Here is a 144,179-nt window from a genome sequence, read left to right on the forward strand (position 1 = left end):
TATATTTGTTTTTTCTATATTGGTCTCCCCGACCTGTGCAACGTAGACACAGTATAGATATTTAACAACTTTGCCGGAAAGCGTGGACAGGTGCTTACAAAAAATCTAAGTTTAAACATTAAATATTTTAATTTTCTGACGGAAAGCATGTGTTACATTATACTGATTGATAAATACCTGCGATCTGCGGTGAACGTTTTAAAAAAAAAAAATTAAATTAATAATACAAAATATACTCACGTGTTGTCCGTCGGACGGCAGTCGGATGTTTAAGAACGGTTTGTGGGACGTCGGCGCAGTTAATTGTCAACGCAGGTAACCCATGCAGGTAACAAATTGATTAATTGACATTATATCGACATTGATTGATACACACGCAAACATGATTTTCAAAAATTCCCGCCTTCGACAAAATACCGCCAAAATACCGACTATTACTTATAACGACAACAATTACTTATTACTACGGCGAACGTCATTAGAAGTGACTGACCTGCTAGACACCCAAAAAAATACGGCGACTAAATGATTTGCACGGACGCCCGAAATATTTTGAATTTTTTTCATGTAAATTATTACTTAATTTTGCGTTTTCGGTGACAGTAATGAACGCTGTCCGCGATTCGACGCAGTCGGATTGCATACCTGACAACGTGACCCGGCCGTTGCACATTGTCCGCTATCCGACGAAGTCGGATTGCCTACCTGCACCACTGAGGTGACTGACCTGCTAGACACCCTAAAAAGACGGTGGCTATATGATTTGCATAAAAGCCCGAAATGTTTTACTTTTTTTTTTCACAGTAAAGAAAGCTGTCCGATATCCGACGCAGTCGGATTGCATACCTGACGACGTGACCCGGCCGTCGCATATTGTCTGCTACTCGGACCACTGAGGTGACTGACCTCCTAGACACCCTTAAAAGACGGTGGCTATATGATTTGCATAGAAGCCCGAAATGTTTTGAATTTTATTACTTAATTTTCCGTTTTCGGTGACAGTAATGAACGTTGTCCGCGATTCGACGCAGTCGGATTGCATACCTGACGACGTGACCCGACCGTCGCACATTGTCCGCTATCCGACGAAGTCGGATTGCCTACCCGCACCACTGAGGTGACTGACTTGCTAGACACCCTAAAAAGACGGTTACTATATGATTTGCATAGAAGCCCGAAATGTTTTGAATTTTATTACTTAATTTTCCGTTTTCGGTGACAGTTATGAACGTTGACCGCGATTCAACGCAGTCGGATTGCCTACCCTTATTACTACGGCGAACGTCATTCGAGGTGACTGACCTGCTAGACACCCATAAAAAGACGGCGGCTATATGATTTTCATGGACCCCCGAAATGTCTTACAATTTCACGTTTCACGTTTTGAACGTTGCATACCTGTTGCCGAGACATATAAGTCCAACGTCGAGGTAGGTGACTGACCCGCTAGACCCCAAATAAATCGAGGTGGCTATATGATTATCCGAAATATTTGAATTCTATTACTTGATTTGGCGTTTTTGAAGGCAGTAAAAAACTTACAGCTCTCCGGTTAACTAACCCACTATCCTTCTCACAAATCCACCATTCTTTTCATTAATCCAACATCCTTATCAGCAATCCAAAATCCTTATCACTTATCCACTTTTCTTATCAATATCCACCGTTCTTATCATAACACTCATAACCGACATCGGTTGACGACCAGACCACAAGACCACTGCGGCATCCGACATCGACAACACTCCTCACCAACCACGGGGGGTCTGGGGGTCTCCCCCAGCGACGCTCGGAGAGCTAGTCTTATAGTATAAAACGAAGACCCGTGTGGCGCCTCCTATGTCGATTTTCCGTACCAGCGTAAGAGACTACCAATGAAAAAATTCGACGGGCGGTCTCCCGTCGGCGGCGGAGCCGTCGCCGCGTTATCACTCCTTCTTATCACTTTTCGCGATTTCTTTCGATATTTTCAAAATTTCTTCACATTTCGAGTTTTACCCCCCCGGGGTTCCCCGAGCGGCCCCGTTCGGACCTTATTCCCGTTCCCCGCTAAATTTACGTACCGCGCGCGGCCGTAATTTTTTCCCGGCGGGCCCGCCGCGGTGGCGATTACGTGCAAACCGTCCGCCGCCGTCGCGCGCGTTTTTTGCCTTTGTTTTCAAGAATTCGAGTTTTAGCCCTCTTCGAGGCGTCCGCCTTTCCCGTTTGCCACTTATTCGCGTTCCCCGTTACGTTTATAGGTCGCGCGCGGCCGTACTCGAATATTTTAGAGCGCCGCGGCGTAGAGAACGATAGCGGAAAGCGCGGCGTCGTCGCCGTCTTACCGATTTTTTCGACTAAAGTCGCGTCTCGCCGCTCTCTCAAAAGTCTCACCTCCCCGTCGACGCGATATTCGCGTTCCCAGCTAAATTTATAGGCCGCGCGCGGCCGTACTTCGTCCGAGACGAGTCCCGGGGCTGCGGGACGACGCCGAGAGCGGAGCGCCGATATCGCCGCCGTCGAGTAGGTATTACTATATACAGGCATAAATACGTGCGTCGGAGGGTCCGATTTTTTTTCGCGAATATCGCGTTTTCGACGTCCGGGGGTGGCGGAGCCTGTCGTCCGCCGCCCGAAGCGGTGGGATCGCCGGCTCAAAAGCCCTCCGCGGACGCCGGGACCGCGTTCGCGATTCACCGGGACGGCGAAACCGCTTAAGAGTCATAGATTCGACACCAGTTTTCAACTCGGTAGGTAGGTAGGTAGGTAAGGCGTCGGTGCGGATGACCCGGGGGTCGTGGTTTCGATGCCGGCCGCCGGGAATTTCGTTAATTTGCGGCGGCCGTGATATTTCGTAATTTTTTTTTTCGCGTTTTTTTTTTTGTCATTTTCCTTTCGCCATCACTTTCGCCTTATCACTTTTGACGAATTTTCAAAATTTCTTCAAAATTCGTGTTTTAACGCCTTCGCGCACCTCGGACGGCCCCGTTCGGACCTTATTCGCGTTCCCCGTTAAATTGTGAGGCCGCGCGCGGCCGTACTTTGTCCCGTCCCGTCCCGCCGAGGCCGAGACGACGTGCGATAGGAGTGCCGCCGTCGCCCGCGTTTTTCGATAATTTTTTCGAATAGTCGAGTTTTAACCGTTTTGAAAACGTCTCACCTCCCGTTCGCGACTTATTCGCGTTCCCCGTTACATTTATAGGCCGCGCGCGGCCGTACTTGAATATTTTAGAGCGCCGCGGCGTCTTACCGATTTTTCCGACTTTTTCGACTAAAGTCGCGTCTCGCCGCTCTCTCAAAAGTCTCACCTTCCCGTCGACGCGATATTCGCGTTCCCAGCTAAATTTATAGGCCGCCTGTGGCCGTACTTCCTCCGGGACGGGTCCCGAGGCCGCGGGATGACGCCGTGAGCCGAGTGCGGAGAGCGGCGCCGTCGAGTGGGTATTACTATATACAGGCATAAATACGTGCGTCGGAAGGTTTGATTTTTTTCGCGAATATCGCGTTTTTTACGTCCGGGGGTAGCGGAGCCGGTCGTCCGCTGCCCGAAGCCGTGGGATCGCCGGCTCAAAAGCCCTCTGCGGACGCCGGGAAAGCGTTCGCGATTCGCCGGGACGGCGAAACGGCTTAAGAGTCATAGATTCGACACCAGTTTTCAACTCAGTAGGTAGGTAGGTAGGTTTAGGCGTATGTGCGGATGATCCGGGGGTCGTGGTTTCGATGCCGGCCGCCGGGATTGGAGATAATTTGCGGCGGCCGTGTTAATCCGGAATTTTTTTTTCACGTTTTTTTTTTTCGTTATTTTCCTTTCGCTATCACTTCCGCCTTATCACTTTTGATGAATTTTTTCAAAATTTCTTCAAAATTAGTGTTTTACCGCCTTCGCGCACCTCGGACGGCCCCGTTCGGACTTTATTCGCGTTCCCCGTTAAATTGTGAGGCCGCGCGCGGCCGTACTTTGTCTCGGCCCGTCCCGCCGCGGCCAGACGACGTGCGATAGGATTGCCGCCGTCGCCTGCGTTTTTCGATAATTTTTTCGAAAAGTCGAGTTTTAACTGTTTTGGAAACGTCTCACCTCCCGTTCGCGACTTATTCGCGTTCCCCGTTACATTTATAGGCCGCGCGCGGCCGTACTTGAATATCTTAGAGCGCCGCGGCGTAGAGAACGATAGCGAAAAGCGCGGCGTCGTCGCCGTCTTACCGAGTTTTCCGACTTTTTCAACTAAAGTCGCGTCTCACCGCTCTCTCGAAAGTCTCACCTCCCCGCCGACGTGATATTCGCGTTCCCCGCTGAATTTCTAGGCCGCGGGCGGCCGGACTTCGTCCGGGACGAGTCCCGGGGCCGCGGGACGACGCCGAGAGTGGAGTGCTGATATCGCCGCCGTCGAGTAGGTATTACTATATACAGGCATGAATACGTGCGTCGGAGGGTCCGATTTTTTCGCGTTTTCGACGTCCGAGGGTGGCGGAGCCGGTCGTCCGCTGCCCGATGCGGTGGGATCGCCGGCTCAAAAGCCCTCCACGGACGCCGGGACCGCGTTCGCGATTCGCCGGGACGGCGAAACGGCTTAAGAGTCATAGATTCGACGCCAATTTCCAACTCTGTAGGTAGGTAGGTAGGTAAGGCGTCGGTGCGGATGACCCGGGGAGTTATGAACAGTTATGAACGTTGTCCGCGATTCGACGCAGTCGGATTGCATACCTGACGAAGTTACCCAGCCGTCGCACATTGTCCGCTATCCGACGAAGTCGGATTGCCTACTCTGACCACCGAGGTGACTGACCTGCTAGACACCCTTAAAAGACGATTGCTATATAATTTGCATAGAAGCCCGAAATGTTTTGAATATTTTTTCACGTAATTAATTTTTCCGTTTTTGGTGACAGTAATGAACGTTGTCCGTGATTCGACGCAGTCGGATTGCATACCTGACGAAGTTACCCAGCCGTCGCACATTGTCCGCTATCCGACGAAGTCGGATTGCCTTCTCGGACCACCGAGGTGACTGACCTGCTAGACACCCTTAAAAGACGATTGCTATATGATTTGCATAGAAGCCCGAAATGTTTTGAATTTTTTTTTCACGTAATTAATTTTTCCGTTTTCGGTGACAGTTATGAACGTTGTCCGCGATTCGACGCAGTCGGATTGCATACCTGACGAAGTTACCCAGCCGTCGCACATTGTCCGCTATCCGACGAAGTCGGATTGCCTACTCGGACCACCGAGGTGACTGACCTGCTAGACACCCTTAAAAGACGATTGCTATATGATTTCCATAGAAGCCCGAAATGTTTTGAATTTTTTTTCACGTAATTAATTTTTCCGTTTTCGGTGACAGTTATGAACGTTGTCCGCGATTCGACGCAGTCGGATTGCATACCTGACGAAGTTACCCAGCCATCGCACATTGTCCGCTATCCGACGAAGTCGGATTGCCTACTCGGACCACTGAGGTGACTGACCTGCTAGACACCCTTAAAAGACGATTGCTATATGATTTGCATAGAAGCCCGAAATGTTTTGAATTTTTTTCACGTAATTAATTTTTCCGTTTTCGGTGACAGTAATGAACGTTGTCCGCGATTCGACGTAGTCGGATTGCATACCTGACGAAGTTACCCAGCCGTCGCACATTGTCCGCTATCCGACGAAGTCGGATTGCCTACTCGGACCACTGAGGTGACTGACCTGCTAGACACCCTTAAAAGACGATTGCTATATGATTTGCATAGAAGCCCGAAATGTTTTGAATTTTGCATAATTTTTTTTCACGTAATTTATTACTTAATTTTGCATTTTTGGCGACAGTTGTGAACGCTGTCCGCTATTCGACGCAGTCGGATTGCATACCTGATGACGTGACCCGGCCGACGCATATTGTCTGCTATCTGACGAAGTCGGATTGCCTACCCACACCACTGAGGTGACTGACCTGCTAGACACCCTTAAAAGACGATTGCTATATGATTTGCATAGAAGCCCGAAATGTTTTGAATTTTTTTCACGAAACTTATTACCTAATTTCGCGTTTTCGGCGACAGTAATGGACGCTGTCCGCGATTCGACGCAGTCGGATTGCATACCTGACGACGTGACCCGGCCGTCGCATATTGTCTGCTATCCGACGAAGTCGGGTTGCCTACTCGGACCACTGAGGTGACTGACCTGCTAGACACCCTACCCTTATTATTACGGTGAACGTCATTTGAGGTTACTGACCACCTAGACACTTAAAAATATACGACGGCTATATGACTTGCATGGACGCCCGAAATGTTACAATTTTTTTCATGAAACTTATTACCTAATTTCGCGTTTTCGGCGACAGTAATGAACACTGTCCGCGATTCGACGCAGTCGGATTGCATACCTGACGACCGGCCGACCTATATTGTCTGCTATCCGACGAAGTCGGATTGCCTACTCGGACCACTGAGGTGACTGACCTGCTAGACACCCTTAAAAGACGATTGCTATATGATTTGCATAGAAGCCCGAAATGTTTTGAATTTTTTTTCAAGTAATTAATTTTTCCGTTCTCGGTGACAGTAATGAACGCTGTCCGCGATTCGACGCAGTGGGATTGCATACCTGACGAAGTTACCCAGTTGTCGCACATTGTCCACCATTCACAATCCACTATTCTTATCATTAACCCAGAATCCTTATCAGAAATCCAAAATCCTTATCACTAATCCACCATCCTTATCATAAATCCACTTTTCTTATCAAAATCTAAAATCCTTATCACTTAATTTTTTCAGAGATCCCTATCACTAGACCTCTGTATCACCCATACACCGCGTCGGCTTCGGTTGACGACCAGACCACAAGACCACTGCGGCATCCGACATCGACAACACTCCTCACCAACCACGGGGGGTCTGGGGGTCTCCCCCAGCGACGCTCGGAGAGCTAGTCTTATAGTATAAAACAGAAACCCGAGGGCGCAGCCTGTGGCGAATTTCCGAACTGACTTAGTGAATTTTGGTGGGAAAACGGGTTCCCGGCGTTATCACTCCTTCTTATCACTTTTCGCGATTTTTTTCAACATTTTTGCAGATTTTCGAGTTTTACCCCCCCGGGGTCCCCGGGCGGCCCCGTTCGGACCTTATTCGCGTTCCCCGCTAAATTTACGTACCGCGCGCGGCCGCGATTTTTTCCCGACGGGCCCTCCGCGGCCGAGAAGACGCGCTTTACGTCCGCCGCCGTCGCCCGCGTTTTTCGCCTTTGTTTTCAAGAATTCGAGTTTTAGCCCTTTTCGAGGCGTCCGCCTTTCCCGTTTGCCCCTTATTCGCGTTCCCCGTTACATTTATAGGTCGCGCGCGGCCGTACTCGAATATTTTAGGGCGCCGCGGCGTAGAGAACGATAGCGGAAAGCGCGGCATCGTCGCCGTCTTACCGATTTTTCCGACTTTTTCGACTAAAGTCGCGTCTCACCGCTCTCTCAAAAGTCGCACCTCCCCGTCGACGCGATATTCGCGTTCCCCGCTAAATTTACAGGTTGCACGCGGCCGTACTTCGTCCAGTACGATTCCCGGGGCCGCGGTACGGCGCCGAGAGTCGAGTGCCGATATCGCCGCCGTCGAGTAGGTATTACTATATACAGGCATAAATACATGCGTCGGAGGGTTATATTTTTTTCGCGAATATCGCGTTTTCGACGTCCGAGGGTGGCGGAGCCGGTCGTCCGCTGCCCGAAGCCGTGGGATCGCCGGCTCAAAAGCCCTCTGCGGACGCTGGGACTGCATTCGTAATTCGCCGCGACGTTGAAACGGCTTAAGAGTCATAGATTCGACGCCAGTAATCAACTCAGTAGGTGGGTAGGTAGGTTAGGCGTCGGTACGGAAGACCTGGGGTCGTGGTTTCGATGCCGGCCGCCGGGAGTTAATTTGCGGCGGCCGTGTTAAATCGGAATTTTTTTTTTCACGTTTTTTTTTTTCGGTATTTAACTTTCGCTATCGCTTCCGCCTTATCGTGATATTCGTATTTAACCAACATTTTACGTTTTTTTTTCAAAATTCGAGTTTTACGCCTATTGAAGACGTCGGACCTCCCCGTTGATGACTTATTCGCGTTCCCCGTCAGATTTTGAGTACCTTTTTGCCCTCCGCGGCCGAAACGACGCGCTTTACGTCCGCCGCCGTTGCGCGCGTTTTTTGCCTTTTTTTTTAAAATATTCGAGTTTTAGCCCTTTTCGAGGGGTCTGCCCTCCCCGTTTGCCCCTTATTCACGTTCCCCGCTAAATCTATAGGCCGTACTTCCTCCGGGACGAGTCCCGGGGCCGCGGGACGACGCCGAGAGCCGAGTGCCCATATCGCCGCCGTCGAGTGGGTAATACTATATACAGGCATAAATACGTGCGTTGGAGGGTTCGATTTCAACGTCCGAGGGTGGCGGAGCCGGTCGTCCGCTGCCCAAAGCGGTGGGATCGCTGGCTCAAAAGCCCTCTGCGGACGCTGGGACCGCGTTCGTAATTCGCCGGGACGTTGAAACGGCTTAAGAGTCATAGATTCGACGCCAGTTATCAACTCAGTAGGTAGGTAGGTAGGTAAGGCGTCGGTACGGAAGACCTGGGGTCGTGGTTTCGATGCCGGCCGCCGGGAGTTAATTTGCGGCGGCCGTGTTAAATCGGAATTTTTTTTTCCACATTTTTTTTTTTGTCATTTTCCTTTCGCTATCATTTTCGCCTTATCATATTATATATTCGTATTGAACGAAAATTTTACCTTTTTTTTCAAAATTCGAGTTTTACCCCTTTCGAAGACGTCGGACCTCCCCCTTGATGACTTAATCGCGTTCTCCGCTAAATGTATTGACCGCCTGTGGCTGTACTTCGTTCGCGAACAGCGAGATCGGACGGCGTCGTTATTATTATGTACAGGCATATATTATATATATATGCGTCGAAGCGTTCGATTTTATATTTTACAGACTTTTGCCTACTCGGTCTCGGTGACGCCGTGAGCTACTCATATCGGTATACATATATATTTGATACACGATATAGCCACAGAAGGTACTGTAGGTACATGTATACTTAATTAAATAAACGCCTAAATGTTAAGAGTTGATACGGTCGTTGGGTTAGTTGAATTATATAATAATATCCTAGCTCGAGTCGACGATGGATGTGACGGAAACGTTCGAATACTTCAACGCAGAGTGCATTACAATACATATATTATTATTGATCGATTGGTCGGTATGACTATACCACGGGTAGGTATATTTTGTATGCCACACTAAATTTTTGTTTACCAAATTTGATTCACCTAAAAACTGTAATTTATTATTTACCTTTTGATTATCTATTTATTAATTTGATTTTATGCTCATGATTAAATACACAATACCTACCTACATAAGTAATACCAAATAGTATAGCCATATCATTATACAATTTAACTTTATATTAATGATTACCAGTTCTGACTCACCTAAAAACTGCAATATAGTATGTACCTACTACATAGTAAAGAGCATAAAATCAAATTAATAAACAGTTAATTTAAAGGTAAATAACAAATTGATAATAACGAATTGCAACAGATTCTAAATAATATTAATACAATAACAAAATATAACTTATGGAATATATGGGACGGTTCTTTTATACTTGAATTAGACAATAGTAATATAATTTACCTACATTGTATAATATGTAGGTAGTACTAAATATATTACAGTTTTTAGGGCAGTTGATTGTTTGAGGTAATATAATTTGCTAATTATAAATTGTATGTATGATACAAAGCTGCTGCAGATACTATATAGTACAATAATTATTATGAACTTATAGATCTTAATGTATTTAATTAAATTCTGGCAGTTAAATTGTATAAAGATATGGCTATACTATTTGATATTACTTATGTAGGTAGGTTTAGTTATGAGTATTAAGTGATCAATTAGACTATTTGATAAATAATTAGCTACATTTATTAAGCATTGTTTGATAGGTTCAATCATTAGCATAAAATCAAATTAATAAAATATAACAAATATACACAGCTAATGCTTTTATTATCTTATAATAACTAAACTAAATGTTAAAACTTCATTCATTACAGATTTTTGGTGAGTCAAATTTGTTGTAGCATACAAAGATGATACAGATTTTAAATAATACAATATTAATAAAGAAAATAAAAATGTATGTATTTAATTAAAGTCTGGAAATTAAATTGTATGATTATATGACTATATACTATTTGAAACAACTTATATAGGTAGGTTTAATTATGAGTATTATATGAAATCAACTATTTAATACATAATAAATTAATTACTCGAATAGACAATAGTAACATAACTAATGTACATGCATACTATGTTGTGCTAAATATATTACAGTTCAAGTGAGTTTATTTACCCCGTAAAGAGCATAAAATCAAATTAATAAACAGTTAATTTAAAGGTAAATAACAAATTGATATACACAGCTATTGCTTTTATTGTCTACCTTTATTGAGCAATATTTATTGGACTCGATTATGTGGTTAAATATTAAATATGTAATACCTATACTATGCAGTAGGTACTTAATATATTACAGTTTTTAGGTTAGTCAAATTTGGTAATCATAAATTTACTGCAACAGATTCTAAATAATACAATAACAAAATAGAACTTATGGAATATATGGGACGGTTCTTTTATACTTGAATTAGACAATAGTAATATAATTTACCTACATGTATACTATGAAGGTAGTACTAAATATATTAAAATTTTTATGGCAGTTGATTCTTTGAGGTAATATGATTTGCTAATTATAAATTTTATGTATGATGCATAGCTGCTGCATATACTATATAATACAATAATAATTATTATAAACTAATAGATCTACATGTATTTAATTAAATTCTGGCAGTTAAATTGTATAATGATATGGCTATACTATTCGATATTACTTATGTAGGTAGGTTTAGTTATGAGTAGCAAGTGATCAATTAAACTATTTGATAAATTGTTAGCTACATTTATTAAGCATCGTTTGATAGGTTCAATCTTTAGCATAAAATCAAATTAATAAAAAACAAATATACACAGCTATTGCTTTTATTATCTATGTTTATAAAGCAACACTCCCATATCGTTTGACATGGGCTCGAATATTAAATATTAAAAATATAATATACTATGTAGTGGGTACTACAGTTTTTAGGTGAGTCAAATTTGGTGTAAAATACTAACGATGCTACAGATTTTAAATAATACAATATAAATAAACATAGGAAGTAAAAATGTATGTATTTAATTAAGGTCTGGAAATTAAATTGTATGATTATATGACTATATACTATTTGAAACAACTTAAATAGGTAGGTTTAATTATGAATATTATATGAAAAACTATTTAATACATAATAAATTAATTACTTGAATAGACAATAGTAACATAACTAACGTATAGTATGTTGTGCTCAATATATTACAGTTCAAGTGAGTTAATTGGTTGAAGTAATGTATTATGATATGACTATACTATATGGATAGGTTTTGAGCCCATGTCAAACGATTATGTGGTTAAATATTAAATATATAATAAAATATTTCAGTTTTTAGGTGAGTCAAATTATGTATATTAATAGACAAAAAATAACATATTATGTATTTAATTAAATTCTGGCAGTTAAATTGTATTATGATATGACTATACCATTAAACTATTTAATAATTAATATTTAATTAATACTATTTTATTATCTACACATTTATTGAGTGACCCCCCTATATTATTTAACAAGGGCTGCATTATATGGTTCTTTACTTGAATAGACAATAGTACAATATAACTATATAGTACCCACTTAATTCATTACAGTTTTTAGGTGACTTGATTGGTTGAGGAAATTAAAAATTATAATGCTGCAGATACCATATAATACAATATTAATAAACAAATAGATTTTCATATATTTCAGTAAAATCTGGTAGTTAAATTGTATAATGATATGCCTATACTGTTTGATATTGCTTATGTATAGATACGTTTAGTAAATATTGTTTTTAAATAAGTAATTGATTAACAACAATAATTAATTTAGCGGCGTAAAGTCGTTATTACTATATACAGGCTTTAATATATGCGTCGGAGGGATATATTTTTTTGCGCATTACGGTTTAAGAGTCATAGATTTGACTTCAGTTTTCAACTCGATAGGTAGGTAGGTAGGTTTAGGCGTATGTGCGGATGACCCGGGGTCGTGGTTTCGATGCCGGTCGCCGGGATTGAAGATAATTTGCGGCGGCCCTGTTAATTCGGAATTTTTTTCTCGCGTTTTTTTTTTTCGTTATTTACCTTTCGCTATCACTTCCGCCTTATCACTTTTGACGAATTTTTTCAAAATGTCTTCAAAATTCGTGGTTTAACGCCTTCGTGCACCTCGGACGGCCCCGTTCGGACCTTATTCGCGTTCCCCGTTAAATTTTGAGCAAGACGACGTGCGATAGGAGTTCCGCCGTCGCCCGCGTTTTTCGATAATTTTTTCGAAAAGTCGAGTTTTAACCGTTTTGGAAACGTCTCACCTCCCCGTCGACGCGATATTCGCGTTCCCAGCTAAATTTACAGGCCGCAGGACGCCGCCGTCGAGTGGGTATTACTATATACAGGCATAAATACGTGCGTCAGAAGGTTCGATTTTTTTCGCGAATCTCGCCGTTTCGACGTCCGAAGACAGCGGAGCACGTCGTCCGCTTCCCGACGCGATCGCGTCCCCCTTTACGCGCCCTTTGAAGGACGTCGAAACCACGTTCGTAATTCGCCGGGACGGCGAAACGGCTTAAGAGTCATAGATTCGACACCAGTTTTCATCTCAGTAGGTAAGGCGTAGGTGCGGATGACCCGGGGTCGTGGTTTCGATGCCGGCAGCCGGGATTGAAGATATTTTGCGGCGGCCGTGATAATCCGTATTTTTTTTTCCGTTATTTACTTTTGCTATCACTTCCGCCTCTATTATTCGTAATTAACGAAAATTTCAATATTTTTTTCGAAATTCGAGTTTTACCTCCTTTTCGAACTCCATACAGTTCCGTTGAAACCTTATTCGCGTTCCCTCCTAGATGTATAGGCTGCTCGCGGCCGCGCTTCTTTCGCGACGAGTCCCGGGGGCCGATTGACATCGCGGAGAGCTCCACCGTCGTGTCGCTATTACTATCTTATACAGGCTTGAATATATGCGCCCGAAATGTTTTGAATTTATTACTTAATTTTGTGTTTTCGGCGACAGTAATGAACGTTGTCCGCTATCCGACACGGTCGGATTGCATACCTGACGACGTGACCCGGCCGTCGCATATTGTCTGCTATCCGACGAAGTCGGATTGCCTACTCGGACCACTGAGGTGACTGACCTGCTAGACACCCTAAAAAGACGATGGCTATATGATTTGCATAGAATCCCGAAATGTTTTGAATTTTTTTTTCCGTTTTCGGTGGCAGTAATGAAAGTTGTCCGCGATGCGACGCAGTCGGATTGCATACCTGACGACGTAACCCAGCCGTCGCACATTGTCCGCTATCTGACGAAGTCGGATTGCCTACCCTTATTACTACGCGAACGTCATTCGAGGTTTGACCTGCTAGACACCCTAAAAAGACGATGGCTATATGATTTGCATAGAATCCCAAAATGTTTTGAATTTTTTTTCACGTAATTATTTTTTCCATTTTCGGTGACAGTAATGAACGTTGTCCGCGATTCGACGCAGTCGGATTGCATACCTGACGAAGTTACGCAGCCGTCGCACATTGTCCGCTATCCGACGAAGTCGGATTGCCTACCCGCACCACTGAGGTGACTGACCTGCTAGACACCCTAAAAAGACGATGGCTATATGATTTGCATAGAATCCCGAAATGTTTTGAATTTTTTTTTCCGTTTTCGGTGGCAGTAATGAAAGTTGTCCGCGATGCGACGCAGTCGGATTGCATACCTGACGACGTAACCCAGCCGTCGCACATTGTCCGCTATCTGACGAAGTCGGATTGCCTACCCTTATTACTACGCGAACGTCATTCGAGGTTTGACCTGCTAGACACCCATAAAAAGACGGAGGCTATATGATTTTCATGGACCCCCGAAATGTTTTAAAATTTTATTCACAGTAAAGAACGCTGTCCGCTATCCGACGCAGTCGGATTGCATACCTGACGACGTGACCTGGCCATCGCATATTGTCTGCTATCCGACGAAGTCGGATTGCCTACTCGGACCACAAAGGTGACTGACCTGCTAGACACCCTAAAAAGACGATGGCTATATGATTTGCATAGAATCCCGAAATGTTTTGAATTTTTTTTTCCGTTTTCGGTGGCAGTAATGAACGTTGTCCGCGATTAGACGCAGTCGGATTGCATACCTGACGACGTAACCCAGCCGTCGCACATTGTCGGATGCCTTATTACTACAGTGAACGTCATTCGAGGTGACTGACTTGCTAGACACCCATAAAAAGACTGAGACTATATGATTTTCATGGACCCCCGAAATGGTTTAAAATTTTTTTCACGGTAAAGAACGCTGTCCGCTATCCGACGCAGTCGGATTGCATACCTGACGACGTGACCCGACAGTCGCATATTATCTGCTTTCCGACGAAGTCAGATTGCCTACTCGGACCACCGAGTTGAATCAGCAGGTCGCTAGACACCCTAAAAAGACGGTGGCTATATGATTTGCATAGAAGCCCGAAATGTTTTGAATTTTATTACTTAATTTTCCGTTTTCGGTGACAGTAATGAACGTTGTCCGCGATTCGACGCAGTCGGATTGCCTACCCTTATTACTACGGCGAACGTCATTCGAGGTGACTGACCTGCTAGACACCCATAAAAAGACGGCGGCTATATGATTTTCATGGACCCCCGAAATGTTGTACAATTTTTTTCACGTTTTGAACGTTGCATACCTGTTGCCGAGACATATAAGTCCAACGTCGAGGTAGGTGACTGACCCGCTAGACCCCAAATAAATCGAGGTGGCTATATGATTATCCGAAATATTTGATTTCTATTATTTGATTTTGCGTTTTTGAAGGCAGTAAAAAACTTACAGCTCTCCGGTTAACTAATCCACTATCCTTCTCACTAATCCATCATTCTTTTCATTAATCCAACATCCTTATCAGCAATCCAAAATCCTTATCACTTATCCACTTTTCTTATCAATATCCACCGTTCTTATCATAACACTCATAACCGACATCGGTTGACGATCAGACCACAAGACCACTGCGGCTTCCGACATCGAAAACACTCTTTACCGACACCGGTAGAAGACGCGCTTTACGTCCGCTGCCGTCGCGCGCGTTTTTTGCCTTTTTTTTTCGAGAATTCGAGTTTTAGCCCTCTTCGAGGCGTCCGCCCTCCCCGTTTGCCCCTTATTCGCGTTCCCCGCTAAATTTGTAGGCCGCGCGCGGCCGTACTTTCACCGGTACGATTCCCGGGGCCGCGGGACGGCGCCGAGAGTCGAGTGCCGATATCGCCGCCGTCGAGTAGGTATTACTATATACAGGCATAAATACGTGCGTCAGAGGGTCCGATATTTTTCGCGAATATCGCGTTTTCGACGTCCGAGGGTGGCGGAGCCGGTCGTCCGCTGCCCGAAGCCGCGGGATCGCCGGCTCGATAGCCCTCTGCGGACGTCGAATCCGCGTTCGTAATTCGCCGGGACGGCGAAACGGCTTAAGAGTCATAGATTCGACACGAGTCTTCAACTCGGTAGGTAGGTAGGCAGGTAAGGCGTCGGTGCGGATGACCCGGGGGTCGTGGTTTCGATGCCGGACGCCGGGATTGAAAATAATTTGCGGCGGCCGTGTTAGTTCGGAATTCTTTTTTTCGCGTTTTTTTTTTTCGGTATTTAACTTTCGCCATCGCTTCCGCCTTATCGTGATATTCGTATTTAACCAACATTTTACGTTTTTTTTTCAAAATTCGAGTTTTACGCCTATCGAAGACGTCAGACCTCCCCGTTGATGACTTATTCGCGTTCCCCGTCAGATTTTGAGTACTTTTTTGCCCTCCGCGGCCGAGACGACGCGCTTTACGTCCGCCGCCGTTGCGCGCGTTTTTTGCCTTTTTTTTCAAATATTCGAGTTTTAGCCCTTTTCGAGGGGTCTGCCCTCCCCGTTTGCCCCTTATTCGTGTTCCCCGCTAAATTTCTAGGCCGCGCGCCACCGTACTTTCTCCTGTACGAGTCCCGGGGCACCAGTTTCCAACTCAGTATGTAGGTAGGTAGGTGAGGCGTTAGTGCGGATGACCCGGTGTCGTGGTTTCGATGCCGGCCGCCGGGATTGAAGTTAATTTGTGGCGCTCGTGTAATAACGGACCTCTTTTTTCGCCTTTTATAATTCTGACTCCCCGTTTGACCGATTGACGTCGCGGTGAGCGCATGAAAATAAATGAATTAGGCTTGAATATATGCGACGAAGAGCATTTTTTTCACGCGATTTTTCAAATATATGTATATAGATATACATATCATGCTTAATGTTTATGTAGGTCGTATAGGTTCTTATTATCCTACACGTGTATCTGATAAAAGACACCAATATACTAAACACGTATATCGTATGGTAACTTAATAATATTATATCATGTACCTACATAATAAATATATAAACATAACGGTCACGATGTTTTCGTTGGGTCGGTACCGAATGTCTTGACACATAATAATTATTATAATAACTATTACTTCAAGTGTAGGTATACCAATTTGCGTTCAATTGTACACTAATGACGTAGGTAAATATAAGTACGTTAGGTTAGGTGGTTGTTTTTTCTTATTATTATTGTGTGCGTACATACCCACAATACAATAATAGGTGTAAGTGTTTATGCATGCGTGAGAAATATTAAAAGTGGACCATCAATATTATACAGTGCACAATACTACGCGCGATAATACAGTACGACCGTTATTATACGCAACATTATACGCTTTGCGTGGGGTGGAGTGGAGCCGTGGGGGGACAACTTTGGCGACGCGAAACGCGCCCGTGTCAACCTGCCTCATCTCGTGACCGGCGCTCTTGCAACGTACATCAAATCTCACCGAAAAGCCTAATACGTTGTATTATTTAATATTCAGTGCTTTTCTTTGAGTTTTGTTGTTCTGCATTGGGCGCTTTTCACAAACCGGTGAGTAAACTTTTATATCTACTACTACTATATTATACTATTTAGATAGATAAACTACAGGTGTATTCGTGGCGGCGGCGCGTATCGCCAACGAACATATTTTCACCGCCTACAGACATCGTTCTCCGCTGCTCACGGCGCATTTCGAGTTTTTTTCGTACACTTTGAATACCTACAACGTTAATTAAACCGCATTCGTATTAGCTGAATACGTATTAGACGTGTAAGTCCGTTGGCCGTTTCGGCGCGTTGCCATTGCGGACACGTGTTTTACGGTTAATTCATAATATTGTGCTACTGCGAGCTGGGTATGTAATTTTTCGTATTTTTCTATTTTTTATGTACATCATGTAAGCCGGTGTGTACCTATTAATTCTAAAAATAACACACGATACTCATACATCACCGCTGATAACAAACTGTATCAGTCGTTTTTTTTTTACCACGAGGTTTTCATAATATTCAGTATTTACTTTTCACTTATTATTATTCCTATTATTATAATATGTTCGTTCGTGATGATGTTTTTAGGCTATTCAAAATGGTCAAACGCTGTGCTTTATGCGGAGTTGTGGACAACATCGATGACGTTTCCGTACACAGGTATTTCACACAACACGTTGATACATATCGATATATATATTATAATAAATAATGTGTCGCCTCTTAGATTTCCAACTGCCGTACATCGTCGTATTGAGTGGGTGGCATTTGTGGTGGACCATGGTTTTCCCGTGAACCAAACATCTCAGCTGTGTTCGAGGCATTTCGTCCCCGGTGTCGACTACGCTGTGGGAAACGCGCGGCGCCGCCGTCTGTGGCCCATGGCAGTGCCTTCTTTGGTGAGTGTGTTCAATAAATATCATTTCATTGCAGTACACCATGACGGTATGCCCGTCTGACTGGACTTCTAATACTGTTGTATACTCTCGTGAGTTTGATGTACCTACTGTGTATTTCAAACCTAACTTAATTTCATAACTTAACTCAATGGCATTCAAGCTTTTTGTTGTAACATAATACACATGACCTCACAAAAGTATACTTCTAGACCTTATAAATACGGTTTAATACACAATATCAAGTGAATGACATATTATAACAAAATTCATGATATTACACTCATTTGGATCACATATCTTCATTATTTCAAGTTTGATCAATTTTCACAACATTTACAATTTCTGCAGTGCTAATTTCATTTCATTTGTTTACGTTTATTCCATAGTATGTAATTTTTAAAGTTAAGCCAATGACAATGAGTAGTACCCAACCTGCGGTTAAAATTCCTTACATGCTTAATTATTCACTGTGCTCTTAGATGCATATCATTGTTTCTGTACTCTACTATACTACCATACTATACTGGCTCGGTACAACATTCTTGAAAACTAAATGTCTATTTTATCATAAAACTTTCATTCAACTTATTATATTATGATTAAATTGTAGAATAACTTGAACGACATTCAATTGTGTTACTGCTGTTTCAGATTTCAAACACTTTGCTTATCAAACACTGGGTAAAGCTTATTTTACCTAGATTAACTCATAACTATACTAATATATCAACTTTTACTATAGAACACTTAAGGTTTTCTCACATAAATTTACATTTTCTTAATGTTACTACTACACAAAGTAGGTATTACTAGAGACTCCTAACTAACCTCTCCTTTTTTTGTGAACTGTGTACTGGATAAGTGTTTTATAATTTCACATATTGCCGTACTGTTAGCAATGTTAAGATTATTTTAATACTTTCTCTCCTTTATTTATACAACTAACTTTGTTTGTACTACGGTGTAACATATTTACTACTGATGTGTGTTATATCAATACTTAGTGGTGATAAATATAGGTGTGCTTGATTTTATCACATTGAAGACTCTTTAAAAAATAACACCACATATATGATTTCATATTCAACCTTACATTCAACTTATCATATAATGATTTCATATAAATGCACTTATTGCATACGAGTACCTACACTTACTGTTATAGAGTGCAATACATTTTTTAAATGTAAGTCGTTATTGTTGTTGTTACAGTAATACCTAACCAACACAAGATTGAACACACAATCATTAAAATGTTTTCTTTTTATTGTTGTAAGTTAAAGTTCTGTATTAAATAACACATTTTTTTTTCTACTATTACTACTACTACTACTACTACTACTACTACTACTACTACTACTACTACTACTTACTACTGAACTAGGCCATTTGTAAGTTGTGTACTAGATAAGTATTTTATTAGTATTTTATTTTAATACTTAATACAACATTGTACTGATGTTAGGATGGACAGAGCTTAGATTTAGGCGTAGTCACACACATTATTTTGTACAACTCTTTGAAAAATGATCTGGACTACAACATGTATACTTTTATACTTTTATACAGTGCAATACAGTTTTACAACGTTTCAAAGTTATTGTTGTTAGAAAGATTATTAGTATGTGTGAAACAACTTAAATATTCTTCTGTGGATTTCTTTGTTCTATGATTGGTACTTGTAAATACAACAGATATCTTAACCTAGAGCATTGTACTGATGTTATTTAGGTAGACCTTTTTCTCTTGAAAATCTCTTAACAACATTTATCTTATACTATCTATATTGTTGTATTGATGTTTTACACACCTTCAATGGCATTTAGTAGTATTATACAAGTTCTACGGTTACAGTTAGTTATTATATTATTATAGGCATTTGGAAAGTTTTCTTACACAGTTAATATACATTACTTTGTAATGTATAGTTAATTATATTCAATATTTTATTGGTGTTTGACCACCAATTGTCATTACAATGTTTGTATATTATAATACATTTAAACGCCTATGTCAAGAACTTTGTGATTTATATCAGTATGAATTATTTTAAATAATAGTCCAAATATCAGTTAGTTTCAAGTAGACTGTATTGTTATGTTTGTATTATTTTTACTGTGATAGGTAACGTTTTAATTGTATCATCAATATTTTACTAGCTACCTTATTATTATTATTACCTACCTATTACACTCTAAGCTATTTTACCTCTCATCACTTAGAATTACTGGTAATTTGTAAATAATTTGTAACGTCTATGTAAGAATAAAAATAATATTGCAAGGCGAATCATGACTTATATTTAATAGCCTAAAGTTTTATTTGTATCGTCACCGTATTATAATGACACATCAGTATTGGTTGGTGTTCTTTGTATTACACTACCTATTTTTGTGATACACATCTACCAATGGCACAAACTATTCAAATACATAATTACACAAGTGAACATATCACATCAGACCCCTAGAAATTGTACATCTAACACATAGGCTACTCATATTATTATACTCTAATATTACTACTATTAACTAATGTGTTAACCATGATTATTATATTAAGGTAAGAAATAAAAACAAGACATGTGAAAAAAAAAGTTTTTATTCATGAGATCTGAAAAATATTAGAGGAAAAAATATTGTTAGGATAATGGCATTACAAAAAAATTATCCAATTGACTACTTACGGTGTTGAAATTATTAGCGCCTCCAGCTGCCGCAACGCCGAATCACACGAGCCACCAGCCATCGATTCATACAACGTCTACAATTTATATAAACAAATTAAACATGGCATTAAAAGGTATTCTCAAATTCACAACTAACTGTGGTCTCTCCAATACCACATGTGTGCATTCATATCTTACAATTTTGTATTTATTTAGCACTATTAGGATTAAAAATATTACTTACGGTTGATGCCATCGGGGTTGATATTCCGATAGGTTGGGGACCGGGAGTCTGAGTGCGTGTCGACCTTGCACTCAGACTCCGCGGCGGCCTTACCCTAACGGAACTCAACCCTCCACGTTGTGTGGCTGGTGCTCTCCTAGGTGTTTGTGGGGCTATAAATATAACAAACGTTATTAATTTAATTTTAATTTTATTATGAAAATGCGATATACACTCACCGAGGCATTGCCGGACAGTGTGCCCCATTTTATTGCATCTATAACATCCTGAAACACGATGTAGGCGTTAATTAATAGTAAACTTTTAAATTTTCCTATCACCTATGTACTTACGGCGTTTGGGGGGTGCCTTTCGCGGCGGTTGATGGCGATGGCGTGCGGCGACGGCGGTCTCGGCCGGCGGTGCAGGGGCGGCGGTGCTCATGTTTAGTGTTTGCACCGCCGCATTGAAGTTGATCTTTATATAATTCATTCTAAAAAGAAAAAAGATGCAACATTTACAGTATGTCAGCGCAATATATTTGTTTTTTCTATATTGGTCTCCCCGACCTGTGCAACGTAGACACAGTATAGATATTTAACAACTTTGCCGGAAAGCGTGGACAGGTGCTTACAAAAAATCTAAGTTTAAACATTAAATATTTTAATTTTCTGACGGAAAGCATTTGTTACATTATACTGATTGATAAATACCTGCGATCTGCGGTGAACGTTTTAAAAAAAAAAATTAAATTAATAATACAAAATATACTCACGTGTTGTCCGTCGGACGGCAGTCGGATGTTTAAGAACGGTTTGTGGGACGTCGGCGCAGTTAATTGTCAACGCAGGTAACCCATGCAGGTAACAAATTGATTAATTGACATTATATCGACATTGATTGATACACACGCAAACATGATTTTCAAAAATTCCCGCCTTCGACAAAATACCGACTATTACTTATAACGACAACAATTACTTATTACTACGGCGAACGTCATTAGAAGTGACTGACCTGCTAGACACCCAAAAAAATACGGCGACTAAATGATTTGCACGGACGCCCGAAATATTTTGAATTTTTTTCATGTAAATTATTACTTAATTTTGCGTTTTCGGTGACAGTTATGAACGCTGTCCGCGATTCGACGCAGTCGGATTGCATACCTGACAACGTGACCCGGCCGTTGCACATTGTCCGCTATCCGACGAAGTCGGATTGCCTACCTGCACCACTGAGGTGACTGACCTGCTAGACACCCTAAAAAGACGGTGTCTATATGATTTGCATAAAAGCCCGAAATGTTTTACTTTTTTTTTTCACAGTAAAGAAAGCTGTCCGATATCCGACGCAGTCGGATTGCATACCTGACGACGTGACCCGGCCGTCGCATATTGTCTGCTACTCGGACCACTAAGGTGACTGACCTCCTAGACACCCTTAAAAGACGGTGGCTATATGATTTGCATAGAAGCCCGAAATGTTTTGAATTTTATTACTTAATTTTCCGTTTTCGGTGACAGTAATGAACGTTGTCCGCGATTCGACGCAGTCGGATTGCCTACCCTTATTACTACGGCGAACGTCATTCGAGGTGACTGACCTGCTAGACACCCATAAAAAGACGGCGGCTATATGATTTTCATGGACCCCCGAAATGTCTTACAATTTTTTTCACGTTTCACGTTTTGAACGTTGCATACCTGTTGCCGAGACATATAAGTCTAACGTCGAGGTAGGTGACTGACCCGCCAAACCCCAAATAAATCGAGGTGGCTATATGATTATCCGAAATATTTGAATTCTATTACTTGATTTTGCGTTTTTGAAGGCAGTAAAAAACTTACAGCTCTCCGGTTAACTAATCCACTATCCTTCTCACAAATCCACCATTCTTTTCATTAATCCAACATCCTTATCAGCAATCCAAAATCCTTATCACTTATCCACTTTTCTTATCAATATCCACCGTTCTTATCATAACACTCATAACCGACATCGGTTGACGACCAGACCACAAGACCACTGCGGCATCCGACATCGACAACACTCCTCACCAACCACGGGGGGTCTGGGGGTCTCCCCCAGCGACGCTCGGAGAGCTAGTCTTATAGTATAAAACGAAGACCCGTGTGGCGCCTCCTATGTCGATTTTCCGTACCAGCGTAAGAGACTACCAATGAAAAAATTCGACGGGCGGTCTCCCGTCGGCGGCGGAGCCGTCGCCGCGTTATCACTCCTTCTTATCACTTTTCGCGATTTCTTTCGATATTTTCAAAATTTCTTCACATTTCGAGTTTTACCCCCCCCTGGGGTTCCCCGAGCGGCCCCGTTCGGACCTTATTCGCGTTCCCCGCTAAATTTACGTACCGCGCGCGGCCGTACTTTTTTCCCGGCGGGCCCGCCGCGGTGGCGATTACGTGCAAACCGTCCGCCGCCGTCGCGCGCGTTTTTCGCCTTTGTTTTCAAGAATTCGAGTTTTAGCCCTTTTCGAGGCGTCCGCCTTTCCCGTTTGCCACTTATTCGCGTTCCCCGTTACATTTATAGGTCGCGCGCGGCCGTACTCGAATATTTTAGAGCGCCGCGGCGTAGAGAACGATAGCGGAAAGCGCGGCGTCGTCGCCGTCTTACCGATTTTTTCGACTAAAGTCGCGTCTCGCCGCTCTCTCAAAAGTCTCACCTCCCCATCGATATTCGCGTTCCCAGCTAAATTTATAGGCCGCGCGCGGCCGTACTTCGTCCGAGACGAGTCCCGGGGCCGCGGAACGACGCCGAGAGCAGAGCGCCGATATCGCCGCCGTCGAGTAGGTATTACTATATACAGGCATAAATACGTGCGTCGGAGGGTCCGATTTTTTTTCGCGAATATCGCGTTTTCGACGTCCGGGGGTGGCGGAGCCTGTCGTCCGCCGCCCGAAGCGGTGGGATCGCCGGCTCAAAAGCCCTCCGCGGACGCCGGGACCGCGTTCGCGATTCGCCGGGACGGCGAAACCGCTTAAGAGTCATAGATTCGACACAAGTTTTCAACTCGGTAGGTAGGTAGGTAGGTAAGGCGTCGGTGCGGTTGACCCGGGGGTCGTGGTTTCGATGCCGGCCGCCGGGAATTTCGTTAATTTGCGGCGGCCGTGATATTTCGGAATTTTTTTTTTTCTTGTTTTTTTTTTTGTCATTTTCCTTTCGCCATCACTTTCGCCTTATCGTGATATACGGATTTGACGAAAATTTGACGTTTTTTTTTTTAAATTCGAGTTTCACCCCTTTTGAAGACGTCGGACCTCCCCGTCGAAGACTTATTCACGTTCCCTGCTAAATTTATAGGCCGCGCGCGGCCGTACTTCGTCCGGTACAAGTCCCGGGTCCGCGGGACGACGCCGAGAGCCGAGTGCGGAGAACGCCGCCGTCGAGTGGGTATTACTATATACAGGCATAAATACGTGCGTCGGAAGGTTCGATTTTTTTCACGAATATCGCGTTTTTGACGTCCGGGAGTGGCGGAGCCGGTCGTCCGCTGCCCGAAGCCGTGGGATCGCCGGCTGAAAAGCCCTCTGCAAACGCCGGGAAAGCGTTCGTGATTCGCCGGGACGGCCAAACCGCTTAAGAGTCATAGATTCGACACCAGTTTTCAACTCAGTAGGTAGGTAGGTAGGTTTAGGCGTATGTGCGGATGATCCGGGGGTCGTGGTTTCGATGCCGGCCGCCGGGATTGGAGATAATTTGCGGCGGCCGTGTTAATCCGGAATTTTTTTTTCACGTTTTTTTTTTCGTTATTTTCCTTTCGCTATCACTTCCGCCTTATCGTGATATTCGTATTTAACCAACATTTTACGTTTTTTTTTTTCAAAATTCGAGTTTTACGCCTATTGAAGACGTCGGACCTCCCCGTTGATGACTTATTCGCGTTCCCCGTCAGATTTTGAGTACCTTTTTGCCCTCCGCGGCCGAGACGACGCGCTTTACGTCCGCCACCGTTGCGCGCGCGTTTTTTGCCTTTTTTTTTAAATATTCGAGTTTTAGCCCTTTTCGAGGGGTCTGCCCTCCCCGTTTGCCCCTTATTCACGTTCCTCGCTAAATCTATAGGCCGTACTTCCTCCGGGACGAGTCCCGGGGCCGCGGGACGACGCCGAGAGCCGAGTGCCCATATCGCCGCCGTCGAGTGGGTAATACTATATACAGGCATAAATACGTGCGTCGGAGGGTTCGATTTCAACGTCTGAGGGTGGCGGAGCCGGTCGTCCGCTGCCCAAATCTTATAGTATAAAACAGAAACCCGAGGGCGCAGCCTGTGGCGAATTTCCGAACTGACTTAGTGAATTTTGGTGGGAAAACGGGTTCCCGGCGTTATCACTCCTTCTTATCACTTTTCGCGATTTTTTTCAACATTTTTGCAGATTTTCGAGTTTTACCCCCCCGGGGTCCCCGGGCGGCCCCGTTCGGACCTTATTCGCGTTCCCCGCTAAATTTACGTACCGCGCGCGGCCGCGATTTTTTCCCGACGGGCCCTCCGCGGCCGAGAAGACGCGCTTTACGTCCGCCGCCGTCGCCCGCGTTTTTCGCCTTTGTTTTCAAGAATTCGAGTTTTAGCCCTTTTCGAGGCGTCCGCCTTTCCCGTTTGCCCCTTATTCGCGTTCCCCGTTACATTTATAGGTCGCGCGCGGCCGTACTCGAATATTTTAGGGCGCCGCGGCGTAGAGAACGATAGCGGAAAGCGCGGCATCGTCGCCGTCTTACCGATTTTTCCGACTTTTTCGACTAAAGTCGCGTCTCACCGCTCTCTCAAAAGTCGCACCTCCCCGTCGACGCGATATTCGCGTTCCCCGCTAAATTTACAGGTTGCACGCGGCCGTACTTCGTCCAGTACGATTCCCGGGGCCGCGGTACGGCGCCGAGAGTCGAGTGCCGATATCGCCGCCGTCGAGTAGGTATTACTATATACAGGCATAAATACATGCGTCGGAGGGTTATATTTTTTTCGCGAATATCGCGTTTTCGACGTCCGAGGGTGGCGGAGCCGGTCGTCCGCTGCCCGAAGCCGTGGGATCGCCGGCTCAAAAGCCCTCTGCGGACGCTGGGACTGCATTCGTAATTCGCCGCGACGTTGAAACGGCTTAAGAGTCATAGATTCGACGCCAGTAATCAACTCAGTAGGTGGGTAGGTAGGTTAGGCGTCGGTACGGAAGACCTGGGGTCGTGGTTTCGATGCCGGCCGCCGGGAGTTAATTTGCGGCGGCCGTGTTAAATCGGAATTTTTTTTTTCACGTTTTTTTTTTCGGTATTTAACTTTCGCTATCGCTTCCGCCTTATCGTGATATTCGTATTTAACCAACATTTTACGTTTTTTTTTTCAAAATTCGAGTTTTACGCCTATTGAAGACGTCGGACCTCCCCGTTGATGACTTATTCGCGTTCCCCGTCAGATTTTGAGTACCTTTTTGCCCTCCGCGGCCGAAACGACGCGCTTTACGTCCGCCGCCGTTGCGCGCGTTTTTTGCCTTTTTTTTTAAAATATTCGAGTTTTAGCCCTTTTCGAGGGGTCTGCCCTCCCCGTTTGCCCCTTATTCACGTTCCCCGCTAAATCTATAGGCCGTACTTCCTCCGGGACGAGTCCCGGGGCCGCGGGACGACGCCGAGAGCCGAGTGCCCATATCGCCGCCGTCGAGTGGGTAATACTATATACAGGCATAAATACGTGCGTTGGAGGGTTCGATTTCAACGTCCGAGGGTGGCGGAGCCGGTCGTCCGCTGCCCAAAGCGGTGGGATCGCTGGCTCAAAAGCCCTCTGCGGACGCTGGGACCGCGTTCGTAATTCGCCGGGACGTTGAAACGGCTTAAGAGTCATAGATTCGACGCCAGTTATCAACTCAGTAGGTAGGTAGGTAGGTAAGGCGTCGGTACGGAAGACCTGGGGTCGTGGTTTCGATGCCGGCCGCCGGGAGTTAATTTGCGGCGGCCGTGTTAAATCGGAATTTTTTTTTCCACATTTTTTTTTTTGTCATTTTCCTTTCGCTATCATTTTCGCCTTATCATATTATATATTCGTATTGAACGAAAATTTTACCTTTTTTTTCAAAATTCGAGTTTTACCCCTTTCGAAGACGTCGGACCTCCCCCTTGATGACTTAATCGCGTTCTCCGCTAAATGTATTGACCGCCTGTGGCTGTACTTCGTTCGCGAACAGCGAGATCGGACGGCGTCGTTATTATTATGTACAGGCATATATTATATATATATGCGTCGAAGCGTTCGATTTTATATTTTACAGACTTTTGCCTACTCGGTCTCGGTGACGCCGTGAGCTACTCATATCGGTATACATATATATTTGATACACGATATAGCCACAGAAGGTACTGTAGGTACATGTATACTTAATTAAATAAACGCCTAAATGTTAAGAGTTGATACGGTCGTTGGGTTAGTTGAATTATATAATAATATCCTAGCTCGAGTCGACGATGGATGTGACGGAAACGTTCGAATACTTCAACGCAGAGTGCATTACAATACATATATTATTATTGATCGATTGGTCGGTATGACTATACCACGGGTAGGTATATTTTGTATGCCACACTAAATTTTTGTTTACCAAATTTGATTCACCTAAAAACTGTAATTTATTATTTACCTTTTGATTATCTATTTATTAATTTGATTTTATGCTCATGATTAAATACACAATACCTACCTACATAAGTAATACCAAATAGTATAGCCATATCATTATACAATTTAACTTTATATTAATGATTACCAGTTCTGACTCACCTAAAAACTGCAATATAGTATGTACCTACTACATAGTAAAGAGCATAAAATCAAATTAATAAACAGTTAATTTAAAGGTAAATAACAAATTGATAATAACGAATTGCAACAGATTCTAAATAATATTAATACAATAACAAAATATAACTTATGGAATATATGGGACGGTTCTTTTATACTTGAATTAGACAATAGTAATATAATTTACCTACATTGTATAATATGTAGGTAGTACTAAATATATTACAGTTTTTAGGGCAGTTGATTGTTTGAGGTAATATAATTTGCTAATTATAAATTGTATGTATGATACAAAGCTGCTGCAGATACTATATAGTACAATAATTATTATGAACTTATAGATCTTAATGTATTTAATTAAATTCTGGCAGTTAAATTGTATAAAGATATGGCTATACTATTTGATATTACTTATGTAGGTAGGTTTAGTTATGAGTATTAAGTGATCAATTAGACTATTTGATAAATAATTAGCTACATTTATTAAGCATTGTTTGATAGGTTCAATCATTAGCATAAAATCAAATTAATAAAATATAACAAATATACACAGCTAATGCTTTTATTATCTTATAATAACTAAACTAAATGTTAAAACTTCATTCATTACAGATTTTTGGTGAGTCAAATTTGTTGTAGCATACAAAGATGATACAGATTTTAAATAATACAATATTAATAAAGAAAATAAAAATGTATGTATTTAATTAAAGTCTGGAAATTAAATTGTATGATTATATGACTATATACTATTTGAAACAACTTATATAGGTAGGTTTAATTATGAGTATTATATGAAATCAACTATTTAATACATAATAAATTAATTACTCGAATAGACAATAGTAACATAACTAATGTACATGCATACTATGTTGTGCTAAATATATTACAGTTCAAGTGAGTTTATTTACCCCGTAAAGAGCATAAAATCAAATTAATAAACAGTTAATTTAAAGGTAAATAACAAATTGATATACACAGCTATTGCTTTTATTGTCTACCTTTATTGAGCAATATTTATTGGACTCGATTATGTGGTTAAATATTAAATATGTAATACCTATACTATGCAGTAGGTACTTAATATATTACAGTTTTTAGGTTAGTCAAATTTGGTAATCATAAATTTACTGCAACAGATTCTAAATAATACAATAACAAAATAGAACTTATGGAATATATGGGACGGTTCTTTTATACTTGAATTAGACAATAGTAATATAATTTACCTACATGTATACTATGAAGGTAGTACTAAATATATTAAAATTTTTATGGCAGTTGATTCTTTGAGGTAATATGATTTGCTAATTATAAATTTTATGTATGATGCATAGCTGCTGCATATACTATATAATACAATAATAATTATTATAAACTAATAGATCTACATGTATTTAATTAAATTCTGGCAGTTAAATTGTATAATGATATGGCTATACTATTCGATATTACTTATGTAGGTAGGTTTAGTTATGAGTAGCAAGTGATCAATTAAACTATTTGATAAATTGTTAGCTACATTTATTAAGCATCGTTTGATAGGTTCAATCTTTAGCATAAAATCAAATTAATAAAAAACAAATATACACAGCTATTGCTTTTATTATCTATGTTTATAAAGCAACACTCCCATATCGTTTGACATGGGCTCGAATATTAAATATTAAAAATATAATATACTATGTAGTGGGTACTACAGTTTTTAGGTGAGTCAAATTTGGTGTAAAATACTAACGATGCTACAGATTTTAAATAATACAATATAAATAAACATAGGAAGTAAAAATGTATGTATTTAATTAAGGTCTGGAAATTAAATTGTATGATTATATGACTATATACTATTTGAAACAACTTAAATAGGTAGGTTTAATTATGAATATTATATGAAAAACTATTTAATACATAATAAATTAATTACTTGAATAGACAATAGTAACATAACTAACGTATAGTATGTTGTGCTCAATATATTACAGTTCAAGTGAGTTAATTGGTTGAAGTAATGTATTATGATATGACTATACTATATGGATAGGTTTTGAGCCCATGTCAAACGATTATGTGGTTAAATATTAAATATATAATAAAATATTTCAGTTTTTAGGTGAGTCAAATTATGTATATTAATAGACAAAAAATAACATATTATGTATTTAATTAAATTCTGGCAGTTAAATTGTATTATGATATGACTATACCATTAAACTATTTAATAATTAATATTTAATTAATACTATTTTATTATCTACACATTTATTGAGTGACCCCCCTATATTATTTAACAAGGGCTGCATTATATGGTTCTTTACTTGAATAGACAATAGTACAATATAACTATATAGTACCCACTTAATTCATTACAGTTTTTAGGTGACTTGATTGGTTGAGGAAATTAAAAATTATAATGCTGCAGATACCATATAATACAATATTAATAAACAAATAGATTTTCATATATTTCAGTAAAATCTGGTAGTTAAATTGTATAATGATATGCCTATACTGTTTGATATTGCTTATGTATAGATACGTTTAGTAAATATTGTTTTTAAATAAGTAATTGATTAACAACAATAATTAATTTAGCGGCGTAAAGTCGTTATTACTATATACAGGCTTTAATATATGCGTCGGAGGGATATATTTTTTTGCGCATTACGGTTTAAGAGTCATAGATTTGACTTCAGTTTTCAACTCGATAGGTAGGTAGGTAGGTTTAGGCGTATGTGCGGATGACCCGGGGTCGTGGTTTCGATGCCGGTCGCCGGGATTGAAGATAATTTGCGGCGGCCCTGTTAATTCGGAATTTTTTTCTCGCGTTTTTTTTTTCGTTATTTACCTTTCGCTATCACTTCCGCCTTATCACTTTTGACGAATTTTTTCAAAATGTCTTCAAAATTCGTGGTTTAACGCCTTCGTGCACCTCGGACGGCCCCGTTCGGACCTTATTCGCGTTCCCCGTTAAATTTTGAGCAAGACGACGTGCGATAGGAGTTCCGCCGTCGCCCGCGTTTTTCGATAATTTTTTCGAAAAGTCGAGTTTTAACCGTTTTGGAAACGTCTCACCTCCCCGTCGACGCGATATTCGCGTTCCCAGCTAAATTTACAGGCCGCAGGACGCCGCCGTCGAGTGGGTATTACTATATACAGGCATAAATACGTGCGTCAGAAGGTTCGATTTTTTTCGCGAATCTCGCCGTTTCGACGTCCGAAGACAGCGGAGCACGTCGTCCGCTTCCCGACGCGATCGCGTCCCCCTTTACGCGCCCTTTGAAGGACGTCGAAACCACGTTCGTAATTCGCCGGGACGGCGAAACGGCTTAAGAGTCATAGATTCGACACCAGTTTTCATCTCAGTAGGTAAGGCGTAGGTGCGGATGACCCGGGGTCGTGGTTTCGATGCCGGCAGCCGGGATTGAAGATATTTTGCGGCGGCCGTGATAATCCGTATTTTTTTTTCCGTTATTTACTTTTGCTATCACTTCCGCCTCTATTATTCGTAATTAACGAAAATTTCAATATTTTTTTCGAAATTCGAGTTTTACCTCCTTTTCGAACTCCATACAGTTCCGTTGAAACCTTATTCGCGTTCCCTCCTAGATGTATAGGCTGCTCGCGGCCGCGCTTCTTTCGCGACGAGTCCCGGGGGCCGATTGACATCGCGGAGAGCTCCACCGTCGTGTCGCTATTACTATCTTATACAGGCTTGAATATATGCGCCCGAAATGTTTTGAATTTATTACTTAATTTTGTGTTTTCGGCGACAGTAATGAACGTTGTCCGCTATCCGACACGGTCGGATTGCATACCTGACGACGTGACCCGGCCGTCGCATATTGTCTGCTATCCGACGAAGTCGGATTGCCTACTCGGACCACTGAGGTGACTGACCTGCTAGACACCCTAAAAAGACGATGGCTATATGATTTGCATAGAATCCCGAAATGTTTTGAATTTTTTTTTCCGTTTTCGGTGGCAGTAATGAAAGTTGTCCGCGATGCGACGCAGTCGGATTGCATACCTGACGACGTAACCCAGCCGTCGCACATTGTCCGCTATCTGACGAAGTCGGATTGCCTACCCTTATTACTACGCGAACGTCATTCGAGGTTTGACCTGCTAGACACCCTAAAAAGACGATGGCTATATGATTTGCATAGAATCCCAAAATGTTTTGAATTTTTTTTCACGTAATTATTTTTTCCATTTTCGGTGACAGTAATGAACGTTGTCCGCGATTCGACGCAGTCGGATTGCATACCTGACGAAGTTACGCAGCCGTCGCACATTGTCCGCTATCCGACGAAGTCGGATTGCCTACCCGCACCACTGAGGTGACTGACCTGCTAGACACCCTAAAAAGACGATGGCTATATGATTTGCATAGAATCCCGAAATGTTTTGAATTTTTTTTTCCGTTTTCGGTGGCAGTAATGAAAGTTGTCCGCGATGCGACGCAGTCGGATTGCATACCTGACGACGTAACCCAGCCGTCGCACATTGTCCGCTATCTGACGAAGTCGGATTGCCTACCCTTATTACTACGCGAACGTCATTCGAGGTTTGACCTGCTAGACACCCATAAAAAGACGGAGGCTATATGATTTTCATGGACCCCCGAAATGTTTTAAAATTTTATTCACAGTAAAGAACGCTGTCCGCTATCCGACGCAGTCGGATTGCATACCTGACGACGTGACCTGGCCATCGCATATTGTCTGCTATCCGACGAAGTCGGATTGCCTACTCGGACCACAAAGGTGACTGACCTGCTAGACACCCTAAAAAGACGATGGCTATATGATTTGCATAGAATCCCGAAATGTTTTGAATTTTTTTTTCCGTTTTCGGTGGCAGTAATGAACGTTGTCCGCGATTAGACGCAGTCGGATTGCATACCTGACGACGTAACCCAGCCGTCGCACATTGTCGGATGCCTACCCTTATTACTACAGTGAACGTCATTCGAGGTGACTGACTTGCTAGACACCCATAAAAAGACTGAGACTATATGATTTTCATGGACCCCCGAAATGGTTTAAAATTTTTTTCACGGTAAAGAACGCTGTCCGCTATCCGACGCAGTCGGATTGCATACCTGACGACGTGACCCGACAGTCGCATATTATCTGCTTTCCGACGAAGTCAGATTGCCTACTCGGACCACCGAGTTGAATCAGCAGGTCGCTAGACACCCTAAAAAGACGGTGGCTATATGATTTGCATAGAAGCCCGAAATGTTTTGAATTTTATTACTTAATTTTCCGTTTTCGGTGACAGTAATGAACGTTGTCCGCGATTCGACGCAGTCGGATTGCCTACCCTTATTACTACGGCGAACGTCATTCGAGGTGACTGACCTGCTAGACACCCATAAAAAGACGGCGGCTATATGATTTTCATGGACCCCCGAAATGTTGTACAATTTTTTTCACGTTTTGAACGTTGCATACCTGTTGCCGAGACATATAAGTCCAACGTCGAGGTAGGTGACTGACCCGCTAGACCCCAAATAAATCGAGGTGGCTATATGATTATCCGAAATATTTGATTTCTATTATTTGATTTTGCGTTTTTGAAGGCAGTAAAAAACTTACAGCTCTCCGGTTAACTAATCCACTATCCTTCTCACTAATCCATCATTCTTTTCATTAATCCAACATCCTTATCAGCAATCCAAAATCCTTATCACTTATCCACTTTTCTTATCAATATCCACCGTTCTTATCATAACACTCATAACCGACATCGGTTGACGATCAGACCACAAGACCACTGCGGCTTCCGACATCGAAAACACTCTTTACCGACACCGGTAGAAGACGCGCTTTACGTCCGCTGCCGTCGCGCGCGTTTTTTGCCTTTTTTTTCGAGAATTCGAGTTTTAGCCCTCTTCGAGGCGTCCGCCCTCCCCGTTTGCCCCTTATTCGCGTTCCCCGCTAAATTTGTAGGCCGCGCGCGGCCGTACTTTCACCGGTACGATTCCCGGGGCCGCGGGACGGCGCCGAGAGTCGAGTGCCGATATCGCCGCCGTCGAGTAGGTATTACTATATACAGGCATAAATACGTGCGTCAGAGGGTCCGATATTTTTCGCGAATATCGCGTTTTCGACGTCCGAGGGTGGCGGAGCCGGTCGTCCGCTGCCCGAAGCCGCGGGATCGCCGGCTCGATAGCCCTCTGCGGACGTCGAATCCGCGTTCGTAATTCGCCGGGACGGCGAAACGGCTTAAGAGTCATAGATTCGACACGAGTCTTCAACTCGGTAGGTAGGTAGGCAGGTAAGGCGTCGGTGCGGATGACCCGGGGGTCGTGGTTTCGATGCCGGACGCCGGGATTGAAAATAATTTGCGGCGGCCGTGTTAGTTCGGAATTCTTTTTTTCGCGTTTTTTTTTTTCGGTATTTAACTTTCGCCATCGCTTCCGCCTTATCGTGATATTCGTATTTAACCAACATTTTACGTTTTTTTTTCAAAATTCGAGTTTTACGCCTATCGAAGACGTCAGACCTCCCCGTTGATGACTTATTCGCGTTCCCCGTCAGATTTTGAGTACTTTTTTGCCCTCCGCGGCCGAGACGACGCGCTTTACGTCCGCCGCCGTTGCGCGCGTTTTTTGCCTTTTTTTTCAAATATTCGAGTTTTAGCCCTTTTCGAGGGGTCTGCCCTCCCCGTTTGCCCCTTATTCGTGTTCCCCGCTAAATTTCTAGGCCGCGCGCCACCGTACTTTCTCCTGTACGAGTCCCGGGGCACCAGTTTCCAACTCAGTAGGTAGGTAGGTAGGTGAGGCGTTAGTGCGGATGACCCGGTGTCGTGGTTTCGATGCCGGCCGCCGGGATTGAAGTTAATTTGTGGCGCTCGTGTAATAACGGACCTCTTTTTTCGCCTTTTATAATTCTGACTCCCCGTTTGACCGATTGACGTCGCGGTGAGCGCATGAAAATAAATGAATTAGGCTTGAATATATGCGACGAAGAGCATTTTTTTCACGCGATTTTTCAAATATATGTATATAGATATACATATCATGCTTAATGTTTATGTAGGTCGTATAGGTTCTTATTATCCTACACGTGTATCTGATAAAAGACACCAATATACTAAACACGTATATCGTATGGTAACTTAATAATATTATATCATGTACCTACATAATAAATATATAAACATAACGGTCACGATGTTTTCGTTGGGTCGGTACCGAATGTCTTGACACATAATAATTATTATAATAACTATTACTTCAAGTGTAGGTATACCAATTTGCGTTCAATTGTACACTAATGACGTAGGTAAATATAAGTACGTTAGGTTAGGTGGTTGTTTTTTCTTATTATTATTGTGTGCGTACATACCCACAATACAATAATAGGTGTAAGTGTTTATGCATGCGTGAGAAATATTAAAAGTGGACCATCAATATTATACAGTGCACAATACTACGCGCGATAATACAGTACGACCGTTATTATACGCAACATTATACGCTTTGCGTGGGGTGGAGTGGAGCCGTGGGGGGACAACTTTGGCGACGCGAAACGCGCCCGTGTCAACCTGCCTCATCTCGTGACCGGCGCTCTTGCAACGTACATCAAATCTCACCGAAAAGCCTAATACGTTGTATTATTTAATATTCAGTGCTTTTCTTTGAGTTTTGTTGTTCTGCATTGGGCGCTTTTCACAAACCGGTGAGTAAACTTTTATATCTACTACTACTATATTATACTATTTAGATAGATAAACTACAGGTGTATTCGTGGCGGCGGCGCGTATCGCCAACGAACATATTTTCACCGCCTACAGACATCGTTCTCCGCTGCTCACGGCGCATTTCGAGTTTTTTTCGTACACTTTGAATACCTACAACGTTAATTAAACCGCATTCGTATTAGCTGAATACGTATTAGACGTGTAAGTCCGTTGGCCGTTTCGGCGCGTTGCCATTGCGGACACGTGTTTTACGGTTAATTCATAATATTGTGCTACTGCGAGCTGGGTATGTAATTTTTCGTATTTTTCTATTTTTTATGTACATCATGTAAGCCGGTGTGTACCTATTAATTCTAAAAATAACACACGATACTCATACATCACCGCTGATAACAAACTGTATCAGTCGTTTTTTTTTTACCACGAGGTTTTCATAATATTCAGTATTTACTTTTCACTTATTATTATTCCTATTATTATAATATGTTCGTTCGTGATGATGTTTTTAGGCTATTCAAAATGGTCAAACGCTGTGCTTTATGCGGAGTTGTGGACAACATCGATGACGTTTCCGTACACAGGTATTTCACACAACACGTTGATACATATCGATATATATATTATAATAAATAATGTGTCGCCTCTTAGATTTCCAACTGCCGTACATCGTCGTATTGAGTGGGTGGCATTTGTGGTGGACCATGGTTTTCCCGTGAACCAAACATCTCAGCTGTGTTCGAGGCATTTCGTCCCCGGTGTCGACTACGCTGTGGGAAACGCGCGGCGCCGCCGTCTGTGGCCCATGGCAGTGCCTTCTTTGGTGAGTGTGTTCAATAAATATCATTTCATTGCAGTACACCATGACGGTATGCCCGTCTGACTGGACTTCTAATACTGTTGTATACTCTCGTGAGTTTGATGTACCTACTGTGTATTTCAAACCTAACTTAATTTCATAACTTAACTCAATGGCATTCAAGCTTTTTGTTGTAACATAATACACATGACCTCACAAAAGTATACTTCTAGACCTTATAAATACGGTTTAATACACAATATCAAGTGAATGACATATTATAACAAAATTCATGATATTACACTCATTTGGATCACATATCTTCATTATTTCAAGTTTGATCAATTTTCACAACATTTACAATTTCTGCAGTGCTAATTTCATTTCATTTGTTTACGTTTATTCCATAGTATGTAATTTTTAAAGTTAAGCCAATGACAATGAGTAGTACCCAACCTGCGGTTAAAATTCCTTACATGCTTAATTATTCACTGTGCTCTTAGATGCATATCATTGTTTCTGTACTCTACTATACTACCATACTATACTGGCTCGGTACAACATTCTTGAAAACTAAATGTCTATTTTATCATAAAACTTTCATTCAACTTATTATATTATGATTAAATTGTAGAATAACTTGAACGACATTCAATTGTGTTACTGCTGTTTCAGATTTCAAACACTTTGCTTATCAAACACTGGGTAAAGCTTATTTTACCTAGATTAACTCATAACTATACTAATATATCAACTTTTACTATAGAACACTTAAGGTTTTCTCACATAAATTTACATTTTCTTAATGTTACTACTACACAAAGTAGGTATTACTAGAGACTCCTAACTAACCTCTCCTTTTTTTGTGAACTGTGTACTGGATAAGTGTTTTATAATTTCACATATTGCCGTACTGTTAGCAATGTTAAGATTATTTTAATACTTTCTCTCCTTTATTTATACAACTAACTTTGTTTGTACTACGGTGTAACATATTTACTACTGATGTGTGTTATATCAATACTTAGTGGTGATAAATATAGGTGTGCTTGATTTTATCACATTGAAGACTCTTTAAAAAATAACACCACATATATGATTTCATATTCAACCTTACATTCAACTTATCATATAATGATTTCATATAAATGCACTTATTGCATACGAGTACCTACACTTACTGTTATAGAGTGCAATACATTTTTTAAATGTAAGTCGTTATTGTTGTTGTTACAGTAATACCTAACCAACACAAGATTGAACACACAATCATTAAAATGTTTTCTTTTTATTGTTGTAAGTTAAAGTTCTGTATTAAATAACACATTTTTTTTTCTACTATTACTACTACTACTACTACTACTACTACTACTACTACTACTACTACTACTACTTACTACTGAACTAGGCCATTTGTAAGTTGTGTACTAGATAAGTATTTTATTAGTATTTTATTTTAATACTTAATACAACATTGTACTGATGTTAGGATGGACAGAGCTTAGATTTAGGCGTAGTCACACACATTATTTTGTACAACTCTTTGAAAAATGATCTGGACTACAACATGTATACTTTTATACTTTTATACAGTGCAATACAGTTTTACAACGTTTCAAAGTTATTGTTGTTAGAAAGATTATTAGTATGTGTGAAACAACTTAAATATTCTTCTGTGGATTTCTTTGTTCTATGATTGGTACTTGTAAATACAACAGATATCTTAACCTAGAGCATTGTACTGATGTTATTTAGGTAGACCTTTTTCTCTTGAAAATCTCTTAACAACATTTATCTTATACTATCTATATTGTTGTATTGATGTTTTACACACCTTCAATGGCATTTAGTAGTATTATACAAGTTCTACGGTTACAGTTAGTTATTATATTATTATAGGCATTTGGAAAGTTTTCTTACACAGTTAATATACATTACTTTGTAATGTATAGTTAATTATATTCAATATTTTATTGGTGTTTGACCACCAATTGTCATTACAATGTTTGTATATTATAATACATTTAAACGCCTATGTCAAGAACTTTGTGATTTATATCAGTATGAATTATTTTAAATAATAGTCCAAATATCAGTTAGTTTCAAGTAGACTGTATTGTTATGTTTGTATTATTTTTACTGTGATAGGTAACGTTTTAATTGTATCATCAATATTTTACTAGCTACCTTATTATTATTATTACCTACCTATTACACTCTAAGCTATTTTACCTCTCATCACTTAGAATTACTGGTAATTTGTAAATAATTTGTAACGTCTATGTAAGAATAAAAATAATATTGCAAGGCGAATCATGACTTATATTTAATAGCCTAAAGTTTTATTTGTATCGTCACCGTATTATAATGACACATCAGTATTGGTTGGTGTTCTTTGTATTACACTACCTATTTTTGTGATACACATCTACCAATGGCACAAACTATTCAAATACATAATTACACAAGTGAACATATCACATCAGACCCCTAGAAATTGTACATCTAACACATAGGCTACTCATATTATTATACTCTAATATTACTACTATTAACTAATGTGTTAACCATGATTATTATATTAAGGTAAGAAATAAAAACAAGACATGTGAAAAAAAAAGTTTTTATTCATGAGATCTGAAAAATATTAGAGGAAAAAATATTGTTAGGATAATGGCATTACAAAAAAATTATCCAATTGACTACTTACGGTGTTGAAATTATTAGCGCCTCCAGCTGCCGCAACGCCGAATCACACGAGCCACCAGCCATCGATTCATACAACGTCTACAATTTATATAAACAAATTAAACATGGCATTAAAAGGTATTCTCAAATTCACAACTAACTGTGGTCTCTCCAATACCACATGTGTGCATTCATATCTTACAATTTTGTATTTATTTAGCACTATTAGGATTAAAAATATTACTTACGGTTGATGCCATCGGGGTTGATATTCCGATAGGTTGGGGACCGGGAGTCTGAGTGCGTGTCGACCTTGCACTCAGACTCCGCGGCGGCCTTACCCTAACGGAACTCAACCCTCCACGTTGTGTGGCTGGTGCTCTCCTAGGTGTTTGTGGGGCTATAAATATAACAAACGTTATTAATTTAATTTTAATTTTATTATGAAAATGCGATATACACTCACCGAGGCATTGCCGGACAGTGTGCCCCATTTTATTGCATCTATAACATCCTGAAACACGATGTAGGCGTTAATTAATAGTAAACTTTTAAATTTTCCTATCACCTATGTACTTACGGCGTTTGGGGGGTGCCTTTCGCGGCGGTTGATGGCGATGGCGTGCGGCGACGGCGGTCTCGGCCGGCGGTGCAGGGGCGGCGGTGCTCATGTTTAGTGTTTGCACCGCCGCATTGAAGTTGATCTTTATATAATTCATTCTAAAAAGAAAAAAGATGCAACATTTACAGTATGTCAGCGCAATATATTTGTTTTTTCTATATTGGTCTCCCCGACCTGTGCAACGTAGACACAGTATAGATATTTAACAACTTTGCCGGAAAGCGTGGACAGGTGCTTACAAAAAATCTAAGTTTAAACATTAAATATTTTAATTTTCTGACGGAAAGCATTTGTTACATTATACTGATTGATAAATACCTGCGATCTGCGGTGAACGTTTTAAAAAAAAAAATTAAATTAATAATACAAAATATACTCACGTGTTGTCCGTCGGACGGCAGTCGGATGTTTAAGAACGGTTTGTGGGACGTCGGCGCAGTTAATTGTCAACGCAGGTAACCCATGCAGGTAACAAATTGATTAATTGACATTATATCGACATTGATTGATACACACGCAAACATGATTTTCAAAAATTCCCGCCTTCGACAAAATACCGACTATTACTTATAACGACAACAATTACTTATTACTACGGCGAACGTCATTAGAAGTGACTGACCTGCTAGACACCCAAAAAAATACGGCGACTAAATGATTTGCACGGACGCCCGAAATATTTTGAATTTTTTTCATGTAAATTATTACTTAATTTTGCGTTTTCGGTGACAGTTATGAACGCTGTCCGCGATTCGACGCAGTCGGATTGCATACCTGACAACGTGACCCGGCCGTTGCACATTGTCCGCTATCCGACGAAGTCGGATTGCCTACCTGCACCACTGAGGTGACTGACCTGCTAGACACCCTAAAAAGACGGTGTCTATATGATTTGCATAAAAGCCCGAAATGTTTTACTTTTTTTTTTCACAGTAAAGAAAGCTGTCCGATATCCGACGCAGTCGGATTGCATACCTGACGACGTGACCCGGCCGTCGCATATTGTCTGCTACTCGGACCACTAAGGTGACTGACCTCCTAGACACCCTTAAAAGACGGTGGCTATATGATTTGCATAGAAGCCCGAAATGTTTTGAATTTTATTACTTAATTTTCCGTTTTCGGTGACAGTAATGAACGTTGTCCGCGATTCGACGCAGTCGGATTGCCTACCCTTATTACTACGGCGAACGTCATTCGAGGTGACTGACCTGCTAGACACCCATAAAAAGACGGCGGCTATATGATTTTCATGGACCCCCGAAATGTCTTACAATTTTTTTCACGTTTCACGTTTTGAACGTTGCATACCTGTTGCCGAGACATATAAGTCTAACGTCGAGGTAGGTGACTGACCCGCCAAACCCCAAATAAATCGAGGTGGCTATATGATTATCCGAAATATTTGAATTCTATTACTTGATTTTGCGTTTTTGAAGGCAGTAAAAAACTTACAGCTCTCCGGTTAACTAATCCACTATCCTTCTCACAAATCCACCATTCTTTTCATTAATCCAACATCCTTATCAGCAATCCAAAATCCTTATCACTTATCCACTTTTCTTATCAATATCCACCGTTCTTATCATAACACTCATAACCGACATCGGTTGACGACCAGACCACAAGACCACTGCGGCATCCGACATCGACAACACTCCTCACCAACCACGGGGGGTCTGGGGGTCTCCCCCAGCGACGCTCGGAGAGCTAGTCTTATAGTATAAAACGAAGACCCGTGTGGCGCCTCCTATGTCGATTTTCCGTACCAGCGTAAGAGACTACCAATGAAAAAATTCGACGGGCGGTCTCCCGGCGGCGGCGGAGCCGTCGCCGCGTTATCACTCCTTCTTATCACTTTTCGCGATTTCTTTCGATATTTTCAAAATTTCTTCACATTTCGAGTTTTACCCCCCCCTGGGGTCCCCGGGCGGCCCCGCTCGGACCTTATTCGCGTTCCCCGGTAAATTCACGTACCGCGCGCGGCCGTAATTTTTTCCCGGCGGGCCCGCCGCGTGGGCCGTTACGTGAAAACCGAGCGCCGCCGTCGCGGGCGTTTTTTGCCTTTTTTTTTCGAGAATTCGAGTTTTAGCCCTCTTCGAGGCGTCCGCCCTCCCCGTTCGCGACTCATTCGCGTTCCCCGTTACGTTTATAGGTCGCGCGCGGCCGTACTCGAATATTTTAGTGCGCCGCGGCGTAGAGAACGATAGCGGAAAGCGCGGCGTCGTCGCCGTCTTACCGATTTTTCCGACTTTTTCGACTAGAGTCGCGTCTCGCCGCTCTCTCGAAAGTCTCACCTCCCCGTCGACGCGATATTCGCGTTCCCAGCTAAATTTATAGGCCGCGCGCGGCCGTACTTCGTCCGAGACGAGTCCCGGGGCCGCGGGACGACGCCGAGAGCGGAGCGCCGATATCGCCGCCGTCGAGTAGGTATTACTATATACAGGCATAAATACGTGCGTCGGAGGGACCGATTTTTTTTCGCGAATATCGCGTTTTCGACGTCCGGGGGTGGCGGAGCCTGTCGTCCGCCGCCCGAAGCGGTGGGATCGCCGGCTCAAAAGCCCTCCGCGGACGCCGGGACCGCGTTCGCGATTCGCCGGGACGGCGAAACCGCTTAAGAGTCATAGATTCGACACAACTTTTCAACTCGGTAGGTAGGTAGGTAGGTAAGGCGTCGGTGCGGTTGACCCGGGGGTCGTGGTTTCGATGCCGGCCGCCGGGAATTTCGTAAATTTGCGGCGGCCGTGATATTTCGGAATTTTTTTTTTTCGCGTTTTTTTTTTGTCATTTTCCTTTCGCCATCACTTTCGCCTTATCACTTTTGACGAATTTTCAAAATTTCTTCAAAATTCGTGTTTTAACGCCTTCGCGCACCTCGGACGGCCCCGTTCGGACCTTATTCGCGTTCCCCGTTAAATTGTGAGGCCGCGCGCGGCAGTACTTTGTCCCGTCCCGTCCCGCCGAGGCCGAGACGACGTGCGATAGGAGTGCCGCCGTCGCCCGCGTTTTTCGATAATTTTTTCGAATAGTCGAGTTTTAACCGTTTTGGAAACGTCTCACCTCCCGTTCGCGACTTATTCGCGTTCCCCGTTACATTAATAGGCCGCGCGCGGCCGTACTTGAATATTTTAGAGCGCCGCGGCGTAGAGAACGATAGCGAAAAGCGCGGCGTCGTCGCCGTCTTACCGAGTTTTCCGAGTTTTTCGACTAAAGTCGCGTCTCGCCGCTCTCTCAAAAGGGACGACGCCGAGAGTGGAGTGCTGATATCGCCGCCGTCGAGTAGGTATTACTATATACAGGCATGAATACGTGCGTCGGAGGGTCCGATTTTTTCGCGTTTTCGACGTCCGAGGGTGGTGGAGCCGGTCGTCCGCTACCCGTTGCGGTGGGATCGCCGGCTCAAAAGCCCTCCACGGACGCCGGGACCGCGTTCGCGATTTGCCGGGACGGCGAAACGGCTTAAGAGTCATAGATTCGACGCCAGTTTCCAACTCTGTAGGTAGGTAGGTAGGTAAGGCGTCGGTGCGGATGACCCGGGGAGTTATGAACAGTTATGAACGTTGTCCGCGATTCGACGCAGTCGGATTGCATACCTGACGAAGTTACCCAGCCGTCGCACATTGTCCGCTATCCGACGAAGTCGGATTGCCTACTCGGACCACCGAGGTGACTGACCTGCTAGACACCCTTAAAAGACGATTGCTATATGATTTGCATAGAAGCCCGAAATGTTTTGAATTTTTTTTCACGTAATTAATTTTTCCGTTTTCGGTGACAGTTATGAACGTTGTCCGCGATTCGACGCAGTCGGATTGCATACCTGACGAAGTTACCCAGCCGTCGCACATTGTCCGCTATCCGACGAAGTCGGATTGCCTACTCGGACCACCGAGGTGACTGACCTGCTAGACACCCTTAAAAGACGATTGCTATATGATTTCCATAGAAGCCCGAAATGTTTTGAATTTTTTTTCACGTAATTAATTTTTCCGTTTTCGGTGACAGTTATGAACGTTGTCCGCGATTCGACGCAGTCGGATTGCATACCTGACGAAGTTACCCAGCCGTCGCACATTGTCCGCTATCCGACGAAGTCGGATTGCCTACTCGGACCACTGAGGTGACTGACCTGCTAGACACCCTTAAAAGACGATTGCTATATGATTTGCATAGAAGCCCGAAATGTTTTGAATTTTTTTCACGTAATTAATTTTTCCGTTTTCGGTGACAGTAATGAACGTTGTCCGCGATTCGACGTAGTCGGATTGCATACCTGACGAAGTTACCCAGCCGTCGCACATTGTCCGCTATCCGACGAAGTCGGATTGCCTACTCGGACCACTGAGGTGACTGACCTGCTAGACACCCTTATAAGACGATTGCTATATGATTTGCATAGAAGCCCGAAATGTTTTGAATTTTGCATATTTTTTTTCACGTAATTTATTACTTAATTTTGCATTTTTGGCGACAGTTGTGAACGCTGTCCGCTATTCGACGCAGTCGGATTGCATACCTGATGACGTGACCCGGCCGACGCATATTGTCTGCTATCTGACGAAGTCGGATTGCCTACCCACACCACTGAGGTGACTGACCTGCTAGACACCCTTAAAAGACGATTGCTATATGATTTGCATAGAAGCCCGAAATGTTTTGAATTTTTTTCACGAAACTTATTACCTAATTTCGCGTTTTCGGCGACAGTAATGGACGCTGTCCGCGATTCGACGCAGTCGGATTGCATACCTGACGACGTGACCCGGCCGTCGCATATTGTCTGCTATCCGTCGAATTCGGATTGCCTACTCGGACCACTGAGGTGACTGACCTGCTAGACACCCTACCCTTATTATTACGGTGAACGTCATTTGAGGTTACTGACCACCTAGACACTCAAAAATATACGACGGCTATATGACTTGCATGGACGCCCGAAATGTTACAATTTTTTTCATGAAACTTATTACCTAATTTCGCGTTTTCGGCGACAGTAATGAACGCTGTCCGCGATTCGACGCAGTCGGATTGCATACCTGACGACCGGCCGACCTATATTGTCTGCTATCCGACGAAGTCGGATTGCCTACTCGGACCACTGAGGTGACTGACCTGCTAGACACCCTTAAAAGACGATTGCTATATGATTTGCATAGAAGCCCGAAATGTTTTGAATTTTTTTTCAAGTAATTAATTTTTCCGTTCTCGGTGACAGTAATGAACGCTGTCCGCGATTCGACGCAGTCGGATTGCATACCTGACGAAGTTACCCAGTTGTCGCACATTGTCCACCATTCACAATCCACTATTCTTATCATTAACCCAGAATCCTTATCAGAAATCCAAAATCCTTATCACTAATCCACCATCCTTATCATAAATCCACTTTTCTTATCAAAATCTAAAATCCTTATCACTTAATTTTTTCACAGATCCCTATCACTAGACCTCTGTATCACCCATACACCGCGTCGGCTTCGGTTGACGACCAGACCACAAGACCACTGCGGTTTCGATGCCGGCCGCCGGGAGTCAATTTGCGGCGGCCGTGTTAAATCGGAATTTTTTTTTCCACATTTTTTTTTTTGTCATTTTCCTTTCGCTATCATTTTCGCCTTATCATATTATATATTCGTATTGAACGAAAATTTTACCTTTTTTTTCAAAATTCGAGTTTTACCCCTTTCGAAGACGTCGGACCTCCCCCTTGATGACTTAATCGCGTTCTCCGCTAAATGTATTGACCGCCTGTGGCTGTACTTCGTTCGCGAACAGCGAGATCGGACGGCGTCGTTATTATTATGTACAGGCATATATTATATATATATGCGTCGAAGCGTTCGATTTTATATTTTACAGACTTTTGCCTACTCGGTCTCGGTGACGCCGTGAGCTACTCATATCGGTATACATATATATTTGATACACGATATAGCCACAGAAGGTACTGTAGGTACATGTATACTTAATTAAATAAACGCCTAAATGTTAAGAGTTGATACGGTCGTTGGGTTAGTTGAATTATATAATAATATCCTAGCTCGAGTCGACGATGGATGTGACGGAAACGTTCGAATACTTATATTATTATTGATCGATTGGTCGATATGACTATACTACGGGTAGGTATATTTTGTATGCCACACTAAATTTTTGTTTACCAAATTTGACTCACCTAAAAACTGTAATTTATTATTTACCTTTTGATTATCTATTTATTAATTTGATTTTATGCTCATGATTAAATACACAATACCTACCTACATAAGTAATATCAAATAGTATAGCCAATTCATTATACAATTTAACTTTATATTAATGATTACCAGTTCTGACTCACCTAAAAACTGCAATATAGTATGTACCTACTACATAGTAAAGAGCATAAAATCAAATTAATAAACAGTTAATTTAAAGGTAAATAACAAATTGATAATAACGAATTGCAACAGATTCTAAATAATATTAATACAATAACAAAATATAACTTATGGAATATATGGGACGGTTCTTTTATACTTGAATTAGACAATAGTAATATAATTTACCTACATTGTATAATATGTAGGTAGTACTAAATATATTACAGTTTTTAGGGCAGTTGATTGTTTGAGGTAATATAATTTGCTAATTATAAATTTTATGTATGATACAAAGCTGCTGCAGATACTATATAGTACAATAATTATTATGAACTTATAGATCTTAATGTATTTAATTAAATTCTGGCAGTTAAATTGTATAAAGATATGGCTATACTATTTGATATTACTTATGTAGGTAGGTTTAGTTATGAGTATTAAGTGATCAATTAGACTATTTGATAAATAATTAGCTACATTTATTAAGCATTGTTTGATAGGTTCAATCATTAGCATAAAATCAAATTAATAAAATATAACAAATATACACAGCTAATGCTTTTATTATCTTATAATAACTAAACTAAATGTTAACTATGTAGTACCCACTTCATTCATTACAGATTTTTGGTGAGTCAAATTTGTTGTAGCATACAAAGATGATACAGATTTTAAATAATACAATATTAATAAAGAAAATAAAAATGTATGTATTTAATTAAAGTCTGGAAATTAAATTGTATGATTATATGACTATATACTATTTGAAACAACTTATATAGGTAGGTTTAATTATGAGTATTATATGAAATCAACTATTTAATACATAATAAATTAATTACTCGAATAGACAATAGTAACATAACTAATGTACATGCATACTATGTTGTGCTAAATATATTACAGTTCAAGTGAGTTTATTTACCCCGTAAAGAGCATAAAATCAAATTAATAAACAGTTAATTTAAAGGTAAATAACAAATTGATATACACAGCTATTGCTTTTATTGTCTACCTTTATTGAGCAATATTTATTGGACTCGATTATGTGGTTAAATATTAAATATGTAATACCTATACTATGCAGTAGGTACTTAATATATTACAGTTTTTAGGTTAGTCAAATTTGGTAATCATAAATTTACTGCAACAGATTCTAAATAATACAATAACAAAATAGAACTTATGGAATATATGGGACGGTTCTTTTATACTTGAATTAGACAATAGTAATATAATTTACCTACATGTATACTATGAAGGTAGTACTAAATATATTAAAATTTTTATGGCAGTTGATTCTTTGAGGTAATATGATTTGCTAATTATAAATTTTATGTATGATGCATAGCTGCTGCATATACTATATAATACAATAATAATTATTATAAACTAATAGATCTACATGTATTTAATTAAATTCTGGCAGTTAAATTGTATAATGATATGGCTATACTATTCGATATTACTTATGTAGGTAGGTTTAGTTATGAGTAGCAAGTGATCAATTAAACTATTTGATAAATTGTTAGCTACATTTATTAAGCATCGTTTGATAGGTTCAATCTTTAGCATAAAATCAAATTAATAAAAAACAAATATACACAGCTATTGCTTTTATTATCTATGTTTATAAAGCAACACTCCCATATCGTTTGACATGGGCTCGAATATTAAATATTAAAAATATAATATACTATGTAGTGGGTACTACAGTTTTTAGGTGAGTCAAATTTGGTGTAAAATACTAACGATGCTACAGATTTTAAATAATACAATATAAATAAACATAGGAAGTAAAAATGTATGTATTTAATTAAGGTCTGGAAATTAAATTGTATGATTATATGACTATATACTATTTGAAACAACTTAAATAGGTAGGTTTAATTATGAATATTATATGAAAAACTATTTAATACATAATAAATTAATTACTTGAATAGACAATAGTAACATAACTAACGTATAGTATGTTGTGCTCAATATATTACAGTTCAAGTGAGTTAATTGGTTGAAGTAATGTATTATGATATGACTATACTATATGGATAGGTTTTGAGCCCATGTCAAACGATTATGTGGTTAAATATTAAATATATAATAAAATATTTCAGTTTTTAGGTGAGTCAAATTATGTATATTAATAGACAAAAAATAACATATTATGTATTTAATTAAATTCTGGCAGTTAAATTGTATTATGATATGACTATACCATTAAACTATTTAATAATTAATATTTAATTAATACTATTTTATTATCTACACATTTATTGAGTGACCCCCCTATATTATTTAACAAGGGCTGCATTATATGGTTCTTTACTTGAATAGACAATAGTACAATATAACTATATAGTACCCACTTAATTCATTACAGTTTTTAGGTGACTTGATTGGTTGAGGAAATTAAAAATTATAATGCTGCAGATACCATATAATACAATATTAATAAACAAATAGATTTTCATATATTTCAGTAAAATCTGGTAGTTAAATTGTATAATGATATGCCTATACTGTTTGATATTGCTTATGTATAGATACGTTTAGTAAATATTGTTTTTAAATAAGTAATTGATTAACAACAATAATTAATTTAGCGGCGTAAAGTCGTTATTACTATATACAGGCTTTAATATATGCGTCGGAGGGATATATTTTTTTGCGCATTACGGTTTAAGAGTCATAGATTTGACTTCAGTTTTCAACTCGATAGGTAGGTAGGTAGGTTTAGGCGTATGTGCGGATGACCCGGGGTCGTGGTTTCGATGCCGGTCGCCGGGATTGAAGATAATTTGCGGCGGCCGTGTTAATTCGGAATTTTTTTCTCGCGTTTTTTTTTTCGTTATTTACCTTTCGCTATCACTTCCGCCTTATCACTTTTGACGAATTTTTTCAAAATGTCTTCAAAATTCGTGGTTTAACGCCTTCGTGCACCTCGGACGGCCCCGTTCGGACCTTATTCGCGTTCCCCGTTAAATTTTGAGCAAGACGACGTGCGATAGGAGTTCCGCCGTCGCCCGCGTTTTTCGATAATTTTTTCGAAAAGTCGAGTTTTAACCGTTTTGGAAACGTCTCACCTCCCCGTCGACGCGATATTCGCGTTCCCAGCTAAATTTACAGGCCGCAGGACGCCGCCGTCGAGTGGGTATTACTATATACAGGCATAAATACGTGCGTCAGAAGGTTCGATTTTTTTCGCGAATCTCGCCGTTTCGACGTCCGAAGACAGCGGAGCACGTCGTCCGCTTCCCGACGCGATCGCGTCCCCCTTTACGCGCCCTTTGAAGGACGTCGAAACCACGTTCGTAATTCGCCGGGACGGCGAAACGGCTTAAGAGTCATAGATTCGACACCAGTTTTCATCTCAGTAGGTAAGGCGTAGGTGCGGATGACCCGGGGTCGTGGTTTCGATGCCGGCAGCCGGGATTGAAGATATTTTGCGGCGGCCGTGATAATCCGTATTTTTTTTTCCGTTATTTACTTTTGCTATCACTTCCGCCTCTATTATTCGTAATTAACGAAAATTTCAATATTTTTTTCGAAATTCGAGTTTTACCTCCTTTTCGAACTCCATACAGTTCCGTTGAAACCTTATTCGCGTTCCCTCCTAGATGTATAGGCTGCTCGCGGCCGCGCTTCTTTCGCGACGAGTCCCGGGGGCCGATTGACATCGCGGAGAGCTCCACCGTCGTGTCGCTATTACTATCTTATACAGGCTTGAATATATGCGCCCGAAATGTTTTGAATTTATTACTTAATTTTGTGTTTTCGGCGACAGTAATGAACGTTGTCCGCTATCCGACACGGTCGGATTGCATACCTGACGACGTGACCCGGCCGTCGCATATTGTCTGCTATCCGACGAAGTCGGATTGCCTACTCGGACCACTGAGTTGACTGACCTGCTAGACACCCTAAAAAGACGATGGCTATATGATTTGCATAGAATCCCAAAATGTTTTGAATTTTTTTTCACGTAATTATTTTTTCCATTTTCGGTGACAGTAATGAACGTTGTCCGCGATTCGACGCAGTCGGATTGCATACCTGACGAAGTTACGCAGCCGTCGCACATTGTCCGCTATCCGACGAAGTCGGATTGCCTACCCGCACCACTGAGGTGACTGACCTGCTAGACACCCTAAAAAGACGATGGCTATATGATTTGCATAGAATCCCGAAATGTTTTGAATTTTTTTTTCCGTTTTCGGTGGCAGTAATGAAAGTTGTCCGCGATGCGACGCAGTCGGATTGCATACCTGACGACGTAACCCAGCCGTCGCACATTGTCCGCTATCTGACGAAGTCGGATTGCCTACCCTTATTACTACGCGAACGTCATTCGAGGTTTGACCTGCTAGACACCCATAAAAAGACGGAGGCTATATGATTTTCATGGACCCCCGAAATGTTTTAAAATTTTATTCACAGTAAAGAACGCTGTCCGCTATCCGACGCAGTCGGATTGCATACCTGACGACGTGACCTGGCCATCGCATATTGTCTGCTATCCGACGAAGTCGGATTGCCTACTCGGACCACAAAGGTGACTGACCTGCTAGACACCCTAAAAAGACGATGGCTATATGATTTGCATAGAATCCCGAAATGTTTTGAATTTTTTTTTCCGTTTTCGGTGGCAGTAATGAACGTTGTCCGCGATTAGACGCAGTCGGATTGCATACCTGACGACGTAACCCAGCCGTCGCACATTGTCGGATGCCTTATTACTACAGTGAACGTCATTCGAGGTGACTGACTTGCTAGACACCCATAAAAAGACTGAGACTATATGATTTTCATGGACCCCCGAAATGGTTTAAAATTTTTTTCACGGTAAAGAACGCTGTCCGCTATCCGACGCAGTCGGATTGCATACCTGACGACGTGACCCGACAGTCGCATATTATCTGCTTTCCGACGAAGTCAGATTGCCTACTCGGACCACCGAGTTGAATCAGCAGGTCGCTAGACACCCTAAAAAGACGGTGGCTATATGATTTGCATAGAAGCCCGAAATGTTTTGAATTTTATTACTTAATTTTCCGTTTTCGGTGACAGTAATGAACGTTGTCCGCGATTCGACGCAGTCGGATTGCCTACCCTTATTACTACGGCGAACGTCATTCGAGGTGACTGACCTGCTAGACACCCATAAAAAGACGGCGGCTATATGATTTTCATGGACCCCCGAAATGTTGTACAATTTTTTTCACGTTTTGAACGTTGCATACCTGTTGCCGAGACATATAAGTCCAACGTCGAGGTAGGTGACTGACCCGCTAGACCCCAAATAAATCGAGGTGGCTATATGATTATCCGAAATATTTGATTTCTATTATTTGATTTTGCGTTTTTGAAGGCAGTAAAAAACTTACAGCTCTCCGGTTAACTAATCCACTATCCTTCTCACTAATCCATCATTCTTTTCATTAATCCAACATCCTTATCAGCAATCCAAAATCCTTATCACTTATCCACTTTTCTTATCAATATCCACCGTTCTTATCATAACACTCATAACCGACATCGGTTGACGATCAGACCACAAGACCACTGCGGCTTCCGACATCGAAAACACTCTTTACCGACACCGGTAGAAGACGCGCTTTACGTCCGCTGCCGTCGCGCGCGTTTTTTGCCTTTTTTTTTCGAGAATTCGAGTTTTAGCCCTCTTCGAGGCGTCCGCCCTCCCCGTTTGCCCCTTATTCGCGTTCCCCGCTAAATTTGTAGGCCGCGCGCGGCCGTACTTTCACCGGTACGATTCCCGGGGCCGCGGGACGGCGCCGAGAGTCGAGTGCCGATATCGCCGCCGTCGAGTAGGTATTACTATATACAGGCATAAATACGTGCGTCAGAGGGTCCGATATTTTTCGCGAATATCGCGTTTTCGACGTCCGAGGGTGGCGGAGCCGGTCGTCCGCTGCCCGAAGCCGCGGGATCGCCGGCTCGATAGCCCTCTGCGGACGTCGAATCCGCGTTCGTAATTCGCCGGGACGGCGAAACGGCTTAAGAGTCATAGATTCGACACGAGTCTTCAACTCGGTAGGTAGGTAGGCAGGTAAGGCGTCGGTGCGGATGACCCGGGGGTCGTGGTTTCGATGCCGGACGCCGGGATTGAAAATAATTTGCGGCGGCCGTGTTAGTTCGGAATTCTTTTTTTCGCGTTTTTTTTTTTCGGTATTTAACTTTCGCCATCGCTTCCGCCTTATCGTGATATTCGTATTTAACCAACATTTTACGTTTTTTTTTCAAAATTCGAGTTTTACGCCTATCGAAGACGTCAGACCTCCCCGTTGATGACTTATTCGCGTTCCCCGTCAGATTTTGAGTACTTTTTTGCCCTCCGCGGCCGAGACGACGCGCTTTACGTCCGCCGCCGTTGCGCGCGTTTTTTGCCTTTTTTTTCAAATATTCGAGTTTTAGCCCTTTTCGAGGGGTCTGCCCTCCCCGTTTGCCCCTTATTCGTGTTCCCCGCTAAATTTCTAGGCCGCGCGCCACCGTACTTTCTCCTGTACGAGTCCCGGGGCACCAGTTTCCAACTCAGTATGTAGGTAGGTAGGTGAGGCGTTAGTGCGGATGACCCGGTGTCGTGGTTTCGATGCCGGCCGCCGGGATTGAAGTTAATTTGTGGCGCTCGTGTAATAACGGACCTCTTTTTTCGCCTTTTATAATTCTGACTCCCCGTTTGACCGATTGACGTCGCGGTGAGCGCATGAAAATAAATGAATTAGGCTTGAATATATGCGACGAAGAGCATTTTTTTCACGCGATTTTTCAAATATATGTATATAGATATACATATCATGCTTAATGTTTATGTAGGTCGTATAGGTTCTTATTATCCTACACGTGTATCTGATAAAAGACACCAATATACTAAACACGTATATCGTATGGTAACTTAATAATATTATATCATGTACCTACATAATAAATATATAAACATAACGGTCACGATGTTTTCGTTGGGTCGGTACCGAATGTCTTGACACATAATAATTATTATAATAACTATTACTTCAAGTGTAGGTATACCAATTTGCGTTCAATTGTACACTAATGACGTAGGTAAATATAAGTACGTTAGGTTAGGTGGTTGTTTTTTCTTATTATTATTGTGTGCGTACATACCCACAATACAATAATAGGTGTAAGTGTTTATGCATGCGTGAGAAATATTAAAAGTGGACCATCAATATTATACAGTGCACAATACTACGCGCGATAATACAGTACGACCGTTATTATACGCAACATTATACGCTTTGCGTGGGGTGGAGTGGAGCCGTGGGGGGACAACTTTGGCGACGCGAAACGCGCCCGTGTCAACCTGCCTCATCTCGTGACCGGCGCTCTTGCAACGTACATCAAATCTCACCGAAAAGCCTAATACGTTGTATTATTTAATATTCAGTGCTTTTCTTTGAGTTTTGTTGTTCTGCATTGGGCGCTTTTCACAAACCGGTGAGTAAACTTTTATATCTACTACTACTATATTATACTATTTAGATAGATAAACTACAGGTGTATTCGTGGCGGCGGCGCGTATCGCCAACGAACATATTTTCACCGCCTACAGACATCGTTCTCCGCTGCTCACGGCGCATTTCGAGTTTTTTTCGTACACTTTGAATACCTACAACGTTAATTAAACCGCATTCGTATTAGCTGAATACGTATTAGACGTGTAAGTCCGTTGGCCGTTTCGGCGCGTTGCCATTGCGGACACGTGTTTTACGGTTAATTCATAATATTGTGCTACTGCGAGCTGGGTATGTAATTTTTCGTATTTTTCTATTTTTTATGTACATCATGTAAGCCGGTGTGTACCTATTAATTCTAAAAATAACACACGATACTCATACATCACCGCTGATAACAAACTGTATCAGTCGTTTTTTTTTTACCACGAGGTTTTCATAATATTCAGTATTTACTTTTCACTTATTATTATTCCTATTATTATAATATGTTCGTTCGTGATGATGTTTTTAGGCTATTCAAAATGGTCAAACGCTGTGCTTTATGCGGAGTTGTGGACAACATCGATGACGTTTCCGTACACAGGTATTTCACACAACACGTTGATACATATCGATATATATATTATAATAAATAATGTGTCGCCTCTTAGATTTCCAACTGCCGTACATCGTCGTATTGAGTGGGTGGCATTTGTGGTGGACCATGGTTTTCCCGTGAACCAAACATCTCAGCTGTGTTCGAGGCATTTCGTCCCCGGTGTCGACTACGCTGTGGGAAACGCGCGGCGCCGCCGTCTGTGGCCCATGGCAGTGCCTTCTTTGGTGAGTGTGTTCAATAAATATCATTTCATTGCAGTACACCATGACGGTATGCCCGTCTGACTGGACTTCTAATACTGTTGTATACTCTCGTGAGTTTGATGTACCTACTGTGTATTTCAAACCTAACTTAATTTCATAACTTAACTCAATGGCATTCAAGCTTTTTGTTGTAACATAATACACATGACCTCACAAAAGTATACTTCTAGACCTTATAAATACGGTTTAATACACAATATCAAGTGAATGACATATTATAACAAAATTCATGATATTACACTCATTTGGATCACATATCTTCATTATTTCAAGTTTGATCAATTTTCACAACATTTACAATTTCTGCAGTGCTAATTTCATTTCATTTGTTTACGTTTATTCCATAGTATGTAATTTTTAAAGTTAAGCCAATGACAATGAGTAGTACCCAACCTGCGGTTAAAATTCCTTACATGCTTAATTATTCACTGTGCTCTTAGATGCATATCATTGTTTCTGTACTCTACTATACTACCATACTATACTGGCTCGGTACAACATTCTTGAAAACTAAATGTCTATTTTATCATAAAACTTTCATTCAACTTATTATATTATGATTAAATTGTAGAATAACTTGAACGACATTCAATTGTGTTACTGCTGTTTCAGATTTCAAACACTTTGCTTATCAAACACTGGGTAAAGCTTATTTTACCTAGATTAACTCATAACTATACTAATATATCAACTTTTACTATAGAACACTTAAGGTTTTCTCACATAAATTTACATTTTCTTAATGTTACTACTACACAAAGTAGGTATTACTAGAGACTCCTAACTAACCTCTCCTTTTTTTGTGAACTGTGTACTGGATAAGTGTTTTATAATTTCACATATTGCCGTACTGTTAGCAATGTTAAGATTATTTTAATACTTTCTCTCCTTTATTTATACAACTAACTTTGTTTGTACTACGGTGTAACATATTTACTACTGATGTGTGTTATATCAATACTTAGTGGTGATAAATATAGGTGTGCTTGATTTTATCACATTGAAGACTCTTTAAAAAATAACACCACATATATGATTTCATATTCAACCTTACATTCAACTTATCATATAATGATTTCATATAAATGCACTTATTGCATACGAGTACCTACACTTACTGTTATAGAGTGCAATACATTTTTTAAATGTAAGTCGTTATTGTTGTTGTTACAGTAATACCTAACCAACACAAGATTGAACACACAATCATTAAAATGTTTTCTTTTTATTGTTGTAAGTTAAAGTTCTGTATTAAATAACACATTTTTTTTTCTACTATTACTACTACTACTACTACTACTACTACTACTACTACTACTACTACTACTACTTACTACTGAACTAGGCCATTTGTAAGTTGTGTACTAGATAAGTATTTTATTAGTATTTTATTTTAATACTTAATACAACATTGTACTGATGTTAGGATGGACAGAGCTTAGATTTAGGCGTAGTCACACACATTATTTTGTACAACTCTTTGAAAAATGATCTGGACTACAACATGTATACTTTTATACTTTTATACAGTGCAATACAGTTTTACAACGTTTCAAAGTTATTGTTGTTAGAAAGATTATTAGTATGTGTGAAACAACTTAAATATTCTTCTGTGGATTTCTTTGTTCTATGATTGGTACTTGTAAATACAACAGATATCTTAACCTAGAGCATTGTACTGATGTTATTTAGGTAGACCTTTTTCTCTTGAAAATCTCTTAACAACATTTATCTTATACTATCTATATTGTTGTATTGATGTTTTACACACCTTCAATGGCATTTAGTAGTATTATACAAGTTCTACGGTTACAGTTAGTTATTATATTATTATAGGCATTTGGAAAGTTTTCTTACACAGTTAATATACATTACTTTGTAATGTATAGTTAATTATATTCAATATTTTATTGGTGTTTGACCACCAATTGTCATTACAATGTTTGTATATTATAATACATTTAAACGCCTATGTCAAGAACTTTGTGATTTATATCAGTATGAATTATTTTAAATAATAGTCCAAATATCAGTTAGTTTCAAGTAGACTGTATTGTTATGTTTGTATTATTTTTACTGTGATAGGTAACGTTTTAATTGTATCATCAATATTTTACTAGCTACCTTATTATTATTATTACCTACCTATTACACTCTAAGCTATTTTACCTCTCATCACTTAGAATTACTGGTAATTTGTAAATAATTTGTAACGTCTATGTAAGAATAAAAATAATATTGCAAGGCGAATCATGACTTATATTTAATAGCCTAAAGTTTTATTTGTATCGTCACCGTATTATAATGACACATCAGTATTGGTTGGTGTTCTTTGTATTACACTACCTATTTTTGTGATACACATCTACCAATGGCACAAACTATTCAAATACATAATTACACAAGTGAACATATCACATCAGACCCCTAGAAATTGTACATCTAACACATAGGCTACTCATATTATTATACTCTAATATTACTACTATTAACTAATGTGTTAACCATGATTATTATATTAAGGTAAGAAATAAAAACAAGACATGTGAAAAAAAAAGTTTTTATTCATGAGATCTGAAAAATATTAGAGGAAAAAATATTGTTAGGATAATGGCATTACAAAAAAATTATCCAATTGACTACTTACGGTGTTGAAATTATTAGCGCCTCCAGCTGCCGCAACGCCGAATCACACGAGCCACCAGCCATCGATTCATACAACGTCTACAATTTATATAAACAAATTAAACATGGCATTAAAAGGTATTCTCAAATTCACAACTAACTGTGGTCTCTCCAATACCACATGTGTGCATTCATATCTTACAATTTTGTATTTATTTAGCACTATTAGGATTAAAAATATTACTTACGGTTGATGCCATCGGGGTTGATATTCCGATAGGTTGGGGACCGGGAGTCTGAGTGCGTGTCGACCTTGCACTCAGACTCCGCGGCGGCCTTACCCTAACGGAACTCAACCCTCCACGTTGTGTGGCTGGTGCTCTCCTAGGTGTTTGTGGGGCTATAAATATAACAAACGTTATTAATTTAATTTTAATTTTATTATGAAAATGCGATATACACTCACCGAGGCATTGCCGGACAGTGTGCCCCATTTTATTGCATCTATAACATCCTGAAACACGATGTAGGCGTTAATTAATAGTAAACTTTTAAATTTTCCTATCACCTATGTACTTACGGCGTTTGGGGGGTGCCTTTCGCGGCGGTTGATGGCGATGGCGTGCGGCGACGGCGGTCTCGGCCGGCGGTGCAGGGGCGGCGGTGCTCATGTTTAGTGTTTGCACCGCCGCATTGAAGTTGATCTTTATATAATTCATTCTAAAAAGAAAAAAGATGCAACATTTACAGTATGTCAGCGCAATATATTTGTTTTTTCTATATTGGTCTCCCCGACCTGTGCAACGTAGACACAGTATAGATATTTAACAACTTTGCCGGAAAGCGTGGACAGGTGCTTACAAAAAATCTAAGTTTAAACATTAAATATTTTAATTTTCTGACGGAAAGCATTTGTTACATTATACTGATTGATAAATACCTGCGATCTGCGGTGAACGTTTTAAAAAAAAAAATTAAATTAATAATACAAAATATACTCACGTGTTGTCCGTCGGACGGCAGTCGGATGTTTAAGAACGGTTTGTGGGACGTCGGCGCAGTTAATTGTCAACGCAGGTAACCCATGCAGGTAACAAATTGATTAATTGACATTATATCGACATTGATTGATACACACGCAAACATGATTTTCAAAAATTCCCGCCTTCGACAAAATACCGACTATTACTTATAACGACAACAATTACTTATTACTACGGCGAACGTCATTAGAAGTGACTGACCTGCTAGACACCCAAAAAAATACGGCGACTAAATGATTTGCACGGACGCCCGAAATATTTTGAATTTTTTTCATGTAAATTATTACTTAATTTTGCGTTTTCGGTGACAGTTATGAACGCTGTCCGCGATTCGACGCAGTCGGATTGCATACCTGACAACGTGACCCGGCCGTTGCACATTGTCCGCTATCCGACGAAGTCGGATTGCCTACCTGCACCACTGAGGTGACTGACCTGCTAGACACCCTAAAAAGACGGTGTCTATATGATTTGCATAAAAGCCCGAAATGTTTTACTTTTTTTTTTCACAGTAAAGAAAGCTGTCCGATATCCGACGCAGTCAGATTGCATACCTGACGACGTGACCCGGCCGTCGCATATTGTCTGCTACTCGGACCACTAAGGTGACTGACCTCCTAGACACCCTTAAAAGACGGTGGCTATATGATTTGCATAGAAGCCCGAAATGTTTTGAATTTTATTACTTAATTTTCCGTTTTCGGTGACAGTAATGAACGTTGTCCGCGATTCGACGCAGTCGGATTGGCTACCCTTATTACTACGGCGAACGTCATTCGAGGTGACTGACCTGCTAGACACCCATAAAAAGACGGCGGCTATATGATTTTCATGGACCCCCGAAATGTCTTACAATTTTTTTCACGTTTCACGTTTTGAACGTTGCATACCTGTTGCCGAGACATATAAGTCTAACGTCGAGGTAGGTGACTGACCCGCCAAACCCCAAATAAATCGAGGTGGCTATATGATTATCCGAAATATTTGAATTCTATTACTTGATTTTGCGTTTTTGAAGGCAGTAAAAAACTTACAGCTCTCCGGTTAACTAATCCACTATCCTTCTCACAAATCCACCATTCTTTTCATTAATCCAACATCCTTATCAGCAATCCAAAATCCTTATCACTTATCCACTTTTCTTATCAATATCCACCGTTCTTATCATAACACTCATAACCGACATCGGTTGACGACCAGACCACAAGACCACTGCGGCATCCGACATCGACAACACTCCTCACCAACCACGGGGGGTCTGGGGGTCTCCCCCAGCGACGCTCGGAGAGCTAGTCTTATAGTATAAAACAGAAACCCGAGGGCGCGGCCTGTGGCGAATTTCCGAACCAGCGTAAGAGACTACCAATGAAAAAATTCGACGGGCGGTCTCCCGGCGGCGGCGGAGCCGTCGCCGCGTTATCACTCCTTCTTATCACTTTTCGCGATTTCTTTCGATATTTTCAAAATTTCTTCACATTTCGAGTTTTACCCCCCCCCTGGGGTCCCCGGGCGGCCCCGCTCGGACCTTATTCGCGTTCCCCGGTAAATTCACGTACCGCGCGCGGCCGTAATTTTTTCCCGGCGGGCCCGCCGCGTGGGCCGTTACGTGAAAACCGAGCGCCGCCGTCGCGGGCGTTTTTTGCCTTTTTTTTTCGAGAATTCGAGTTTTAGCCCTCTTCGAGGCGTCCGCCCTCCCCGTTCGCGACTCATTCGCGTTCCCCGTTACGTTTATAGGTCGCGCGCGGCCGTACTCGAATATTTTAGTGCGCCGCGGCGTAGAGAACGATAGCGGAAAGCGCGGCGTCGTCGCCGTCTTACCGATTTTTCCGACTTTTTCGACTAGAGTCGCGTCTCGCCGCTCTCTCGAAAGTCTCACCTCCCCGTCGACGCGATATTCGCGTTCCCAGCTAAATTTATAGGCCGCGCGCGGCCGTACTTCGTCCGAGACGAGTCCCGGGGCCGCGGGACGACGCCGAGAGCGGAGCGCCGATATCGCCGCCGTCGAGTAGGTATTACTATATACGGGCATAAATACGTGCGTCGGAGGGTCCGATTTTTTTTCGCGAATATCGCGTTTTCGACGTCCGGGGGTGGCGGAGCCTGTCGTCCGCCGCCCGAAGCGGTGGGATCGCCGGCTCAAAAGCCCTCCGCGGACGCCGGGACCGCGTTCGCGATTCGCCGGGACGGCGAAACCGCTTAAGAGTCATAGATTCGACACAACTTTTCAACTCGGTAGGTAGGTAGGTAGGTAAGGCGTCGGTGCGGTTGACCCGGGGGTCGTGGTTTCGATGCCGGCCGCCGGGAATTTCGTAAATTTGCGGCGGCCGTGATATTTCGGAATTTTTTTTTTTCGCGTTTTTTTTTTTGTCATTTTCCTTTCGCCATCACTTTCGCCTTATCGTGATATACGGATTTGACGAAAATTTGACGTTTTTTTTTTTAAATTCGAGTTTCACCCCTTTTGAAGACGTCGGACCTCCCCGTCGAAGACTTATTCGCGTTCCCCGCTAAATTTATAGGCCGCGCGCGGCCGTACTTCGTCCGGTACAAGTCCCGGGTCCGCGGGACGACGCCGAGAGCCGAGTGCGGAGAACGCCGCCGTCGAGTGGGTATTACTATATACAGGCATAAATACGTGCGTCGGAAGGTTCGATTTTTTTCACGAATATCGCGTTTTTGACGTCCGGGAGTGGCGGAGCCGGTCGTCCGCTGCCCGAAGCCGTGGGATCGCCGGCTCAAAAGCCCTCTGCAAACGCCGGGAGAGCGTTCGTGATTCGCTGGGACGGCGAAACCGCTTAAGAGTCATAGATTCGACACCGGTTTTCAACTCAGTAGGTAGGTAGGTAGGTAAGGCGTCGGTGCGGATGACCCGGGGGTCGTGGTTTCGATGCCGGCCGCCGGGAATTTCGTTAATTTGTGGCGGCCGCGATATTTCGGAATTTTTTTTTTCGCGTTTTTTTTTTTGTCATTTTCCTTTCGCCATCACTTTCGCCTTATCACTTTTGACGAATTTTCAAAATTTCTTCAAAATTCGTGTTTTAAACGCCTTCGCGCACCTCGGACTGCCCCGTTCGGACCTTATTCGCGTTCCCCGTTAAATTGTGAGGCCGCGCGCGGCCGTACTTTGTCCCGTCCCGTCCCGCCGAGGCCGAGACGACGTGCGATAGGAGTGCCGCCGTCGCCCGCGTTTTTCGATAATTTTTTCGAATAGTCGAGTTTTAACCGTTTTGGAAACGTCTCACCTCCCGTTCGCGACTTATTCGCGTTCCCCGTTACATTAATAGGCCGCGCGCGGCCGTACTTGAATATTTTAGAGCGCCGCGGCGTCTTACCGATTTTTCCGACTTTTTCGACTAAAGTCGCGTCTCGCCGCTCTCTCAAAAGTCTCACCTTCCCGTCGACGCGATATTCGCGTTCCCAGCTAAATTTATAGGCCGCCTGCGGCCGTACTTCCTCCGGGACGGGTCCCGAGGCCGCGGGATGACGCCGAGAGCCGAGTGCGGAGAGCGGCGCCGTCGAGTGGGTATTACTATATACAGGCATAAATACGTGCGTCGGAAGGTTTGATTTTTTTCGCGAATATCGCGTTTTTTACGTCCGGGGGTAGCGGAGCCGGTCGTCCGCTGCCCGAAGCCGTGGGATCGCTGGCTCAAAAGCCCTCTGCGGACGCCGGGAAAGCGTTCGCGATTCGCCGGGACGGCGAAACGGCTTAAGAGGCATAGATTCGACACCAGTTTTCAACTCGGTAGGTAGGTAGGTAGGTTTAGGCGTATGTGCGGATGATCCGGGGGTCGTGGTTTCGATGCCGGCCGCCGGGATTGGAGATAATTTGCGGCGGCCGTGTTAATCCGGAATTTTTTTTTCACGTTTTTTTTTTTCGTTATTTTCCTTTCGCTATCACTTCCGCCTTATCACATTTAGTGAATTTTTTCAAAATTTCTTCAAAATTAGTGTTTTAACGCCTTCGCGCACCTCGGACGGCCCCGTTCGGACTTTATTCGCGTTCCCCGTTAAATTGTGAGGCCGCGCGCGGCCGTACTTTGTCTCGGCCCGTCCCGCCGCGGCCGAGACGACGTGCGATAGGAGTGCCGCCGTCGCCTGCGTTTTTCGATAATTTTTTCGAAAAGTCGAGTTTTAACTGTTTTGGAAACGTCTCACCTCCCGTTCGCGACTTATTCGCGTTCCCCGTTACATTTATAGGCCGCGCGCGGCCGTACTTGAATATCTTAGAGCGCCGCGGCGTAGAGAACGATAGCGAAAAGCGGGGCGTCGTCGCCGTCTTACCGAGTTTTCCGACTTTTTCGACTAAAGTCGCGTCTCACCGCTCTCTCGAAAGTCTCACCTCCCTGCCGACGTGATATTCGCGTTCCCCGCTGAATTTCTAGGCCGCGGGCGGCCGGACTTCGTCCGGGACGACGCCGAGAGTCGAGTGCCGATATCGCCGCCGTCGAGTAGGTATTACTATATACAGGCATAAATACGTGCGTCGGAGGGTCCGATTTTTTTTCGCGAATATCGCGTTTTCGACGTCCGGGGGTGGCGGAGCCTGTCGTCCGCCGCCCGAAGCGGTGGGATCGCCGGCTCAAAAGCCTTCCGCGGACGCCGGGACCGCGTTCGCGATTCGCCGGGACGGCGAAACGGCCTAAGAGTCATAGATTCGACGCCAGTTTTCAACTCTGTGGGTAGGTAGGTAGGTAAGGCGTCGGTGCGGATGACCCGGGGAGTTATGAACAGTTATGAACGTTGTCCGCGATTCGACGCAGTCGGATTGCATACCTGACGAAGTTACCCAGCCGTCGCACATTGTCCGCTATCCGACGAAGTCGGATTGCCTACTCGGACCACTGAGGTGACTGACCTGCTAGACACCCTTAAAAGACGATTGCTATATGATTTGCATAGAAGCCCGAAATGTTTTGAATTTTTTTTCACGTAATTAATTTTTCCGTTTTTGGTGACAGTTATGAACGTTGTCCGCGATTCGACGCAGTCGGATTGCATACTTGACGAAGTTACCCAGCCGTCGCACATTGTCCGCTATCCGACGAAGTCGGATTGCCTACTCGGACCACTGAGGTGACTGACCTGCTAGACACCCTTAAAAGACGATTGCTATATAATTTGCATAGAAGCCCGAAATGTTTTGAATTTTTTTTCACGTAATTAATTTTTCCGTTTTTGGTGACAGTAATGAACGTTGTCCGCGATTCGACGCAGTCGGATTGCATACCTGACGAAGTTACCCAGCCGTCGCACATTGTCCGCTATCCGACGAAGTCGGATTGCCTACTCGGACCACCGAGGTGACTGACCTGCTAGACACCCTTAAAAGACGATTGCTATATGATTTCCATAGAAGCCCGAAATGTATTGAATTTTTTTTCACGTAATTAATTTTTCCGTTTTCGGTGACAGTTATGAACGTTGTCCGCGATTCGACGCAGTCGGATTGCATACCTGACGAAGTTACCCAGCCGTCGCACATTGTCCACTATCCGACGAAGTCGGATTGCCTACTCGGACCACCGAGGTGACTGACCTGCTAGACACCCTTAAAAGACGATTGCTATATGATTTGCATAGAAGCCCGAAATGTTTTGAATTTTGCATAATTTTTTTTCACGTAATTTATTACTTAATTTTGCATTTTTGGCGACAGTTATGAACGCTGTCCGCTATTCGACGCAGTCGGATTGCATACCTGATGACGTGACCCGGCCGACGCATATTGTCTGCAATCTGACGAAGTCGGATTGCCTACCCACACCACTGAGGTGACTGACCTGCTAGACACCCTTAAAAGACGATTGCTATATGATTTGCATAGAAGCCCGAAATGTTTTGAATTTTTTTCACGAAACTTATTACCTAATTTCGCGTTTTCGGCGACAGTAATGGACGCTGTCCGCGATTCGACGCAGTCGGATTGCATACCTGACGACGTGACCCGGCCGTCGCATATTGTCTGCTATCCGACGAAGTCGGATTGCCTACCCACACCACTGAGGTGACTGACCTGCTAGACACCCTACCCTTATTTTTACGGTGAACGTCATTTGAGGTGACTGACCACCTAGACACTCAAAAATATACGACGGCTATATGACTTGCATGGACGCCCGAAATGTTACAATTTTTTTTCATGAAACTTATTACCTAATTTCGCGTTTTCGGCGACAGTAATGAACGCTGTCCGCGATTCGACGCAGTCGGATTGCATACCTGACGACCGGCCGACGCATATTGTCTGCTATCCGACGAAGTCGGATTGCCTACTCGGACCACTGAGGTGAATGACCTGCTAGACACCCTTAAAAGACGATTGCTATATGATTTGCATAGAAGCCCGAAATGTTTTGAATTTTTTTTCAAGTTATTAATTTTTCCGTTCTCGGTGACAGTAATGAACGCTGTCCGCGATTCGACGCAGTCGGATTGCATACCTGACGAAGTTACCCAGTTGTCGCACATTGTCCACCATTCACAATCCACTATTCTTATCATTAACCCAGAATCCTTATCAGAAATCCAAAATCCTTATCACTAATCCACCATCCTTATCATAAATCCACTTTTCTTATCAAAATCTAAAATCCTTATCACTTAATTTTTTCACAGATCCCTATCACTAGACCTCTGTATCACCCATACACCGCGTCGGCTTCGGTTGACGACCAGACCACAAGACCACTGCGGCATCCGACATCGACAACACTCCTCACCAACAACGGGGGGTCTGGGGGTCTCCCCCAGCGACGCTCGGAGAGCTAGTCTTATAGTATAAAACAGAAACCCGAGGGCGCCCCCTATGGCGTTTTCCCGTACCAGCATAGAGGATAATGGAGGGAAAACAGAGAACCCGCCAATGGGACGGTCGGGACGCGGCGGCGGAGCCGTCGCCGCGCTATCACTTCCGCCTTATCACTTTTCACGATTTTTTTCCAGATTTTCAAAATTTCTTCACGTTTTCGAGTTTTACCCCCCCGGGGGTCCCCGGGCGGCCCCGCTCGGACCTTATTCGCGTTCCCCGCTAAATTTACGTACCGCGCGCGGCCGCACTCTTTTCCCGGCGGGCCCGCCGCGGTGGCGATCACGTGCAGACCGAGCGCCGCCTTCGCGCGCGTTTTTTGCCTTTTTTTTCGAGAATTCGAGTTTTAGCCCTCTTCGAGGCATCCGCCCTCCCCGTTTGCCCCTTATTCGCGTTCCCCGTTACGTTTATAGGTCGCGCGTGGCCGTACTCGAATATTTTAGAGCGCCGCGGCGCAGAAAACGATAGCGGAAAGCGCGGCGTCGTCGCCGTCTTACCGATTTTTCCGACTTTTTCGACTAAAGTCGCGTCTCGCCGCTCTCTCGAAAGTCTCACCTCCCCGTCGACGCGATATTCGCGTTCCCAGCTAAATTTATAGGCCGCGCGCGGCCTTACTTCGTCCGAGACGAGTCCCGGGGCCGCGGGACGACGCCGAGAGCGGAGCGCCGATATCGCCGCCGTCGAGTAGGTATTACTATATACAGGCATAAATACGTGCGTCGGAGGGTCCGATTTTTTTTCGCGAATATCGCGTTTTCGACGTCCGGGGGTGGCGGAGCCTGTCGTCCGCCGCCCGAAGCGGTGGGATCGCCGGCTCAAAAGCCCTCCGCGGACGCCGGGACCGCGTTCGCGATTCGCCGGGACGGCGAAACTGCTTAAGAGTCATAGATTCGACACGAGTTTTCAACTCGGTAGGTAGGTAGGTAGGTAAGGCGTCGGTGCGGTTGACCCGGGGGTCGTGGTTTCGATGCCGGCCGCCGGGATTGGAGATAATTTGCGGCGGCCGTGTTAATCCGGAATTTTTTTTTCACGTTTTTTTTTTTCGTCATTTTCCTTTCGCCTTATCGGGATATACGGATTTGACGAAAATTTGACGTTTTTTTTTTTAAATTCGAGTTTCACCCCTTTTGAAGACGTCGGACCTCCCCGTCGAAGACTTATTCCCATTCCCCGCTAAATTTATAGGCCGCCGGCGGCCGTACTTCCTCTGGGACGAGTCCCGAGGCCGCGGGACGACGCCGAGAGCAGAATGCCCATATCGCCGCCGTCCAGAGGGTATTACTATATACAGGCATAAATACGTGCGTCGGAGGGTCCGATATTTTTCGCGAATATCGCGTTTTCGACGTCCGAGGGTGGCGGAGCCGGTCGTCCGCCGCCCGAAGCGGTGGGATCGCCGGCTCAATAGCCCTCTGCGGACGCCGGGAAAGCGTTCGCGATTCGACGGGATGGCGAAACGGCTTAAGAGTCATAGATTCGACTCCAGTTTTCAACTCAGTAGGTAGGTAGGTAGGTAAGGCGTCTGTGCGGATGACCCGGGGTCGTGGTTTCGATGCCGGCCGCCGGGAATGTACATAATTTGCGGCGGCTGTGTTAATTCAGAATTTTTTTTTTCACGTTTTTTTTTTTCGTTATTTACCTTTCGCTATCACTTCCGCCTCATCACTTTTGACGATTTTTTTCAAAATTTCTTCAAAATTCGTGTTTTAACGCCTTCGCGCACCTCGGACCGTTTTGGAAACGTCTCACCTCCCGTTCGTGACTTATTCGCGTTCCCCGTTACATTTATAGGCGTAGAAAACGATAGCGGAAAGCGCGGCGTCGTCGCCGTTTTACCGATTTTTCCGACTTTTTCGACTAAAGTCCCGTCTCACCGCTCTCTCAAAAGTTTAAATTTGTTTAAATATTTATTTTACCGGGTCCGCGTCCCCGTTCGCCCACTTATTCGCGTTCCTCGCTAAATTGATTAATATATTTACTTGGAGGTATATTATATACCTACTTGGTATATTTTTTTTATGCGTTTTTGTTTTTCGTCGGGAGTCGCGTTTTACCCCCTCCCTCTAAAGTCTCACCTCCCTGACGGCGCGATATTCGCGTTCCCCTCTAAATTTACCCCCGCCGGAGCGAAGACGTTAAGAGCGGACGGCCGAGATCGCCGCCGTCGCTTCGTTATTACTTATAACCATAGGTATACAGGCATAAATATATGCGTCGAAGCGTTCGATTTTTTTTCGCATATTTATAGAGTTTGTACAGTGCTGTTGACTTTATATACAATTATATTTGACTACGTTATATTATGACATATTATACATATATCTATATATATCGATTAACAGGGAAGTCAGTTGGTAAATTTAGATGTGTGGATTTATTAATTCACATAGGTAGGTATTTTTCGGTATTTATTGCTTAGGTTAAAATATATTATTCATTAGTCATTAATACAATTTTTATATTACACCTTAAAGCGAGATATTTGGTCGAGTTGATTCAATAGCTACCTATGAGCCTACCTAGCTCACACCACGAGCAGTATGTGCTTTCGACAATGTTGTCCGTGAATATCCACACTATAATATTTGTTGTGGTTGTTTTGCGTAATTAATATACATAAGTATGTGTATATTGTGTGTTTGTGGGTATGTGTGTGTGTGTGTGGGTGTGCAATATATCACTGCAATACCACGTAGTTGTTACAGTATGACCAGTAGATTATGATTATACGCATTCGTCCTCGGTGGTGTGGCGGTGTGCGGGGGACAACTTTAGCGACGCGGTGCGCGTCCGTGTCATCCAACGTCATCTTGTGACCGGCGCTCTCGCAACGCACGTCTACGAACACAGAAAAATCTATAAAGTGATAAAGTTTGTTGTTTAGAGCTTTTCTCTGTGTTTTGGTGTGCTTTGTTTTGGGCGCTTTTCATACCGGTGAGTACAAGTCAAGATAGGCACTATAATATTCAGATTACCTTTTCCGCACACACGTGTATTCGCGGTAGCGCGTGCCGTTTAACTACTTACACACACATCGTTTTCCGTTATTTTGACCACGTCGCTTTTTTTGTTTTTGACACCGCAGTTTCATTGTACTTTTTTAACTTTTTTATAGCCGCATTCGTATTGACAATTATCAATTGCTCTGATCGACGTAAGCCCGTTGGCCGTTTCGGCGCGTTACCATTGCGGTGACTATTATTTACGTTTTTAGTCGCTTTAGCATATTTTTACGCAAACAGTTAGGTGTGCTACGACGAGCTGGGTATGTCATTTTTCACATTTTCCAATTTTCTCTTACGTACACTACAATGTAAGGTGTATACCTATTAATTCTAAAAATACCACACGAGTCGCGTAGGTACATCAACACTGATAACAGACTGATACCGTCGTTATATTCGATTACAACGAGTTTTTCATATTATTTACTATTTAGTATATTTTACTTTTTACTTATATAAATCTTATAAATCAGATAATATAGATTTATTGAAGGAAGTAGGTTATTATAACCTGTTCGTGATGTCTTTAGGCTATTCAATATGGTCAAACGCTGCATTCTATGCGGAATCGTGGACGACATCAACGGCGTTTCAGTACACGGGTATTTACGATTTCACACAATACGTCAATGAATATCAATGTAATAAAATCAATAATATGTCACCTTTAGATTTCCGAACGACGTGCGTCGTCGTCTTGAGTGGGTGGCATTTGTGGTGGCCCAGGGTTTTGCTGTGAACCACGCCTCCAAAGTGTGTTCAAGGCACTTTATTCCGGGTTCTGACTACCTTGTAGGAAATGCACATCGCCGCCGTCTGTTGCACACAGCAGTGCCGTCTTTGGTGAGTATAAATTTTATTATGGTGGACCTCAACACTGTCACTATTACTGTCATGTACTCCCATAAGTTTAATGTAGGTACCTACTGTGTATTTCAAACTTGATTTAATAACTTAACTCAATGACATTCAACTATTTTGTAGCAACATACAAGTATACTACTAAACATAATAAATAGGTATGTACTACGGTTCTGTAACAAAGGTCATGATATCACATTGATATACATTTTGATCATTTACAATATGGGATTGACTTAATATAGTGTTTTTCAGATAGTGGAACCCACTTTTTAAACATCATTCTGCAGTGCTAATTTCATTTAATTTGTTCAAGTTTATTCCATAATGTGTAATTATCAGAGTTAATCCAATGACAATAAGTAGTGTCTTACTGCTGTTCAACATTTTAATTGGATATTAAACACTGGGTAAAGCTTATTTTAATACATTAACTAAAATTATTACGGGTATATTGACTTAACCTAAACAGAGTGCTTGACGTTTTCTTACATGAATTTACATTTTCTTAATATTACTACTACACAAAGTATTACTTGACTACTTGACTACTAATGTGTGGTAAAAGGTCATGTTAAACTGCCATCTCATACACAATTGTAGGTAGTGTGAGTTACAATTATCTCACTTTGTTTCAAACGTTATTTAATTCATCAACTTTTACTACGGTGTGCATTAAAATATCACATGTGTTTATTATTTCAATATACCCATGTGCCAGGTATTTCATAGCGGCTAGGTACTGTTTGATGCTTTACCAGACTGCAAACCATTTACAATAGGTACTTGCATTAAGTTATTGTTGTTGGTTAACATTCTGTGTTAAATTATACTCTTATTTTGTTATTGCTTTTATTCTTTAAACAATTACGAACAACATTGCTGTTTCATTGCATATTAAACACTGGGTCAAGTTTATTGTGATTCATTAACTAAAACAAATAATTATTTTGTTAATGTTGTTCAGTTGGACTTTTTTCACTTCAAAATGTCATGTTAAACTGTATATTATCTACTCATACGCAATGGGTAGTGTAATTTCCAGTTAACTCACTGTATTTTCACTTTTATTATGGGTGTTTACAACCAATAAACAAATTGAAATAAACAATGGGTGTATCATAAACCTTAAATTATCATGCAATTTCACTTATACAGTAAGATGATTTCAATACTTTCTTGACTTTATTTGTATGACTAACTTTGTTTAAAATAAAATATGTACACTGTGCACCCTGTGTATTATTTGATAGGTGTACTTAATTTTATCACATTGAAGACTCTTTAAAAAATAATTTTAATCATATCATGTATGCTTCTATTAGTGTAACATAAACCTTATATTCAACTTATCATGTGATTTAATATAAATGCACTTATTGCATATGACACTTACTGTTAAAGAGTACAATACATTTTTAAAATGTAAGTCATTGTCCACTCATACACAATTGTAGGTAGTGTGAGTTACAATTATCTCACTTAGTTTTAAATATTACCTAATACATCAACTTTTACTACGGTGTGCATTATCATGTGTTTATTACAGTGGCTACAGTTTGATACTTTACTAGACTGCAAACCAAATCCAATAGCCTACTTGCATTCTGTTTTTTTGTTATTGCTTTTATTCTTTAAACAATTACGAACAACATTGCTGTTTCATTGCATATTAAACACTGGGTCAATCTTATTGTTTAGGTTAGGTTAGGTTACCTATATAATGTTGTTCAGTTGGACTTTTTTCATTTCAAAATGTCATGTTAAACTATATATTATCTACTCATACGCAATGGGTAGTGTAATTTCCAGTTAACTCACTGTATTTTCACTTTTATTATGGGTGTTTACAACCAATAAACAAAATACTTAAACGTTTCCTCACACTGTTCTTAATATTATTACTACTACTACTCACTACTTATTACTGACCTAGGTTTAATCTCCTGTAGTTTGAGTTACAATTATCTCACTTTATTTTAAATGTTACCTACTACATCAACTTTTGTGCATTAAAATGTGTTTATTATTTCAATTTACCCATGTGGGCGGTATTTCACAGTGGCTACAGTTTGATACTTCACTAGACTGCAAACCAAATCCAATAGCCTACTTGCTGTGCTGATGGTTTATAATTATCACATGATTTTATAACTAATTTTATTTCAAATAAAGTGTGTAGGTACACTGTACTACCAGTACGAAATGACAACAGCAAAAACATTCTATAAACCTTATTGCCAATATTTGATATAGTTATGGCGTTCAATATACAGCTCACTTCATTCAACCAAAGTTTTAATTTTAAGTTTAAATTTATTTATTTCACTGTAACAAAATTCAGTATACCTACTATTACCTACCTATTCAATATACCTACTGCAGTGTTATCATAAAAGATTGTATTAAGGTTAGGTTAGGCAGGGCTTGTATATAGGTGTGACTTGATCACATTCAGCTAAACATTATTTTGTAACTATTTAAAAAAAAATTTGAACCAAAACATGTATGCTTTTATTTGTGTGACATAAACCTTATTTCATATAAATTCACTTATTGCATATTATAGGTACCTACGCTTACTGTCATAGATAGCAATAATTATTGTAGTTATTATTATAATTATATAGAATTATCAATACAATTGTACCTACTCTAAACTCAACCTAACTTTTAGGTGCTTGGGGACGTCGAGATGGAAGAGAGGGAGGACGTGGAGATCGTCGGCGTCCCAGTGGAGGGTGTGGAGTACGTGGAAGTCGTTGGTGTCCCAGTGGATGTAGGGGATGATGTGGAAGGAGTGGAGGTGGTGGAGGACATGGAATTTGTCGAGGTCCTGATGGAAGGTGTGGAGGAAGTGGAGGACGAGGTAGTCCAGATGGAAGTGGTGGAGGACGAGGTGGTCCAGATGGAAGTGGTGGAGGACGTGGAATTTGTTGAGGTCCAGATGAACGGAGGGGATGACGTGGAAGTGGTAGAAGTCCAGATGGACGGAGGGGATGACGTGGAAGTGGTAGAAGTGCAGATGGACGAAGTGCAAGCGGAACTGGAGTTTGTGGACATGCTCGACGAGTTGCAGCCAGACGTCGACGAAGAGGTCAGTAAATATGTCTTACTTATAAAAAAAACCATAGATAAATTTATCATTTAAATTGCAGTTCCGACCACTTGCCGTGGGTGAACAACCCCGAGGGCGTGCGCCAATAATTGACAGGCCGGCAGGCGTGACACACCCGCTTCCAGAGCAGCACAACGCGGGCGCGTTAAACAGAATCTGCACACAGTGTAACGCCCGCCACTTCGAAGGCGAGGTTGTGGGCCAGGGTGCCAATATGCACTTCTCCACTTGCTGTAACAACGGTCAAGTGACCGCTGCAGGACAACACGCGTTGTTGCCCGCCCCTTTTGTACTAATGAGTTTGTTGATTGGAGATTCACAGGATGGTCGTAGATTCGGAGACGACATTCGCCGGTACAACAACGCCCTGGCATTCGCTGCGTTTAGCTGTGGCACAGACGACAGGCGATTGCGAGGGCGTGGACCGCGAACGATGTGTATCCAAGGCCAAACTTATCAGAGGATAAATAATGACGTGGCCGTTGACCGAGTAGATGCCAACTACTGTCAGTTGTATTTCCTCGAGTCAGCAGAGGCCAACGCCCGCCGCGTTGGGATGGCTCTGCAGAGAAATCATCGTGAACTGTCCGTAGTTGTGATGGGACTATTGGACGGTTTTCTGCGAGACGTAAATCCGTACGCAATGGCTTTTAAGTAAGATATAAATTTATTGTATTTATTAACAATAGGAATATGAATTGCCCCTTAGAGTAAATTTCTTTTACAGATACCTTTCTCAAAGTAGACAGAAAAAACAAAAAAAATTACACACTGTAACCAATAAACTAACTATGTTAACTGTTGAACTAGATATTACGTTGATATTAGACACTCACAGCTACCAATATACTGCAGTTATTACTTAATGTTGATTCAAAATAGTATACAAAGCAAAAAATTTTACTTTATTACTTAAATTATATTAAATATTATATGTATTTTATGTGTTTATTATAATTTTACTCTGCTACCAACAGAGTTATATGTACTTATGAATGATATAGGTAACATTAAATATAACTTAGGGCTGGGACGTTTTTATTATTATATCATAATTATACCAAAATATATTACTAATTTAATGCTTGGATTTATATGAAGTATAGGTTTTATTGTTATTACCCAACCTATGTGGTCTCCTATAGTCCATTTCACGAAAAGTGGCCCTCGACGTTAGCGCGCCTGGTGGACGTTTTGACGCAGGGGCTCTAAAACACGCGCGAAACAAAGCGCGGCAAATTTAAATTAATTACTCATTTGTATTTTATCTTAAATATGGTTATTTTTTACGCCGTAATTTAAATGCAATATTTTTTAATACAAATTATGAACATTTTTGCTAATTTATTATCACGATTTTTATTTTTTTGCAATTGCAAATAAAATTAATTAATTTACCTAACATTAAAAAATATATACATAATTATAATACAATATTTTACAAATTACAATTTTAATCTTAATTTATGTCATCTTCATCTTCTGAATCGTCGGAATCTTCGTCTGGGTTAATAGTCATTATTATTGGCTCCAAAATTTCGTCACGTAAGCCTTCTTTTATAAAATCCTCTTCTTGCAATTTTTCGCAATGACTTACACATTTCTTCCAACTATCCACGGTCACGGCATCCAATGCTTCGTTAACAAGTTTTTCAACATCTGCTATTTTAAATGAGACATTTTTTTTGGCGACATCCCCTTTTACTTGTGCCCATATCAGTTCTATTGGGTTATATTGGCAATGGTAAGGTGGGAGACGCACGACTTCATGTCCCATTTCCAACGCGATTTGATCAAGCTCATATATTTTTTGTCTGGGTACCAATTTTTTGACCCTTTCACGTAATTCACTCAATGTTTCGAGTGGTGAATATTCAACCCCTTTTTCAGACAGCCATTTTTGTACATCTGCTTTTCTTTCATTTGCCTTTGGATAATTTTCTGCTAGAACTGAATGGTACGGTGCATTGTCCATCACGATTACTGAAGGTTCTTCTAAATGTTGTAACATTTGTATAAACCACTCTTTGAAAATAGTAGAATTCATTTGGGTGTGATAATCTACAGACGTACCACTTTGGCATCGAAAAACTAACTTTGATCCATGTACAAATCCGAATGAACTGGATCCTGCGTGGCAAATAATTAATCTACTCCCTTTTCCTGTAGGTACTTTAAGGCCTTCTGAATTAAATTCATTCTGCCAAATGTGCCCTTTGGTATGATTCTGATTTACCCACGTCTCGTCTAAATAGATAACTGGCCGAGTATCATTATTTTGGCGAAGGTTAACTATAGTACGCAAAAATTTAACTCGCATAGCTACAATGTCATTTCGCTCCATTAAGAACCGACGCCCGTCATTGCATTTTTTGTACTTAAAATTTAGATTTTTCAAAATGCGCCACATCGAAGTTTCAGAACCCTTGTACTCAGTTCTTTTTTTATATTCAGCTAAAATATTTGATTTGTTAGGGTACTCACGTTTATCGTAAAAATCGTGAACGATTCTTCTCACAATATCCGCATCAAAACCGTCAACTTCACTTGCAAATTTTATCCTTTTATATGTTTTTCGTGGGGAAGTGAACGATGGACAAGCAGCCTGTGATTCAGATGAAGATTTGTTTCCTTCCGCGGTGATACGTTTCACAGTTTTCTCACTTACACCACATGCTTCAGCAGTTTTTGCTTGTGTCTGTTTAAAAAAAGTAGCTATCTCCGTATTAGACGTATCCAATGATAATTTTTTAAAATATTTATACACATTGTAAATTGTCTTTTTCGTCTGTGAATGTGTATCACACTGTGAAGACATTTTAAAAAAAAGTTAAACTAATTGTCGATGGTATTTAAATAATAAAAAGTGCGCGAATAGGATATCACTGCGTATACGAAGTATGAACACAGACTAACGTGGTATAAACAGTGACCATAACAACACTATTTATGTGGGACGTTATATTACGATATGACGCTACAGTAACGTGACGTGTAACCATGGCAAAAAAAAGTATCTTATTTTGTTATTCTATGGAAAGAAAAAACTATGGTGTATAAAAAATGTTTGGTACAATATATTACAAAAAAAAGGTAGGTGTTCGACCGGCAGCTGTAATAGCAGGCGGTCGAACAACAGCTGTGTCGTAGAGCTACCGACTCTCTAGCGGACAATATTAAGAACCACTGTCTTTCAGAAATACCATCACCAGGCGCGCTAACGTCGAGGGCCACTTTTCGTGAAATGGACTGTAAGCTTACTACACTTCACACACATTTATAATATATATATTTATTATTATGTATTATGTTAATTATACAATTATAGAGTTAAATGCAGTTAAATGGAGTCTGTCTAAGTATAAAAATATACATGTCTATATTTGTTCCAGGAACATGCGTGAGGTGTGGCTGGCAGAAAGAGACCTAGCCGACGCCGATCCCGCAGGTGTGCGACCTAGGCCAGTGACGATGCATTTTGTCCGAGATGCGGCCCGGGACGACGGGCGAAACAACCTGCCTACCGCAAACGAAGTTGCGGCCGTGTTCGTAGGTGAAGGGGGTCGTCCACCAAGAGACATTAATCTGGTCATCTACGATACGAATCCAATCAACCCGCAACACAGGATGCAAACCATACCAGCGGGTTAGTTAATAATTATTTACTAAAAACACAATTTTTTACACAGCTGTCTCAAATTGTTCACTTATATTCACTATATTTATTGCACATTAATATCAACACCATCAAATAGAACCATAGTTTTTGTTGTACAGTAAAGCTGACACTGCGATTTTAAATTTACATTAAGTATACACTACATTTTGGACATTATTTTGAAATATAATTACTTAATAACTAATTCGTTAGGTCAAAACCGACCTTAACCCGTTCACTTGTGCAGTAATACTTTACTAAATTACATCATTATACATTAAATACAGCGGGGATCAACATATAGTACTTATCATGTGTATCATCAATAAAATAATATAAGGATACTGAACAAGCTATTTAGCTAGAGAGATTACACAGCATATACAATTTACTATTTATTTATTTATTCAAACAGTTTTAAATCAAACATTATAACAATTTTTAACAAATGGACAGAAAAGTGCACAGATTATATTAAATATATAAAAATAGCGAATAATTAATTAAGATTAATAATAACAGTAATTAACATAAATAAGGTTTTTGATATTGATAAATAATTCGCATGTGATAATTATTAATATAATTATAAAAAGACTCGATACAATTATAACAAAAATGAGAAACTTATAAACTATGTAATTGAGATAACAAATTAGTTACCTTAGATACCTCTTAAAATTAATTTCTAGATTATTGAAATAAGTTGGTCCTAAATAGTCTAGAAATATCTGACCAATACTGTTTTTTGAATAATTGATATTTAGGTTGTATCTTATAGATTCACGTTTATTTATGTATATCAAATTATATTGGTGGTTTTAGTGTGTTTTCAGAGGTACCACCCCATATAGTTATCCCATATTGTAAAATAGATTGATATAGTGTCAAGTAATAATAGTTTGTAAGCGCATATTAATATGTTCCATCTCAAATTGCAGTCTTAATATTAAACCTAATTATCTGACTTTTATCTTTTAACTTTAAAATAATATGCACTGTCAGTTTTATGACTATCATTTTATATTATTAGTTTGTGCTTAAAAAACTGAGTACAATTATAAATAGAAAACGCAACAAAAACAGTTTTTTTCAGAATTAATAGTACATTTTACTTAGTTTTTACTTTTTTAAATTAAAGTTCTGAATGAATCTATTAAATTCTATTACTTTTTAAATTATTTTAATAAGCTTTATTTATATTTTGACAAATCCTGCAGCGTTCTCCTATTTTTTTTTTTGAAAGACTGAAGGATAATTATATTATTGTTCGCATCTCCGATAATAAGTGTCGTTCAAAGATTTATCAGTGATTAGAATGTTAAATAGACAGGCCAGGAATTCTATTCAGGACATAATTTAATCATAATAGATCAGGTATTGCTATTCGAGCTAGGGGACCTATGTATACATAAAATATTAGATAAAGTTAAATTAACAATATTAAATTCAAACCATATTCATTATAAATTATATTCATCTTGTAGTGATAGTATGACAATAAGTCGTGTTATGATTTGTATGTAGTGTACTATATAATTTATCAATAATCAAACATAATATAGTCACATTAATTCGGTGCTTAATTTCATGATTTGTTTGGACTTCATAACAGACATCACTTACAAATATACACTATAAATCCTTGGAATACAAAGAGATCAGAGTTAATATTTTAATAACCTTTCTTTTGCGGTTATGTACTTGCTATACTCCATCCTCTAACCCCCAGCTACTACAAATCGTTGATTTAGCAATTCACTTTAAATAATATATACCATTCGTTACATTTCACAAGGGTCGTGTCACTCGGATCCGATGTTGTATCCGCTGTTTTTCCCGTACGGCGAGGCCGGTTGGCATAACGGGATGTTGCAAGCGGGCAACCGACGAAACAATGTCCGCAATCGCAACAGTATCAGAGAGTTTGCGTGCTACCGTTTGGCTGTTAGATATCAGGGAAATAACGACCAAAGGCATGAACTGTTTAGTTTATTACATCAAGGTCGGTTCTTGTTGCAGATGTATGTGTGCGACCAGTATGTTCGAATGGAGTCGAACAATCTGAACTACATACGTTTGCACCAGAGGGATCTCCTCGCCGAAGCGTATCAAGGGCTCATGGACCATGTGAACCAACAGCTCCACGTCGATCCCATGGCGGTCGGGCGTAGGGTCATATTGCCGTCGACGTTCACGGGTAGCGACCGATTCAACAAGATGAATTATCAAGACGCCATCACCATAGTGCGTACCAAAGGGAAACCCGACCTGTTCATAACGTTTACGTGCAATCCCAGGTGGCCAGAGATCACTGAAAACCTGGCTGCCCACAGCACGGCAAGCGACAGGCCGGACCTGGTGGCCAGAGTGTTCAACAGTAAGCTACAGGAGCTAATAGGTGACATAACTGTACATCGTGTGTTTGGTAATGTCAGCGCTTACGTGTACACTATCGAGTTTCAGAAACGTGGTCTGCCCCATGCGCATATACTGATAATCCTGGCGGAGGACTGTAAGTTCCGCACGGCCGAGGACGTGGACGACGTGGTTTGCGCTTTCTTGCCGGACCCCGCAATCGACAGGCGCTTACACGACTGCGTCAAGTCTCACATGATCCTAGGCCGTGTGGAACAGTCAATCCACAGTGTCCGTGCATGGTGGACAACAAATGCTCCAAAGATTTCCCGAAAGCGTACGCAGAGGAGACTGTGTACGTTGCGGACGGCGGATATCCAAAGTACCGCCGACCGGATGACGGCCGGGTGGTACTTGTGAGAGGTCGTGAGGTTGGTAACGAGTGTGTAGTGCCGTACAACCCTTACCTTCTGGCCAAGTATGACGCGCACATCAACGTCGAGATATGCACGTCCATAAAGAGTGTCATGTATATCTACAAGTATATATACAAGGGACACGACCGTGTGACGTTGGAAGTTCAGGACCAGGATGAGATTGCCAAGTGAGTCTTCACTTAATTTTATAATTTACATATTTCTAAATTTAGGTATAATCATTATAATAGTATATTGTATGTTTATTTAGTGTGTTTACTACTTTATATGTTCAGGAATTTTAAATATTAAATTGGACAATTTTTAAAATTCACATAAAAATCTTAAATTTAGAAATTCTGTTACTTAATTACATTTGTTTTTATTCCATTGTATTACTCTTGTTTTGTTTTTAATTTTAAATATGTACACGTTTTAGTTTGAAATAATAAAATTACTTTGGTTTGACATTGGCTAAAAACTAAAATTTTAATGATTAAAGAACTTTACTTTTTTATGAAAACATTTCTACATTTTAATAAGAATATTCAGTTGAGCAAAACTTTAGGAACTTCTACATTTATAAACTATTATTATTATACAGTAATAAACATCAATTGAATAAATAGTTAACTAATAAATCATTTATTAATTTTTAATAATTCCCATCAATAGTGTAATTTTTATAATTTTAATCCTTTTTTTCATGTGTCTTCATTCAAGCTGTGTATAATAAACATTCTATTGCATACAGTATTAAACATAAATTAAATAAATAGTTAATTAATAAATGATTTAATAGTGTCTTAAGATTTTTATAATATTATATATTAATTTTATAATTTTATATTACATTTAATCCTTTTTTTCATGTATCTTCATTCAAGCTGTGTATAATAAACATTCTATTGCATACAGTATTAAACATAAATTAAATAAATAGTTAATTAATAAATGATTTAATAGTGTCTTAAGATTTTTATAATATTATATATTAATTAATATGTAGGTTGTACCTTATATTATGTACTTCTACAGAGAGTTCTATAGGTGGTCTACATTATTATTGATAGATTTTTATTATAGGTATTACATTGAAAATTATTACCATTCCATCATTATTAGCATATAACAATATTTTATGCATGTGTCATTTTTAGCAGTGTGTCCAGTGTGTATGAATTATTTTACTCACTATTTTTTAGGTTTTTAGGGTAGTTGTAATCGTTTACCGATAACTTTTAGTTTTTTTTAGTTGTATACTAGCTATATTATATACTTAACATTTAATGTGTGTTCTTTAGGTATTATTATTATTACATTAAATTTGTTATTTTATGCTTTTTCATTCAAGTTGTTTATACACATTACATTGCATACAGAACTGAACATCAATGACATTAAGTACACCAATTAACTAACGTACCTAATAGATATAAATTTTGGTTTATAACCTGATCTAAGTTTAACCGTGATCACATAATATACTGTCTCAAATTGTAAACTTCAACACCTCGGCAATGTGAAACACGCTTTTATGGATTGTTATTTTCGTTGGCATAAATTAACAGTCCTACAGCTTTGCCATTCTTAAATAATATTATACAGTTATAATGTATTCCACCTGATACAAATTTTAAAATATAATATAATATAATAATAATAATAATAATAATTTAAATTTTGAATATTTTATGTGTACACTGTTATCACCTTGATCACCTAATATACTACTAATATACTAATACCAACTATGTAAATTATAGATTAAATTGTATACTTATATAACTATAACTTTTATGTCACTAGACTAGACGTCCACTATGATTATATTTAGCTACTCGAGTTGACATTTCACGACATTTATTTATCAAAACATCATAATATATCAGTCACATTTATTGTATGGCAAACGTTTAAACACCGTTCAACGGTTGTAGGGATTCTTCGTCAAATGCACATTGTAATGCAATGCTATGTGTCTACAGAACAAAAAATAAATTACATTTACTTGAATTATATAATAATAATAATACCAATCACAACACCAGACGGTATCATCTATAGAGCCATTGTTAGTTATCTTTTCAATATTAATTTTCAGTTACGTAAACTCAAGATATGTCAGCCCACCAGAAGGCATCTGGCGGTTGTTTTCGTACAAATTGCACGGCAAGAGTCACACGGTCGTCAGACTTCCTGTCCACCTGGAGGGTCGTCAGAACGTGTACTTTGCGCCGGGCCAAGCAGAAGAACGGCTACAGAACCAAGCTGTGCGTAGTACGAAACTCACGCAGTTCTTTGCGCTCAACACAACAGACGTGAATGCTCGACAATACTTGTACCAAGAAATACCGACGCATTACACCTGGCAGATGCCACGTAATCAAGAAAACGTACTCGTAAGAAATGTCACCCAATGGTTGCCGCGGCGGATTCGGATGGCAAACGTTACGTTGGCTCGGATGTACATAGTAAACCCACTGGACCGGGACCGTTTCCACCTGAGATTGCTACTTCTGAACCGAAGAGGCCCGAAGTCCTTTCAAGACATAAGGACGGTGGACGGGGTCGTTCACGAAACATTCACGGCGGCTGCCGTTGCACTCGGATTATTGGAAGACGACCGAGCGTGGCGGGATTGCTTGACGGAATCGGCGACGTTGGACACACCGCGGCAGCTGCGGTATCTGTTCGTCACTATACTGGTGTTCTGCGAGCCCTCAAACCCGCTGGCGTTGTACGAGGCGAACGAAGCAAACATGATGGAGGACTTCAACCGCCGTCTCCAAGACGTCGACCGCGCGAGGGCCGCGTGTCTGGCGGCCATCGAGGATCTACTTCGTGTACACCGAAAATCGCCGGGCGACTACGGTCTGCCCCTCGCCGACCCCCGTCTACTGGAACCGCTGCTGGACGACGCGCTGTTCCGGGCAATAGACGCGGCGGCACGGTGGGCCCCACAAGTAGACGCCTTGAACGCCGAACAGCGAACGGTGTACGACCGCGTGATGGCGGCCGTCGACGACCAACGGGAGGTGGCGAAAACTTTCTTCGTCGACGGACCCGGGGGTACCGGAAAAAACGACGCTGTACGGATGCCTGATATGGGCGCTTCGGCACCGACCTCCGCAGCGGGAGGTGTTGTGCGTGGCGTTCACCGGTATCGCCGCGTCGCTCATGGACGGCGGCATGACCGTACACTCGACGTTCGGACTGCCTTTCGGCACGCTGACCGAAGACTCGACGTCCAGCGTCACCATGCAGTCCGAGCGAGCGCAAAAGATACGCAACGCGGCGCTCATCGTCTGGGACGAAGCCCCAATGTCGCCGGGACTGCAACTGACGGTGGTGGACCGCCTGCTCAGGGACGTCATGGCATCGGAATTACCGTTCGGCGGTAAAACCATGCTGTTCGCCGGCGACTTCAGGCAGATATTGCCCGTGGTCCGGAGAGGGACGAGAGCCGAGATCGTCATGTCGTCGATCAAGGAAAACGGTCTTTGGCGCGTCATGGAGCGCTTCAATCTGGTCCAGAACATGCGCGCGGACCACGACGCGGACTTTGCGACTTGGTTGCTTGAGCTCGGCAACGGCCGACTGCCCGCGGTCGACGGCGTTCCGAACACCGTGCAAATCCCGCGGCAAATGGTATGCGACGTTGATGATTTGATCGATTTCGTGTACCCGCAGCAAATGTCGTTGGCCAACGTCGACGAATTCGCTCGGAGAATCGTTGTGTGTCCCACCAACGAAGACTGTAGAGGTGTCAACAGGGACGTGCTGGAGCGCGTCGACGGTGCTCAGATGAGCTACACCGCCGTCGACACCATGATGGCGGACGATCCCGACGAAGTGGCCAATTTTCCCACGGAGTTCCTCAACAGCTTGGAACCGGACGGCCTGCCGCCGTACCGGCTGACGTTGAAGGTGGGGTGCATCGTGATGTTGCTCAGAAATCTCGATCCGAGGAGACGACTGTGCAACGGTACGAGGTTGGTGGTCACCGAACTGCGGCGTCACAATTTCAAGGCTAGGATTTTGGGCGGTGAAGCACAGGACGACGACATCGTCGTGCCCAAGATACCGCTCACGTCCAGCGGCGAGGACGACCTGCCCATCTTACTGCGGCGCCTTCAATTCCCGGTGAGATTGTCGTTCGCCATGACCATCAACAAGTCGCAGGGTCAGACGTTCGACCGTGTAGGTTTGTTACTGACGTCGCCTGTGTTCACGCACGGGCAACTGTACGTAGCGTTTTCGAGGGTGAGAAACGCACAGTCCGTGAGAGTCGGCATGTACGCCGATGACAGCGGCCGATTCGTCACCAAGAACATAGTGTACAGGGAAGTTCTGTAATGCAACGAGTGGTGACAATGGTAAGTATATTATAATTAGGTGACGCCTGCTGATAGTCTAGGTGACTTTAAACCTAACACGTGTAACATATTTTTCAAACATAATACGTTACACCGCTGTTCTACGTGGTATGTGTTCTACATGCGCCCGATGGTCAAAGATGATGATGATAGTCTAGGTGACTTTAAACCTAACATGTGTGACATATTTTTCAAACATAATACGTTACACCGCTGTTCTACGTGGTCTGTGTTCTACATGCGCCCGATGTTCAAAGATGATGATGATAGTCTAGGTGACTTTAAACCTAACACGTGTGACATATTTTTCAAACATAATACGTTACACCGCTGTTCTACGTGGTCTGTGTGGAGGTACTTCGTGGACCTTGCCTTCGGGCTAAACGGAGAGAAAGTTTGACAACCTCCTCGTGGTTCTCTCTGGATGCGAATTCACTATAATGTGAATTCGTAACTAATGTCAAACAATGTATGTAATGTCTGTGTTATTTGTATTGTACCACATCCTATTGAATAGTATGATATAGTACAGATAGTACAGACAATTTAATTTAAATGTTGTATTTTATTTCACACATTAAGATTCTAATGTACCTATATTATATGATGTATAAATAACATTAATAAGTTAATTTCACTATGTTCCCAATATTTATTACACCATTTTATTGTTGTATTTCTTTCTTAAGTAGTATTAATTTATATTGTATTAATGGTTATCCTTTGTTTTTATGTAATCATATATATATGCTATTGACATTAATCAGTCAATTTCACTGTACTCACAATATTTTTAATATTTTGTACACTGTATTTCGCTGAACTACTTGATTGATTTATATTGTATTAATGGTTGAGACATTACTTAACTTGACATATTTTTATTAATTGTTTTACTCATGATTGAGATTTCATTACTATTAGATTCTATATAATTAGATTTTATTACTATTTACTTACTATATATAAATGTAATTATTTCAATATTTATATAATTGACATTGTATTAATTGTTTTGCTCAGTAAAAGAGTATTTGTTTTGTGTTAAACACCATTTGTTCAATAACAATTTTTTTTAAATACAGTAAATTAATAAGCACAACAGTTTTGTCCTATTTGGTACATGGGTAGAACCTAACCTAACTAATATAACTAAAATAACAATTTAAAAAACCATTGATACTATACACACAATTGGATATCTTAATAACAATATTTAATTTATAATTAACAACACTGCAAATTGCTGTTGATTATTTTTTACATAATTTGTTTTACATAATAAAACACCATTGATGATACTATTTTATTCACTAAAAACTTTAATATTATGTAGTGTGCTACTACATACTAGGTCACCGTGAATTGATATAATTTATTTTGCCACTGGATCAATTGCTATGAAAAGTAACTCTCGGATGAGACGGAAACACATATTATATTATTTACTTTTTTATTAGTTTTTATTAGTTTTATATTATTATTACACATGAAATTAAATTACTTTAACAATGGAAATATTTATACAATTTAGGTTGTATTTGTTTTACTCATTGTAGTATATTGATTCTAAAATCTTTAATTTTGTTACATGCAAATCTTTAGACATCCCATGCAATACCTACCTAATGTCATTAACTTCACTGACATCCTGACAACCATTATAACTATTTATAACTCTTATTTGATCCACACACCACACATAATTGTAATAGTATGAACTATATTATGTTTTTGGTAACTAATAGAAATTTAAAAAAATCCTTCATACTGTACCCAAAGTACACACATAGTAATTTAAAAATATCCAGTAGGAGAGGAAAAGGAAAATAAAATATAATTTTAAATGATATAGTCATGTTTTATTGATCATCTGAAAAAAACATAACAAATAAACATAGAAAAATTTTTGTTGAGAAAAAATGTTCCTGTTAAAAACTCACTTATTGGGTGTCTGCTATCGGTACCTGAAAATGATGTTTGATTAGAATTATTAATTTCAAAAACTAAAGTATTTATATTATATCCTTACGACGTTTGGCGGTGGGCTCGGTGGCGTCTCCCTTGCTGTGACGTAGAGCTCCTGAAAATAATGTGTTTGATTAGACAAAACTTGAAGTTTTCTTAAATATATTATATACTAATATATCCTTACGTTTGGCGGCTGCGCAGTTTCAGCGGTCTGATTGAGGTCCTGAAAAATTTGTTTAATTAGATTTATAAATTTCAAAAACTCAATAGCTTTTTTTTAATATACTAATATATTCTTACGTCTGCTGGTCGACTACTGCTGGCCTCCTGAAAATAATTTGTTTAATTAGATTTATAAATTTCAAAAACTCAATAGCTTTTTTTTAATATACTAATATATCCTTACGTCTGCTGGTCGACTACTGCTGGCCTCCTGAAAATAATTTGTTTAATTAGATTTATAAATTTCAAAAACTCAATAGCTTTTTTTTAATATACTAATATATCCTTACGTCTGCTGGTCGACTACTGCTGGCCTCCTGAAAATAATTTGTTTAATTAGATTTATAAATTTCAAAAACTCAATAGCTTTTTTTTTAATATACTAATATATCCTTACGTCTGCTGGTCGACTACTGCTGGCCTCCTGAAAATAATTGGTTTAATTAGATTTATGAATTTCAAAAACTCAATAGCTTTTTTTTAATATACTAATATATCCTTACGTCTGCTGGTCGACTACTGCTGGCCTCCTGAAAATAATTTGTTTAATTAGATTTATAAATTTCAAAAACTTGATAATTATTTTAAATATACTAATATATCATTACGTTCAGCGGCCTCCGACTTTCCGTCTGCCTACGGTCCTGAAAAATTTGTTTAATTAGATTTATCAATTTCGAAAACTTGAACGCTTTTTTTAATTATACTAAATATATATCCTTACCTTCTTCGGCCGCGGCGAGGCCGTTTTCAGTAGACCGTCCTGAAAATAATTTGTTTAATTAGATTTTTTGATTTCGAAAACTTGAATGTCTTTTTAAATATACTAATATATCCTTACGCTTGACGACGGCCGCCGCCTACCACCATCACCACCCCTCCGCCTACCACCATCACGACCCCTGCCACCGCCACCACCACCGCCCCTTTTGGACCGGCCACCTCTGGACTTGGCTACAATATAAATTACAATTATATACATAATATTTTTTTTTTTTTTTTTATTTATTTGAAGAAATCTACAATCCATACATGCTTTTTGTATAATAAGTAGGTTTGATATATGAAAGGTAAAATATGGTATGAGTGGTTAGATTAGGGAAGATACCCAGTGGTAACACCCTGTGATACATAATATTAAGACTGTTATTAAGGAATATGTAAAGTAAACACTCACCGCAATCCCGGGACAAATGTCCCTGTTTACCACAGTTATAGCATTCTGAAACGGGTAGATATCATTTTAATCGTTTCTAATTGTATACAATATATATATATTAACCAATAGTCTTATACAAATGTATGCTTACTTCGGTCGCGACCTCCACCGCCACCGCCATCGCCATCACCACCACCACCGTCCCCTTTCAACGGGCCACCTCTGGGCTTGGCTACAATATAAATTACAATTATATACATAATATACATAACAGTTATAACATTCTGAAACGGGTAGATAATATATAATATATTAACCAATGATCTTATACAAATTTATACTTACGCTGAGCGCGGTCTTGCCCGTGGTTCACATAAACCGTGCAGCTGTGGCTTATATTGAAGACGCTCATTCTAAATTGAATAAGACAGTTGAAAAGAACAATTGATTGGTCTGCATTATTATGTTTGTGGCATTATAAAATATTCAATTTGTCTAACGAAATGCATATGGTGCACACTAAAACTAAGCCAGCGTTCGAATTAATTGATAAATACGATCGGCGGTGACCGTGTTAAAAACAAAAACAAAAAATAGAAAAAATATTTAGTTTCACAGAAAGCATGTGTTGCAGACAAAACTAAGGCTCGATTTTCTTCGCAAATTTATATTATTATTTTATTATTTAAATTAATAAATTATTATATACGATCCGCGTTGAACGTGTTAAAAAAACAAGGCCCTGATGTACGCTTGGCAATTGCCGTTAATGTTTTAGACTTTGTTACTCATTCTGAAGTTGACAAATAAAAAGCAATAAAGAAAGTGTATAGTAAAACAAACAATAAGTGATCTGTCGGTATTATTAAGTCGATGGTATGATAAAATATTAAATTCGTTGAACGGAAAGCATGTGTTACATTACATTGATTGATTAATACCTACGATCTGCGGTCAACGTTTTAAAAAGCAACAAATTAAATTAATACTAAATTGTATACTCACGTGTTTTCTGTTATTCACGGTTGTCGGATGTTTAATAACGGTTATAGTCGGACGTCGGGTCGTCGGCGCAGTCTTAGAGCGGCGACAATAACAAGAGTCAAGGCAGGTAACCCATGCGGGTGACGATATCGCACGGCTGATTTATTGAATTGACATATTATATCGATATTTTATATTTTTATTATTCATTCGAACACAGCATTACACCTTACACTTTTGACCATCATTCTTTTTTCATTTTTGCAAAAAAATTTCATATAGTCATAATAATGCCACAGGATCATCACTCAAATTCATTAATACACACGCAAACATGGTTTTCAAACATTCCCGCCTTTGACAGAATACCGCCAAAGTGGTAGGCCTTATCACCGACCGTTTATCGTCGATCCTCTCGCTATCAGCGAATGACTTACAGTAAGTTGTAGGCGCGACTTTTAACAAGCCGACCCCGCGTTACGTATCCCCCGATTACACGATACGGGAGACCTTGGGTCAAACATCATGTTGGTGCGCGGAAACGTTTCCGTGTTTTTCGGAGGTTCGTATGGGAAACAGAACCCCGATCCGCTGATCGAGTTTCGCTTCTATATTGCTCTACTCTACTACTAAGCTTATGACGACAGAAATTATTAACGTGGCCGCTGGAAATTCACATAATATTTCCAATATATATTACGCATGGAAATGTTTAATGTTTTTGTAGATCGTATTGGTTATTGTAATTTGTAACATTATATGGGTTTGCTTATTATATACCTAAAGTTTATTTACATATATACATAGTATACATAGTATAACATTATACTGCATATATATAATTATCCGGACCACTGAGGTGACTGACCTGCTAGACACCCTAAAAAGACGGTTACTATAAGATTTGCATAGAAGCCCGAAATGTTTTGAATTTTTTTTCACGTACATTATTACTTAATTTTCTGTTTTCGGAGACAGTTACGGAGACAGTTAAGGAGACCTGGCCGTCGCATATTGTCTGCTATCCGACGAAGTCGGATTGCCTACTCGGACCCCTGAGGTGACTGACCTGCTAGACACCCTACCCTTATTATTACGGTGAACGTCATTCGAGGTGACTGACCACCTAGACACTCAAAAAATGATGTTGGCTATATGATTTGCATAGAGGCCCGAAATGTTTTGAATTTTTTTTCCCGAAATTTATTACTTAATTTCGTGTTTTCGGCGACAGTAATGAACGCTGTCCGCGATTCGACGCAGTCGGATTGCATACCTGACGACGTGACCCGGCCGTCGTACATTGTCTGCTATCCGACGAAGTCGGATTACCTACTCGGACCACTGAGGTGACTGACCTGCTAGACACCCTTAAAAGACGGTGGCTATATGATTTGCATAGAAGCCCGAAATGTTTTGAATTTTTTTTCACGTAATTAATTTTTCCGTTCTCGGTGACAGTAATGAACGATGTCCGCCATTCGACGCAGTTACGTTTGCATACCTGACGACATGACCCGGCCGTCGCACATTGTCCGCTATCTGACGAAGTCGGATAGCCTACCCTTATTACTACGGCGAACGTCATTCGAGGTGACTGACCTGCTAGACACCCATAAAAAGGCGGCGGCTATATGATTTTCATGGACCCCCGAAATGTTTTACAATTTTTTTCAGGTTTCACGTTGCATACCTGTTGCCGAGACATACAAGTCCAACATCGAGGTAGGTGACTGACCAGCTAGACCCCAAATAAATCGAGGTGGCTATATGATTATCCGAAATATTTGAATTCTATTACTTGATTTGGCGTTTTTGAAGGCAGTAAAAAACTTACAGCTCTCCGGTTAACTAATCCACTATCCTTATCACAAATCCACCATTCTTATCATTAATCCAACATCCTTATCAGCAATCCAAAATCCTTATCACTTATCCAATTTTCTTATCAATATCCACCGTTCTTATCATATCACCCATACACTGCGTCGGCTTCGGTTGACGACCAGACCACAAGACCACTGCGGCTTCCGACATCGAAAACACTCATAACCAACACCGGGGGGTCTGGGGGTCTCCCCCAGCGACGCTCGGAGAGCTAGTCTTATAGTATAAAACAGAAACCCGAGGGCGCGGCCTGTGGCGAATTTCCGAACTGACTTAGTGAATTTTGGTGGGAAAACGGGTTCCCGGCGTTATCACTCCTTCTTATCACTTTTCGCGATTTTTTTCAACATTTTTGCAGATTTTCGAGTTTTACCCCCCCGGGACTTCCCGGGCGGCCCCGTTCGGACCTTATTCGCGTTCCCCGCTAAATTTACATACCGCGCGCGGCCGTACTTTTTTCCCGGCGGGCCCGCCGCGGTGGCGATTACGTGCAAACCGTCCGCCGCCGTCGCGCGCGTTTTTTTCCTTTGTTTTCAAGAATTCGAGTTTTAGCCCTTTTCGAGGCGTCAGCCTTTCCCGTTTGCCCCTTATTCGCGTTCCCCGCTAAATCTGTAGGCCGCGCGCGGCCGTACTTTCACCGGTACGATTCCCGGGGCCGCGGGACGGCGCCGAGAGTCGAGTGCCGATATCGCCGCCGTCGAGTAGGTATTACTATATACAGGCATAAATACGTGCGTCAGAGGGTCCGATATTTTTCGCGAATATCGCGTTTTCGACGTCCGAGGGTGGCGGAGCCGGTCGTCCGCTGCCCGAAGCCGCGGGATCGCCGGCTCGAAAGCCCTCTGCGGACGTCGAATCCGCGTTCGTAATTCGCCGGGACGGCGAAACGGCTTAAGAGTCATAGATTCGACACCGGTTATCAACTCGGTAGGTAGGTAGGTAGGTAAGGCGTCGGTGCGGATGACCCGGGGGTCGTGGTTTCGATGCCGGACGCCGGGATTGAAAATAATTTGCGGCGGCCGTGTTAATTCGGAATTCTTTTTTTCGCGTTTTTTTTTTTCGGTATTTAACTTTCGCCATCGCTTCCGCCTTATCGTGATATTCGTATTTAACCAACATTTTACGTTTTTTTTTTTCAAAATTCGAGTTTTACGCCTATCGAAGACGTCGGACCTCCCCGTTGATGACTTATTCGCGTTCCCCGTCAGATTTTGAGTACTTTTTTGCCCTCCGCGGCCGAGACGACGCGCTTTACGTCCGCCGCCGTTGCGCGCGTTTTTTGCCTTTTTTTCAAATATTCGAGTTTTAGCCCTTTTCGAGGGGTCTGCCCTCCCCGTTTGCCCCTTATTCGCGTTCCCCGCTAAATTTATAGGCCGCGCGCCACCGTACTTTCTCCTGTACGAGTCCCGGGGCACCAGTTTCCAACTCAGTAGGTAGGTAGGTAGGTGAGGCGTTAGTGCGGATGACCCGGTGTCGTGGTTTCGATGCCGGCCGCCGGGATTGAAGTTAATTTGTGGCGCTCGTGTAATAACGGACCTCTTTTTTCGCCTTTTATAATTCTGACTCCCCGTTTGACCGATTGACGTCGCGGTGAGCGCATGAAAATAAATGAATTAGGCTTGAATATATGCGACGAAGAGCATTTTTTTCACGCGATTTTTCAAATATATGTATATAGATATACATATCATGCTTAATGTTTATGTAGGTCGTATAGGTTCTTATTATCCTACACGTGTATCTGATAAAAGACACCAATATACTAAACACGTATATCGTATGGTAACTTATAATAATATTATATCATGTACCTACATAATAAATATATAAACATAACGGTCACGATGTTTTCGTTGGGTCGGTACCGAATGTCTTGACACATAATAATTATTATAATAACTATTACTTCAAGTGTAGGTATACCAATTTGCGTTCAATTGTACACTAATGACGTAGGTAAATATAAGTACGTTAGGTTATGTGGTTGTTTTTTCTTATTTTTATTGTGTGCGTACATACCCACAATACAATAATAGGTATAAGTGTTTATGCGTGCGTGAGAAATATTAAAAGTGGACCATCAATATTATACAGTGCACAATACTACGCGCGATAATACAGTACGACCGTTATTATACGCAACATTATACGCTTTGCGTGGGGTGGAGTGGAGCCGTGGGGGGACAACTTTGGCGACGCGAAACGCGCCCGTGTCAACCTGCCTCATCTCGTGACCGGCGCTCTTGCAACGTACATCAAATCTCACCGAAAAGCCTAATACGTTGTATTATTTAATATTCAGTGCTTTTCTTTGAGTTTTGTTGTTCTGCATTGGGCGCTTTTCACAAACCGGTGAGTAAACTTTTATATCTACTACTACTATATTATACTATTTAGATAGATAAACTACAGGTGTATTCGTGGCGGCGGCGCGTATCGCCAACGAACATATTTTCACCGCCTACAGACATCGTTCTCCGCTGCTCACGGCGCATTTCGAGTTTTTTTCGTACACTTTGAATACCTACAACGTTAATTAAACCGCATTCGTATTAGCTGAATACGTATTAGACGTGTAAGTCCGTTGGCCGTTTCGGCGCGTTGCCATTGCGGACACGTGTTTTACGGTTAATTCATAATATTGTGCTACTGCGAGCTGGGTATGTAATTTTTCGTATTTTTCTATTTTTTATGTACATCATGTAAGCCGGTGTGTACCTATTAATTCTAAAAATAACACACGATACTCATACATCACCGCTGATAACAAACTGTATCAGTCGTTTTTTTTTTACCACGAGGTTTTCATAATATTCAGTATTTACTTTTCACTTATTATTATTCCTATTATTATAATATGTTCGTTCGTGATGATGTTTTTAGGCTATTCAAAATGGTCAAACGCTGTGCTTTATGCGGAGTTGTGGACAACATCGATGACGTTTCCGTACACAGGTATTTCACACAACACGTTGATACATATCGATATATATATTATAATAAATAATGTGTCGCCTCTTAGATTTCCAACTGCCGTACATCGTCGTATTGAGTGGGTGGCATTTGTGGTGGACCATGGTTTTCCCGTGAACCAAACATCTCAGCTGTGTTCGAGGCATTTCGTCCCCGGTGTCGACTACGCTGTGGGAAACGCGCGGCGCCGCCGTCTGTGGCCCATGGCAGTGCCTTCTTTGGTGAGTGTGTTCAATAAATATCATTTCATTGCAGTACACCATGACGGTATGCCCGTCTGACTGGACTTCTAATACTGTTGTATACTCTCGTGAGTTTGATGTACCTACTGTGTATTTCAAACCTAACTTAATTTCATAACTTAACTCAATGGCATTCAAGCTTTTTGTTGTAACATAATACACATGACCTCACAAAAGTATACTTCTAGACCTTATAAATACGGTTTAATACACAATATCAAGTGAATGACATATTATAACAAAATTCATGATATTACACTCATTTGGATCACATATCTTCATTATTTCAAGTTTGATCAATTTTCACAACATTTACAATTTCTGCAGTGCTAATTTCATTTCATTTGTTTACGTTTATTCCATAGTATGTAATTTTTAAAGTTAAGCCAATGACAATGAGTAGTACCCAACCTGCGGTTAAAATTCCTTACATGCTTAATTATTCACTGTGCTCTTAGATGCATATCATTGTTTCTGTACTCTACTATACTACCATACTATACTGGCTCGGTACAACATTCTTGAAAACTAAATGTCTATTTTATCATAAAACTTTCATTCAACTTATTATATTATGATTAAATTGTAGAATAACTTGAACGACATTCAATTGTGTTACTGCTGTTTCAGATTTCAAACACTTTGCTTATCAAACACTGGGTAAAGCTTATTTTACCTAGATTAACTCATAACTATACTAATATATCAACTTTTACTATAGAACACTTAAGGTTTTCTCACATAAATTTACATTTTCTTAATGTTACTACTACACAAAGTAGGTATTACTAGAGACTCCTAACTAACCTCTCCTTTTTTTGTGAACTGTGTACTGGATAAGTGTTTTATAATTTCACATATTGCCGTACTGTTAGCAATGTTAAGATTATTTTAATACTTTCTTTCCTTTATTTATACAACTAACTTTGTTTGTACTACGGTGTAACATATTTACTACTGATGTGTGTTATATCAATACTTAGTGGTGATAAATATAGGTGTGCTTGATTTTATCACATTGAAGACTCTTTAAAAAATAACACCACATATATGATTTCATATTCAACCTTACATTCAACTTATCATATAATGATTTCATATAAATGCACTTATTGCATACGAGTACCTACACTTACTGTTATAGAGTGCAATACATTTTTTAAATGTAAGTCGTTATTGTTGTTGTTACAGTAATACCTAACCAACACAAGATTGAACACACAATCATTAAAATGTTTTCTTTTTATTGTTGTAAGTTAAACTTCTGTATTAAATAACACATTTTTTTTTCTACTATTACTACTACTACTACTACTGAACTAGGCCATTTGTAAGTTGTGTACTAGATAAGTATTTTATTAGTATTTTATTTTAATACTTAATACAACATTGTACTGATGTTAGGATGGACAGAGCTTAGATTTAGGCGTAGTCACACACATTATTTTGTACAACTCTTTGAAAAATGATCTGGACTACAACATGTATACTTTTATACTTTTATACAGTGCAATACAGTTTTACAACGTTTCAAAGTTATTGTTGTTAGAAAGATTATTAGTATGTGTGAAACAACTTAAATATTCTTCTGTGGATTTCTTTGTTCTATGATTGGTACTTGTAAATACAACAGATATCTTAACCTAGAGCATTGTACTGATGTTATTTAGGTAGACCTTTTTCTCTTGAAAATCTCTTAACAACATTTATCTTATACTATCTATATTGTTGTATTGATGTTTTACACACCTTCAATGGCATTTAGTAGTATTATACAAGTTCTACGGTTACAGTTAGTTATTATATTATTATAGGCATTTGAAAAGTTTTCTTACACAGTTAATATACATTCTACTACCAATAAACAAAATACTTTTCTCGCACACTTCTTAATATTACCCCCACCACATCACTATTTACTACTGACCCAGGTTTACTCTCCTTCATTTGTAAGTTGGGCACTAGATAGGTATTTTATCATTTCACATGTGATACTCTTAGACTTAGACTCACTCTAACTACAACATGTATGCTTTTATTTGTGTGACATAAACCTTATTTCATATAAATATTCACTTATTGCATATTATAGGTACCTACGCTTACTGTCATAGATAGCAATAATTATTGTTGTTATTATTATAATTATATAGAATTATCAATACAATTGTACCTACTCTAAACTCAACCTAACTTTTAGGTGCTTGGGGATGTCGAGATGGAAGAAAGGGAGGACGTGGAGGTCGTCGGCGTCCCAGTGGAGGGTGTGGAGTACGTGGAAGTCGTTGGCGTCCCAGTGGATATAGGGGATGATGTGGAAGGAGTGGAGGTGGTGGAGGACGTGGAATTTGTTGAGGTCCAGATGGACGGAGGTGATGACGTGGAAGTGGTAGAAGTCCAGATGGATGGAGGGGATGACGTGGAAGTGGTAGAAGTCCAGATGGACGAAGTGCAAGCGGAACTGGAGTTTGTGGACATGCTCGACGAGTTGCAGCCAGACGTCGACGAAGAGGTCAGTAAATATGTCTTACTTATAAAAAAAACAATAAATAAAACTTATCATTTAAATTGCAGTTCCGACCACTTGCCGTGGGTGAACAACCCCGAGGGCGTGCGCCAATAATTGACAGGCCGGCAGGCGTGACACACCCGCTTCCAGAGCAGCACAACGCGGGCGCGTTAAACAGAATCTGCACACAGTGTAACGCCCGCCACTTCGAAGGCGAGGTTGTGGGCCAGGGTGCCAATATGCACTTCTCCACTTGCTGTAACAACGGTCAAGTGACCGCTGCAGGACAACACGCGTTGTTGCCCGCCCCTTTTTTACTAATGAGTTTGTTGATTGGAGATTCACAGGATGGTCGTAGATTCCGAGACGACATCCGCCGGTACAACAACGCCCTGGCATTCGCTGCGTTTAGCTGTGGCACAGACGACAGGCGTTTGCGAGGGCGTGGACCGCGAACGATGTGTATCCAAGGCCAAACTTATCAGAGGATAAATAATGACGTGGCCGTTGACCGAGTAGATGCCAACTACTGTCAGTTGTATTTCCTCGAGTCCGCAGAGGCCAACGCCCGCCGCGTTGGGATGGCTCTGCAGAGAAATCATCGTGAACTGTCCGTAGTTGTGATGGGACTATTGGACGGTTTTCTGCGGGACGTAAATCCGTACGCAATGGCTTTTAAGTAAGATATAAATTTATTGTATTTATTAACATTAGGAATATGAATTGCCCCTTAGAGTAAATTTCTTTTACAGATACCTTTCTCAAAGTAGACAGAAAAAACAAAAAAAATTACACACTGTAACCAATAAACTAACTATGTTAACTGTCAAACTAGATATTACGTTGATATTAGACACTCACAGCTACCAATATACTGCAGTTATTACTTAATGTTCATTCAAAATAGTATACAAAGCAAAAAATTTTCTTACCTTTATTACTTAAATTATATTAAATATTATATGTATTTTATGTGTTTATTATAATTTTACTCTGCTACCAACAGAGTTATATGTACTTATGAATGATACAGGTAACATTAAATATAACTTAGGGCTGGGACATTTTTATATTTTATACGAAGTATAGGTTTTATTGTTATTGCCTAACCTATGTGGTCTCCTAAGCTTACTACACTTCACACACATTTATAATATATATATTTATTATTATGTATTATGTTAATTATACAATTATAGAGTTAAATGCACTGAATGATTTATTTATGATTTCTACGTGGAGTCTGTCTAAGTATAAAAATATACATGTCTATATTTGTTCCAGGAACATGCGTGAGGTGTGGCTGGCAGAAAGAGACCTAGCCGACGCCGATCCCGCAGGTGTGCGACCTAGGCCAGTGACGATGCATTTTGTCCGAGATGCGGCCCGAGACGACGGGCGAAACAACCTGCCTACCGCAAACGAAGTTGCGGCCGTGTTCGTAGGCGAAGGGGGTCGTCCGCCAAGAGACATTAATCTGGTCATCTACGATACGAATCCAATCAACCCGCAACACAGGATGCAAACCATACCAGCGGGTTAGTTAATAATTATTTCCTATAAACACAGCTGACTCAAAGTGTTCACTTATATTCACTATATTTATTGCACATTAATATCAACACCATCAAATAGAATCATAGTTTTTGTTGTACAGTAAAGCTGACACTGCGATTTTAAATTTACATTAAGTATACACTACATTTTGGACATTCTTTTGAATGAATCTATTAAATTCTATTACTTAAACAATATGAGGTACAATTATTTTAATAAGCTTTACTGATAATTTGACAAATTTTTTTTTGCGAAATAAACAGATGAAAGACTATGAAGGATAATTATATTATTGTTCGCATCTCCGACAATAAGTGTCGTTCAAAGATTTATCAGTGATTAGAATGTTAGATAGACAGGCCAGGAATTCTATTCAGGACATAATTTAATCATAATAGATCATGTATTGCTATTCGAGCTAGGGGACCTATGTATACATAAAATATTTGATAAAGTTAAATTAATAATATTAAATTCCTTACAACCATATTCATTATAAATTATATTCATCTTGTAGTGATAGTATGACAATAAGTCGTCTTATGATTTGTATGTAGTGCACTATATAATTTATCAATAATCAAACATAATATAGTCACATTACTTCGGTGCTTAATTTCATGATTTGTTTGGACTTCATAACAGACATCACTTACAAATATACACTATAAATCCTTGGAATACAAAGAGATCAGAGTTTATATTTTTTTTATACATTACCTTTCTTTTGCGGTTATGTACTTGCTATACTCACAACACAATCACAACTCCATCCTCTAACCCCCAGCTACTACAAATCGTTGATTTAGCAATTCACTTTAAATAATATATACCATTCGTTACATTTCACAAGGGTCGTGTCACTCGGATCCGATGTTGTATCCGCTGTTTTTCCCGTACGGCGAGGCCGGTTGGCATAACGGGATGTTGCAAGCGGGCAACCGACGAAACAATGTCCGCAATCGCAACAGTATCAGAGAGTTTGCGTGCTACCGTTTGGCTGTTAGATATCAGGGAAATAACGACCAAAGACATGAACTGTTTAGTTTATTACATCAGGGTCGGTTCTTGTTGCAGATGTATGTGTGCGACCAGTATGTTCGAATGGAGTCGAACAATCTGAACTACATACGTTTGCACCAGAGGGATCTCCTCGCCGAAGCGTATCAAGGGCTCATGGACCATGTGAACCAACAGCTCCACGTCGATCCCATGGCGGTCGGGCGTAGGGTCATATTGCCGTCGACGTTCACGGGTAGCGACCGATTCAACAAGATGAATTATCAAGACGCCATCACCATAGTGCGTACCAAAGGGAAACCCGACCTGTTCATAACGTTTACGTGCAATCCCAGGTGGCCAGAGATCACTGAAAACCTGGCTGCCCACAGCACGGCAAGCGACAGGCCAGACCTGGTGGCCAGAGTGTTCAACAGTAAGCTACAGGAGCTAATAGGTGACATAACTGTACATCGTGTGTTTGGTAATGTCAGCGCTTACGTGTACACTATCGAGTTTCAGAAACGTGGTCTGCCCCATGCGCATATACTGATAATCCTGGCGGAGGACTGTAAGTTCCGCACGGCCGAGGACGTGGACGACGTGGTTTGCGCCTTCTTGCCGGACCCCGCAATCGACAGGCGCTTACACGACTGCGTCAAGTCTCACATGATCCACGGGCCGTGTGGAACAGTCAATCCACAGTGTCCGTGCATGGTGGACAACAAATGCTCCAAAGATTTCCCGAAAGCGTACGCAGAGGAGACTGTGTACGTTGCGGACGGCGGATATCCAAAGTACCGCCGACCGGATGACGGCCGGGTGGTACTTGTGAGAGGTCGTGAGGTTGGTAACGAGTGTGTAGTGCCGTACAACCCTTACCTTCTGGCCAAGTATGACGCGCACATCAACGTCGAGATATGCACGTCCATAAAGAGTGTCATGTATATCTACAAGTATATATACAAGGGACACGACCGTGTGACGTTGGAAGTTCAGGACCAGGATGAGATTGCCAAGTGAGTCTTAACTTAATTTTATAAATTACATATTTCTAAATTTAGGTATAATCATTATAATAGTATATTGTATGTTTATTTAGTGTGTTTACTACTTTATATGTTCAGGAATTTTAAATATTAAATTGGACAATTTTTAAAATTCACATAAAAATCTTAAATTTAGAAATTCTGTTACTTAATTACATTTGTTGTTATTCCATTGTATTACTCTTGTTTTGTTTTTAATTTTAAATATGTACACGTTTTAGTTTGAAATAATAAAATTACTTTGGTTTGACATTGGCTAAAAACTAAAATTTTAATGATTAAAGAACTTTACTTTTTTATGAAAACATTTCTACATTTTAATAAGAATATTCAGTTGAGCAAAACTTTAGGAACTTCTACATTTATAAACTATTATTATTATACAGTAATAAACATCAATTGAATAAATAGTTAACTAATAAATCATTTATTAATTTTTAATAATTCCCATCAATAGTGTAATTTTTATAATTTTATATTACATTTAATCCTTTTTTTCATGTGTCTTCATTCAAGCTGTGTATAATAAACATTCTATTGCATACAGTATTAAACATAAATTAAATAAATAGTTAATTAATAAATGATTTAATAGTGTCTTAAGGTTTCTATAATATTATATATTAATTTTATAATTTTATATTACATTTAATCCTTTTTTTCATGTATCTTCATTCAAGCTGTGTATAATAAACATTCTATTGCATACAGTATTAAACATAAATTAAATAAATAGTTAATTAATAAATGATTTAATAGTGTCTTAAGATTTTTATAATATTATATATTAATTAATATGTAGGTTGTACCTTATATTATGTACTTCTACAGAGAGTTCTATAGGTGGTCTACATTATTATTGATAGATTTTTATTATAGGTATTACATTGAAAATTATTATCATTCCATCATTATTAGCATATAACAATATTTTATGCATGTGTCATTTTTAGCAGTGTGTCCAGTGTGTATGAATTATTTTACTCACTATTTTTTAGGTTTTTAGGGTACTTGTAATCGTTTACCGATAACTTTTAGTTTTTTTACTATTGTATACTAGCTATATTATATACTTAACATTTAATGTGTGTTCTTTAGGTATTATTATTATTACATTAAATTTGTTATTTTATGCTTTTTCATTCAAGTTGTTTATACACATTACATTGCATACAGAACTGAACATCAATGACATTAAGTACACCAATTAACTAACGTACCTAATAGATATAAATTTTGGTTTATAACCTGATCTAAGTTTAACCGTGATCACATAATATACTGTCTCAAATTGTAAACTTCAACACCTCGGCAATGTGAAACACGCTTTTATGGATTGTTATTTTCGTTGGCATAAATTAACAGTCCTACAGCTTTGCCATTCTTAAATAATATTATACAGTTATAATGTATTCCACCTGATACAAATTTTAAAATATAATATAATATAATAATAATAATAATAATAATTTAAATTTTGAATATTTTATGTGTACACTGTTATCACCTTGATCACCTAATATACTACTAATATACTAATACCAACTATGTAAATTATAGATTAAATTGTATACTTATATAACTATAACTTTTATGTCACTAGACTAGACGTCCACTATGATTATATTTAGCTACTCGAGTTGACATTTCACGACATTTATTTATCAAAACATCATAATATATCAGTCACATTTATTGTATGGCAAACGTTTAAACACCGTTCAACGGTTGTAGGGATTCTTCGTCAAATGCACATTGTAATGCAATGCTATGTGTCTACAGAACAAAAAATAAATTACATTTACTTGAATTATATAATAATAATAATACCAATCACAACACCAGACGGTATCATCTATAGAGCCATTGTTAGTTATCTTTTCAATATTAATTTTCAGTTACGTAAACTCAAGATATGTCAGCCCACCAGAAGGCATCTGGCGGTTGTTTTCGTACAAATTGCACGGCAAGAGTCACACGGTCGTCAGACTTCCTGTCCACCTGGAGGGTCGTCAGAACGTGTACTTTGCGCCGGGCCAAGCAGAAGAACGGCTACAGAACCAAGCTGTGCGTAGTACGAAACTCACGCAGTTCTTTGCGCTCAACACAACAGACGTGAATGCTCGACAATACTTGTACCAAGAAATACCGACGCATTACACCTGGCAGATGCCACGTAATCAAGAAAACGTACTCGTAAGAAATGTCACCCAATGGTTGCCGCGGCGGATTCGGATGGCAAACGTTACGTTGGCTCGGATGTACATAGTAAACCCACTGGACCGGGACCGTTTCCACCTGAGATTGCTACTTCTGAACCGAAGAGGCCCGAAGTCCTTTCAAGACATAAGGACGGTGGACGGGGTCGTTCACGAAACATTCACGGCGGCTGCCGTTGCACTCGGATTATTGGAAGACGACCGAGCGTGGCGGGATTGCTTGACGGAATCGGCGACGTTGGACACACCGCGGCAGCTGCGGTATCTGTTCGTCACTATACTGGTGTTCTGCGAGCCCTCAAACCCGCTGGCGTTGTACGAGGCGAACGAAGCAAACATGATGGAGGACTTCAACCGCCGTCTCCAAGACGTCGACCGCGCGAGGGCCGCGTGTCTGGCGGCCATCGAGGATCTACTTCGTGTACACCGAAAATCGCCGGGCGACTACGGTCTGCCCCTCGCCGACCCCCGTCTACTGGAACCGCTGCAGGACGACGCGCTGTTCCGGGCAATAGACGCGGCGGCACGGTGGGCCCCACAAGTAGACGCCTTGAACGCCGAACAGCGAACGGTGTACGACCGCGTGATGGCGGCCGTCGACGACCAACGCGAGGTGGCGAAAACTTTCTTCGTCGACGGACCCGGGGGGTACCGGAAAAACGACGCTGTACGGATGCCTGATATGGGCGCTTCGGCACCGACCTCCGCAGCGGGAGGTGTTGTGCGTGGCGTTCACCGGTATCGCCGCGTCGCTCATGGACGGCGGCATGACCGTACACTCGACGTTCGGACTGCCTTTCGGCACGCTGACCGAAGACTCGACGTCCAGCGTCACCATGCAGTCCGAGCGAGCGCAGAAGATACGCAACGCGGCGCTCATCGTCTGGGACGAAGCCCCAATGTCGCCGGGACTGCAACTGACGGTGGTGGACCGCCTGCTCAGGGACGTCATGGCATCGGAATTACCGTTCGGCGGTAAAACCATGCTGTTCGCCGGCGACTTCAGGCAGATATTGCCCGTGGTCCGGAGAGGGACGAGAGCCGAGATCGTCATGTCGTCGATCAAGGAAAACGGTCTTTGGCGCGTCATGGAGCGCTTCAATCTGGTCCAGAACATGCGCGCGGACCACGACGCGGACTTTGCGACTTGGTTGCTTGAGCTCGGCAACGGCCGACTGCCCGCGGTCGACGGCGTTCCGAACACCGTGCAAATCCCGCGGCAAATGGTATGCGACGTTGATGATTTGATCGATTTCGTGTACCCGCAGCAAATGTCGTTGGCCAACGTCGACGAATTCGCTCGGAGAATCGTTGTGTGTCCCACCAACGAAGACTGTAGAGGTGTCAACAGGGACGTGCTGGAGCGCGTCGACGGTGCTCAGATGACCTACACCGCCGTCGACACCATGATGGCGGACGATCCCGACGAAGTGGCCAATTTTCCCACGGAATTCCTCAACAGCTTGGAACCGGACGGCCTGCCGCCGTACCGGCTGACGTTGAAGGTGGGGTGCATCGTGATGTTGCTCAGAAATCTCGACCCGAGGAGACGACTGTGCAACGGTACGAGGTTGGTGGTCACCGAACTGCGGCGTCACAATTTCAAGGCTAGGATTTTGGGCGGTGAAGCACAGGACGACGACTTCGTCGTGCCCAAGATACCGCTCACGTCCAGCGGTGAGGACGACCTGCCCATCTTACTGCGGCGCCTTCAATTCCCGGTGAGATTGTCGTTCGCCATGACTATCAACAAGTCGCAGGGTCAGACGTTCGACAGGGTAGGTTTGCTACTGACGTCGCCTGTGTTCACGCACGGGCAGCTGTACGTAGCGTTTTCGAGGGTGAGAAACGCACAGTCCGTGAGAGTTGGCATGTACGCCGATGATAGCGGGCGATTCGTCACCAAGAACATTGTGTACAGGGAAGTTCTGTAATGCAATATGTGTTGACAATGGTAAGTGTAAGTCTAGGTGACGCTCAATGATAAAGTCTAGGTGACACTCGATGTTCAAGTCTAGGTGACGCTCGATGATCAAGTCTAGGTGACGCTCGATGTTCAAATCTGAGTGATGCTAGATTATCAAGTCTAGGTGACGCTAGATTATCAAGTCTAGGTGACGCTCGATGATCAAGTCTAGGTGACGCTCAATGATCAAGTCTAGGTGACGCTCGATGATCAAGTCTAGGTGACGCTCGATGTTCAAATCTGAGTGATGCTAGATTATCAAGTCTAGGTGACGCTCAATGATCAAGTCTAGCGTCACACCAGATGTTCAAGTCTAGGTGATGTGGAGAGAAAGTTTGACAACCTCCACGTGGTCTCTCTGGATGCGAATACTCAAAGGTGTATTCGTAACTAATGTCAAACGGTTTGTTAGGATTTTATAATATTGTACAGTCACACATACATTTGTCAATAATTAATTTACGCTATATCAATAATTATTTATTTATACCTACTTCAAAATACATGGTCAATGTAATGAAATGTAAAAAAACATTTAAATAATATTATGTAACTTTCTAACGTTAGTTTAAATTATTTGACCTTTTTATATGTTTTGTTAGTATTAATATCATACAATGGATTTGATATTGATGTCTGTATGAGTGACTTTTTAAATTTGTTTTTACTTTTACTTATATAATTTTTACTTTTACTTATACTTATACTTATTAAATTTTAAACACAATTTGCAATAACTTTTTATATTAATCTAAATATCTGTTAATATAATATTATTATAGTTGAAATTGCATTCACAATCCTATACTGTGATTGTATTTATATTTGTTATACTATGCTATTATGAAACTTTTTACATTTGTTTTTTACTTTGTACCAATGTACCATATAAGATAATTTGGTATTCAACCACTAATTGTTATTATAGTACTCTAGCTTTATATTTAGCTCTCTATAACTTTGCTATTCATGTCTGTATGAATAACTTTTAATAACAATCTAAATATCTGTTATTGATTTGTTGTACATATTATATTAATATATTAAGTAACTTTTTACATATGTTTTTACTTTGTAATGTATAGTTAATTATATTCAATATTTTATTGGTGTTTGACCACCAATTGTCATTACAATGTTTGTATAATATAATACATTTAAACGCCTATGTCAAGAACTTTGTGATTTATATCAGTATGAATTATTTTAAATAATAGTCCAAATATCAGTTAGTTTCAAGTAGACTGTATTGTTATGTTTGTATTATTTTTACTGTGATAGGTAACGTTTTAATTGTATCATCAATATTTTACTAGCTACCTTATTATTATTATTACCTACCTATTACACTCTAAGCTATTTTACCTCTCATCACTTAGAATTACTGGTAATTTGTAAATAATTTGTAACGTCTATGTAAGAATAAAAATAATATTGCAAGGCGAATCATGACTTATATTTAATAGCCTAAAGTTTTATTTGTATCGTCACCGTATTATAATGACACATCAGTATTGGTTGGTGTTCTTTGTATTACACTACCTATTTTTGTGATACATAATTACACAAGTAAACATATCACATCAGACCCCTAGAAATTGTACATCTAACACATAGGCTACTCATATTATTATACTCTAATATTACTACTATTAACTAATGTGTTAACCATGATTATTATATTAAGGTAAGAAATAAAAACAAGACATGTGAAAAAAAAAAGTTTTTATTCATGAGATCTGAAAAATATTAGAGGAAAAAATATTGTTAGGATAATGGCATTACAAAAAAATTATCCAATTGACTACTTACGGTGTTGAAATCATCAACGCCTCCAGCTGCCGCAACGCCGAATCACACGAGCCACCAGCCATCGATTCATACAACGTCTACAATTTATATAAACAAATTAAACATGGCATTAAAAGGTATTCTCAAATTCACAACTAACTGTGGTCTCTCCAATACCACATGTGTGCATTCATATCTTACAATTTTGTATTTATTTAGCACTATTAGGATTAAAAATATTACTTACGGTTGATGCCATCGGGGTTGATGTTCCGATAGGTTGGGGACCGGGAGTCTGAGTGCGTGTCGACCTTGCATTCAGACTCCTCGGCGGCCTTACCCTAACGGAACTCAACCCTCCACGTTGTGTGGCTGGTGCTCTCCTAGGTGTTTGTGGGGCTATAAATATAACAAACGTTATTAATTTAATTTTTATTTTATTATGAAAATGCGATATACACTCACCGAGGCATTGCCGGACCGTGTGCCCCATTTTATTGCATCTATAACATCCTGAAACACGATGTAGGCGTTAATTAATAGTAAACGTTTAAATTTTCCTATCACCTATGTACTTACGGCGTTTGGGGGGTGCCTTTCGCGGCGGTTGATGGCGATGGCGTGCGGCGACGGCGGTCTCGGCTGGCGGGCGGCGTGCGGCGACGGCGGTCTCGGCCGGCGGGTGGCGCGCGGCGGCGGCGGTCTCGGCCGGCGGTGCAGGGGCGGCGGTGCTCATGTTTAGTGTTTGCACCGCCGCATTGAAGTTGATCTTTATATAATTCATTCTAAAAAGAAAAAAGATGCAACATTTACAGTATGTCAGCGCAATATATTTGTTTTTTCTATATTGGTCTCCCCGACCTGTGCAACGTAGACACAGTATAGATATTTAACAACTTTGCCGGAAAGCGTGGACAGGTGCTTACAAAAAATCTAAGTTTAAACATTAAATATTTTAATTTTCTGACGGAAAGCATGTGTTACATTATACTGATTGATAAATACCTGCGATCTGCGGTGAACGTTTTAAAAAAAAAAAATTAAATTAATAATACAAAATATACTCACGTGTTGTCCGTCGGACGGCAGTCGGATGTTTAAGAACGGTTTGTGGGACGTCGGCGCAGTTAATTGTCAACGCAGGTAACCCATGCAGGTAACAAATTGATTAATTGACATTATATCGACATTGATTGATACACACGCAAACATGATTTTCAAAAATTCCCGCCTTCGACAAAATACCGCCAAAATACCGACTATTACTTATAACGACAACAATTACTTATTACTACGGCGAACGTCATTAGAAGTGACTGACCTGCTAGACACCCAAAAAAATACGGCGACTAAATGATTTGCACGGACGCCCGAAATATTTTGAATTTTTTTCATGTAAATTATTACTTAATTTTGCGTTTTCGGTGACAGTAATGAACGCTGTCCGCGATTCGACGCAGTCGGATTGCATACCTGACAACGTGACCCGGCCGTTGCACATTGTCCGCTATCCGACGAAGTCGGATTGCCTACCTGCACCACTGAGGTGACTGACCTGCTAGACACCCTAAAAAGACGGTGGCTATATGATTTGCATAAAAGCCCGAAATGTTTTACTTTTTTTTTTCACAGTAAAGAAAGCTGTCCGATATCCGACGCAGTCGGATTGCATACCTGACGACGTGACCCGGCCGTCGCATATTGTCTGCTACTCGGACCACTGAGGTGACTGACCTCCTAGACACCCTTAAAAGACGGTGGCTATATGATTTGCATAGAAGCCCGAAATGTTTTGAATTTTATTACTTAATTTTCCGTTTTCGGTGACAGTAATTAACGTTGTCCGCGATTCGACGCAGTCGGATTGCATACCTGACGACGTGAACCGGCCGTCGCACATTGTCCGCTATCCGACTTCGTACCCTTATTACTACGGCGAACGTCATTCGAGGTGACTGACCTGCTAGACACCCATAAAAAGACGGCGGCTATATGATTTTCATGGACCCCCGAAATGTTTTACAATTTTTTTCACGTTTCACGTTTTGAACGTTGCATACCTGTTGCCGAGACATATAAGTCCAACGTCGAGGTAGGTGACTGACCCGCTAGACCCCAAATAAATCGAGGTGGCTCTATGATTATCCGAAATATTTGAATTCTATTACTTGATTTGGCGTTTTTGAAGGCAGTAAAAAACTTACAGCTCTCCGGTTACCTAATCCACTATCCTTCTCACAAATCCACCATTCTTATCATTAATCCAACATCCTTATCAGCAATCCAAAATCCTTATCACTTATCCACTTTTCTCATCAATATCCACCGTTCTTATCATAACACTCATAACCGACATCGGTTGACGACCAGACCACAAGACCACTGCGGCATCCGACATCGACAACACTCCTCACCAACCACGGGGGGTCTGGGGGTCTCCCCCAGCGACGCTCGGAGAGCTAGTCTTATAGTATAAAACGAAGACCCGTGTGGCGCGGCCTGTGGCGAATTTCCGAACTGACTTAGTGAATTTTGGTGGGAAAACTGGTTCCCGGCGTTATCACTCCTTCTTATCACTTTTCGCGATTTATTTCAAAATTTTTGCAAATTTTCGAGTTTTACCCCCCCGGGGGTCACCGGGCGGCCCCGTTCGGACCTTATTCGCGTTCCCCGCTAAATTTACGTACCGCGCGCGGCCGCGATTTTTTCCCGACGGGCCCTCCGCGGCCGAGAAGACGCGCTTTACGTCCGCCGCCGTCGCCCGCGTTTTTTGCCTTTGTTTTCAAGAATTCGAGTTTTAGCCCTTTTCGAGGCGTCCGCCTTTCCCGTTTGCCCCTTATTCGCGTTCCCCGTTACGTTTATAGGTCGCGCGCGGCCGTACTCGAATATTTTCGAGCGCCGCGGCGTAGAGAACGATAGCGGAAAGCGCGGCGTCGTCGCCGTCTTACCGATTTTTCCGACTTTTTCGACTAAAGTCGCGTCTCACCGCTCTCTCGAAAGTCTCACCTCCCCGTCGACGCGATATTCGCGTTCCCCGCTAAATTTACAGGTTGCGCGCGGCCGTACTTCGTCCGGTACGATTCCCGGGGCCGCGGGACAGCGCCGAGAGTCGAGTGCCGATATCGCCGCCGTCGAGTAGGTATTACTATATACGGGCATAAATACTTGCGTCGGAGGGTTATATTTTTTTCGCGAATATCGCGTTTTCGACGTCCGAGGGTGGCGGAGCCGGTCGTCCGCTGCCCGAAGCCGTGGGATCGCCGGCTCAAAAGCCCTCTGCGGACGCTGGGACTGCATTCGTAATTCGCCGGGACGTTGAAACGGCTTAAGAGTCATAGATTCGACACCAGATATCAACTCAGTAGGTAGGTAGGTAGGTAAGGCGTCGGTGCGGATGACACGGGGGTCGTGGTTTCGATGCCGGCCGCCGTGAGTTAATTTGCGGCGGCCGTGTTAAATCGGAATTTTTTTTTCCACATTTTTTTTTTTGTCATTTTCCTTTCGCTATCATTTTCGCCTTATCATATTATATATTCGTATTGAACGAAAATTTTACCTTTTTTTTCAAAATTCGAGTTTTACCCCTTTCGAAGACGTCGGACTTCCCCTTTGATGACTTAATCGCGTTCTCCGCTAAATGTATTATATATATATGAGTCGAAGCGTTCGATTTTATATTTTACAGACTTTTGCCTACTCGGTCTCGGTGACGCCGTGAGCTACTCATATCGGTATACATATATATTTGATACACGATATAGCCACAGAAGGTACTGTAGGTACATGTATACTTAATAAATAAACGCCTAAATGTTAAGAGTTGATACGGTGGTTGGGTTAGTTGAATTATATAATAATATCCTAGCTCGAGTCGACGATGGATGTGACGGAAACGTTCGAATACTTCAACGCAGAGTGTATTACAATACATATATTATTATTGATCGATTGGTCGATATGACTATACTACGGGTAGGTATATTTTGTATGCCACACTAAATTTTTGTTTACCAAATTTGACTCACCTAAAAACTGTAATTTATTATTTACCTTTAATTATCTATTTATTAATTCGATTTTATGCTCATGATTAAATACACAATACCTACCTACATAAGTAATATCAAATAGTATAGCCAATTCATTATACAATTTAACTTTAAATTAATGATTACCATTTCTGACTCACCTAAAAACTGCAATATATTATGTACCTACTACATAGTAAAGAGCATAAAATCAAATTAATAAACTGTTAATTTAAAGGTAAATAACAAATTGATATACACAGCTATTGCTTTTATTGTCTACCTTTATTGAGCGATATTTATTGGGCTCGATTATGTGGTTAAATATTAAATATGTAATACCTATACTATGCAGTTGGTACTTAATATATTACAGTTTTTAGGTGAGTCAAATTTGGTAATCATAAATTTAGTGTAGCATACAAAATATACTGCAACAGATTCTAAATAATATTAATACAATAACAAAATATAACTTATGGAATATATGGGACGGTTCTTTTATACTTGAATTGGACAATAGTTATATAATTTACCTACATTGTATACTATGAAGGTAGTACTAAATATATTACAGTTTTTAGGGCAGTTGATTGTTTGAGGTAATATAATTTGTTAATTATAAATTTTATGTATGATACAAAGCTGCTGCAGATACTATATAATACAATAATTATTATGAACTAATAGATCTAAATGTATTTAATTAAATTCTGGCAGTTAAATTGTATAAAGATATGGCTATACTATTCGATATTACTTATGTAGGTAGGTATAGTTATGAGTATTAAGTGATCAATTAAACTATTTGATAAATAATTAGCTACATTTATTATGCATCGTTTGATAGGTTCAATCATTAGCATAAAATCAAATTAATAAAATATAACAAATATACACAGCTGATGCTTTTATTATCTTATAATAACTAAACTAAATGTAAACTATGTAGTACCCACTTCATTCATTACAGATTTTTGGTGAGTCAAATTTGTTGTAGCATACAAATGATGATACAGATTTTAAATAATACAATATTAATAAAGAAAATAAAAACGTATGTATTTAATTAAAGTCTGGAAATTAAATTGTATGATTATATGACTATATTTTATTTGAAACAACTTATATAGGTAGGTTTAATTATATGAAATCAACTATTTAATACATAATAAATTAATTTCTCGAATAGACAATAGTAACATAAATAATGTACATGTATACTATGCTGTGCTAAATATATTACAGTTCAAGTGAGTTTATTTACCCCGTTAAGAGCACAAAATCAAATTAATAAACAGTCAATATAAAGGTAAATAACAAATTGATATACACAGCTATTGCTTTTATTGACTACATATTTTATTGAGCTATATTTATTGGGCTCGATTATGTGGTTAGATATTAAATATGTAAATAAATTTAGTGTAGCATACAAAATATACTGCAACAGATCCTAAATAATACAATAACAAAATAGATCTTATGGAATATATGGGACGGTTCTTTTATATTTGAATTAGACAATAGTAATATAATTTACCTACATGTATACTATGAAGGTAGTACTAAATATATTACAGTTTTTAGGGCAGTTGATTCTTTGAGGTAATATGATTTGCAAATTATAAATTTTATGTATGATACAAAGCTGCTGCGGATATTATATAATACAATAATTATTATAAACTAATAGATCTACATGTATTTAATTAAATTCTGGCAGTTAAATTGTATAATGATATGGCTATACTATTCAATATTACTTATGTAGGTAGTTATGAGTATTTATTCAGTTATGAGTATTAAGTGATCAATTAAACTATTTGATAAATAGTTAGCTACATTAATTAAGCATCGTTTGATAGGTTCAATCATTAGCATAAAATCAAATTAATAAAAAACAAATATACACAGCTATTGCTTTTATTATCTACGTTTATAAAGCAACACTCCCATATCATTTGACATGGGCTCGAATATTAAATATTAAAAATATAATATACTATGTAGTGGGTACTACAGTTTTTAGGTGAGTCAAATTTGGTGTACAATACTAACGATGCTACAGATTTTAAATAATACAATATAAATAAACATAGTAAAAATGTATGTATTTAATTAAGGTCTGGAAATTAAATTGTATGATTATATGACTATATACTATTTGAAACAACTTATATAGGTAGGTTTAATTATGAGTATTATATGAAATCAACTATTTAATACATAATAAATTAATTACTCGAATAGACAATAGTAACATAACTAATGTACATGTATACTATGTTGTGCTAAATATATTACAGTTCAAGTGAGTTTATTTACCCCGTAAAGAGCACAAAATCAAATTAATAAACAGTTAATTTAAAGGTAAAAAACAAATTGATATACACAGCTATTGCTTTTATTGACTACATATTTTATTGAGCAATATTTATTGGGCTCGATTATGTGGTTAAATATTAAATATGTAAATAAATTTAGTGTAGCATACAAAATATACTGCAACAGATTCTAAATAATACAATAACAAAATAGAACTTATGGAATATATGGGACAATTCTTTTTTACTTGAATTAGACAATAGTAATATAATTTACCTACATGTATACTATGAAGGTAGTACTAAATATATTACAGTTTTGAGGTAATATAATTTGCTAATTATAAATTTTATGTATTTTATGTACAGTTTTTAGGTGAGTCAAATTTGGTGTAAAATACAAACGATGCTACAGATTTTAAATAATACAATATAAATAAACATAGTAAAAATGAATGTATTTAATTAATTTCTTGAAATTCTTCAATCTTTAGCATAAAATCAAATTAATAAATAAAAAATATACACAGCTACTGCTTTTATTAAATTGTATGATTATATGACTATAAACTATTTGAAACAACTTATATAGGTAGGTTTAATTATGAGTATAATATGAAATAAACTATTTAATACATAATAAATTAATTACTTGAATAGACAATAGTAACATAACAAACGTATAGTATGTTGTGCTTAATATATTACAGTTCAAGTGAGTTAATTGGTTGAGGTAATGTATTATGATATGACTATATGGGTAGGTTTTGAGCCCATGTCAAACGATTATGTGGTTAAATATTAAATGTATAATAAAATATTTCAGTTGTTAGGTTAGTCAAATTATGTATATTAATAGACAAAATATAACTTATTATGTATTTAATTAAATTGTGGCAGTTAAATTGTATTATGATATGACTATACTATTAAACTATTTAATAATTAATATTTAATTAATACTATTTTATTATCTACACATTTATTGAGCGACCCGCCTATATTATTTAACAAGGGCTGCATTATATGGTTCTTTACTTGAATAGACAATAGTACAATATAACTATATAGTACCCACTTAATTCATTACAGTTTTTAGGTGACTTGATTGGTTGAGGAAATTAAAAATTATAATGCTGCAGATACCATATAATACAATATTAATAAACAAATAGATTTTCATATATTTCAGTAAAATCTGGTAGTTAAATTGTATAATGATATGCCTATACTGTTTGATATTGCTTATGTATAGATACGTTTAGTAAATATTGTTTTTAAATAAGTAATTGATTAACAACAATAATTAATTTAGCGGCGTCAAGTCGTTATTACTATATACAGGCTTTAATATATGCGTCGGAGGGATATATTTTTTTGCGCATTACGGTTTAAGAGTCATAGATTTGACTTCAGTTTTCAACTCGATAGGTAGGTAGGTAGGTTTAGGCGTATGTGCGGATGACCCGGGGTCGTGGTTTCGATGCCGGTCGCCGGGATAGAAGATAATTTGCGGCGGCCGTGTTAATTCGGAATTTTTTTCTCGCGTTTTTTTTTTCGTTATTTACCTTTCGCTATCACTTCCGCCTTATCACTTTTGACGAATTTTTTCAAAATTTCTTCAAAATTCGTGGTTTAACGCCTTCGTGCACCTCGGACGGCCCCGTTCGGACCTTATTCGCGTTCCCCGTTAAATTTTGAGCAAGACGACGTGCGATAGGAGTTCCGCCGTCGCCCGCGTTTTTCGATAATTTTTTCGAAAAGTCGAGTTTTAACCGTTTTGGAAACGTCTCACGTCCCCGTCGACGCGATATTCGCGTTCCCAGCTAAATTTACAGGCCTCAGGACGCTGCCGTCGAGTGGGTATTACTATATACAGGCATAAATACGTGCGTCAGAAGGTTCGATTTTTTTCGCGAATCTCGCCGTTTCGACGTCCGAAGACAGCGGAGCACGTCGTCCGCTTCCCGACGCGATCGCGTCCCCCTTTACGCGCCCTTTGAAGGACGTCGAAACCACGTTCGTAATTCGCCGGGACGGCGAAACGGCTTAAGAGTCATAGATTCGACACCAGTTTTCATCTCAGTAGGTAAGGCGTAGGTGCGGATGACCCGGGGTCGTGGTTTCGATGACGGCAGCCGGGATTGAAGATATTTTGCGGCGGCCGTGATAATCCGTATTTTTTTTTCCGTTATTTACTTTTGCTATCACTTCCGCCTATAATATTCGTAATTAACGAAAATTTCAATATTTTTTTCGAAATTCAAGTTTTACCTCCTTTTCGAACTCCATACAGTTCCGTTGAAACCTTATTCGCGTTCCCTCCTAGATGTATAGGCTGCTCGCGGCCGCGCTTCGTTCGCGACGAGTGCCGGGGGCCGATTGACATCGCGGAGAGCTCCACCGTCGTGTCGCTATTACTATCTTATACAGTCTTGAATATATGCGCCCGAAATGTTTTGAATTTAATACTTAATTTTGTGTTTTCGGCGACAGTAATGAACGTTGTCCGCTATCCGACACAGTCGGATTGCATACCTGACGACGTGACCCGGCCGTCGCATATTGTCTGCTATCCGACGAAGTCGGATTGCCTACTCGGACCACTGAGTTGACTGACCTGCTAGACACCCTAAAAAGACGATGGCTATATGATTTGCATAGAATCCCAAAATGTTTTGAATTTTTTTTCACGTAATTATTTTTTCCATTTTCGGTGACAGTAATGAACGTTGTCCGCGATTCGACGCAGTCGGATTGCATACCTGACGAAGTTACGCAGCCGTCGCACATTGTCCGCTATCCGACGAAGTCGGATTGCCTACCCGCACCACTGAGGTGACTGACCTGCTAGACACCCTAAAAAGACGATGGCTATATGATTTGCATAGAATCCCGAAATGTTTTGAATTTTTTTTTCCGTTTTCGGTGGCAGTAATGAACGTTGTCCGCGATTCGACGCAGTCGGATTGCATACCTGACGACGTAACCCAGCCGTCGCACATTGTCCGCTATCTGACGAAGTCGGATTGCCTACCCTTATTACTACGGCGAACGTCATTCGAGATTTGACCTGCTAGACACCCATAAAAAGACGGAGGCTATATGATTTTCATGGACCCCCGAAATGTTTTAAAATTTTTTTTTTACAGTAAAGAACGCTGTCCGCTATCCGACGCAGTCGGATTGCATACCTGACGACGTGACCCGGCCGTCGCATATTGTCTGCTATCCGACGAAGTCGGATTGCCTACTCGGACCACTGAGTTGACTGACCTGCTAGACACCCTAAAAAGACGATGGCTATATGATTTGCATAGAATCCCAAAATGTTTTGAATTTTTTTTCACGTAATTATTTTTTCCATTTTCGGTGACAGTAATGAACGTTGTCCGCGATTCGACGCAGTCGGATTGCATACCTGACGAAGTTACGCAGCCGTCGCACATTGTCCGCTATCCGACGAAGTCGGATTGCCTACCCGCACCACTGAGGTGACTGACCTGCTAGACACCCTAAAAAGACGATGGCTATATGATTTGCATAGAATCCCGAAATGTTTTGAATTTTTTTTTCCGTTTTCGGTGGCAGTAATGAACGTTGTCCGCGATTCGACGCAGTCGGATTGCATACCTGACGACGTAACCCAGCCGTCGCACATTGTCCGCTATCTGACGAAGTCGGATTGCCTACCCTTATTACTACGGCGAACGTCATTCGAGATTTGACCTGCTAGACACCCATAAAAAGACGGAGGCTATATGATTTTCATGGACCCCCGAAATGTTTTAAAATTTTTTTTTTACAGTAAAGAACGCTGTCCGCTATCCGACGCAGTCGGATTGCATACCTGACGACGTGACCTGGCCATCGCATATTGTCTGCTATCCGACGAAGTCGGATTGCCTACTCGGACCACAAAGGTGACTGACCTGCTAGACACCCTAAAAAGACGATGGCTATATGATTTGCATAGAATCCCGAAATGTTTTGAATTTTTTTTTCCGTTTTCGGTGGCAGTAATGAACGTTGTCCGCGATTCGACGCAGTCGGATTGCATACCTGACTACGTAACCCAGCCGTCGCAGATTGTCGGATGCCTACCCTTATTACTACAGTGAACGTCATTCGAGGTGACTGACCTGCTAGACACCCATAAAAAGACGATGGCTATATGATTTGCATAGAATCCCGAAATGTTTTGAATTTTTTTTTCCGTTTTCGGTGGCAGTAATGAACGTTGTCCGCGATTCGACGCAGTCGGATTGCATACCTGACGACGTGACCCGACCGTCGCATATTATCTGCTTTCCGACGAAGTCAGATTGCCTACTCGGACCACCGAGTTGACTCAGCAGGTCGCTAGACACCCTAAAAAGACGGTGGCTATATGATTTGCATAGAAGCCCGAAATGTTTTGAATTTTATTACTTAATTTTCCGTTTTCGGTGACAGTAATGAACGTTGTCCGCGATTCGACGCAGTCGGATTGCATACCTGACGACGTGACCCACCGGTCACACATTGTCCGCTATCCGACGAAGTCGGATTGCCTACCCGCACCACTGAGGTGACTGACCTGCTAGACACCCTAAAAAGACGGTTACTATATGATTTGCATAGAAGCCCGAAATGTTTTGAATTTTATTACTTAATTTTCCGTTTTCGGTGACAGTTATGAACGTTGTCCGCGATTCAACGTTGGTCAGTCGGATTGCCTACCCTTATTACTACGGGGAACGTCATTCGAGGTGACTGACCTGCTAGACACCCATAAAAAGACGGCGGCTATATGATTTTCATGGACCCCCGAAATGTCTTACAATTTTTTTCACGTTTCACGTTTCACGATTTGAACGTTGCATACCTGTTGCCGAGACATATAAGTCCAACGTCGAGGTAGGTGACTGACCCGCTAGACCCCAAATAAATCGAGGTGGCTATATGATTATCCGAAATATTTGAATTCTATTACTTGATTTGGCGTTTTTGAAGGCAGTAAAAAACTTACAGCTCTCCGGTTAACTAATCCACTATCCTTCTCACAAATCCACCATTCTTTTCATTAATCCAACATCCTTATCAGCAATCCAAAATCCTTATCACTTATCCACTTTTCTTATAAATATCCACCGTTCTTATCATAACACTCATAACCGACATCGGTTGACGACCAGACCACAAGACCACTGCGGCATCCGACATCGACAACACTCCTCACCAACCGCGGGGGGTCTGGGGGAGACGCTCGGAGAGCTAGTCTTATAGTATAAAACAGAAACCCGAGGGCGCGGCCTGTGGCGAATTTCCGAACTGACTTAGTGAATTTTGGTGGGAAAACGGGTTCCCGGCGTTATCACTCCTTCTTATCACTTTTCGCGATTTTTTTCAACATTTTTGCAGATTTTCGAGTTTTACCCCCCCGGGACTTCCCGGGCGGCCCCGTTCGGACCTTATTCGCGTTCCCCGCTAAATTTACATACCGCGCGCGGCCGTACTTTTTTCCCGGCGGGCCCGCCGCGGTGGCGATTACGTGCAAACCGTCCGCCGCCGTCGCGCGCGTTTTTTTTCCTTTGTTTTCAAGAATTCGAGTTTTAGCCCTTTTCGAGGCGTCAGCCTTTCCCGTTTGCCCCTTATTCGCGTTCCCCGCTAAATCTGTAGGCCGCGCGCGGCCGTACTTTCACCGGTACGATTCCCGGGGCCGCGGGACGGCGCCGAGAGTCGAGTGCCGATATCGCCGCCGTCGAGTAGGTATTACTATATACAGGCATAAATACGTGCGTCAGAGGGTCCGATATTTTTCGCGAATATCGCGTTTTCGACGTCCGAGGGTGGCGGAGCCGGTCGTCCGCTGCCCGAAGCCGCGGGATCGCCGGCTCGAAAGCCCTCTGCGGACGTCGAATCCGCGTTCGTAATTCGCCGGGACGGCGAAACGGCTTAAGAGTCATAGATTCGACACCGGTTATCAACTCGGTAGGTAGGTAGGTAGGTAAGGCGTCGGTGCGGATGACCCGGGGGTCGTGGTTTCGATGCCGGACGCCGGGATTGAAAATAATTTGCGGCGGCCGTGTTAATTCGGAATTCTTTTTTTCGCGTTTTTTTTTTTCGGTATTTAACTTTCGCCATCGCTTCCGCCTTATCGTGATATTCGTATTTAACCAACATTTTACGTTTTTTTTTTTCAAAATTCGAGTTTTACGCCTATCGAAGACGTCGGACCTCCCCGTTGATGACTTATTCGCGTTCCCCGTCAGATTTTGAGTACTTTTTTGCCCTCCGCGGCCGAGACGACGCGCTTTACGTCCGCCGCCGTTGCGCGCGTTTTTTGCCTTTTTTTCAAATATTCGAGTTTTAGCCCTTTTCGAGGGGTCTGCCCTCCCCGTTTGCCCCTTATTCGCGTTCCCCGCTAAATTTATAGGCCGCGCGCCACCGTACTTTCTCCTGTACGAGTCCCGGGGCACCAGTTTCCAACTCAGTAGGTAGGTAGGTAGGTGAGGCGTTAGTGCGGATGACCCGGTGTCGTGGTTTCGATGCCGGCCGCCGGGATTGAAGTTAATTTGTGGCGCTCGTGTAATAACGGACCTCTTTTTTCGCCTTTTATAATTCTGACTCCCCGTTTGACCGATTGACGTCGCGGTGAGCGCATGAAAATAAATGAATTAGGCTTGAATATATGCGACGAAGAGCATTTTTTTCACGCGATTTTTCAAATATATGTATATAGATATACATATCATGCTTAATGTTTATGTAGGTCGTATAGGTTCTTATTATCCTACACGTGTATCTGATAAAAGACACCAATATACTAAACACGTATATCGTATGGTAACTTATAATAATATTATATCATGTACCTACATAATAAATATATAAACATAACGGTCACGATGTTTTCGTTGGGTCGGTACCGAATGTCTTGACACATAATAATTATTATAATAACTATTACTTCAAGTGTAGGTATACCAATTTGCGTTCAATTGTACACTAATGACGTAGGTAAATATAAGTACGTTAGGTTATGTGGTTGTTTTTTCTTATTTTTATTGTGTGCGTACATACCCACAATACAATAATAGGTATAAGTGTTTATGCGTGCGTGAGAAATATTAAAAGTGGACCATCAATATTATACAGTGCACAATACTACGCGCGATAATACAGTACGACCGTTATTATACGCAACATTATACGCTTTGCGTGGGGTGGAGTGGAGCCGTGGGGGGACAACTTTGGCGACGCGAAACGCGCCCGTGTCAACCTGCCTCATCTCGTGACCGGCGCTCTTGCAACGTACATCAAATCTCACCGAAAAGCCTAATACGTTGTATTATTTAATATTCAGTGCTTTTCTTTGAGTTTTGTTGTTCTGCATTGGGCGCTTTTCACAAACCGGTGAGTAAACTTTTATATCTACTACTACTATATTATACTATTTAGATAGATAAACTACAGGTGTATTCGTGGCGGCGGCGCGTATCGCCAACGAACATATTTTCACCGCCTACAGACATCGTTCTCCGCTGCTCACGGCGCATTTCGAGTTTTTTTCGTACACTTTGAATACCTACAACGTTAATTAAACCGCATTCGTATTAGCTGAATACGTATTAGACGTGTAAGTCCGTTGGCCGTTTCGGCGCGTTGCCATTGCGGACACGTGTTTTACGGTTAATTCATAATATTGTGCTACTGCGAGCTGGGTATGTAATTTTTCGTATTTTTCTATTTTTTATGTACATCATGTAAGCCGGTGTGTACCTATTAATTCTAAAAATAACACACGATACTCATACATCACCGCTGATAACAAACTGTATCAGTCGTTTTTTTTTTACCACGAGGTTTTCATAATATTCAGTATTTACTTTTCACTTATTATTATTCCTATTATTATAATATGTTCGTTCGTGATGATGTTTTTAGGCTATTCAAAATGGTCAAACGCTGTGCTTTATGCGGAGTTGTGGACAACATCGATGACGTTTCCGTACACAGGTATTTCACACAACACGTTGATACATATCGATATATATATTATAATAAATAATGTGTCGCCTCTTAGATTTCCAACTGCCGTACATCGTCGTATTGAGTGGGTGGCATTTGTGGTGGACCATGGTTTTCCCGTGAACCAAACATCTCAGCTGTGTTCGAGGCATTTCGTCCCCGGTGTCGACTACGCTGTGGGAAACGCGCGGCGCCGCCGTCTGTGGCCCATGGCAGTGCCTTCTTTGGTGAGTGTGTTCAATAAATATCATTTCATTGCAGTACACCATGACGGTATGCCCGTCTGACTGGACTTCTAATACTGTTGTATACTCTCGTGAGTTTGATGTACCTACTGTGTATTTCAAACCTAACTTAATTTCATAACTTAACTCAATGGCATTCAAGCTTTTTGTTGTAACATAATACACATGACCTCACAAAAGTATACTTCTAGACCTTATAAATACGGTTTAATACACAATATCAAGTGAATGACATATTATAACAAAATTCATGATATTACACTCATTTGGATCACATATCTTCATTATTTCAAGTTTGATCAATTTTCACAACATTTACAATTTCTGCAGTGCTAATTTCATTTCATTTGTTTACGTTTATTCCATAGTATGTAATTTTTAAAGTTAAGCCAATGACAATGAGTAGTACCCAACCTGCGGTTAAAATTCCTTACATGCTTAATTATTCACTGTGCTCTTAGATGCATATCATTGTTTCTGTACTCTACTATACTACCATACTATACTGGCTCGGTACAACATTCTTGAAAACTAAATGTCTATTTTATCATAAAACTTTCATTCAACTTATTATATTATGATTAAATTGTAGAATAACTTGAACGACATTCAATTGTGTTACTGCTGTTTCAGATTTCAAACACTTTGCTTATCAAACACTGGGTAAAGCTTATTTTACCTAGATTAACTCATAACTATACTAATATATCAACTTTTACTATAGAACACTTAAGGTTTTCTCACATAAATTTACATTTTCTTAATGTTACTACTACACAAAGTAGGTATTACTAGAGACTCCTAACTAACCTCTCCTTTTTTTGTGAACTGTGTACTGGATAAGTGTTTTATAATTTCACATATTGCCGTACTGTTAGCAATGTTAAGATTATTTTAATACTTTCTTTCCTTTATTTATACAACTAACTTTGTTTGTACTACGGTGTAACATATTTACTACTGATGTGTGTTATATCAATACTTAGTGGTGATAAATATAGGTGTGCTTGATTTTATCACATTGAAGACTCTTTAAAAAATAACACCACATATATGATTTCATATTCAACCTTACATTCAACTTATCATATAATGATTTCATATAAATGCACTTATTGCATACGAGTACCTACACTTACTGTTATAGAGTGCAATACATTTTTTAAATGTAAGTCGTTATTGTTGTTGTTACAGTAATACCTAACCAACACAAGATTGAACACACAATCATTAAAATGTTTTCTTTTTATTGTTGTAAGTTAAACTTCTGTATTAAATAACACATTTTTTTTTCTACTATTACTACTACTACTACTACTGAACTAGGCCATTTGTAAGTTGTGTACTAGATAAGTATTTTATTAGTATTTTATTTTAATACTTAATACAACATTGTACTGATGTTAGGATGGACAGAGCTTAGATTTAGGCGTAGTCACACACATTATTTTGTACAACTCTTTGAAAAATGATCTGGACTACAACATGTATACTTTTATACTTTTATACAGTGCAATACAGTTTTACAACGTTTCAAAGTTATTGTTGTTAGAAAGATTATTAGTATGTGTGAAACAACTTAAATATTCTTCTGTGGATTTCTTTGTTCTATGATTGGTACTTGTAAATACAACAGATATCTTAACCTAGAGCATTGTACTGATGTTATTTAGGTAGACCTTTTTCTCTTGAAAATCTCTTAACAACATTTATCTTATACTATCTATATTGTTGTATTGATGTTTTACACACCTTCAATGGCATTTAGTAGTATTATACAAGTTCTACGGTTACAGTTAGTTATTATATTATTATAGGCATTTGAAAAGTTTTCTTACACAGTTAATATACATTCTACTACCAATAAACAAAATACTTTTCTCGCACACTTCTTAATATTACCCCCACCACATCACTATTTACTACTGACCCAGGTTTACTCTCCTTCATTTGTAAGTTGGGCACTAGATAGGTATTTTATCATTTCACATGTGATACTCTTAGACTTAGACTCACTCTAACTACAACATGTATGCTTTTATTTGTGTGACATAAACCTTATTTCATATAAATATTCACTTATTGCATATTATAGGTACCTACGCTTACTGTCATAGATAGCAATAATTATTGTTGTTATTATTATAATTATATAGAATTATCAATACAATTGTACCTACTCTAAACTCAACCTAACTTTTAGGTGCTTGGGGATGTCGAGATGGAAGAAAGGGAGGACGTGGAGGTCGTCGGCGTCCCAGTGGAGGGTGTGGAGTACGTGGAAGTCGTTGGCGTCCCAGTGGATATAGGGGATGATGTGGAAGGAGTGGAGGTGGTGGAGGACGTGGAATTTGTTGAGGTCCAGATGGACGGAGGTGATGACGTGGAAGTGGTAGAAGTCCAGATGGATGGAGGGGATGACGTGGAAGTGGTAGAAGTCCAGATGGACGAAGTGCAAGCGGAACTGGAGTTTGTGGACATGCTCGACGAGTTGCAGCCAGACGTCGACGAAGAGGTCAGTAAATATGTCTTACTTATAAAAAAAACAATAAATAAAACTTATCATTTAAATTGCAGTTCCGACCACTTGCCGTGGGTGAACAACCCCGAGGGCGTGCGCCAATAATTGACAGGCCGGCAGGCGTGACACACCCGCTTCCAGAGCAGCACAACGCGGGCGCGTTAAACAGAATCTGCACACAGTGTAACGCCCGCCACTTCGAAGGCGAGGTTGTGGGCCAGGGTGCCAATATGCACTTCTCCACTTGCTGTAACAACGGTCAAGTGACCGCTGCAGGACAACACGCGTTGTTGCCCGCCCCTTTTTTACTAATGAGTTTGTTGATTGGAGATTCACAGGATGGTCGTAGATTCCGAGACGACATCCGCCGGTACAACAACGCCCTGGCATTCGCTGCGTTTAGCTGTGGCACAGACGACAGGCGTTTGCGAGGGCGTGGACCGCGAACGATGTGTATCCAAGGCCAAACTTATCAGAGGATAAATAATGACGTGGCCGTTGACCGAGTAGATGCCAACTACTGTCAGTTGTATTTCCTCGAGTCCGCAGAGGCCAACGCCCGCCGCGTTGGGATGGCTCTGCAGAGAAATCATCGTGAACTGTCCGTAGTTGTGATGGGACTATTGGACGGTTTTCTGCGGGACGTAAATCCGTACGCAATGGCTTTTAAGTAAGATATAAATTTATTGTATTTATTAACATTAGGAATATGAATTGCCCCTTAGAGTAAATTTCTTTTACAGATACCTTTCTCAAAGTAGACAGAAAAAACAAAAAAAATTACACACTGTAACCAATAAACTAACTATGTTAACTGTCAAACTAGATATTACGTTGATATTAGACACTCACAGCTACCAATATACTGCAGTTATTACTTAATGTTCATTCAAAATAGTATACAAAGCAAAAAATTTTCTTACCTTTATTACTTAAATTATATTAAATATTATATGTATTTTATGTGTTTATTATAATTTTACTCTGCTACCAACAGAGTTATATGTACTTATGAATGATACAGGTAACATTAAATATAACTTAGGGCTGGGACATTTTTATATTTTATACGAAGTATAGGTTTTATTGTTATTGCCTAACCTATGTGGTCTCCTAAGCTTACTACACTTCACACACATTTATAATATATATATTTATTATTATGTATTATGTTAATTATACAATTATAGAGTTAAATGCACTGAATGATTTATTTATGATTTCTACGTGGAGTCTGTCTAAGTATAAAAATATACATGTCTATATTTGTTCCAGGAACATGCGTGAGGTGTGGCTGGCAGAAAGAGACCTAGCCGACGCCGATCCCGCAGGTGTGCGACCTAGGCCAGTGACGATGCATTTTGTCCGAGATGCGGCCCGAGACGACGGGCGAAACAACCTGCCTACCGCAAACGAAGTTGCGGCCGTGTTCGTAGGCGAAGGGGGTCGTCCGCCAAGAGACATTAATCTGGTCATCTACGATACGAATCCAATCAACCCGCAACACAGGATGCAAACCATACCAGCGGGTTAGTTAATAATTATTTCCTATAAACACAGCTGACTCAAAGTGTTCACTTATATTCACTATATTTATTGCACATTAATATCAACACCATCAAATAGAATCATAGTTTTTGTTGTACAGTAAAGCTGACACTGCGATTTTAAATTTACATTAAGTATACACTACATTTTGGACATTCTTTTGAATGAATCTATTAAATTCTATTACTTAAACAATATGAGGTACAATTATTTTAATAAGCTTTACTGATAATTTGACAAATTTTTTTTTGCGAAATAAACAGATGAAAGACTATGAAGGATAATTATATTATTGTTCGCATCTCCGACAATAAGTGTCGTTCAAAGATTTATCAGTGATTAGAATGTTAGATAGACAGGCCAGGAATTCTATTCAGGACATAATTTAATCATAATAGATCATGTATTGCTATTCGAGCTAGGGGACCTATGTATACATAAAATATTTGATAAAGTTAAATTAATAATATTAAATTCCTTACAACCATATTCATTATAAATTATATTCATCTTGTAGTGATAGTATGACAATAAGTCGTCTTATGATTTGTATGTAGTGCACTATATAATTTATCAATAATCAAACATAATATAGTCACATTACTTCGGTGCTTAATTTCATGATTTGTTTGGACTTCATAACAGACATCACTTACAAATATACACTATAAATCCTTGGAATACAAAGAGATCAGAGTTTATATTTTTTTTATACATTACCTTTCTTTTGCGGTTATGTACTTGCTATACTCACAACACAATCACAACTCCATCCTCTAACCCCCAGCTACTACAAATCGTTGATTTAGCAATTCACTTTAAATAATATATACCATTCGTTACATTTCACAAGGGTCGTGTCACTCGGATCCGATGTTGTATCCGCTGTTTTTCCCGTACGGCGAGGCCGGTTGGCATAACGGGATGTTGCAAGCGGGCAACCGACGAAACAATGTCCGCAATCGCAACAGTATCAGAGAGTTTGCGTGCTACCGTTTGGCTGTTAGATATCAGGGAAATAACGACCAAAGACATGAACTGTTTAGTTTATTACATCAGGGTCGGTTCTTGTTGCAGATGTATGTGTGCGACCAGTATGTTCGAATGGAGTCGAACAATCTGAACTACATACGTTTGCACCAGAGGGATCTCCTCGCCGAAGCGTATCAAGGGCTCATGGACCATGTGAACCAACAGCTCCACGTCGATCCCATGGCGGTCGGGCGTAGGGTCATATTGCCGTCGACGTTCACGGGTAGCGACCGATTCAACAAGATGAATTATCAAGACGCCATCACCATAGTGCGTACCAAAGGGAAACCCGACCTGTTCATAACGTTTACGTGCAATCCCAGGTGGCCAGAGATCACTGAAAACCTGGCTGCCCACAGCACGGCAAGCGACAGGCCAGACCTGGTGGCCAGAGTGTTCAACAGTAAGCTACAGGAGCTAATAGGTGACATAACTGTACATCGTGTGTTTGGTAATGTCAGCGCTTACGTGTACACTATCGAGTTTCAGAAACGTGGTCTGCCCCATGCGCATATACTGATAATCCTGGCGGAGGACTGTAAGTTCCGCACGGCCGAGGACGTGGACGACGTGGTTTGCGCCTTCTTGCCGGACCCCGCAATCGACAGGCGCTTACACGACTGCGTCAAGTCTCACATGATCCACGGGCCGTGTGGAACAGTCAATCCACAGTGTCCGTGCATGGTGGACAACAAATGCTCCAAAGATTTCCCGAAAGCGTACGCAGAGGAGACTGTGTACGTTGCGGACGGCGGATATCCAAAGTACCGCCGACCGGATGACGGCCGGGTGGTACTTGTGAGAGGTCGTGAGGTTGGTAACGAGTGTGTAGTGCCGTACAACCCTTACCTTCTGGCCAAGTATGACGCGCACATCAACGTCGAGATATGCACGTCCATAAAGAGTGTCATGTATATCTACAAGTATATATACAAGGGACACGACCGTGTGACGTTGGAAGTTCAGGACCAGGATGAGATTGCCAAGTGAGTCTTAACTTAATTTTATAAATTACATATTTCTAAATTTAGGTATAATCATTATAATAGTATATTGTATGTTTATTTAGTGTGTTTACTACTTTATATGTTCAGGAATTTTAAATATTAAATTGGACAATTTTTAAAATTCACATAAAAATCTTAAATTTAGAAATTCTGTTACTTAATTACATTTGTTGTTATTCCATTGTATTACTCTTGTTTTGTTTTTAATTTTAAATATGTACACGTTTTAGTTTGAAATAATAAAATTACTTTGGTTTGACATTGGCTAAAAACTAAAATTTTAATGATTAAAGAACTTTACTTTTTTATGAAAACATTTCTACATTTTAATAAGAATATTCAGTTGAGCAAAACTTTAGGAACTTCTACATTTATAAACTATTATTATTATACAGTAATAAACATCAATTGAATAAATAGTTAACTAATAAATCATTTATTAATTTTTAATAATTCCCATCAATAGTGTAATTTTTATAATTTTATATTACATTTAATCCTTTTTTTCATGTGTCTTCATTCAAGCTGTGTATAATAAACATTCTATTGCATACAGTATTAAACATAAATTAAATAAATAGTTAATTAATAAATGATTTAATAGTGTCTTAAGGTTTCTATAATATTATATATTAATTTTATAATTTTATATTACATTTAATCCTTTTTTTCATGTATCTTCATTCAAGCTGTGTATAATAAACATTCTATTGCATACAGTATTAAACATAAATTAAATAAATAGTTAATTAATAAATGATTTAATAGTGTCTTAAGATTTTTATAATATTATATATTAATTAATATGTAGGTTGTACCTTATATTATGTACTTCTACAGAGAGTTCTATAGGTGGTCTACATTATTATTGATAGATTTTTATTATAGGTATTACATTGAAAATTATTATCATTCCATCATTATTAGCATATAACAATATTTTATGCATGTGTCATTTTTAGCAGTGTGTCCAGTGTGTATGAATTATTTTACTCACTATTTTTTAGGTTTTTAGGGTACTTGTAATCGTTTACCGATAACTTTTAGTTTTTTTACTATTGTATACTAGCTATATTATATACTTAACATTTAATGTGTGTTCTTTAGGTATTATTATTATTACATTAAATTTGTTATTTTATGCTTTTTCATTCAAGTTGTTTATACACATTACATTGCATACAGAACTGAACATCAATGACATTAAGTACACCAATTAACTAACGTACCTAATAGATATAAATTTTGGTTTATAACCTGATCTAAGTTTAACCGTGATCACATAATATACTGTCTCAAATTGTAAACTTCAACACCTCGGCAATGTGAAACACGCTTTTATGGATTGTTATTTTCGTTGGCATAAATTAACAGTCCTACAGCTTTGCCATTCTTAAATAATATTATACAGTTATAATGTATTCCACCTGATACAAATTTTAAAATATAATATAATATAATAATAATAATAATAATAATTTAAATTTTGAATATTTTATGTGTACACTGTTATCACCTTGATCACCTAATATACTACTAATATACTAATACCAACTATGTAAATTATAGATTAAATTGTATACTTATATAACTATAACTTTTATGTCACTAGACTAGACGTCCACTATGATTATATTTAGCTACTCGAGTTGACATTTCACGACATTTATTTATCAAAACATCATAATATATCAGTCACATTTATTGTATGGCAAACGTTTAAACACCGTTCAACGGTTGTAGGGATTCTTCGTCAAATGCACATTGTAATGCAATGCTATGTGTCTACAGAACAAAAAATAAATTACATTTACTTGAATTATATAATAATAATAATACCAATCACAACACCAGACGGTATCATCTATAGAGCCATTGTTAGTTATCTTTTCAATATTAATTTTCAGTTACGTAAACTCAAGATATGTCAGCCCACCAGAAGGCATCTGGCGGTTGTTTTCGTACAAATTGCACGGCAAGAGTCACACGGTCGTCAGACTTCCTGTCCACCTGGAGGGTCGTCAGAACGTGTACTTTGCGCCGGGCCAAGCAGAAGAACGGCTACAGAACCAAGCTGTGCGTAGTACGAAACTCACGCAGTTCTTTGCGCTCAACACAACAGACGTGAATGCTCGACAATACTTGTACCAAGAAATACCGACGCATTACACCTGGCAGATGCCACGTAATCAAGAAAACGTACTCGTAAGAAATGTCACCCAATGGTTGCCGCGGCGGATTCGGATGGCAAACGTTACGTTGGCTCGGATGTACATAGTAAACCCACTGGACCGGGACCGTTTCCACCTGAGATTGCTACTTCTGAACCGAAGAGGCCCGAAGTCCTTTCAAGACATAAGGACGGTGGACGGGGTCGTTCACGAAACATTCACGGCGGCTGCCGTTGCACTCGGATTATTGGAAGACGACCGAGCGTGGCGGGATTGCTTGACGGAATCGGCGACGTTGGACACACCGCGGCAGCTGCGGTATCTGTTCGTCACTATACTGGTGTTCTGCGAGCCCTCAAACCCGCTGGCGTTGTACGAGGCGAACGAAGCAAACATGATGGAGGACTTCAACCGCCGTCTCCAAGACGTCGACCGCGCGAGGGCCGCGTGTCTGGCGGCCATCGAGGATCTACTTCGTGTACACCGAAAATCGCCGGGCGACTACGGTCTGCCCCTCGCCGACCCCCGTCTACTGGAACCGCTGCAGGACGACGCGCTGTTCCGGGCAATAGACGCGGCGGCACGGTGGGCCCCACAAGTAGACGCCTTGAACGCCGAACAGCGAACGGTGTACGACCGCGTGATGGCGGCCGTCGACGACCAACGCGAGGTGGCGAAAACTTTCTTCGTCGACGGACCCGGGGGGTACCGGAAAAACGACGCTGTACGGATGCCTGATATGGGCGCTTCGGCACCGACCTCCGCAGCGGGAGGTGTTGTGCGTGGCGTTCACCGGTATCGCCGCGTCGCTCATGGACGGCGGCATGACCGTACACTCGACGTTCGGACTGCCTTTCGGCACGCTGACCGAAGACTCGACGTCCAGCGTCACCATGCAGTCCGAGCGAGCGCAGAAGATACGCAACGCGGCGCTCATCGTCTGGGACGAAGCCCCAATGTCGCCGGGACTGCAACTGACGGTGGTGGACCGCCTGCTCAGGGACGTCATGGCATCGGAATTACCGTTCGGCGGTAAAACCATGCTGTTCGCCGGCGACTTCAGGCAGATATTGCCCGTGGTCCGGAGAGGGACGAGAGCCGAGATCGTCATGTCGTCGATCAAGGAAAACGGTCTTTGGCGCGTCATGGAGCGCTTCAATCTGGTCCAGAACATGCGCGCGGACCACGACGCGGACTTTGCGACTTGGTTGCTTGAGCTCGGCAACGGCCGACTGCCCGCGGTCGACGGCGTTCCGAACACCGTGCAAATCCCGCGGCAAATGGTATGCGACGTTGATGATTTGATCGATTTCGTGTACCCGCAGCAAATGTCGTTGGCCAACGTCGACGAATTCGCTCGGAGAATCGTTGTGTGTCCCACCAACGAAGACTGTAGAGGTGTCAACAGGGACGTGCTGGAGCGCGTCGACGGTGCTCAGATGACCTACACCGCCGTCGACACCATGATGGCGGACGATCCCGACGAAGTGGCCAATTTTCCCACGGAATTCCTCAACAGCTTGGAACCGGACGGCCTGCCGCCGTACCGGCTGACGTTGAAGGTGGGGTGCATCGTGATGTTGCTCAGAAATCTCGACCCGAGGAGACGACTGTGCAACGGTACGAGGTTGGTGGTCACCGAACTGCGGCGTCACAATTTCAAGGCTAGGATTTTGGGCGGTGAAGCACAGGACGACGACTTCGTCGTGCCCAAGATACCGCTCACGTCCAGCGGTGAGGACGACCTGCCCATCTTACTGCGGCGCCTTCAATTCCCGGTGAGATTGTCGTTCGCCATGACTATCAACAAGTCGCAGGGTCAGACGTTCGACAGGGTAGGTTTGCTACTGACGTCGCCTGTGTTCACGCACGGGCAGCTGTACGTAGCGTTTTCGAGGGTGAGAAACGCACAGTCCGTGAGAGTTGGCATGTACGCCGATGATAGCGGGCGATTCGTCACCAAGAACATTGTGTACAGGGAAGTTCTGTAATGCAATATGTGTTGACAATGGTAAGTGTAAGTCTAGGTGACGCTCAATGATAAAGTCTAGGTGACACTCGATGTTCAAGTCTAGGTGACGCTCGATGATCAAGTCTAGGTGACGCTCGATGTTCAAATCTGAGTGATGCTAGATTATCAAGTCTAGGTGACGCTAGATTATCAAGTCTAGGTGACGCTCGATGATCAAGTCTAGGTGACGCTCAATGATCAAGTCTAGGTGACGCTCGATGATCAAGTCTAGGTGACGCTCGATGTTCAAATCTGAGTGATGCTAGATTATCAAGTCTAGGTGACGCTCAATGATCAAGTCTAGCGTCACACCAGATGTTCAAGTCTAGGTGATGTGGAGAGAAAGTTTGACAACCTCCACGTGGTCTCTCTGGATGCGAATACTCAAAGGTGTATTCGTAACTAATGTCAAACGGTTTGTTAGGATTTTATAATATTGTACAGTCACACATACATTTGTCAATAATTAATTTACGCTATATCAATAATTATTTATTTATACCTACTTCAAAATACATGGTCAATGTAATGAAATGTAAAAAAACATTTAAATAATATTATGTAACTTTCTAACGTTAGTTTAAATTATTTGACCTTTTTATATGTTTTGTTAGTATTAATATCATACAATGGATTTGATATTGATGTCTGTATGAGTGACTTTTTAAATTTGTTTTTACTTTTACTTATATAATTTTTACTTTTACTTATACTTATACTTATTAAATTTTAAACACAATTTGCAATAACTTTTTATATTAATCTAAATATCTGTTAATATAATATTATTATAGTTGAAATTGCATTCACAATCCTATACTGTGATTGTATTTATATTTGTTATACTATGCTATTATGAAACTTTTTACATTTGTTTTTTACTTTGTACCAATGTACCATATAAGATAATTTGGTATTCAACCACTAATTGTTATTATAGTACTCTAGCTTTATATTTAGCTCTCTATAACTTTGCTATTCATGTCTGTATGAATAACTTTTAATAACAATCTAAATATCTGTTATTGATTTGTTGTACATATTATATTAATATATTAAGTAACTTTTTACATATGTTTTTACTTTGTAATGTATAGTTAATTATATTCAATATTTTATTGGTGTTTGACCACCAATTGTCATTACAATGTTTGTATAATATAATACATTTAAACGCCTATGTCAAGAACTTTGTGATTTATATCAGTATGAATTATTTTAAATAATAGTCCAAATATCAGTTAGTTTCAAGTAGACTGTATTGTTATGTTTGTATTATTTTTACTGTGATAGGTAACGTTTTAATTGTATCATCAATATTTTACTAGCTACCTTATTATTATTATTACCTACCTATTACACTCTAAGCTATTTTACCTCTCATCACTTAGAATTACTGGTAATTTGTAAATAATTTGTAACGTCTATGTAAGAATAAAAATAATATTGCAAGGCGAATCATGACTTATATTTAATAGCCTAAAGTTTTATTTGTATCGTCACCGTATTATAATGACACATCAGTATTGGTTGGTGTTCTTTGTATTACACTACCTATTTTTGTGATACATAATTACACAAGTAAACATATCACATCAGACCCCTAGAAATTGTACATCTAACACATAGGCTACTCATATTATTATACTCTAATATTACTACTATTAACTAATGTGTTAACCATGATTATTATATTAAGGTAAGAAATAAAAACAAGACATGTGAAAAAAAAAAGTTTTTATTCATGAGATCTGAAAAATATTAGAGGAAAAAATATTGTTAGGATAATGGCATTACAAAAAAATTATCCAATTGACTACTTACGGTGTTGAAATCATCAACGCCTCCAGCTGCCGCAACGCCGAATCACACGAGCCACCAGCCATCGATTCATACAACGTCTACAATTTATATAAACAAATTAAACATGGCATTAAAAGGTATTCTCAAATTCACAACTAACTGTGGTCTCTCCAATACCACATGTGTGCATTCATATCTTACAATTTTGTATTTATTTAGCACTATTAGGATTAAAAATATTACTTACGGTTGATGCCATCGGGGTTGATGTTCCGATAGGTTGGGGACCGGGAGTCTGAGTGCGTGTCGACCTTGCATTCAGACTCCTCGGCGGCCTTACCCTAACGGAACTCAACCCTCCACGTTGTGTGGCTGGTGCTCTCCTAGGTGTTTGTGGGGCTATAAATATAACAAACGTTATTAATTTAATTTTTATTTTATTATGAAAATGCGATATACACTCACCGAGGCATTGCCGGACCGTGTGCCCCATTTTATTGCATCTATAACATCCTGAAACACGATGTAGGCGTTAATTAATAGTAAACGTTTAAATTTTCCTATCACCTATGTACTTACGGCGTTTGGGGGGTGCCTTTCGCGGCGGTTGATGGCGATGGCGTGCGGCGACGGCGGTCTCGGCTGGCGGGCGGCGTGCGGCGACGGCGGTCTCGGCCGGCGGGTGGCGCGCGGCGGCGGCGGTCTCGGCCGGCGGTGCAGGGGCGGCGGTGCTCATGTTTAGTGTTTGCACCGCCGCATTGAAGTTGATCTTTATATAATTCATTCTAAAAAGAAAAAAGATGCAACATTTACAGTATGTCAGCGCAATATATTTGTTTTTTCTATATTGGTCTCCCCGACCTGTGCAACGTAGACACAGTATAGATATTTAACAACTTTGCCGGAAAGCGTGGACAGGTGCTTACAAAAAATCTAAGTTTAAACATTAAATATTTTAATTTTCTGACGGAAAGCATGTGTTACATTATACTGATTGATAAATACCTGCGATCTGCGGTGAACGTTTTAAAAAAAAAAAATTAAATTAATAATACAAAATATACTCACGTGTTGTCCGTCGGACGGCAGTCGGATGTTTAAGAACGGTTTGTGGGACGTCGGCGCAGTTAATTGTCAACGCAGGTAACCCATGCAGGTAACAAATTGATTAATTGACATTATATCGACATTGATTGATACACACGCAAACATGATTTTCAAAAATTCCCGCCTTCGACAAAATACCGCCAAAATACCGACTATTACTTATAACGACAACAATTACTTATTACTACGGCGAACGTCATTAGAAGTGACTGACCTGCTAGACACCCAAAAAAATACGGCGACTAAATGATTTGCACGGACGCCCGAAATATTTTGAATTTTTTTCATGTAAATTATTACTTAATTTTGCGTTTTCGGTGACAGTAATGAACGCTGTCCGCGATTCGACGCAGTCGGATTGCATACCTGACAACGTGACCCGGCCGTTGCACATTGTCCGCTATCCGACGAAGTCGGATTGCCTACCTGCACCACTGAGGTGACTGACCTGCTAGACACCCTAAAAAGACGGTGGCTATATGATTTGCATAAAAGCCCGAAATGTTTTACTTTTTTTTTTCACAGTAAAGAAAGCTGTCCGATATCCGACGCAGTCGGATTGCATACCTGACGACGTGACCCGGCCGTCGCATATTGTCTGCTACTCGGACCACTGAGGTGACTGACCTCCTAGACACCCTTAAAAGACGGTGGCTATATGATTTGCATAGAAGCCCGAAATGTTTTGAATTTTATTACTTAATTTTCCGTTTTCGGTGACAGTAATTAACGTTGTCCGCGATTCGACGCAGTCGGATTGCATACCTGACGACGTGAACCGGCCGTCGCACATTGTCCGCTATCCGACTTCGTACCCTTATTACTACGGCGAACGTCATTCGAGGTGACTGACCTGCTAGACACCCATAAAAAGACGGCGGCTATATGATTTTCATGGACCCCCGAAATGTTTTACAATTTTTTTCACGTTTCACGTTTTGAACGTTGCATACCTGTTGCCGAGACATATAAGTCCAACGTCGAGGTAGGTGACTGACCCGCTAGACCCCAAATAAATCGAGGTGGCTCTATGATTATCCGAAATATTTGAATTCTATTACTTGATTTGGCGTTTTTGAAGGCAGTAAAAAACTTACAGCTCTCCGGTTACCTAATCCACTATCCTTCTCACAAATCCACCATTCTTATCATTAATCCAACATCCTTATCAGCAATCCAAAATCCTTATCACTTATCCACTTTTCTCATCAATATCCACCGTTCTTATCATAACACTCATAACCGACATCGGTTGACGACCAGACCACAAGACCACTGCGGCATCCGACATCGACAACACTCCTCACCAACCACGGGGGGTCTGGGGGTCTCCCCCAGCGACGCTCGGAGAGCTAGTCTTATAGTATAAAACGAAGACCCGTGTGGCGCCTCCTATGTCGATTTTCCGTACCAGCGTAAGAGACTACCAATGAAAAAATTCGACGGGCGGTCTCCCGTCGGCGGCGGAGCCGTCGCCGCGTTATCACTCCTTCTTATCACTTTTCGCGATTTCTTTCGATATTTTCAAAATTTCTTCACATTTCGAGTTTTACCCCCCCCTGGGGTTCCCCGAGCGGCCCCGTTCGGACCTTATTCGCGTTCCCCGCTAAATTTACGTACCGCGCGCGGCCGTACTTTTTTCCCGGCGGGCCCGCCGCGGTGGCGATTACGTGCAAACCGTCCGCCGCCGTCGCGCGCGTTTTTCGCCTTTGTTTTCAAGAATTCGAGTTTTAGCCCTTTTCGAGGCGTCCGCCTTTCCCGTTTGCCACTTATTCGCGTTCCCCGTTACATTTATAGGTCGCGCGCGGCCGTACTCGAATATTTTAGAGCGCCGCGGCGTAGAGAACGATAGCGGAAAGCGCGGCGTCGTCGCCGTCTTACCGATTTTTTCGACTAAAGTCGCGTCTCGCCGCTCTCTCAAAAGTCTCACCTCCCCATCGATATTCGCGTTCCCAGCTAAATTTATAGGCCGCGCGCGGCCGTACTTCGTCCGAGACGAGTCCCGGGGCCGCGGAACGACGCCGAGAGCAGAGCGCCGATATCGCCGCCGTCGAGTAGGTATTACTATATACAGGCATAAATACGTGCGTCGGAGGGTCCGATTTTTTTTCGCGAATATCGCGTTTTCGACGTCCGGGGGTGGCGGAGCCTGTCGTCCGCCGCCCGAAGCGGTGGGATCGCCGGCTCAAAAGCCCTCCGCGGACGCCGGGACCGCGTTCGCGATTCGCCGGGACGGCGAAACCGCTTAAGAGTCATAGATTCGACACAAGTTTTCAACTCGGTAGGTAGGTAGGTAGGTAAGGCGTCGGTGCGGTTGACCCGGGGGTCGTGGTTTCGATGCCGGCCGCCGGGAATTTCGTTAATTTGCGGCGGCCGTGATATTTCGGAATTTTTTTTTTTCTTGTTTTTTTTTTTGTCATTTTCCTTTCGCCATCACTTTCGCCTTATCGTGATATACGGATTTGACGAAAATTTGACGTTTTTTTTTTTAAATTCGAGTTTCACCCCTTTTGAAGACGTCGGACCTCCCCGTCGAAGACTTATTCACGTTCCCTGCTAAATTTATAGGCCGCGCGCGGCCGTACTTCGTCCGGTACAAGTCCCGGGTCCGCGGGACGACGCCGAGAGCCGAGTGCGGAGAACGCCGCCGTCGAGTGGGTATTACTATATACAGGCATAAATACGTGCGTCGGAAGGTTCGATTTTTTTCACGAATATCGCGTTTTTGACGTCCGGGAGTGGCGGAGCCGGTCGTCCGCTGCCCGAAGCCGTGGGATCGCCGGCTGAAAAGCCCTCTGCAAACGCCGGGAAAGCGTTCGTGATTCGCCGGGACGGCCAAACCGCTTAAGAGTCATAGATTCGACACCAGTTTTCAACTCAGTAGGTAGGTAGGTAGGTTTAGGCGTATGTGCGGATGATCCGGGGGTCGTGGTTTCGATGCCGGCCGCCGGGATTGGAGATAATTTGCGGCGGCCGTGTTAATCCGGAATTTTTTTTTCACGTTTTTTTTTTCGTTATTTTCCTTTCGCTATCACTTCCGCCTTATCGTGATATTCGTATTTAACCAACATTTTACGTTTTTTTTTTTCAAAATTCGAGTTTTACGCCTATTGAAGACGTCGGACCTCCCCGTTGATGACTTATTCGCGTTCCCCGTCAGATTTTGAGTACCTTTTTGCCCTCCGCGGCCGAGACGACGCGCTTTACGTCCGCCACCGTTGCGCGCGCGTTTTTTGCCTTTTTTTTTAAATATTCGAGTTTTAGCCCTTTTCGAGGGGTCTGCCCTCCCCGTTTGCCCCTTATTCACGTTCCTCGCTAAATCTATAGGCCGTACTTCCTCCGGGACGAGTCCCGGGGCCGCGGGACGACGCCGAGAGCCGAGTGCCCATATCGCCGCCGTCGAGTGGGTAATACTATATACAGGCATAAATACGTGCGTCGGAGGGTTCGATTTCAACGTCTGAGGGTGGCGGAGCCGGTCGTCCGCTGCCCAAAGCGGTGGGATCGCTGGCTCAAAAGCCCTCTGCGGACGCTGGGACCGCGTTCGTAATTCGCCGGGACGTTGAAACGGCTTAAGAGTCATAGATTCGACGCCAGTTATCAACTCAGTAGGTAGGTAGGTAGGTAAGGCGTCGGTACGGAAGACCTGGGGTCGTGGTTTCGATGCCGGCCGCCGGGAGTTAATTTGCGGCAGCCGTGTTAAATCGGAATTTTTTTTTCCACATTTTTTTTTTTGTCATTTTCCTTTCGCTATCATTTTCGCCTTATCATATTATATATTCGTATTGAACGAAAATTTTACCTTTTTTTTCAAAATTCGAGTTTTACCCCTTTCGAAGACGTCGGACCTCCCCCTTGATGACTTAATCGCGTTCTCCGCTAAATGTATTGACCGCCTGTGGCTGTACTTCGTTCGCGAACAGCGAGATCGGACGGCGTCGTTATTATTATGTACAGGCATATATTATATATATATGCGTCGAAGCGTTCGATTTTATATTTTACAGACTTTTGCCTACTCGGTCTCGGTGACGCCGTGAGCTACTCATATCGGTATACATATATATTTGATACACGATATAGCCACAGAAGTTACTGTAGGTACATGTATACTTAATTAAATAAACGCCTAAATGTTAAGAGTTGATACGGTCGTTGGGTTAGTTGAATTATATAATAATATCCTAGCTCGAGTCGACGATGGATGTGACGGAAACGTTCGAATACTTCAACGCAGAGTGCATTACAATACATATATTATTATTGATCGATTGGTCGGTATGACTATACCACGGGTAGGTATATTTTGTATGCCACACTAAATTTTTGTTTACCAAATTTGATTCACCTAAAAACTGTAATTTATTATTTACCTTTTGATTATCTATTTATTAATTTGATTTTATGCTCATGATTAAATACACAATACCTACCTACATAAGTAATACCAAATAGTATAGCCATATCATTATACAATTTAACTTTATATTAATGATTACCAGTTCTGACTCACCTAAAAACTGCAATATAGTATGTACCTACTACATAGTAAAGAGCATAAAATCAAATTAATAAACAGTTAATTTAAAGGTAAATAACAAATTGATAATAACGAATTGCAACAGATTCTAAATAATATTAATACAATAACAAAATATAACTTATGGAATATATGGGACGGTTCTTTTATACTTGAATTAGACAATAGTAATATAATTTACCTACATTGTATAATATGTAGGTAGTACTAAATATATTACAGTTTTTAGGGCAGTTGATTGTTTGAGGTAATATAATTTGCTAATTATAAATTTTATGTATGATACAAAGCTGCTGCAGATACTATATAGTACAATAATTATTATGAACTTATAGATCTTAATGTATTTAATTAAATTCTGGCAGTTAAATTGTATAAAGATATGGCTATACTATTTGATATTACTTATGTAGGTAGGTTTAGTTATGAGTATTAAGTGATCAATTAGACTATTTGATAAATAATTAGCTACATTTATTAAGCATTGTTTGATAGGTTCAATCATTAGCATAAAATCAAATTAATAAAATATAACAAATATACACAGCTAATGCTTTTATTATCTTATAATAACTAAACTAAATGTTAACTATGTAGTACCCACTTCATTCATTACAGATTTTTGGTGAGTCAAATTTGTTGTAGCATACAAAGATGATACAGATTTTAAATAATACAATATTAATAAAGAAAATAAAAATGTATGTATTTAATTAAAGTCTGGAAATTAAATTGTATGATTATATGACTATATACTATTTGAAACAACTTATATAGGTAGGTTTAATTATGAGTATTATATGAAATCAACTATTTAATACAAATTAATTACTCGAATAGACAATAGTAACATAACTAATGTACATGCATACTATGTTGTGCTAAATATATTACAGTTCAAGTGAGTTTATTTACCCCGTAAAGAGCATAAAATCAAATTAATAAACAGTTAATTTAAAGGTAAATAACAAATTGATATACACAGCTATTGCTTTTATTGTCTACCTTTATTGAGCAATATTTATTGGACTCGATTATGTGGTTAAATATTAAATATGTAATACCTATACTATGCAGTAGGTACTTAATATATTACAGTTTTTAGGTGAGTCAAATTTGGTAATCATAAATTTACTGCAACAGATTCTAAATAATACAATAACAAAATAGAACTTATGGAATATATGGGACGGTTCTTTTATACTTGAATTAGACAATAGTAATATAATTTACCTACATGTATACTATGAAGGTAGTACTAAATATATTAAAATTTTTATGGCAGTTGATTCTTTGAGGTAATATGATTTGCTAATTATAAATTTTATGTATGATGCATAGCTGCTGCATATACTATATAATACAATAATAATTATTATAAACTAATAGATCTACATGTATTTAATTAAATTCTGGCAGTTAAATTGTATAATGATATGGCTATACTATTCGATATTACTTATGTAGGTAGGTTTAGTTATGAGTAGCAAGTGATCAATTAAACTATTTGATAAATTGTTAGCTACATTTATTAAGCATCGTTTGATAGGTTCAATCTTTAGCATAAAATCAAATTAATAAAAAACAAATATACACAGCTATTGCTTTTATTATCTACGTTTATAAAGCAACACTCCCATATCGTTTGACATGGGCTCGAATATTAAATATTAAAAATATAATATACTATGTAGTGGGTACTACAGTTTTTAGGTGAGTCAAATTTGGTGTAAAATACTAACGATGCTACAGATTTTAAATAATACAATATAAATAAACATAGGAAGTAAAAATGTATGTATTTAATTAAGGTCTGGAAATTAAATTGTATGATTATATGACTATATACTATTTGAAACAACTTAAATAGGTAGGTTTAATTATGAATATTATATGAAAAACTATTTAATACATAATAAATTAATTACTTGAATAGACAATAGTAACATAACTAACGTATAGTATGTTGTGCTCAATATATTACAGTTCAAGTGAGTTAATTGGTTGAGGTAATGTATTATGATATGACTATACTATATGGATAGGTTTTGAGCCCATGTCAAACGATTATGTGGTTAAATATTAAATATATAATAAAATATTTCAGTTTTTAGGTGAGTCAAATTATGTATATTAATAGACAAAAAATAACATATTATGTATTTAATTAAATTCTGGCAGTTAAATTGTATTATGATATGACTATACCATTAAACTATTTAATAATTAATATTTAATTAATACTATTTTATTATCTACACATTTATTGAGTGACCCCCCTATATTATTTAACAAGGGCTGCATTATATGGTTCTTTACTTGAATAGACAATAGTACAATATAACTATATAGTACCCACTTAATTCATTACAGTTTTTAGGTGACTTGATTGGTTGAGGAAATTAAAAATTATAATGCTGCAGATACCATATAATACAATATTAATAAACAAATAGATTTTCATATATTTCAGTAAAATCTGGTAGTTAAATTGTATAATGATATGCCTATACTGTTTGATATTGCTTATGTATAGATACGTTTAGTAAATATTGTTTTTAAATAAGTAATTGATTAACAACAATAATTAATTTAGCGGCGTAAAGTCGTTATTACTATATACAGGCTTTAATATATGCGTCGGAGGGATATATTTTTTTGCGCATTACGGTTTAAGAGTCATAGATTTGACTTCAGTTTTCAACTCGATAGGTAGGTAGGTAGGTTTAGGCGTATGTGCGGATGACCCGGGGTCGTGGTTTCGATGCCGGTCGCCGGGATTGAAGATAATTTGCGGCGGCCGTGTTAATGAGGAATTTTTTTCTCGCGTTTTTTTTTTCGTTATTTACCTTTCGCTATCACTTCCGCCTTATCACTTTTGACGAATTTTTTCAAAATGTCTTCAAAATTCGTGGTTTAACGCCTTCGTGCACCTCGGACGGCCCCGTTCGGACCTTATTCGCGTTCCCCGTTAAATTTTGAGCAAGACGACGTGCGATAGGAGTTCCGCCATCGCCCGCGTTTTTTCGATAATTTTTTCGAAAAGTCGAGTTTTAACCGTTTTGGAAACGTCTCACCTCCCCGTCGACGCGATATTCGCGTTCCCAGCTAAATTTACAGGCCGCAGGACGCCGCCGTCGAGTGGGTATTACTATATACAGGCATAAATACGTGCGTCAGAAGGTTCGATTTTTTTCGCGAATCTCGCCGTTTCGACGTCCGAAGACAGCGGAGCACGTCGTCCGCTTCCCGACGCGATCGCGTCCCCCTTTACGCGCCCTTTGAAGGACGTCGAAACCACGTTCGTAATTCGCCGGGACGGCGAAACGGCTTAAGAGTCATAGATTCGACACCAGTTTTCATCTCAGTAGGTAAGGCGTAGGTGCGGATGACCCGGGGTCGTGGTTTCGATGCCGGCAGCCGGGATTGAAGATATTTTGCGGCGGCCGTGATAATCCGTATTTTTTTTTCCGTTATTTACTTTTGCTATCACTTCCGCCTATATTATTCGTAATTAACGAAAATTTCAATATTTTTTTCGAAATTCAAGTTTTACCTCCTTTTCGAACTCCATACAGTTCCGTTGAAACCTTATTCGCGTTCCCTCCTAGATGTATAGGCTGCTCGCGGCCGCGCTTCGTTCGCGACGAGTCCCGGGGGCCGATTGACATCGCGGAGAGCTCCACCGTCGTGTCGCTATTACTATCTTATACAGGCTTGAATATATGCGCCCGAAATGTTTTGAATTTATTACTTAATTTTGTGTTTTCGGCGACAGTAATGAACGTTGTCCGCTATCCGACACAGTCGGATTGCATACCTGACGACGTGACCCGGCCGTCGCATATTGTCTGCTATCCGACGAAGTCGGATTGCCTACTCGGACCACTGAGTTGACTGACCTGCTAGACACCCTAAAAAGACGATGGCTATATGATTTGCATAGAATCCCAAAATGTTTTGAATTTTTTTTCACGTAATTATTTTTTCCATTTTCGGTGACAGTAATGAACGTTGTCCGCGATTCGACGCAGTCGGATTGCATACCTGACGACGTAACCCAGCCGTCGCACATTGTCCGCTATCTGACGAAGTCGGATTGCCTACCCTTATTACTACGGCGAACGTCATTCGAGATTTGACCTGCTAGACACCCATAAAAAGACGGAGGCTATATGATTTTCATGGACCCCCGAAATGTTTTAAAATTTTTTTCACAGTAAAGAACGCTGTCCGCTATCCGACGCAGTCGGATTGCATACCTGACGACGTGACCTGGCCATCGCATATTGTCTGCTATCCGACGAAGTCGGATTGCCTACTCGGACCACAAAGGTGACTGACCTGCTAGACACCCTAAAAAGACGATGGCTATATGATTTGCATAGAATCCCGAAATGTTTTGAATTTTTTTTTTCAGTTTTCGGTGGCAGTAATGAACGTTGTCCGCGATTCGACGCAGTCGGATTGCATACCTGACGACGTAACCCAGCCGTCGCAGATTGTCGGATGCCTACCCTTATTACTACAGTGAACGTCATTCGAGGTGACTGACCTGCTAGACACCCATAAAAAGACTGAGACTATATGATTTTCATGGACCCCCGAAATGGTTTAAAATTTTTTTCACGGTAAAGAACGCTGTCCGCTATCCGACGCAGTCGGATTGCATACCTGACGACGTGACCCGACTGTCGCATATTATCTGCTTTCCGACGAAGTCAGATTGCCTACTCGGACCACCGAGTTGACTCAGCAGGTCGCTAGACACCCTAAAAAGACGGTGGCTATATGATTTGCATAGAAGCCCGAAATGTTTTGAATTTTATTACTTAATTTTCCGTTTTCGGTGACAGTAATGAACGTTGTCCGCGATTCGACGCAGTCGGATTGCATACCTGACGACGTGACCCGGCCGTCGCACATTGTCCGCTATCCGACGAAGTCGGATTGCCTACCCGCACCACTGAGGTGACTGACCTGCTAGACACCCTAAAAAGACGGTTACTATATGATTTGTATAGAAGCCCGAAATGTTTTGAATTTTATTACTTAATTTTCCGTTTTCGGTGACAGTTATGAACGTTGTCCGCGATTCAACGCAGTCGGATTGCCTACCCTTATTACTACGGGGAACGTCATTCGAGGTGACTGACCTGCTAGACACCCATAAAAAGACGGCGGCTATATGATTTTCATGGACCCCCGAAATGTCTTACAATTTTTTTCACGTTTCACGTTTCACGATTTGAACGTTGCATACCTGTTGCCGAGACATATAAGTCCAACGTCGAGGTAGGTGACTGACCCGCTAGACCCCAAATAAATCGAGGTGGCTATATGATTATCCGAAATATTTGAATTCTATTACTTGATTTGGCGTTTTTGAAGGCAGTAAAAAACTTACAGCTCTCCGGTTAACTAATCCACTATCCTTCTCACAAATCCACCATTCTTTTCATTAATCCAACATCCTTATCAGCAATCCAAAATCCTTATCACTTATCCACTTTTCTTATCAATATCCACCGTTCTTATCATAACACTCATAACCGACATCGGTTGACGACCAGACCACAAGACCACTGCGGCATCCGACATCGACAACACTCCTCACCAACCGCGGGGGGTCTGGGGGTCTCCCCCAGCGACGCTCGGAGAGCTAGTCTTATAGTATAAAACAGAAACCCGAGGGCGCGGCCTGTGGCGAATTTCCGAACCAGCGTAAGAGACTACCAATGAAAAAATTCGACGGGCGGTCTCCCGGCGGCGGCGGAGCCGTCGCCGCGTTATCACTCCTTCTTATCACTTTTCGCGATTTCTTTCGATATTTTCAAAATTTCTTCACATTTCGAGTTTTACCCCCCCCCCCTGGGGTCCCCGGGCGGCCCCGCTCGGACCTTATTCGCGTTCCCCGGTAAATTTACGTACCGCGCGCGGCCGTAATTTTTTCCCGGCGGGCCCGCCGCGTGGGCCGTTACGTGAAAACCGAGCGCCGCCGTCGCGGGCGTTTTTTGCCTTTTTTTTTCGAGAATTCGAGTTTTAGCCCTCTTCGAGGCGTCCGCCCTCCCCGTTCGCGACTCATTCGCGTTCCCCGTTACGTTTATAGGTCGCGCGCGGCCGTACTCGAATATTTTAGTGCGCCGCGGCGTAGAGAACGATAGCGGAAAGCGCGGCGTCGTCGCCGTCTTACCGATTTTTCCGACTTTTTCGACTAGAGTCGCGTCTCGCCGCTCTCTCGAAAGTCTCACCTCCCCGTCGACGCGATATTCGCGTTCCCAGCTAAATTTATAGGCCGCGCGCGGCCGTACTTCGTCCGAGACGAGTCCCGGGGCCGCGGGACGACGCCGAGAGCGGAGCGCCGATATCGCCGCCGTCGAGTGGGTATTACTATATACGGGCATAAATACGTGCGTCGGAGGGTCCGATTTTTTTTCGCGAATATCGCGTTTTCGACGTCCGGGGGTGGCGGAGCCTGTCGTCCGCCGCCCGAAGCGGTGGGATCGCCGGCTCAAAAGCCCTCCGCGGACGCCGGGACCGCGTTCGCGATTCGCCGGGACGGCGAAACCGCTTAAGAGTCATAGATTCGACACAACTTTTCAACTCGGTAGGTAGGTAGGTAGGTAAGGCGTCGGTGCGGTTGACCCGGGGGTCGTGGTTTCGATGCCGGCCGCCGGGAATTTCGTAAATTTGCGGCGGCCGTGATATTTCGGAATTTTTTTTTTTCGCGTTTTTTTTTTGTCATTTTCCTTTCGCCATCACTTTCGCCTTATCACTTTTGACGAATTTTCAAAATTTCTTCAAAATTCGTGTTTTAACGCCTTCGCGCACCTCGGACGGCCCCGTTCGGACCTTATTCGCGTTCCCCGTTAAATTGTGAGGCCGCGCGCGGCCGTACTTTGTCCCGTCCCGTCCCGCCGAGGCCGAGACGACGTGCGATAGGAGTGCCGCCGTCGCCCGCGTTTTTCGATAATTTTTTCGAATAGTCGAGTTTTAACCGTTTTGGAAACGTCTCACCTCCCGTTCGCGACTTATTCGCGTTCCCCGTTACATTAATAGGCCGCGCGCGGCCGTACTTGAATATTTTAGAGCGCCGCGGCGTCTTACCGATTTTTCCGACTTTTTCGACTAAAGTCGCGTCTCGCCGCTCTCTCAAAAGGGACGACGCCGAGAGTGGAGTGCTGATATCGCCGCCGTCGAGTAGGTATTACTATATACAGGCATGAATACGTGCGTCGGAGGGTCCGATTTTTTCGCGTTTTCGACGTCCGAGGGTGGTGGAGCCGGTCGTCCGCTACCCGTTGCGGTGGGATCGCCGGCTCAAAAGCCCTCCACGGACGCCGGGACCGCGTTCGCGATTTGCCGGGACGGCGAAACGGCTTAAGAGTCATAGATTCGACGCCAGTTTCCAACTCTGTAGGTAGGTAGGTAGGTAAGGCGTCGGTGCGGATGACCCGGGGAGTTATGAACAGTTATGAACGTTGTCCGCGATTCGACGCAGTCGGATTGCATACCTGACGAAGTTACCCAGCCGTCACACATTGTCCGCTATCCGACGAAGTCGGATTGCCTACTCGGACCACCGAGGTGACTGACCTGCTAGACACCCTTAAAAGACGATTGCTATATGATTTGCATAGAAGCCCGAAATGTTTTGAATTTTTTTTCACGTAATTAATTTTTCCGTTTTCGGTGACAGTTATGAACGTTGTCCGCGATTCGACGCAGTCGGATTGCATACCTGACGAAGTTACCCAGCCGTCGCACATTGTCCGCTATCCGACGAAGTCGGATTGCCTACTCGGACCACCGAGGTGACTGACCT

General features: G+C 40.7%; 12 protein-coding genes across 12 annotated transcripts; 8 read left to right on the top strand and 4 right to left on the bottom strand.

Annotated features, from left to right (window-relative positions):
• Positions 1–20,853: 20,853 nt before the first annotated feature.
• LOC132932753 (uncharacterized) lies at positions 20,854–39,049 on the bottom strand. The gene is made up of 5 exons (XM_060999118.1): positions 39,020–39,049; positions 38,881–38,957; positions 21,222–21,361; positions 21,108–21,155; positions 20,854–21,041 (listed from the first exon to the last, which is right to left on the bottom strand). Exons 1-5 carry the CDS (start codon positions 39,047–39,049, stop codon positions 20,854–20,856), a joined length of 483 nt encoding a protein of 160 aa, XP_060855101.1.
• Positions 39,050–39,070: 21 nt separating this feature from the next.
• Positions 39,071–57,018, bottom strand: LOC132932754 (uncharacterized). Its single transcript, XM_060999119.1, has 5 exons — positions 56,989–57,018; positions 56,850–56,926; positions 39,439–39,578; positions 39,325–39,372; positions 39,071–39,258 (listed from the first exon to the last, which is right to left on the bottom strand). Exons 1-5 carry the CDS (start codon positions 57,016–57,018, stop codon positions 39,071–39,073), a joined length of 483 nt encoding a protein of 160 aa, XP_060855102.1.
• Positions 57,019–57,039: 21 nt separating this feature from the next.
• On the bottom strand, positions 57,040–57,546 carry LOC132932755 (uncharacterized). The gene is made up of 3 exons (XM_060999120.1): positions 57,408–57,546; positions 57,294–57,341; positions 57,040–57,227 (listed from the first exon to the last, which is right to left on the bottom strand). The coding sequence occupies exons 1-3, from the start codon at positions 57,544–57,546 to the stop codon at positions 57,040–57,042; spliced, it is 375 nt and encodes a 124-aa protein (XP_060855103.1).
• A 15,575-nt stretch (positions 57,547–73,121) lies between these two features.
• Positions 73,122–74,480, bottom strand: LOC132932757 (uncharacterized). The gene has a single exon (XM_060999121.1). It carries the CDS (start codon positions 74,478–74,480, stop codon positions 73,122–73,124), a length of 1,359 nt encoding a protein of 452 aa, XP_060855104.1.
• A 578-nt stretch (positions 74,481–75,058) lies between these two features.
• Positions 75,059–81,290, top strand: LOC132932758 (uncharacterized). The gene is made up of 5 exons (XM_060999122.1): positions 75,059–75,308; positions 77,119–77,835; positions 77,958–78,282; positions 80,199–81,092; positions 81,230–81,290. The coding sequence occupies exons 1-5, from the start codon at positions 75,059–75,061 to the stop codon at positions 81,288–81,290; spliced, it is 2,247 nt and encodes a 748-aa protein (XP_060855105.1).
• A 128-nt stretch (positions 81,291–81,418) lies between these two features.
• LOC132932759 (ATP-dependent DNA helicase PIF1-like) lies at positions 81,419–82,453 on the top strand. Its single transcript, XM_060999123.1, has one exon. It carries the CDS (start codon positions 81,419–81,421, stop codon positions 82,451–82,453), a length of 1,035 nt encoding a protein of 344 aa, XP_060855106.1.
• A 9,136-nt stretch (positions 82,454–91,589) lies between these two features.
• Positions 91,590–95,963, top strand: LOC132932760 (uncharacterized). The gene is made up of 5 exons (XM_060999125.1): positions 91,590–91,651; positions 91,719–91,890; positions 94,112–94,435; positions 94,486–95,099; positions 95,705–95,963. The coding sequence occupies exons 1-5, from the start codon at positions 91,590–91,592 to the stop codon at positions 95,961–95,963; spliced, it is 1,431 nt and encodes a 476-aa protein (XP_060855108.1).
• An 887-nt stretch (positions 95,964–96,850) lies between these two features.
• On the top strand, positions 96,851–101,015 carry LOC132932761 (uncharacterized). The gene is made up of 3 exons (XM_060999126.1): positions 96,851–97,995; positions 99,924–100,892; positions 100,955–101,015. Exons 1-3 carry the CDS (start codon positions 96,851–96,853, stop codon positions 101,013–101,015), a joined length of 2,175 nt encoding a protein of 724 aa, XP_060855109.1.
• Positions 101,016–101,143: 128 nt separating this feature from the next.
• LOC132932762 (ATP-dependent DNA helicase PIF1-like) lies at positions 101,144–102,178 on the top strand. Its single transcript, XM_060999127.1, has one exon. The coding sequence runs from the start codon at positions 101,144–101,146 to the stop codon at positions 102,176–102,178; it is 1,035 nt and encodes a 344-aa protein (XP_060855110.1).
• A 16,117-nt stretch (positions 102,179–118,295) lies between these two features.
• On the top strand, positions 118,296–122,669 carry LOC132932763 (uncharacterized). The gene is made up of 5 exons (XM_060999128.1): positions 118,296–118,357; positions 118,425–118,596; positions 120,818–121,141; positions 121,192–121,805; positions 122,411–122,669. Exons 1-5 carry the CDS (start codon positions 118,296–118,298, stop codon positions 122,667–122,669), a joined length of 1,431 nt encoding a protein of 476 aa, XP_060855111.1.
• An 887-nt stretch (positions 122,670–123,556) lies between these two features.
• Positions 123,557–124,705, top strand: LOC132932764 (uncharacterized). Its single transcript, XM_060999129.1, has one exon. The coding sequence runs from the start codon at positions 123,557–123,559 to the stop codon at positions 124,703–124,705; it is 1,149 nt and encodes a 382-aa protein (XP_060855112.1).
• Positions 124,706–127,849: 3,144 nt separating this feature from the next.
• On the top strand, positions 127,850–128,884 carry LOC132932765 (ATP-dependent DNA helicase PIF1-like). Its single transcript, XM_060999130.1, has one exon. It carries the CDS (start codon positions 127,850–127,852, stop codon positions 128,882–128,884), a length of 1,035 nt encoding a protein of 344 aa, XP_060855113.1.
• Positions 128,885–144,179: the final 15,295 nt, after the last annotated feature.

The sequence above is a fragment of the Metopolophium dirhodum genome, chromosome 1 (assembly GCF_019925205.1).
Source record: "Metopolophium dirhodum isolate CAU chromosome 1, ASM1992520v1, whole genome shotgun sequence".
NCBI lineage: Eukaryota > Metazoa > Arthropoda > Insecta > Hemiptera > Aphididae > Metopolophium > Metopolophium dirhodum.

Bases quoted from the DNA above. Each gene is read 5' to 3' on its own strand.
- LOC132932753 (XM_060999118.1), bottom strand. From the start codon at position 39,049: ATGCACACATGTGGTATTGGAGAGACCACA. The intron at 38,958-39,019 runs GTTAGTTGTGAA...TATAAATTGTAG, and splicing joins GTGGTATTGGAGAGACCACA to ACGTTGTATGAATCGATGGC. The intron at 21,042-21,107 runs GTGAGTGTATAT...TTATATTTATAG, and splicing joins CACTGTCCGGCAATGCCTCG to CCCCACAAACACCTAGGAGA.
- LOC132932754 (XM_060999119.1), bottom strand. From the start codon at position 57,018: ATGCACACATGTGGTATTGGAGAGACCACA. The intron at 39,579-56,849 runs GTAAGTAGTCAA...TTTTCTTTTTAG, and splicing joins GCGCTAATAATTTCAACACC to AATGAATTATATAAAGATCA. The intron at 39,373-39,438 runs GTAAGTACATAG...ATCGTGTTTCAG, and splicing joins AAAGGCACCCCCCAAACGCC to GATGTTATAGATGCAATAAA.
- LOC132932755 (XM_060999120.1), bottom strand. From the start codon at position 57,546: ATGAATTATATAAAGATCAACTTCAATGCGGCGGTGCAAACACTAAAC. The intron at 57,342-57,407 runs GTAAGTACATAG...ATCGTGTTTCAG, and splicing joins AAAGGCACCCCCCAAACGCC to GATGTTATAGATGCAATAAA. The intron at 57,228-57,293 runs GTGAGTGTATAT...TTATATTTATAG, and splicing joins CACTGTCCGGCAATGCCTCG to CCCCACAAACACCTAGGAGA.
- LOC132932757 (XM_060999121.1), bottom strand. From the start codon at position 74,480: ATGTCTTCACAGTGTGATACACATTCACAGACGAAAAAGACAATTTAC.
- LOC132932758 (XM_060999122.1), top strand. From the start codon at position 75,059: ATGCGTGAGGTGTGGCTGGCAGAAAGAGACCTAGCCGACGCCGATCCC. The intron at 75,309-77,118 runs GTTAGTTAATAA...ACATTTCACAAG, and splicing joins GATGCAAACCATACCAGCGG to GGTCGTGTCACTCGGATCCG. The intron at 78,283-80,198 runs GTGAGTCTTCAC...ATTAATTTTCAG, and splicing joins GACCAGGATGAGATTGCCAA to TTACGTAAACTCAAGATATG.
- LOC132932759 (XM_060999123.1), top strand. From the start codon at position 81,419: ATGTCGCCGGGACTGCAACTGACGGTGGTGGACCGCCTGCTCAGGGAC.
- LOC132932760 (XM_060999125.1), top strand. From the start codon at position 91,590: ATGGTCAAACGCTGTGCTTTATGCGGAGTTGTGGACAACATCGATGAC. The intron at 91,652-91,718 runs GTATTTCACACA...GTCGCCTCTTAG, and splicing joins GATGACGTTTCCGTACACAG to ATTTCCAACTGCCGTACATC. The intron at 95,100-95,704 runs GTAAGATATAAA...TATTTGTTCCAG, and splicing joins CCGTACGCAATGGCTTTTAA to GAACATGCGTGAGGTGTGGC.
- LOC132932761 (XM_060999126.1), top strand. From the start codon at position 96,851: ATGTTGTATCCGCTGTTTTTCCCGTACGGCGAGGCCGGTTGGCATAAC. The intron at 97,996-99,923 runs GTGAGTCTTAAC...ATTAATTTTCAG, and splicing joins GACCAGGATGAGATTGCCAA to TTACGTAAACTCAAGATATG. The intron at 100,893-100,954 runs GTACCGGAAAAA...CGACCTCCGCAG, and splicing joins TTCGTCGACGGACCCGGGGG to CGGGAGGTGTTGTGCGTGGC.
- LOC132932762 (XM_060999127.1), top strand. From the start codon at position 101,144: ATGTCGCCGGGACTGCAACTGACGGTGGTGGACCGCCTGCTCAGGGAC.
- LOC132932763 (XM_060999128.1), top strand. From the start codon at position 118,296: ATGGTCAAACGCTGTGCTTTATGCGGAGTTGTGGACAACATCGATGAC. The intron at 118,358-118,424 runs GTATTTCACACA...GTCGCCTCTTAG, and splicing joins GATGACGTTTCCGTACACAG to ATTTCCAACTGCCGTACATC. The intron at 118,597-120,817 runs GTGAGTGTGTTC...CCTAACTTTTAG, and splicing joins CCATGGCAGTGCCTTCTTTG to GTGCTTGGGGATGTCGAGAT.
- LOC132932764 (XM_060999129.1), top strand. From the start codon at position 123,557: ATGTTGTATCCGCTGTTTTTCCCGTACGGCGAGGCCGGTTGGCATAAC.
- LOC132932765 (XM_060999130.1), top strand. From the start codon at position 127,850: ATGTCGCCGGGACTGCAACTGACGGTGGTGGACCGCCTGCTCAGGGAC.